General features: G+C 41.9%; 3 protein-coding genes and 1 long non-coding RNA gene across 16 annotated transcripts in view; 3 read left to right on the plus strand and 1 right to left on the minus strand.

Annotated features, from left to right (window-relative positions):
- The window catches only part of TRAF6 (TNF receptor associated factor 6), a 26,168-nt gene extending 10,092 nt beyond the window's left edge, over positions 1–16,076 (plus strand). For 3 of the 6 annotated variants that reach the window (XM_065064834.1, XM_065064831.1, XM_065064833.1), the window contains 6 exons: positions 5,937–6,087; positions 6,675–6,833; positions 7,749–7,820; positions 9,182–9,259; positions 11,525–12,409; positions 13,188–16,076. In XM_065064834.1, coding sequence (XP_064920906.1) covers positions 5,937–6,087; positions 6,675–6,833; positions 7,749–7,820; positions 9,182–9,259; positions 11,525–12,406 — 1,342 coding nt within the window. In that variant the 3' untranslated portion in view covers positions 12,407–12,409; positions 13,188–16,076. Of the gene's footprint in view, positions 1–5,936; positions 6,088–6,674; positions 6,834–7,748; positions 7,821–9,181; positions 9,260–11,524 lie in introns of all 6 variants that reach the window. The other 3 variants (XM_065064832.1, XM_065064829.1, XM_065064830.1) reach the window with 1 other exon arrangement.
- Positions 16,077–20,913: 4,837 nt separating this feature from the next.
- LOC110357280 (uncharacterized) lies at positions 20,914–42,332 on the plus strand. Its single transcript, XR_010473039.1, has 5 exons — positions 20,914–22,883; positions 25,209–30,061; positions 37,725–37,786; positions 40,576–40,699; positions 42,200–42,332. It is a non-coding gene; the product is annotated as an uncharacterized LOC110357280 (long non-coding RNA).
- PRR5L (proline rich 5 like) lies at positions 27,265–111,560 on the minus strand. Of its 8 annotated transcripts, XM_065064848.1 has the most exons (13): positions 111,386–111,560; positions 108,635–108,821; positions 104,819–104,996; positions 80,334–80,393; positions 79,548–79,644; positions 69,774–70,028; positions 68,302–68,382; positions 64,426–64,474; positions 53,194–53,251; positions 50,141–50,232; positions 42,266–42,406; positions 40,651–40,777; positions 27,265–30,186 (listed from the first exon to the last, which is right to left on the minus strand). In XM_065064848.1, exons 6-13 carry the CDS (start codon positions 69,941–69,943, stop codon positions 29,804–29,806), a joined length of 1,101 nt encoding a protein of 366 aa, XP_064920920.1. In that variant the 5' UTR covers positions 69,944–70,028; positions 79,548–79,644; positions 80,334–80,393; positions 104,819–104,996; positions 108,635–108,821; positions 111,386–111,560; the 3' UTR covers positions 27,265–29,803. The 8 variants fall into 8 exon arrangements, with proteins under 8 accessions (XP_064920920.1, XP_005500296.1, XP_064920923.1 ...); XM_005500239.3 differs by lacking the exons at positions 104,819–104,996; positions 108,635–108,821; positions 111,386–111,560 and adding an exon at positions 81,864–82,815; XM_065064851.1 differs by lacking the exons at positions 104,819–104,996; positions 108,635–108,821; positions 111,386–111,560 and adding an exon at positions 81,864–82,815 and having other exon boundaries at positions 79,548–79,707.
- Positions 111,561–111,616: 56 nt separating this feature from the next.
- Positions 111,617–118,400, plus strand: COMMD9 (COMM domain containing 9). The gene is made up of 6 exons (XM_005500237.3): positions 111,617–111,775; positions 111,879–112,004; positions 113,198–113,337; positions 114,057–114,091; positions 116,503–116,606; positions 117,428–118,400. Exons 1-6 carry the CDS (start codon positions 111,725–111,727, stop codon positions 117,566–117,568), a joined length of 597 nt encoding a protein of 198 aa, XP_005500294.1. The 5' UTR covers positions 111,617–111,724; the 3' UTR covers positions 117,569–118,400.
- The last annotated feature ends 3,496 nt before the right edge of the window (positions 118,401–121,896 follow it).

A 121,896-nucleotide genomic window follows, 5' to 3' on the forward strand; every position in this document is an offset into this window, starting at 1 on the left:
AAACTTAATAGAACTGCTTAAGGTGCATTACAAGTGAGTGTTAATAGAACTCACTCAGGTGAGATTGCACCTGGAGTACAGCATCCAGCTCTGGAGCCCTCAGTACAGGAAAGACACGGTCCTTTTGGAGAGGGTCCAGAGGAGGGCCACCAAAATGATCAGAGGGATGGAATACCTCTCCTATGAGGGAGGACAGGCTAAGGTTGTTCAGCCTGCAGAGTTGGAGTGTCCAGGGAGATCTTACTGTGACCTTTCAGAACTTAGAATTTGCCTATAAGAAAGATGGGGACAGACATTTTAGCAGAGTCTGTTATGATAAGACAAGGGATAATGGTTTTAAACAGGAGAGGGCAGATTCAAGTTAGACATGAGGAAGAATGTTACAATGAGGGTGGTAAAATACTGGCACAGGTTGCCCAGAGAGGTGGTAGATGCCACATCCCTGGAGACATTTAAGGTCAGGCTGGATGGGACTCTGAGCAACCTGATCTAGTTGAACATGTCCCTGCTTATTGCAGGGGGTTTGGACTAGATGACCTTTGAAGGTCCATTCCTACCCAAACTATTCTATGATTCTATGAACTCTGGGATTTTGTGATTCATTAAAGATGCTTTCTAATCAGCACCATGTGTGGCCAAAATGTCATATGAGTTTGGAGGTTGGATGTATCTAAATATTGTGCCATTTATACAAATTTACCCAGTTTATGAACCTAAAAATTTGAATGAGTAAACATTAAATAATAATTTTAAAAAGATAGCTAAATTATCTAAGTAAATTTCATTTTCAACTCAGGATTATAAAACCGGTCTTTTCTTTATGATTGTTTCTCTTGATAACTACAGGCAAGTACAGACAACATGGTTTCTTGGTGCAAATACGTCAATTTATGCTTTCAGTTCTTCACTTGAAATCAGCTGCCTCCTTGTTGAGCTGGAAGAGAGAATGTAATGAGGGAATGGTCTCAAAGCAAGCACTGAGGGAGGAAACTAGGTGGCACATGGGGGAGTGGGAATGAGATATGAAGGCAAGAACAGGCTGGGCTTTAGAAATGACTGATGGAAAGGGTAAGGAAGGGCAGAAAGTACACTGGTAGAGTGTACTACCCTCAAACCTGGAATACAGTCATCAGTGTCCCACACATGTCAGTGAGTATAGGAACACATTGATAGAAGGCTAGATATTATGCTGTAGGTTTTTTCCTTCTCAGCATAAGCTGGGTTTTTCTTATCGATTGCTCACTTGGCTCAAATGTCACAGTGCTTTGGTAGGAATCTAAATATTTAATTCTGTGTGACCCACGTATAGAATTCGTTAATTTCCAACCGTACTTTGCACACCTTTGTGTAAAGATCACCAAACTGTCTTAAGTGTTACTGTGCAAAGTTGTTTTTCCTAGACTTTTATTTTTAGAATGCAAAACTGACATTGCTCTCTTGTTTTCCATACCATTTATCCATAGTTCTTTTCCGTTTATTTTTCTCCATGGTCCATCATTTGTAGCTCATTAAATGAACAGTATGCCAGTAACAGTGTTCTCTGAATAGAGTATTTTGTTTCTTCAGCTTCTCTGTAGCTTCTGTCACTGTTTTATCTGATGCTACTGTATTTCTTCATGGCATCCCTTTTAGAATAAGGAGGGAAATGTTGGAGCTGAGTAAGAGAAGACAAATTTAATTTTGTGTTACCTACAAATGACAAGAAAAGATCAGGCTGTTTTCCTTCCTAGCAAGTGCTGAAATTTATTTTTATTGTGTCTGTGGCACAGTTCTTGTTAACATTAGTTTCATCAATATTTCTGAGAAAAGGATGCAAATGCATTATCCAGAAGATGCAGAATACCACCAGTGTTCACCTATGAAAAGTGACTCTCCTTGTGGCTTCTGCAGAGGAAGCTGAAAGAGATTCGGTTCTCCACTGATCATACCATGAGATCACCCTGCTCCCTTAGTCCCTTGCCTTGTTCACAGTGTTCCTACTTCTGCAAGAAAAATATGTCAGGCCTTACCCAGCTGCATCACTCAGTGGTATTCGCATCAGCCGGGTGCATGGAAGGAAGTGAAAAAAACCCCAAATCTGAACCTGTCAGTTTTGACTGTAATCCAGTTCCCTATGCACTAGCAGTTGGCTTCACTTTCAGGCCTTTGCTTTGCAAATTCCAACTTAAATTATTTCAAATGGTTAATGTACATAATTTAATGCATGCTTGTAAGAATTGAATTAGACATTTATACTAATAAAGGCCCTGAAATTTTGGAATTTCTTGCTCTGAGGTTGTTCTGTTTCTTGGCAGTAGTGTTTTTGTACTCTTCTTTAACTGGGCTATTTCTACAAGAAAGAAAAAAAATCTTTAAACATTCTCATGGGAGTATGTCTATAAATCGTGACAGTAGATTGGTCAGTACTTGAGTATACTGAGCTTTAGAAATGTCTGCTCACCAATTACTTCAAGATAACAGAATTCCTAGCCTGAAAACTGATGAGAAAATGCTAAACTTAAAATTACCAAAAATAGGTGTGTCGTTTCCCATCTTTCAGATCCTTAACAGCTAGGGTGATCACGTTTTCTAATCCTTCTGCTGATGAACTTCACAGTCACAGTCCCTGATTAGAATTTGCCACAGGACTGAGTGAGGAACAGCGTTGAACCCATGCTCAGAACACAACATCTCATGGCAGGTAGAGAAACTTCCTTCTTAAACCCCAAGCATGGGAAATGGTTTCTCTTCCTATTTAAATTAACAGAGCATTTGCTTTGCTTGAAGTTTTAGGTCTCCAAACAGTTTCAGTGACCAGAAGCTTTTGCTTCTTTTACACCCTTGTCCTGTTTTACTTCTTTTCTATAGATAGTGTTGACTGCTTCAGTGAATACCAAACACATGTGGAAAGCATTTTTCCTCTTGGAGACTATAGATCATCATTGTAATATTTCCCTCATTCCCCACTGAAATCTGTCTTTGGAATGCAGTTTGAGTGAAGGCTTGTGAAAGCAAAGTAGACAACTTAAAGTGTCAGGACCATCTGAATCCCTGAGGGGCTGAATTGCATGCTTAATTGGGACCCATGGACCAAGCTATTGATTTGGAGTATATAATGTTTTTGGTACAATATTGATTTGGAGTATGTAATGTCTTCAGTACCATATTGATTGATGTCATTGAGAAGCTTCTGCAGAACTAAAATGAAAATGGAAAGTGATTTTTACATTCTCGAAATACTATTTATTCATTAAGTGATTGTTACAGCCTTTATTTAATCAGGAAAAAATTGCTTCTGTTTATTCTTTGTTTCCTTGCTGTCTAGTTCAAGAGAACACAGATGAAGGATTTTAAATTATAAAGGATGGACAAGCAGCTTTTGAGTAATTGCTTTTTGTGACTTACACAAGCAATTGTAGTTGCCCATGTTGACTAAGTTGTGGCTGCAACCACAAAGTTTTTTTTAAAAGGTTTTAAAGACTGAAGTCTTAGATCTTGCAATGTGAGGGACATGATTTGACCAGATGAAGCTGCCTCACAGAAAGTCTTCTTAAATAAAGCTATCTGAAGTGCTTTGAAGTGCTATGATTTATGGTAGTGAAGAAGCTTATCTACAAACACTAGTTTACTAAGGTTACTGTCTACAAAGCTCTTTCTAACAAAGAACTAAGTTTTAGAACTAGGTTCAGATGCAGTAGCTAATTTAATTTCACTCTAGTCTTTCTTCTCCTGTATCTTAGGTCAAAGCTGACTTAGGGCTTGTAGTAAAGCTCAACAAAGATCAGTACCTCTGTTTATTGGAAAAGTAGAATTATGATCTGACAAGGGGCAGCAAGGAAAGCCTTGGGTGCTAGCAGTTCATCAAACAGCCACCATGGCTGCAGTTAAAGTGTATGCCAACTGTTTCAGCTTCTAGTATAAACTGTTCAGGTGCTAAACTAATGGAGCACGACTTTTTCAAACAAAATTATTCTGGCTTTACTTTTCATATCTATATTTTAATTTCAAGGGAAATTATAGGAACAGCTATTGTACTTTGTAGCAGATGACTATTGTTTCACAGGTACTGTTGTGGGTGGCACAACCCAATGTAATTCCAGCATAGCAAAGCCTTCATTTTAATGTAAATTAGAACTGAAGTGCATGAAGTTAATTCTGTTGATAGCAACATCTTTGTCTGTAGATGGATCTAAGCAGCTTATTAAACACAATCCCAATACCTGTAAATGGTGTTTGAAGTCTGTTTAATATACAATAATTTATTGCTCTTTCCTTACTGTAATAATTGGAAAATTGCCATTCATTCTTATTTTACTCTTCATCTGCTAGTTATTTAAACTCTGTATCTAGTAATCTTTATTTAAAATTAATCTGGTTTTGGCTGTTATACATGATTAAATTTTCTGTGTAGAAATAACACTGTTGTCTTATCAGCAGGCCTACTAAACTATCATATACTTCACTAAACAGGGCATTTGTAACCAAGTTACACCTGTGAAAACTGATTTCTGTATGTTGCCTGTGAAATGGGGGAATGTTTCTGAGTTATGACAAAGATCAGCACGCTTATTGTAGCTCAGGGAGCTATGAAGCAAAATGGCCAGCTAGCTGTTTTCTTTTTTCCACTTATTTAGGAGTATGACTATCAGACTTGTGGCGAGATAGCTTTGGTAAAGCAAAACGTAGGAAAGGAAGTTCATTGTCTCTTTCCAAAGTTTCATCTTTACCCCTGCTTCTCCTAGCAGCATTGGTGATAAAGGAGTTGCTGAGCAATTATTTCCTTTTCCAACAAAGAACACAAACTCCCTTCTGGTCTCCACAGCCCACTAGGTTCTACTTCCCCTCCTGCTTGCCAGCAGTGACAATGATCTGGCCTTTGATCTTTGTGCCACAACTGCTCTCTGACATTTTTCCTCCCCATGTATTTTTCCATTTTATTGCTCTTTCCATTAGCATTTCATCCCCGAAGCTTTGATCCTTCATGCCTCTTCTACTGTATTACTTAATTATGAATAGATATGTTGACCTACTGCTTTCAGAAATTAGCTGATACTGAATGTCTTTTTAAAGGAAGATTTGGTGGAGGTGATCCTTTTCTTACTCCATTTCTTCCCGTGTTTGAATGCAGGCGAACAGAACCTGATGAAGTGGAACATGGTGTTAGTTCTCTTGTGCAAGTTATATGCACCTGTGTTTCACCATCAGACTCCAAACTTTCACCAGTTAGCACTGACTTCCTGTCTGTTGGCTGTTAAAATGGCTTCAGATATAACACCCAGTTCTAAATCCAGTGCAATTTTCATAATTATTAGTAATTTTTGTGCTTGGAGTTTATTCACCGTTCTTTGCTGTATAAATAAAAAAAATTGAAGGATGGCCAATGGATCAAATGGTTGTACAACAAAAACAGCAAAATAGGCTACATGAAAAAGAATGCCAAATAGATTAAGTGAATCTGGGGGAAGAAAAAAAAAAAAAACACCAAAGCCACGTTTTTGCTTTTTATCTCAGCTATGATCACACTGGCTGCTTATAAAGTGAGAAAGGAAGGAGAGAAGGTCCAAGAATCTTTAAAGGATTGTTTTGAAATAGTATGGGAAATATTATTTGATCTTTGAGCTATGTGAAGTGCTTACAGAAATGGCACCATAAGTTCTTAGTTTCTTTACATCCTCCTCAAGTTTATTTCCAGAGTATCTATCACAGTATTTGTCCAAACAAAAACAATTGAATTAGAAAAGTGATGCATCCCAGTCATGCCACCTCTAATGAAATGTGCGTATTGTCAGTTTCTCTGATGTACCGTACATACTTTCTTCTAATTACCACGTAAATGCTATTGTTTTCAAAGACTTTCTTAATGTTATAATTTTGCCACTAATGTCTTGCTACTGTAAAAATATTTTAAATGAAGGGTAAAGGAAATTTGGAGTATCTTTTTCATTTATGTGTTATAGAGATGCAGGTCACAAATGTCCGATAGACAATGAAATTCTGCTTGAAAATCAACTTTTTCCTGACAACTTTGCTAAACGGGAAATACTGTCATTAATGGTTAAGTGTCCCAACAAAGGCTGCAGTACGAAGATGGAGCTGAGGCATTTAGAGGTGAGAATTAGTTTTGAAAATATGGGACCTTGTTTCATGGACAAGTAAAAATTCAAGATAACTTAACATAGATGGTCATACCTGATACCTGTTTATGCCAATTCAATTCATTGTTCATTCAAGACTATAGCTGCACATGTTTGTTTTTCGATGAGTCTTCAGCTGTAGTTAGATGATTCTTAAGGGAACTTCGTAGTAGATGAAAATTGTACTAATGCAGCTTTCTCTTTAGGATAATTCATGTTTCTTTTTTGATCAACTGTATCTGTACTTTAAACAAGTTCCCTAAAGTCAGTCTAATATTCCCTCAAAGCAGCTAGATATATTAGTTGAAATAATTGTTTTGGATAATAATGTACAAAGTTAAAAGGAAAAACATAAAGGTGAATTTTTACCTGAGAGCATTCTTAAAGCTCTGAATACACAAAGTCCTGACAATCACAGGCTGTTGGTAAAGTCAGCATAAATGTATAAGGACTTGCTTGCATGAAGATTGTGATTTGTTCCTCTTGTACTGTGCTTTATGAAAACAGATGAGATCATAGTACCTATCTGTAGTATCCAATCCCTCTTTTGTCCTTGTTCAGGACCACGAGTTGCAGTGTGATTTTTCCACAGTGGAATGCCCACAGTGCCAAGGAGCCTTCCAGAAGAACCATCTGAAAGAGCACATGACGCAGGAGTGTCCGAGGCGTCAAGTCTGTTGTCCAAACTGTGCCACATCTATGGCCTATGAAGATAAAGAGGTACTTAGTAGGAGTCTCAGTTTTTCGACGTTCCCTCGTATGGGTTTGCTTGTAAACGGAACATCAGTTAAAAAAAAAAAAAGTGTGGGTTGATCTAGAAGAGCTCTTTATGCATCATAGGTGAGAAGCAGCAAACTCAGGACATTAGTCTAGAACAGATAAAAAAGCTGGGGAGAAGATTACACCTACTTCTTGAGAACTCTATGATCTGAAAAGACTTGTCTAAAAAAAAAAAAAACATTGATTTTTTTTGGCCTTACCATCAGAGGGGCCAAAGAAACACACAGTAACACACTTTTTATGCCTAGCAGAAAAGATATGTCAGGAGATAAATCTCTTGGAGATATCTGCTAAGGCACAAGACCAAGATAATTTCTGAATTCTTTTGGCTCTGTATTTTTCACTTGGGTGATACTGGGGATAGTCCTTTCCTTTTTGAGCTTCCATTTATTATCTGTATATGGATGTATTCTATCTCAAAGGCCATTAATTTTATGATATCATATTGTGATCTGAATATGTTAACTGAATATCTTATGATAACATATTGCAGAAGATACCTCTTATAGTCCAACAATACAAAAAAAAAAAAAAGCCTTTAATATAGCTGTACTACAACTGAACATGAATTTCAGGAACATCTGGAAAAATTCAGACTCCTTTGGAGCATAAGAGCTTTAGGAAATAAAATATTTGCAACTTTATGAATCTCTTTTATGAATCCAGGAAAAAACAGTAATTCTAAAAAACATACTATTAGGGGCAAAGGGATTGTCTTTGTTTCACAGTTGTGTACAGCTAAATGCAAAATTCAAAACATAAATAAAAATTTAACATCTTATCAGAGGTGATTAGCACTCTTTTAGATTTTGTAACTTTATTGTTTTTTTCCTCTCTTTTTCTCTAATACTTAAGCTTCATGACCAAACCTGCCCACTTGCCAATGTATTTTGTGAATATTGCAACACAGTGCTCATCAGAGAGCAGGTAAGAGACTACTTTTCTCCGTGTTTAATCTGGGTCAGATATTTTGTATTTATATTGCTTCTTTAATATGAAATTAAACTTCAAGAAACAGTTTGTCTGCCTGCTAATAAATCTCTACCTGTCTCTCTGAAAATGGTGCATCCAGTGCAGGTGTAATACTCTTCCAAATGCTGCTCCAGCTTACAATTGCAATCTGTTAAACTCTGTAGGATTTTGGGCTGCAGATAACTAACTGTGTTTAGCTATACTGCTTCTTGACAGGGGACATGGTGCATGTTTTTGATCTTGAATGGAGGTGAAACACCAAGCAGCTGCCAGTGGTTATGGCTGACATTAGAAGACAAGGCTTTGATTTGGGCAGAGAGGGAGGGAGAGTAGTTGTAATTGGAAAGCCCCTCTTGGAAATAATTTACCGTCAAACTGTAGAAGCTGGCTGGAATTCTGCTTGGCCATTACTCTTGTAATAGCCATTATTACTTCTTCAATAATAACTTTATTGACAGGAAAATGATCAGTGTTATTTAATATGTAGCCTGTCCCTGGTTGAATGGGATGGCAACTGTGTTTATGACCTGGGTTAAAGAATGATCTTCTCGAATTGAGGAAATACTCTGTAAAACAGGCCTGAGTTCAGTAACAACAAAGGCAAAAATCTGTGATTAGGTAGAATAATGAACTGCAAAAATAGGGAACAGAGAATGCTAGCCTGGGTAATAGTTTGAAATTAATGGCTGACCTATATTTAGCTTGTGTTCTGCTTCATCATGATAGTTAAACAAGACAAACATACTGGGTTATACAAATAGGTGTTTTGTCTGTGAAACCCAGAATTATCCTTTGCTCTGTTTAGGGCTTGTAAGGCCTCAGCTGAAGCTGTCTGGATTTTTTTCAGGTGGGGATGGATAGGGAGGATCCAGAGCAGTGAGATAATTTGGTCTGAAGAACACAGACCATAAGAAAAATTTAAGTAACTTGAACTTTTTGAGAAAGAGGATAATGAAGAGATACACGACAATTATATGGAAGTATTGCTTCAGGAGGGAAGGAAAGGCACAGTGATCTAGCTTGAGGATAGGCTAGAAACAAAAGCCATTTGTTCTAGCAAGAAAACCTGAATGTTTTCTGATGCCTAATGTAAAAACAAAGGCAATGAATTGTTAAAGTACATACAAAACCGAGATAATTTTTATCATTGGCTAACATTTTTGTTCAGAACTTCCATATTTCCTTGAGAAATTATATAGGTATAAAGTGATCTGACTTGAGATACCTATTCAGAGTCCATCCAGACATATTCCTTTTGGGTGTTATAAAAGAATGCTCTTGATGGAAAAATTAATTTCAAATCTGATTTGGTTTAGATGCCTAACCATTATGACAATGATTGTCCTACTGCCCCGGTGCCATGTTTTTACAGTGCTTTTGGGTGTCCTGAAAAGGTAAGCCTTTTATCAGAATCATGAATTGCAGACTTTCTGCATGTTTTTCTTGGTGTTCTTTTAATGTGTTTTTCTATTTCTGTTTGATTTACCAGCCCAAATACTCAGTTTTTTGTGTTGTGTGGTATCGATTTTTTTTTTTGTTTGTTTTGAGGTACCTTAATTCTAAACCACTACATATTAATACACTGCCTTTCAAAAGTCCTGTTCAAATTTAAAAAAAACTCTGTGAAGTATTTGCGTGATTAATTTTATTTTATTAATCCATGACTCTTTTCTCAGCTTTCTTGTCAATAAAGTAGCTTCTAGCCTTTCTTCCAAAGCTGTGACCAAATACATTTATGGCTCTTAGAGTTCAGTGAAGAATCATAGAATGTCCTGAGTTGGAAGGGACCCACAAGGATCATCGAGTCCCAACTCCTGTCTCTGCACAGGACAACCCCTAAATTAATACCACATGTCTGAGGGCGTTGTCCAGTCTCTTCTTGAACACTGTCAGGCTTGGGGCAGTGACACCTCCCTGAGGAGCCTGTTCCAGTGCTCCAGCACCCTCTGGGTGAAGAACCTTTTCCTAATGTCCAACCTAAATCTCCCCAGCACATCTTCCTGCTATTCCCTCAGGTTCTGTCATTGGTCGCCAGAGGGATGCTATCAGTTCCTGCCCCTCCTTCTTGCCTTGTGAGGAAGCTGTAGACCGCAATGAGGTCTCCCCTCAGTCTCCTCCAGGCTGAATAAACCAAATGACTTTAGCTGGTCCTCATATGGCTTCTCTTCTGAACCCTTCAACAACTTCATGGCCCTCTTCTGGACACTCTCCAGTAGCTTTATATCCTTTTTATACTGTGGTGCCCAGAACTGCACACAGTACTCCAGGTGAGGCCGCACCAGTGCAGAGCAGAGTGGGACAATCACCTCCCTGGCCTGGCTGGCAATGCTGTGCTGGGTGCGCCCCAGGACACAATTAGCCCTGTCAGCTGCCAGGGCACACTGGTGAATCATGTTCAACTTGCCATCGACCAGAACCCCCAGATCCCTCTCCGCAGAGCTGCTTTCCAGCATCTCATCCCCCAGTCTGTATGTACAGCCAGGGTTGCCATATCCGAGGTGCAAAATCCGGCACTTGCTCTTGTTGAACTTCAGGGGTTGGCGATTGCCCAGTTCTCTAGTTTGTCCAGATCCCTCTGCAGGGCCTCTCTGCCCTCCAGAGTGTGAACAGCTCCTCCCAATTTTGTGTTATCCGCAAACTTACTTAGTATTCCATCAACTCCTGAGTCCAAGTCATTTATGAAGACATTGAAGAGCACTAGCCCTAAGATGGATCCCTACAGAACCCTGCTAGTGACTGGTCACCTGCTGACATAACCCCATTTACTAGAACCCTTTAAGACCGGTCCATCAGCCAGTTGCTCACCCACTGCATTAAGTGTTTATCCAGCTGTATGCTGGCCATCTTGTCCAGGTGAACACTGTGAGAGACAGTATCAAAGGTTTTACTGAAATCCAAAAAGATCACATCGACAGACTTCCCTTGGTCAACTATGTAGGTAACCTTGTTGTAGAAACAATTAAGTTTGTTAAGCAGAACTTTCCCTTCATGAACTTGTGCTTAATGGGACAAATGACTATATTGTCATTCAGATGTTTTTCAATAACTCCCAGAATAATAATCTCCATGATTTTGCCAGGCACAGAAGTGAGACTGACAGGCCTGTGGTTGCCAGGGTCATCCCTGCTGCCCTTCTTGTAGATGGGGACAACGTTTGCCAGCCTGAGAGTGCTTTAAATTTGACTGAATTCTAAAATTATTAAATCTGGATACTCTTATTTCTAGTTAGCACCACGCCGTAAGAAATGCATCTTTTTACTTCACCATTTCCACATCAGTTTTCATACACCTTTGTTTTTGATAATACGGAGCATTTTAGCAAATCAATTAAGGGAGTTAAGGAACTACAATGCTGATTTAGAACACATAAAAAATACTTAACGTACTTTTTTACTAACACTTTTTCACCATGTCTTTGTATTGTGTAGAACAATATTTGCCCACTTGCATTTTAACTTTTTTCATTTGTCGTAACATTGATCTTAAATTTTGAGCCCTCCATTGGTAAAGTGCTACTTTGTCACATCACCTCTTCTTGATTCACATTGCAGTTTTTCTCACATAACAGAAGCAACAAGTTGTTTGATTTTCTTCAGAGCCACGTTTAAGATTGCAGAAAACTTTTATATGTTCCTAATGCAACTTCTCTTAAATTCTAGATGCAAAGGAATGAACTGGCACGACATATGCAGGAGTTCACTCAGGTTCATATGAGAATGATGGCTCAGAGTTTTCAAAATATCAGTGTTACTGCTACAAATCCTGTACCCTTCATCAATGGCCTACCCTTTGAACCTGCCCTCTTCTCACATGTGTCACACACCGCATATGATTGTAATCCAGAAGTTGAAAACTTCAAAGAAACTATTCAGCAGTTGGAAGGTCGTCTGGTAAGACAAGATCACCAAATCAGAGAACTCATTGCTAAAATGGAGACTCAGAACACTCATATGGCAGAACTCAAACGTACAATCCGCAATTTGGAGGGGAAGATTAGTGAAATGGAGGCACAGCAATGTAATGGTATTTATATCTGGAAGATTGAGAACTTCAGTGGACTTCAGAAAGCCCAGGAAGAAGAGAGACCTGTTGTGATGCACAGTCCTGGATTCTACACTGGAAAGCCCGGCTACAAGCTGTGTTTGCGCCTGCATATTCAGTTACCAAATGCTCAGCGTTGTGCTAATTTTATATCTCTGTTTGTCCACACTATGCAGGGAGAATATGACAGCCATCTGCCTTGGCCTTTTCAAGGCACTATACGACTTTCTATTTTGGATCAATCAGAAGGCCCTGAAAGGCAGAATCATGAAGAAGTAATGGAAGCCAAGCCAGAATTACTAGCTTTCCAGAGACCAACAATTCACCGCAATCCAAAAGGTTTCGGTTATGTGACATTCATGCACCTGCAAGCCTTGAAGCAAAGAACCTTCGTAAAGGATGATACCCTTCTGGTGCGCTGTGAAGTTCTAACGCGTCTAGATTTAAACAGTCTCCGCAGAGAAGGATTTCAAGCTCGCAGTACGGATGGAGCTATGTAGCCTGTAAGTCTTAAACAGAGTAATGGAGCCACTAGTCATGTTCTTCCACCACAGATTACAACTGTGTGTTGCATTTCTAAAAGACCACAGTTGCCAACATAGTTGATCTTCACCTAAATACAGCTTTGTTGTTGCTGATATACTTCTTTTTTCTGTACAAGCTCATATGTTCAAATATTTGGTATTGTTCTCTATTAAAGTAATAAGCTACTTCTATAGCAAACTAACTGAATGAAGTGGTATTAATCAAAACTGTCAACAAGAAAATCCTGTTGAAGTACCTGTACATCTCAGTTTGGTAAAACATGAGTAATATTAGAAAAGATCTGTAGATCTTTTTGCCTCAGTGCCTTGAAATTGATACTGTAGCAGGGAAGTAGCTAAATTAATAAAGATGAGGGTTGGTTGGTCTGTTCTTTCGTTTGCTTGTTTTCACAGAGCTTGGGAAAGTTGACACAGTTGCTATATTGACTTATGTAGAATTTTGAATTGCCTATGCTTCCCTTGAAACCGGAAGTCAGGTTAAGACTTTGCTCACATAACCTAGGGTTGAAGTATCCTTTGACCCTTCCTTGCTGCTGAGTTAGCTTCAGGAAGTTACATGTCGATGTAGAGTTGATACTAGTAGTTCTGAAAGACATGTCATAGTGTTGTGGAGAAGGCTAAATGACTGAGCTGAGTTCACTGAAGAAATATTTGTAATGTGCTCTGAAAGCACCCCCCCCAATTCTCTTTATCTTGATAAATAAATATTAATAAATATTTTTTGTGTGTTCTCCAGGCCCAGAATGTCTATCAGCAGAGAGATAAAAGTGTAGTGTTTGAATGAGATACCTTTGTGCTGGTGGAATCTTTTCCTAGTGCTACATTTTTCAGGTTGTGAGTGGATACATGAGCAAAGGTATGTACTAACTAGACAGGATGATAGAGAATTTGTTTTACTGTTGTTGAAACCTGAATTAGTACTAAATCTGAACTTGTGAACTGCATCTGTTTGAGTGATCTCTTGGTGTTCTGGATGATGTATGATCTGTGTAATCTCCTATGAATTCTCAGTGGACAGGTGGCCACATCAACATCCAGCTGTCACGGGTATTTCCCATCCCTTTAGACAATAGAAGCTGGGCCACCCTTAACACTTTGGAAAGGAAGAAAAGCCCTAATAATTAATATTAGACAACATAAGAAAAAACTGCAATCCTGTTTGCTCTTAGGAAAAAAACCTGGCTTCCGTAGCTACTCATTTACCAAACACTAGAGTCACTATGTCAAGAATTCATGAGCTTCATAACATGTATTGTTTTCTATACTGGTTGTATGCCGTATAAATGTTAGTTTTGACCAGTCAAATCTGAGTAGTTCAAGGCCACTGGTGCTAAAAATTTTAACTTATGGTGCTGATAAAGTTCTGAATATTGTCTTTAAAAGGAGGGAAGAAAAAGGTTTTGTTCACCCCATAACTTAAGGATACAGTCTGATACTGGAGAAAGAAATAAGCCCTATGTCAGCGTATGCGTGTTATTTCTCCAAACTAGTGAAGACACTGATTCTTAAAAGATACTGGAGAGTATTCCAACTGTGTGGCCTCATCAAAGCAATCCTATGGGGATCATCGGTGGGGAAAGTGCATATGCTTAATATATACAAGGCTAATAAAAGATCACTATAGTATATTGATTTTGGAGGATACTCTCCCTGCCTGCATGAGATTAAAAGTTCCAGGACCCAACAAATGACTTTGTTTATCGTATCCAGATGAATAAAATTTTTTTTGCAGATAGAGGCTATTAGCTCAAGAAGGATTGCATTGAATGGAGTAGTCACTACTGAAATGTGAACTTCCTGGCTAATGCTAAATGCAGTCAGACTTATTTAGTGTGTTTTGTGTGTTTAGAAGACAGGTGTGTATATAATGCTTTAAAATTGTCTTTTTAAACCTCTTAAGTATTTTTTTATGCTGAATAACCTCATCCTATTAGTTGTCTTCAGTTAGAGCATTCCTAGTAGTTAAACCATTCTTAACCAAGTGCTTTAATGTACATGGCAGTGCCCAGACCCACTGTATACAGAAGGCACTGTACACTAGTTCTCCAATCACTTTCAAGCTCTTGTTAGTTATCCATGTTTTCCCAAGATGCTGAAAGACCACCTTTCTTTTTTCGGGGAGGAGAGGTGCGGGAGAGGGGTGCAGATGAGACACTTCTAATCTGAGAGCTTCTTCCTGCCCCAGTTCCTTTCTCAACCATAGTGTTATCAATAGAAATTTCCTTAGTCTGTGTTCTAATAGACCTGGTAAGTGCATTAATACTTTCTTTCCTTTTGAAGCTTTGCATTATGAACTGAATTTTGCTTTGAGCTCTATCTGATGTACTTCTGCCTTGGGAGGAAACTCACTTTGGTGGCAGGTTCAGGAGTTTAAATTTTTCAGGTTAATATTATACAACAGCACAAACCAATAGGAAATAGAAAGCTACTGCATATATAATACTGTATTAGCTACAGTAATATGAATGCCTTATTCACTGCTGCTATTCTACTGGTTTTGTATTTTAATATTACCAAGTAGAACTCTGACTGATGCCAAATTACTGTAATACCAGAGTTTTACAAGAGACTTTCAGAGCTAATTTGCTATCAGTTACATCTTTGTCATGAAAAATTATAAATGTTAAGGAAATGTCTATTCATCAACTTGTTCCACTTTCTTCTTCCCCCACCTTCCAAGCTACTCTTCATTTTAACTGCAGTTCCAGAGCTTTCTCGTACAAATAATATTATTTTCAAGTAAGGGAAGAACTATTGTTACCATCTCAATTTATAGTCTTCATGACCACTGTCTTTTATTCAAATTTTTCGAAGGTTAGCATGAAGAGATTAAGTTTCTATGTGAAAATGTATTTTCACTGAAACAGCCCCTTTTATTTTCTCCTCCCTGCAAATCTGATATTTTCTTCTGAGAAATCATGGTGGATCAAGGTATAATTGCTAGAACTACTTAAGTGGAATCAGAAAGGAATGCAGTGTCAAGAGTTGTCTCTAAAATAAGTATGTGTATTTAACCAGTTTTCTGTGTAATTTCTTGAGTTCTGTAACTCTTGAGGCTTTGTACCATTATCTCAAGGTGGTTTAGAAAGTGGCCTGGCTTCTTTTATCTTCCAATTTTCTGTTGTCTAGAACGTGTTTTAAGTCAGCCATGCTTAGTATGTGTATTTGCAAAGCTGCTATGGCATAGATTTGCGAATTATAATATAATGCAAATGTGGGTTTGCCTCTGAATGTCTTCCCTGCAGGGCAGGGAAAATTATTTTACTAAAAATGTTGGTATGTAATATATATGTGGGAGCTCAGATGATGTGAGATGTATAGACTCGTTTTTTAAGTGGTCTCATGGTATGCCTGGTTATGTTGATATCAAGGGATTAAACTTGCTAATGAAGTAAGAACAGAAATGCCACCCTGATGTCATGTAGAGTCACTTTCACATCAAATGTATTGATGATGGATGCAAAAGATTATTCTAGGATCAGTGTTAAAGGTTAGTATTGATTTGAACAGAATGAAAGTACTCCTATTCCCTTGGAAGTACTGATAGATTGTTTAATATATTTTGTAATTAATGCAATGCTATATTTCTGACATGATTTTAAAAAAATAAACTAATAAAACTGTGCACTGTATGTTGCATCTTTATTTGTATGGAGGGCTATTCAAAAAGATTAAATTATACAGGACCTCTGTCATAGTTTCTGTCTTGTAGGTTTCAGAGTTGGCTGGTTTTTAGTGGAGACCATGTAGCACCAAGAAGGCAAATAATGTATTTCAAGATTAAAAAGTCTGTTTTAAAGTGCACTAAAATCTTCTTTTGATGAGATTAAGTAATAGTTGCCTTTTTTTAAACAGGGGAAAATAGGTATATGCAGCTGCACCTATGAATGGAAAGTCAACATGCAGAAATAGAAGGTGCCAGCTTTATAAAATTATGTTCTTGTCCATATAAATATGAATGTCTCATGTTACCTGTACGTTTCTGAAAAATTTGGCTTGGTACTGTTAAACCAGATGTGGACCAGGATATTCTGACTATTTTATCAGATAAATACTAGTTCATTACAGTGACTTCAAAGGAGGAACGTGTTAGTTCTGGCTAAAATCCTTACTAGTGCAAAACCAGTTGCTCCTCCACAAAAAGCACTAGCCAAAAAGCACTAGCCAGCCTTAGGGCTGTTCAATCTGGAAAGAAAATTCCATGTACAATTCCTTAATACACTATCCTCAGTGAGTACACACAGTACCAGACTTCAGCTCTTATGTGCTGCATGTCTCATTTAGATGCTGTGGCTATTTAGCCTCTTCCTAGACAGCATTTACGGAAGTCAACAAAACTTACTAAATTAGCCCCGATGAGGGTTGAGTGTGCTATTAACATATGCAGTAAATATGAGGCAATAGAATGGCAGGTTCATGAACCAAAAACGGTGAGTAGGGAAATTAGGCCTAGTAATTTCCCTAAGATGACTGATGAATTCTGCACGTTGCACATTTTGGCTAAAATAAAAAAAAACCAACACAACACAAAACATACCACCTCAGACTCACACTCATGCCACTCAAAGAGGACATCATTGTTTTGCTAGCAGGAAAAATGACCAAAGGAAACAGTTTGCTGTCACCACTGTCACCTCATCATTTTCCCTACCACTGAGCCTTTGCTCCATCTGGAAGGTGTAGCTTGACCAGGTTGGACTACAACCACCTTTATAGGATGTGAGAGTCTTAGTGACCTGGAATACAAAATTCTAAGCCTTCATGCCTTTTTCCTTCACTAGTTTTAAATTTTTTCAATTAAACCTAACCCTCTTGAAAAAAGAATGTCTGAGTGCAGAGACAGCCATTTAAGAGTTGCTTTGAGCGTGTCAGGGCTCAGAATGCGTGAAGAGTTCATGTTACTTCTGCAGTCTTTTCTAGTTCACAAAAAACAATTACAAAGAAAATAAACAAAAAAAACACCACAGACAGAACTGTCCTTCTTTCTCCTGTTCTTTTTCTGTTTCCTCTTGCTTGTTATTATCACTGTGTGATATTGTAAAAATTAATTTATCATCTTGCCATTTGTGATGGAGGTGGAGCAGATAAAGACTGAGCTACAGAATCATGAAGATAATCTTTCTGCTCAAAATCTGGGGCTCTGCTTTACTGTCTAATCTTTAGTTGATCGTGTTCTTTGACCCCTTTGTTTCACCAAAACAAGCCCTTGGGTTTCACAGCTCCTAAAGTTTGGGTTCGGCTGGGCTTTTTCCACTCATATGAAATAGGAAAATTTCTGAAACTGCGTGAGAGGAGGAGAGGGTAAAACATCTCCCTGTTAGCTGCAGTCCCAGCCACAATCAGCCTTCTTTTCCTTTCAGTTTGTGTTCTGACTGATCTCTGAGGCAATACAGCCCATGAAGGTTCCTGAGTTTAGTGATTTCTTCCTACTCTTTTGTCCCAGTCAGCTATCCATTGCCTTCTGGAGCTAGCTGCTCTCCCATGCAACTGTGGCTGGTTGTTCTGGCTGCCACACAGCCCCTGTCGAGCCAGTCACCCAGTGCTGAACCAGGGGGAAAGCCCTGGTCTTCCTCACAGTCATGAAGATCTTAGCTGATAGTTTCTCACTGAGGTACCAGTGGGTTTGACTTGGCTCAGCCAGATCTGCCAGTATGCAGCAAAATGAATTCATAGGCCATAAGCATGTTTTCTGGTGGCTTTTGTCCAGGAGACTTGCCTCACCCAACAACAAAGGGGCCAAGGTATAAGCGGAGCAGTTTTAGCAGCTGGGTACTGACAATTTTGGAAGAAAAACTGCATTCTCTCAGCTTATTAAAAGCAGAAGCAATAGCTTGCTAAAAAACCCTGTGATAACCTGTCCAACAAATGTGTGGTTTTGGTTTCTTACTCCTCCCAGACAGAACTTTATTTTCACAAAACTCAGCTGATAATTGACACACTGGGAAAAACAAAACAAACAAAAAAAAAAGGCAACAAGACAAATCTTACCTTTTTTCACCTGATCTGTAGAGATAATTGTTTTCTGCAGAGTCCCAACTCCTCTGCTACAGATCACTGTTGATTACTTGTTGGTTTTCTCTTCTGTCTTTAGCAACAGATAGTCCTCTCACTTACCACTCACACAGCAGCAGGGTATGAGGTGAAGCTGTCATGTGAAGTCAAGTCATACAACAGTATGCTTAACTTAGACTTACCTAAACAAGTGCTTCCCCTGTGTGTTTCACTTCCTAGAAAAAGCCCCTTGGGCTAACACTTAGGTTTCTTCATTACACAGTCCTTTATATAGGCATGTGCCTGGCCTCATCCTTCTAGTTAAAATTCAGAAAGTGAATCAATATTTAAAATTCAACTCAGTGATCTGCTTTTTTGTTTTGTTTTGCTTCAGCTACAGCACCTGGACTTAACAAAAAAAAAAAAAAAAAAAAAAAAGGTATAGAGTGTGGTTTTGGATCCCCTGGAAATGGAAGGGACTTAGACTTCTTAAGTGTAGAAAGCAACGATCTTGAAAGGCAAGTGAGTATTGTTGGGAAAGGGAAGGTCAGACCACCCAAACACCAAACAAACAGCAGGACAGAGATTCCTTGGTTCCTTGCACACTCCTTTCGGACAGCAATAGAAGCCTGCATGTAAATGCAAAGCAGCCATATTTTAACCTCTGCCCACTTCCGGCTCATATATTCGCAGTCCAGCTGTAACAGTCTCAGATAAAGACAACGAAGTAATGATAAAAATAATAAACTCAATACAAAAAAGTCTATAATAAAAATGTATACAAATTAAATACTTAAAATTGTTGAGAGTATGTGGTGTGATATAATAGTGATATAATGTATTGAGTATATGTAATATAATGTATAATATAAATAGGTCATATATAAATATACAAAATATATATAAAAATATTTTTTTCATGATAAAAAGAAAGAACTCTAATAAAAATCATCCCAGTCCAACTATCCCCAGGTTTCTGAGCCAGAACCGTGTGTCCAACACCCTCACATGTCATTATCAAAATAAGAAAGAGTTAAAAGGGTAAGCCCCTTTGATTCATTTCTAACAGCCACAGTAACAGTGTTGAAATAACAGAGATGGACTGCTGGTGAGCATCAAAATGCATTTAAAGGTCTTGCAACTAAACTCTCTCAATTTAATCGTCATCACTGGACAAGGTTTATCGCTCCCTGAAAATATAGCTGAATAGGGCACCATTAGACTACACCAAGTGGGGCTGATGCTCTTTGAAGAGGCCACCACAAGGAATGGAAGAAGGAAGAAATACAAGATACCCACATGTATGGGGTGCCAGGCATCACCCTCTTGCTCAACCCTCTTTTAATGAAAAACTTTGTCAGGGTAATACCTTTACATCCCTTTTGATCTAGGATTCCTATTGCAAAATTAAATGAAACTCCTAAAAGTCAATGAATGATAATAGAGCAATTAGATCTTTTCAGCAAGAAGGTGTACTGGCCAGCACACTGGTGTAGCAAGCTCCTAGGGTTAACTTGCAACATGCAGTTATTTGTAATAGGGCAAGTACACCCAGCTCATCAACCATTTTCTCCAGGACTAGACAAGATGTAACCAACACGACTATAAGCACAAACTAACACCCACATTCATCCACTTATTCACACAGAAAAACAGCAGACCACTCCAGCTGCTTCTGACTGAATTATCAGTGCGCTTTTTTTTTTTTCTGGGGGAAAAGTGGGGGGCATTATTTTCAAACAAATTTATGGCTGGGTCTTCCAAAGCACATTACCAGTCAAGTGTCCTGCCCTCAGCGCTTCTTGACCACTGTAATTCATAGTGAACATCTGTCTCTTCAGAGGACCTTTTACACAAACCTCATTTAAGGACATCTACAATTTCCCTGTCTTAAAAGATCATCTTCTTGCAAGTCATTTCCTAAACTGAGAGGTTTGATCCTTGCTTAATTTGTTGGAATTTCTCTTAGTAGACCACAGAGATGATTTTCCTTTTCATTTAGGCCTCAAACTCCATGTCAGATCTGATATGTGGAATTTTTTATTTTGGTTGCAGCGTTCTGCTGTCTGGGGCCCATCTTAACAAACCTCTAGTTTTAGCCTAGACCTTCCATCCCAGTCTTCCTCAGCTAGCCGCACCGCTCCACGTCTGCTGTGCGTGCAGTGCTATGTCCCGCACTTCCATCACATGCTGCTTCCTGCCTCTCCTGCAAGCTGGCACCTAGCAGGGAGACCTTTTTTTTTACCTTGGCAGAACTTCTTTACCAAGTCAAGGCTTTCCACAGACAAAACCACACACTTTCTCCCCACCTTTTTCAAAGAGTGGTGTCATTTTAGTCTGGAAAAGAAAAGCCATGAATGAACTCAGGCTTTGTTCCTGTCACTTTTGATGCATGAGAAGGGCAACATGGATGTGCCTTCACACCTCTGCTGTTAATCCCAGAGCATACAGTAACACAAACACATACAAAATCTATCCTTTCCCCTAGCCTTAGATTTCTCAGTACCCACAAAATCTGTGTCTCGGGGGGCAGGGAGGGATGCTTACCTGCACAGACTTTCATTTGATGTCTTTACAAATTTATTTGCCTGTCCAGTTTCCCAGACACCATTTCTTAGACAAGGACCCTGATGCCACTGCTCATCACTGAGTGATGGCAAGTAGTGCAGAAAGGAATACCTCTGAAGAAGCAATTCTGATAAAAAGCAAGACAGAAATGGTTTTTCCCCTTTGCAGTGTGACCTTCAACCCTTACAGCTATCTATGTTGTTACACTCTATTGATTGTCCTTCAGATAAGCAAGCTGATCTGTTACGATTAATTTAACCATCCTATTTACTTGCTTCCCTTCAAGGTCACAAGATAAACTTGCATCCAGCTGCCTGATGAACCCCTGAAAAGCCAATGGATGGTTTCTCCACATACCAGACTCCCCTGCTGTCCAGTGACCTAAATAATTGACCTTCCCCATCAAGCCTTTAACAGTTTGTTTCTGATGGGCAGCTTGCTAACAGAGCTGCAGTTTTCAGTATCTATTATCTGTGTCTGAGGCAGAAGATGATTCCATCATTAATGGCAGGACCACATTAGTCCCACTTCTGCAGGTGGCTATCCCTTCACTAAAAGCTGCCTTGCCTGTTCAATACAAGCCTGCTTTGATGCTACAGCAGCCACATCTCAGCCAACATTTTGACACAATTGTCTATGAAAGGATGATTGCAAAACCTGCTAGTAGCATTTGATATGTATGATCTAAAGGCACAACCAAAACCACTGAACTGGTTTAGGTCTCCCAGTTTGGACACCATTGCGGTTGAAACTCCCCTGAAACATCCTGTGGTTGGAGAAAATTTGTACCCTGGCAGTGAGCCATGCAGGGCAGCCATGGACTTCTGTTCACTGGTTTCCACTGGTTACACTTACAGACACTTTGCTGGATCTGCAATATCGAGGTAAACATGGCTTTATTAACTTTAGCGAGAAAAAGAACACCAATTAGTAGTCTCAGGAAGGTGGATCAGGATGGGAAAGTTTTAAGTGAGTATGGGCATGGCTGTTGCTGACCCAAAAGCTTCATCTCCTACACACACACCTTACTTTCACCACAAGCAGTGCCAGAAGGTGGTGGTGGTGTGAAGCGTCTGGAGCCCTTGCAAGCCCATACGTTCTGCCCTCCTCCTCCCAAACCCACATTTTCTGCAGTAACACCGTGCACATCCTCTCCAGCACTGACAAAATTAACTTACCTGCTTTCAGAGCCACTTTGCGTCTCTATGCATAGCACAAACTGGGCACAGCTCCTGAGCTAAATGCACTGCAGCGCACCAGTGCACACACAGGGGGTACAGGAGGTGAGGGGTGCCAGCCAAGGGGAAGGAAGGGCTAGTTTGCAAACAGGGCAAGGGACAGGGAAGTGACAAAGAACAAATTTGCTTTTCTCTACGGCTCTCAAAAGCCCATTTGCAGCTCCCCCTCTAAGGGCAACCATGAAGGAGCAATGTAGGAAGAAGCATCTACAACATATCCACTCCTTCAAAAGACTAATTCTGCTCCACTTGCCTCTCCACAGCCCATACAGATAGGAGTGTCTGAAGGGACTCGAGGGAATGGCAGGAAGATGTGCCAGGGAAGGTTCAGGTTGGACATTAGGAAAAGCTTCTTCACCCAGAGGGGGGTGGAGCACTGGAACAGGCTCCCCAGGGAGCTGTCACAGCCCCAAGCCTGACAGAATTCAAGAAGAGACTGGACAACTCCCTCAGACACATGGTGTGAGCTGTGGAGTTGTCCTATGTAGGGACAGGAGTTGGGCTCGATGATGCTTGATGCTTCCAACTCAGAACATTCTCACTGTTTTACAGACAGCTTCATAACCACTGCCAAGCCAGAGGAGGTGTGGACACAGGCCTGCTGCTGCCCTCTGAAGGCATCACTCCCTCTGCAGGTGAATCAGCTAATCATGACAATTACTCAGGAAAAAAAAGAAGGGGGGGTGTGGGGGGAGGGTGCAGCTCTTAACCAATTTCCATTCCACATTATAAACCAGGAGCAAAGGAGGACAGCAATAACGATGCAGACAGCCAGTGGATTAGATTAAGCACTGGGGAAAATCAAAGAAATAAGCTCTTAAAGATGGACTTTTTCAGTTGTTTGGCTGACAAGCGTGGGTGTCTTGTTCACGCCAGCTTACTCACTATAAACTAGGAGCAAGCTCTTGGCAAATGCTGTCAGGCCTCATTTCCTTGGGCATTTATTTTCATTTCAAAGAGCTGGACTTTTAAAGACATGGGGATGCTCTGATGGAGGAATGACTAGATGGTGGCAGCCACTTTTTGCCATAGTGCTGTTAAGGATGAGCCACTACTTTTAACCAGGACTATGAGTGCAGTGGGCAGTATGTGTCCAGTCTGCCGCTGAGCTTTCAAGGAAGAAAGATGTCTAACATTTAAGAGCCAGAAAATAAACTGATGGTATCTAGCACCAGCCTGAACAGAAGAGCTCAGAGGAGTCCTATCTGCACTACCAAATGCAGTGATTCTCAGCATGTAACAGCTGCTCACCACTGTCTCCTGAGGGAAAAAAAAAAAAAAAAAAAAAATCACAAGAAATCCACTCATCTCTCCTCAGCACTCACTCAAACTTGTTAAGGAGAGTCATTATGAATCCTTGAGATTCAAAGTCCCAAATGCATACTGGAGCTCCCCTCCCATCCTCACCAAAGGAGACAAAGAGGAGGATTAGAGCAGGATGTTTCTTGTAAAAATAGTGCATATACCACCTCAGTGGGACTTTTCACATGTACCATCAGTCCCCCGCTTCTGAACAGCCTCTCCCACCCTCTCATCTCTTACATCCAACCACAGAGCAAATAAATGATAACTCACTGGCTTGAGCTGAGCCTGCAGAAAGACAGCAGGTTTAGCACTTGTAGTAGTGAAGCTGCCTGGTAGAGACAGATACGCAGGAGACAAGGGAGGACTTCTTACTGCTGCAAAAACCATGGACGCATGTTAGTCGATAAGCATCTAGTGTGAAGTAGATTAAAAACCCAGAGTGGAAAAGAGGGCTTGCTCACCAATAACTGGCAAAAATCAGTCTAAGAGGCCTACAGGGTAGGTGATCTATGGTACAGATGCTGTGGTTTATTTAATGACATTTAATATATACAAATTCTGTTACTTTCCTGGTGGTCCTGGTGCAGTAATGTCTTGAACCCTGAGCAACTTGTAACTGGCCTACCTGCTCTTAGAGGAGCCCCATGAGCTCACAGAGCTCATGCTTTCACGTAAAAAAAAAAAAAAAAAAAAAAGAAAGAAAATTTAATTATTATAGCAATTGCATAAAATTCCTGGGTATGAGCCAGTGCAGCTGTCTTCATAAATTCTGAAATCAGAAAAAATGATTCTGTGACTTGAATCTATTTTCCAATGTAACAGAGGTTGTTACTGCATAGTCTATATCAATTATGCCACAAGAACTGCAAACTAGCTCTTGGCCTAAGTGTGAGTTAGGTCTGAAGCCTAATGACAAACACTTCAAACAGCAACTCCCTGAATATTGCTGCAATTTATAGCTGCTGCAAAGCTGCTCTCTACTATGGTAGGATTATGACTAGGTGAGACCCTTCAAGCCATTTTATTTTTAGGTTTGTTTTTTATGGAGTTTGCTTTCCTTTTGCTCATTGAAAAATCTGATAACCAAACTGTAATTGAGCCTCTACCCTACCTTCTGTTATACTAATTATCTGGGAAAATATTAATCTACTCAGCTATTTTCTATACCTGTTTCTTCTTTCTTGCCCTCTTCCATGCATTCTCCCACACAGATATGCCTCCTACATGTGCACCATTATGTGTGGCCCAGAGAGTGTGCTGGCCATACAAAACTGATTAATAACAACAATTTTCAGTTCTCTTATTTCCTCACTGGAATTGCCATTCCTTTTTATCATTTGAACTGGAGAAATGCAGCCCAAACTACTAATACACCCCAAATTGCTGCTTCTTGTGTACTTAGGACAGTTTTCACTAGACCTGGAGAAGTGCTTGGGGCACTCCCTGAAAAGGGAGATGTAAGCTAGCAGAACAATTACACAGTACTTACTCTCCAAGGTGGGAATAATGGTTGAGTATATCCCACACAGTTGGGATAGCAAGGCCGACAGTATGCTCTTTCCAAATAAGTAATAAAATCCCATTGTTGTGCTGCCAGATCCTCATTCAACATTTGGAAAATGAATAGGATGAATAATTATCTCCTCTTTGCCCAGGGAGATACCAAATACTAGCCACACTCTCCTCACTTTGAATTAAGAGGAAAATGTGTGGTGACATTGCGATGGAGCTGGAGCGTTTGTGAGTGAGAAACAAGCTGTGGGCTGAATTTCCAGTTCATGTCCCCCTGGAAAACAACCTGGGCTCCATGGGCCATCCATGCTGGGGTAAGTCTTGCTTCCTCACCTGCTTTCCTGAGCTCCAATGCCAGGCCGCTTCACATGGGAAGTGGTGCAGGCTCTGCGGAGACCCAGGGGAAGAGGGCAGCCAGGGAGCGCAGGCAACCTGGTACCCCACCTCTTTTCGGAGTTGAGATGCCAAATTTGTGCCTTGATATAAAGCACACATTCCTATCAGGAATGGGTGGCTTACCACAAAGGGCAGGCCAACAGGAGGATGCATCTTCCCAGCCTACTTTCCAGCCTATTGAAGACACGCCACTGACCAAAGTGCCTGGAAGACTCGCAGGGTTATGGAAAGAGCCTGACTCTGGCTTGGGGAGGACAGGCCCCAGCCTCATGGCATGGATAGGTACCTGCTGCAGTAAAATCAGTGGATAAAACATAATCACTTGCTTCTGCTGGCTAAATAGATTTTTATCTGCCTCTAAGTTTCAGTTGTGAATGAGGAGAGGAGTTTACTTTCGCTTGTATAGCACTGATACTTAGAAGTCACCCTTCTTCAGCCTTTTCTGAGAAAGACCCATACAGGGCGTGAGTGTCACAGCAAGGCCCCATCTGCAGCCTGCAGTGCAGGCAGGAAACAGCAGCTTGTGCTCTTAGCACAAAACATGCAGTTCTGATTCTGGCAACTGGGTGCAAATCAGTGTCACCAACTTTGGCTGAGTTTCTATACAACTTAACTCTCCTTTCTCTTGCTGGAAACCCTCATACACAATACACAGTGTGTGCCTGGCCCAGGAGACCTGTTGCTGACATGGGGATGGAGCCAGGTTGGGAAGGAACAGGGAATCCAGCTAGAGAAACCGGCTACTCTAGATCTACAGCAGAATTAAGAAGTTCACGTAAGTAAGTAAACCATAAACACCATAGTCTGTCCCTCACTAGACACTCCATTTCTGTTCTCTTGGACACACAGGCTGCCTGCAAGGGCCAAGCATTTTCAGTCTGTTTACTCAGGTTTGTAAACATCAAGAGCATTCCTTCCAGGGGAAGCCATTGTCATTCGGAACTAAAAAGAAAGTGCAACACCCTACATCCAAACGCTGCAGTGCTCCCTCTGATGCAACCAGTGCCAGCACCAAGATCTATTGGATTTCTTTAGAAAACAATAACACAAAAAACCCAAAACAACCAAACAAAAACAACCAAACAAAAACAACAAAAAAACCATCACCAAACAACAACCAGATTGCTGCCCACCCATCTGGGCAATGAAAAAGCTCTGCTTGCTAGCAATAAAAACATGCTGCTTGCCTATGGGGGATGTCAGGAAAAAGGTCAGTTGTACTAAGAATAAATCACTTACCTTAAGAAGTAAAAATACAGATTTGGTGTGATGGGAAGTGACTCAATCTAGGCAATTACCTGGTTAGAAGGTAACAGACAGAATTTGGGAGGTGGTGAGAGAAATCTCTTCTTCATGTTCTGACAGCTCTTACAGGAGGTTTTCTCAAGTGGATTGACCATGAGGGTAGAAGAGACCTGCCCTGCGTCCCTATCACGTCTGTGTGACATGGTGAACAGTGAACAAGTATAACCCCAGAGCAGAACCCTGAGAATGAAAATGTTTCTCATGCCAAGGCTCTGGCCCTGGGACAGATTCTTTGCTTCCAGCGGACTGAGCTGCTGCAGGCTGAGAGCCTCCTCAGCAGAGGGTGGCCCCTCAGCGCTGCCCCCAAGTCCACCCCCATGGTCCTGAGGTGCCAGTATTGCACTGCCATCATGACAGCTGCAGGGTGCAGCTTTCTGAGCCAGTCTGCATGTAAAATGGATGGGCTTACAGAAGCTTGTGCATCTCCTGTGGTTGTAAAAGTGGTGCTCAAGACCAGACCCCCAGTGTGGTTTATAAAACAAGTTTTGTTTACTTCAGTTTAGAAAGTAAAGCCATCAGCTTTAATTTTCCTTAAAAAAAAACAAAACCAACCAAGTAAGTGCACGATTCAAAATGGCTTGGTGCAAATTTTGGCAAAGTAACAGACACAAAATCAAAATAATTCAAATTATACTTACATGCAAAACAAAAGAAATGCAAGTTAAAACTAGGAGTGGATTCCTATTAGCCCTAGAGATTATGCAAGAGTATGTCAGAAAATAAATAAATCATCCTAATTTTTACCATAAAAGAAAGCACTGCTCACTAATCCAAATGGTTTGGGTATTCACAGAAGGCAAATGGGTTAGATGAAAAACAGGAAGAAGAAAAACATTCATACAAGTGAACTGAAATGCTGCAAGGTGATCACTTCCCCACATGTCCCATTGTGACTAAGAGAAGGCTTTAAATCACTACAAGGGGCCAAAAAAATTCTTTTTACACAGGATCCCATAATCTGCCCCATGCTGGAGGGACCACAAGATGAGACCAGCATGGTCTACTAGGTTTGGCTGCTGCCACAGAGATTCTGAAGCTCCACCACAATATATGTCCACTCTGCAGCAAATGACAACAAATAAGTTCACCTGGTCAGTCCAATTTATGGACTGGAGGGTAATTTATCATAGAATCTATCTGAAGCGAAGACTGCTTAAAGCCACATCTACCTGGACCCTCCATGCTCCAAGGAGGAGGCAGCCAGCACTCTGTTCTTCAACATGTAAGCTCAGCTGGTGGTCAAAAGACTCAGTATTTCCCCAACAGTTAGGGTGCCTTAGGTAACTGCAAGAAAAAGCAGGCCCTTTCAAGTATCTCTTTCAACATTTGCAAACCACAAAAGACAAAGCAACACCCTTGTTTATGAAGGCTGTGTGACTTATGCTCATCGCTGGTATTTTTGATGCTTTGTTACCAAATGATAATCTGCTTTCTTTTTGCTGCACATGCTACTAAGGCCAAATCCTGACAGGTCAGAGCTGTACTCTCGGTACAACCAGTGGAGAAGAACATGTTTAATGACCAATAGAAGCAACGCAAATTCTGCAGTTAATGTCATAGCATGGAAAAAAATATCCTGAGGGTTCATCCTAACCTTGTATTTTCTTGTCAAGACTGACTTATTTACAGTCAGTACCACAGGGACTAGATTAAAGTGGCAGTGGTGTTATATCCACATTTTTAATAGGATTTGACATTTAAGGCAGCATTTCAATTCACCTCTAAGCTTGTAACTACACTTGTAAATCTGCTTAGCAAGACATCAGCAGAGTGTCCCAGGGGACTGCTCTAATAGATTGGTTCTGTTCCCATAGAAACAGTATTTGAGCAGCAAGTGATGCTACAAAGCAGACACTGCAGATTGTAGTGCCTGAAACAGACACTTGCAAACTGAACCCACTCCTAATCTTCAAAATAAAAACCAAGACTGCTGCAAAGTGCTTTACCTTAAAAACAACACTGTGCTGAGTCAGATATCACTGGAGGTCAGGAGCACTTCATGAATACACTACTGAGACAGGGCTCCTTTCTATACCCCACTGTTTATCTTTGGTGTCACAAAATCTGCAAGTGCTAGAAGTACCAGAGCAGCCCAAGGATGCAATCCTGTTCATCACCTCCTGATCTTGAACCGTGACAGTCCAGTGCTGAGAAGCACCTTTTTGCTTCTCGCACAAGTGCAGACTCCACCCAGTGCCTCCTTCCCAAAGGAATCCATTTAGATTTCTCGTTTCATTATAGCCCTACCACCACCAGCAAATTGATGCCAAATGTCATGACTATATTTTGCTCCAAATCTACATATCCACTCCTCCTTTGCACCCAATTTTCACCATCAGCCCCAAACATATGACTGGAACCAAAAAAAGTACATACGAAGTACTCAGCTGCAACTCCATGTATACTCAGTTCTCTTCAGGCCTGGGAAAAAAAGTCTGATTTGTTTGGATTTGTATTTTTCATCCATTCTCATGGTAGGCAAAGTGAACTGTCTCACAAGGCACGTGAGCAGATCTTTCTGCAGGATGCAAATGGTTTCATCCCTGAGTACAACTTTAAAAGATAAAAATGCAGTCGTCAGCCATCACCAGCCTAGTGCCAGAAGCAAAGAGAACATTTAGCACAGAGCTCTCTGTTGCAGGAACAAAGAGCAAACAAGCAGTGCAAAGCTGAGAAAGATGAAGAAAATAAAAAAGGCTAATTTGTATCATACCAAAGAAACAAGGAAACCTCAGGCCAAAGAGTTTGGACTAGTAGAGGAAGAAAGCTTACAGAAAGTAGACTGGACTGTTCAACAGCGAAATGTTTGCAGCCTTCAGTGCTCATTTAGGAGCAGCCTGCTACCTCCATCAACAATGATCCCTGACAGGTAAGAAAAACAAATCTAGAGAGTATTCCCAAAGAGCCGTAAGATTCTTCAAGGCTGTTTCAATGACATGAACATAACTCAAATTTTTCTCTTTTTTCCTAGCAGGGATGACATGATGCTTTGTCCAGCTTAGCGCATACAGTTCTCCTCTCCTCAGCACGACTTCTTCTAGCTGACAGACATGCAGTTCAGCTCTGCTGTGTCCTGCCTACCTGCTGCCTTGACTCCCTCTGGCCCATCGGTGATACTGGGCTCACTGGAGCACTGCCTGTGGCTAAAACTGGGCTGCAGGAGGAGGCATTTGTCGGTACTGTCTGACTCCTCAATCACCATCCCTGTGTGCATCATGGAGGCCATTGCCAGGAGCTGAATGTCTGAGTGAGCATTGGCAACAGTGTGGCGACGGATGCTACCACACTTCTCCAGGTAAGCCTCACCCTCCTGCTCTGTCAGTGGGGTCAGGGCCATCTCGCTGGGCTGCCGACACGTCACCACATGAGATGAATAATTTGGTACACCAATCTTAGGACGGGATCTAGAATACCGTCTCTCTGGAAGAGAAAAAGGAAGCAAGAAGGTCAATAGGGCACAGATAAAGCATCACCCAAACTACTAGGCTGGCCCCAGAGAACAGAGAGGACTCAGCATGCAGCCACAGCGTTCCACCTCGTTACCACCTGGGAGGAGTCAGGTGCTCATGTGCTCATAATGCTGGGGGGTTTGGAAAGGAGGTCTGTTGCTCCCCCAATTAGGAGACACCTCCCCTCCTGCTGCAAGGTAACGGTGCTGCTGCCTGTGAGAAATGTGAGCCAAAAAGTAATGAGTGCAGCAAAGGTACTCTCTCACCCATGCGGGTAAGGACCACGTAAGAGCTCTCATGTGCAGGTTCACTAGAATCAGTGCCACTGAAGTGTCACAAGTCCCCAAAGAAACATCCAGTGAGGACCTGAGTTGCCATCCCTCTCTCTGGAAAACTTCTCTCAGGAGATGCCATTAGCTGGTATCAAAATGAAATTCCTGATCCTTATACTGTGCTGCCTCTCCAGCTGCCTAGGGAAAGGTGGTTCTGCTGGCATTATCCTGCTGTATTTTTCAAAGATTATGCAAGAAAAAAGAAAGTTTCATCAACTTTAAAACATGCCTGGTTTTATGGCTAGACAGAAAACACCTAATAGTGCAGAGCAACAGCCCACAAGAGCCCATGGGGAAAGGCACAGAAGAGGCAGGCAGTACTTGGGGAGCACAGGTGACACAGAATTGATGGGTGCAGGGTCTATAATCTGCTCAGCAAAAGCATTAAGGGGGAAAAACACCTGGTTTAAAACTCAAACCCAAGGCAGTCCCCAGCCCTATATCATGAACCACCATGTCAACTCTGACACTGAAAGATTTAAGATAAGCTGTAATCTGAGTCTGCGCTTTGGGTTACTGTAATTCACTTCCCTAGTAGGTTGAATCAGTATTTCTTTTCACTGTCTGTCTTTCACCACCATGCAGCATTGCCATGTGGTGTTAAATACCTCATGTGGTCTATTTCCAAAGCAGCTGATAAAACTGTTTCCTACCTGACTCTGTTTCTCTACAACTTCTTTGAAGTGCAAGGTCTCATTTCATAAAGTTGGAAGTCTTTAAACCATACAAAATATTACCCCCAAGACTGCAGAGCATAAGAGAGAAAGTAACAAAATGCATAGCAAAGCAGTCATCACTGAAGGTTATAAAAGTTTTGGAAGCTTGCATCAGGAAAAAAAGCAGAAAACAAACTCTGTGTTGTTCCAGGGAAGAAGGGATGAGCAGCCAAAACTCCATCACTAGCAGCAGCCAAGCTATGACAAAAATTCACCCTGCTTTTGTCAGTAATATATTAATTCAAAACGGTTTCTTTCATGTTTTAGAATATGTGCAAATAATTTTTGAGGGTAGTTACAGTAAATATACTCTTACACGTCTCCACAGCTCAAGCCACAGAGTTTTGGAAGGCATTGGGAAAAAGTAATTTAAGGGAGAAGCCATGCAAGCACTCTTCCACTCAGGACCTGTCCTGGCAGCTCTGTCAGCAGCGGCAGGCAGGGCTGCAGCAGGAAAGCATCCTGGCACAGCACAAGCATCACCAAACCCAGCATACTGCATTAGCGTTCTGCTGCTGCTCATGCCTGAGTCTTGGAAAGCATAGACAAGGCCGAAATAACACTGGTGTCATTAGCATTAGCTGCTTCTCCACCTTGACTAGAACTTATCAGGGCTTCTTCATTTCTCATTTCTGTGAAAATGTGGTGGAGGCAGTTATATATTTGCAACATGACCAACCAAGGCTGAGATATTTAAACACACTTAGGTACCCATTTCCTGTCTACATTAGGAAGTCAGACACCTTTAAGAGCTGTTCAGCTCTTGAGCTGAGAGGAGAAAGAGAGCTCAGTAGCCTCTTGAGGTAATGGTACATTCCACTCCCCTGCCCCATGATTTAATATTTATATTATGTCTATCCTGAAGTGGCTTTTAACTATGGAGAGGTGTCTTAACTGACTAGAGAGGTCTAAGGAGATTAAACTGAACTGTGCTGTGCAAAACATCAATGTTTTCCAGACTCTACAGCTGCAGATTTTGTAGGCAAGGGCTGAATCTTTGTTCTTCTCTGTTCCTATACAACATGTTAAAAATGTAAACATACTTCATTTAAACAGGGACAGCTTGCAGCCCTTCCAAAAATCCACCCAGCAGAAAACCATAAGGTCAGCCCCCACCACAAGTGATGCAGCTGTCTGGACCAAGATGCAGTGGGAAGAGTTTCCACTCAGGTGTCAGCCTACAGGGTGTGCCCTGCTCTTACACCAATACCAGATGGCAGCAGTGAGCACAGCTGTGGGAGGTGTGACCAGGTAGAGGAACTCCTCTGCTTAGTGACAGAACTCTGAGAGGAGGTGAGTAGGTTGGGGAGTATCAGGGAGTGTGAGAGGAAATAAGACCACTGGAGTCACACCCTATCCTCCCTCAGAAAGGCCCAGCATGTAGGCAAGACACACAGTTCAGAGGACTCCCTACCTTCTTCTCTGCATGGTGGAATGTAGTGACTTGAGGGATAGGGGGCGATGGCAGAATGTTCCTGCCTGGTGCAGAAAGAGGAGTGCCTCTGCTGTGACTACCCCACCTTCCCAGGTTCCCTTGTACAACAGGTATGAGGCTCTGCAAGTGGAACCACACAACAACACTGAGGAAGGTGGTTCAACTGAGTTGGAGGTGCTGCAGGGGACAAGTCAATCTGCATGCTCCATCAAAACAGTTGCTATGAAGAAAAAAAGCAGGTCAAGGTCATAGGAGACTCCCTTCTAAAGGGAACAGAAGGCTCATTATGCAGGCCAGACCCACTTCTTAGGGAAGTCTGCTGCCTCCCTGGGGCCAGGTTTAAAGATGTGAAGAGAAAACTTCCTGCCCTGGCAAGGCCCTCAGATTATTATCCTCTACTAATTTTTCAGGTAGGCAGCAATGAGACTGCAATGGGCAATCCAAAGCAAATCAAGAGGGTCTTGAGGGCCTTGGGATGACTGGTTAAGGGATCAGGAGCACAAGCAGTGTTCTCCTCTGTCCCCCAAGTTGCAGCATACAATGAGGGAAGATATAGGAAAATCCACCAAATCAATACCTGGCTGTGGGATTGGTGTCACCAGCAGAATTTTGGGGTTTTTGATCATGGGTTAGTTTACATGACACCTGGCCTGCTGACAACAAATGGGATGCACCTGTCTCAAAGGGGGAAAAGGATCCTTAGACAGGAGTTTGCAGGATTCGTTGAGAGAGCTTTAAACTAGTTTTGAAGGAGGAAGTGGAGAAACCCAGGCACAGCAGAGACAAACCCAAGGGCAGCAACCCAACATTTGAGGGATGACATGCTAGTGAGGCCCTTTGGTCTGCTGTCTCAGCAGAAGTAGGGGATGGAGAGCTGTGCAGTAGCAAAGACACAAGGTTTATAGATGTATTAGAAATCATTGAAGCACATGAGAATACTCACAAAGCAACTAGGGCTTCTCACTCTATAAAGGTGGCAGGATCAATAGCCCAGCTGAAGTGCATCTATATGAATGCATACAGCATGGGCAACAAACAAGAGAAGAGAGAAGCCACTGTGCAGCAGAAAAACTACCACGTAGTTGCCACCACAAAAACATGTTGGGATGCCTCTCACAACTGGAGTGCTGCATTAGATGGCTATAAACTCTTCAGAAGGGAAAGGCAAGGAAAGAGAAGAGGTGGGGTAGCCCTGTATGTTAGGAAGTGTTTTGATTGTTTGCAGCTTGAAGATGGTGACGATAGGGTTGAGTGCTTACGGGTAAGAGTCAGAGGGAAGGCCAACAAGGCGATATCCTGGTGGGAGTCTGTTACAGACCACCCAACCAGGATGAAGACGCAGATGAAATATTCTGCAGGTAGCTGGGAGAAGTCTTACAATCGGTGGCCCTTGTTCTTGTGGTGGACTTCAACACACCAGATGTCTGCTGGAAATACAACACAGCAGAGAGGAAACAATCTATGACACTCCTGGAGTGTATGCAAGACAACATCCTAACATAGCTAGTCAGTGAGCCAACTAGGGAAGGAGCCCCACTGGATCTGTTGTTTACAAACAGAGAAGGATGCGTCACCTTGGGCATAATGATCATAAAATGATCAACTTTTCTGTTCTTGGAGAAGTAAGGCAGGTGGTCAGCAGAACTGATACTTTGGACTTCCGAAGGGAAGACTTCGACTTGTTTAGAAGGCTGGATGGCAGAGTCCCTTGGGAGGCAGTCCTGAGGGACACAGGAGTCCAGGAAGGTTGGTCTCTCTTCAAGAAGGTAATCTTAGAGGTGCAAGTGTAGGTGGTCCCCATGTGCCAAAAGACAAGCTGTCAGGAAAGAAGACCAGTCTGGCTGAATAGAGAGCTTCAGCTAGAACTCAGGAATACAAGGACAATTTATAAACTTTGGAAGAAGAGGGAGGCTACTCAGGAGGCCCTGAAGTTATGCAGGGAGAAAATCAGAAGGGCCAAAGCTCCACTAGAGCTGAATTTGGCTACTGCTGTAAAAGGGAACAAAAATTGCTTCTATAAACACATCAGCAACAAAAGAAGGGCTAAGGAAAATATCCACCCTCTGGTGGATGCAGAGGGAAACATAGTGACTGAGGACGAGGGAAAGGCTGAGGTACTAAATTCCTTCTTTCCCTCAGTCTCTAATGGTAAGACCAGTTGTGCTGCAGGTACTCAGCCCCTGAGTCAGAAGACAGGGATGGGGAGCAAAATGAAGGCTACATAATCCAAAGAGAAATGGTTAACGACCTGCTATACCACTTAAACACACACAAGTGTATGGGGCCAGATGGGATCCATCCAATGGTGCTGAGGGAACTGGCAGAGGTGCTCACCAAGCCACTTTCAATTACTTATCAGCAGTCCTGGCTAACTGGGGAGGTTTCAGTTGACTGGAAGTTGGCAAATGTGACACCCATGTACAAAAAGGTCCAGAAGGAGAATCCAGGGAACAACAGACATTTCAGTCTAACCTTGGTGCTGGGGAAGGTCATGGAGCAGATCATCCTAACATCACACGGCACACACAAGACAATCAAGCAATCAGGCCCAGTCAACATGGGTTTATGAGAGGCAGGTCACGCTTAACCAACCTGATCTCCTTCTACAACAAGATGACCTGCTTAGTGGATGAGAGAGAGGCTGTGGATTTTGTGTACCTAGACTTCAGTAAAGCCTTTAACACTGTTTCACACAGCATCCTCCTGAAAAAAAATGATTGCTCATGGCTTTGACGGGCATACTCTTCACTGCATAAAAACCTGGTTGGAGGGCCAGGCCCAAAGAGTTGTGGTGAATGGAGTTAAATGTAGTTGGTCCCAGTCATGAATGGTGTTCTCCAGGACTCAGTATTGGGACCAGTTCTGTTTAATATCTTTACCATTGATCTGGAAGAAGGGATCGAGTGCACTCTTGGTAAGTTTGCAGACAGTACCAAGTTGGGCAGGAGCCTTGATCTGCTTGATGGCAAGACAGCTCTACAGAGGGATCTGATTTGCTAGATCAGTGGGCCATGGCTAGATGTATAAGGTTCAACAAGGCCAAGTGCTGGGTCCTGCACTTGGGTCACAACAGCCCTATGCAATGCTACAGGCTTGGGGAAGAGCAGCTGGAAAGCTGCTTGGCAGAAAAAGACCTTGGGGTATTGAACAGCCAGATGAACATGAGCCAGCAGTGTGCCCAGGTGGCCAAAAAGACCAACAGCACCCTGGCTTGTACCAGGAATAGTGTGGCCAGCAGGTCTAGAGGAGTGATTGTCCCTCTTTACTCAGTTCTGGTGAGGCCGCACCTCAAACACTGTGTTCAGTTTTGGGTCGCTCACTACAAGAAAGACTCTCTATAACTACCTGAAAGGAGGTTGTAGCATGGAGGGTATTGGTGTCTTCTCCTGAGTAGCAAGTGATAGGACAAGAGGAAACGGCCTCAAGTTGTGCCAGTTGAAGTTCTGATTGAATATTAGGAAAAATTTCTTCACAGAAAGGGTTGTGAAGCAGTGGAACAGGCTGCCCAGGGAAGTGGTGGTGTTTAAAACACATATAGATGAGCTTCTTAGGGACATGGTTTAGCTCCAGAGTTAGGTTATGGTTGGACTTGATGATCTTGAGTGTGTCTTCAACCAAAATGATTCTATGCTAAAAAGTCAGGACATATGAGAAAAAGAAAAATCATGGCCATGGCCTGATATTCGCTTAATAGATAAATAAAAAAAATCCCATGAGAAAAAAAGTGCCTATTTTATATGTAAACTTTTTGTCCTGCTGACAGAGCCATGCCTGATGACTGAGAGATTGAAGTCCACTAAGAGCAAGCATAATATAGGAAGTAATAATATAAAAATATTCCTGCCCAGCTTGGTGACCCTGTCTTCACCTGAACTGGCAAAGATATCCTGAGATCCTTTTCTGCCACATCTTCGGGTGCTGTGATAACATCGTCAACTAATATAATTAGTTACATCAACTATAGGTTTATACACGATGTATGTACTTGTTTGCATGATTGCATACATACACACACTCGCTGACTAGCAGACTGAACAAGAGCTGACACACATGTCAGTGTTTCAAAGTCTGACACCATTCAGCTTTTTAATATAATCAGAACCTGAATATGGAGATTGTAAAAACCTGCTAGTATCTAAGGCAACACCGACAGTAATTCATAAGGCCACACTCTTCCCTTCAAATCTATATCGGAATGGAAACAGGGGCACTTGACCTCCTTCTCATGCAAAAAATAAAGCAAGGCTCCTGAGTTTTACTATACTGAAGTAACTACCGTAAACCAGAAACACTGCAACGAGCAGAGCCCAGAATTGAGTGCAGGTTGCAAACCCACCTAGGAATCTGGTCAGACATGCAGGCAGTTTGTGCTGAGGCTCGTGCTGCTGCAGCACAGTTGCTGTTCACTTAAACCATGCAGCTGGTTACCAGCATGAATATATTTATGTTAAAAGCAGACCCACGTTTGGTCAGCATTCACAAGGCATGTTTTTTAAGTAGGCAAGTCATTGATAGCACGTTATCTCCAGTGCATACTTTAGTTTGGAGAAACTAAACTTTAACTCTACTCCTCCCTTCTTTTCCGTTATAGTCAAGCTGTTACTTCCTATCCCAGAAATAGCAGCATTTCACCATATTCTTCGTGCCACCATGACCTTTTGAGATGACAGGGTGCTACTCAGACACTGCTTCAGATGCAGCTGAGTGCAAAACACTTGTAGAAGACAGCAAAAGAGTTAACCAAGTGACAGCAAAGGCCAGTTTTGAAAATTAATGAAATCCCCCTCCATCTCCTCTTATCACAGCCTTATCCATCAACTACGAAAATGCTAGCATTTCACTGGTGGATTTGGAAACCCAACTGTTTAAGTATCTGATTGCCTTTGATAACCTAGACCTTGATCTGTGCCCATCCATGACCATAAAAATTCACAGAAGTTGGGAGAGAGGAGGGAGGAGGAAAGTGGTGGTGGTGTGAAATAAACTAAAGAGGTTAAAGTGCAAACTTTATCTGATGTATCCACAGGTATTATCCAGCTTCCCAGCAGCACAAGAGTGGTCCCGTATCCTGCTATCACAGCAAAATGGGTAGGTCTCCAGTGAAACGTGTTGGAAGCACATGTGACTGGTGGCACTCAATGGAAGAAGTTAGAAGAATTCTTCATTCTCCCCTCACCAGCAAATGTTTTTCGTGAAGTTGTAGCTGTAAGACGTAGGACTGGGAAAGCTTGTCTGGGCAGTTAAAGGAGGACAGGTGCTGTATCACTAATACAAGAAGAGGAATGGCAGTTTGGTTGCCATCTATTGAGGCTACTCAACCTTCAGCTTGACTAAGGAAATAGGCCTGGGTTTTGACTTCTGAATTTACTAAATCAGTTAAGACCTGATAGGTCTCTGCTCATATTTTCTCCCCACAACAGTAGCGGAGACATTCTTATGACATTAAGCAATGTTTTCTAATGCCAAAGGTGAGAGCTGCAAAAACCTACAGAAGAGTTGAGGAGCTGCCCTCAGTGGAAGTTTTTAAGAGCAAGCTAGCTATAGAAATGGCTTACATATAACTGACCTGGTAACAAAAGAGAGAGATGGACACTATGGAATTTCTCACTGTTTATTCTCTTCAAGAGAGGGATGACTTGACTCTTTTGAGGAAAAAACACCCATAGACTATTTTTGTGCAACAAAATTTAAATCTTTTATGATGAGAATCAGGTAAAATTAAGCTAAACTCTGAACATTCACTTATTGATTTACTTTTCCCCTTTACTTTCTCAGCCACAGTCTCTTAAGGGAGCTGTCATGCATAGTTTAACTATACGTTTTTATCTCTATTTTGGTGCATTATGGCCGGGAACATAAACTGGGAGGAGGTTTTAAGACTTCTTTTTTAAGCAAACTCCAATCACCAGTGATGTTTGGTTTAATACATGGAGGGAATAGGGAAAATGTTTTATCTTCTTCCCTATTCCCCATTTCAACATTTTTTCTTAGACAACTGGAGCCCTTCAGCATATTCCATCTTTACAATGCACGTTTTGGCTATTTTAGATAGGCAAAGGAGGAAGGGTGGTAACAGAAGAGCAGGTGAGGACACTGCCCTCCACGAATCCCCTCTGTGAGCTGTCCTGTCCTCTCTCACACCTCTTCCTGCTGCACTCCTCTCTCACTTCAAATAAAGTTTAAGATACAGCAGCCTTGCAGGCCAAAGCCTCATGTGTATTAACAGCCATGATCAGACACCTTCAGTCATATTTCTCAACACTTGTTCATCTTCAGCGCTCCAGTCCAGAGCGCAGTTGGGTCTCCACAGCATCTGCTGAGAATGCAAGCACACCCAAAGCCCAACAGTACATTACCAAAAAGCTACTACAGGGAACCTGCTGGGCTTCATCAGCATTACAGGTTGTCCAGTGAGAGAAGAAATTAGTTCTGAGAAAGCAAAAAAGTGACAGAAAGAGAGAGAGAGGAAGAGAAAGAAGTTTAAGGAAAATAAACCACCTCCACAGCAGCACTTTGAAAACACCAAGATTATTTGTGGAAAAGTACTGCACTGCTGCCAATGTTGTGTAATGCAAGCACATTTTCTTCCTTTCCTCCTGCTCAGCACGGGGTGGAACAGGGGCAAAATGCCACCTTGGAAATACACACAAAGAAATGACAGCTAGAATTAAAGTAAATACAATTACTTTAAGGCACATAAACTTTACAAGGCTAGTCCATGTGATGATTTTTTTTTTAATGACACTAATGCCTTGCTCAGCTGGCCAAAATCCAGAATGACTACTTCAGTATAGGTCAGGCAGCTACCTTTCAAACTATCCCAGCAGCATGCAGATCTCCATCAATCAAATTAGTCAAAGCTCAACCTTTACAAGGGAACATGGTCTAGATTTAACCTCACAATCAGGTCTGTAAATCAATGCTGGACTATATAACGAAGTTCACTTGCACAAAAAAAACCCTGTTAATTGCTCATCAACCACAAAAACAAAAACCTGAGCCACAGTGTGCCTAAGGCAATGCCATGAGCTGATTACAGGCACATATCACCTAAGTTCTGATAAGTCCTTCTACTGCAAGACCATCTTTTCCCCTGTGCTGCTAAGGTGTAGTACAAGACAGCTTGTGTGTCTCCAGCTTGCTACAATTTGCATCGAAGCAAAGGCTAAAACTTATAAAAAAGAGGAATGCTGGAGCTTTCTTTGCTACTTCTCTAAATTTTCTTGATTATCAGATCAGTATCACCATGTCCATTTCTTAGCTAGCCAATCTCTTCTGGCTGGCCGTGCGTATAAGCAGAGCTCCTGGACGATATGTGGAGAAGTTTTCCACTGTAAGCCTCCCCTCCCTTCTATCACCTAGACCCATTTATCCACCATTTAAAATTCCATTGAAACAAACAGGCAAAACAAAACAAAACCAAACAAACCAAAACCCCACAAGCAAACAAACCACAAACAAACAAAACAAAACACAACAACAACTTGTAATCCCTCAGAATGAGCATCTGACAGTTTTGCTGTTTGTGAAAGCTGGCTGGTGCAGCAGTGAGCGTGGGAATCCAGGCAGCCAAAGTGGTCTAGGAAGCAGGGACACAGTGCAGGCAGTGAAGGAGCAGGTGCAGACTCTCACTGAGGTATGAGCAGTACATCAGGCATGGACCAGGATGTTTAAAAATCCAGTCTTTATCCAGAGAGAGGGAAGACTTCACACATGTTTCTATGCAGTCATGGGGCCATAATAGTTCATTCAGTCATGGGAAATAAAATGTCCGTCACAAAAATTTACATTCAGAAACATTAATCAGGACCTTCTAGAGGGTATTTTAGTCTTTGTTTCCTGTCTCTCCTGGAGTCATGAACTGTCTTATTTTCTAGCACAGATGTACATCGCCTCACATTAATCAACCTGCGTACCCCAACAAGAGCTTCTGTATGATGCACATGTCTTACCAAGCAAACAGGTGGTACCAGAGAAGCTGCGATCCCCACACAAACACAGGTACGGCGATATGACCTGCTTGACCAGTTCTTCCAGCTGTAGGTAGCCCTCACTGGGGCCAGCAGGCTCATGGACACTCTGAAATTCAAACATAAAAAGTCAACATTATGCTTACATAGTTTTGAGTAAGGTTTTTAAATAAAGCCTGGGGTCTGTCAAATCTCTCTCCACCAGAATATCCCAACTATATTGGTAGACCATTTGGAGAAGCACAGCTGATAAACCCAACTGGAGGTTCAGGTGCCATTCAGGTCAACCTCCTTCTTCAAGTCATAGCTGTAACCCTATGAACACTGAGCAGCTAGCTGTCTTTTTTCTGACCAAAGGAAAGGATGGTACAAGGTATGCTCACACTGCAGATTTGCACAGTGTAACTACAGCAATATAATTATACCAGGGCAGTTCTACCAGGAAACATCTCTTTGTAGAAATGCCTTAACATACCTTGGGCAAAACACTGTTCTTTTCCTAGGCAGGACTGCAGGAAAATCACCCTCTGCAGTTTGGCTTACAGCTGGGAAGATGGAACGTAACACTAACCAATTTAACAGTAATTTCAGAAATTGTTCACAGCCTTAACTTCCTGCTAAGCCTCAAGAAGCTCTTCTTCCTCAAATACATCACTTTGAGACCCTCAATGCCCCCAAGATTATTTAATTAAAATATTTCAGGGAAATTGAGCTAGCACTTTAGTGTCTCCTGCTGTTTTAGTCTGGGTCATTGGGAACATCAGAACAGCAAGAACTCATACAGAAATATCAGCTTAGCCACTTGGCAATTTTGGCTGTACTTCAGAAAGTTTTGTTTCCCACCACTCATTATAAGGTATGTTGGAGAAGAAATAAAAGTGAGAGGAACCCAAAGCACCACCTGTAATACAGTATTTTGGAGAGCACTGAGGCTGGGTGATACAAAAGATAAAATAGCTGGTATACTTGGCTGTATTTGGCATGCTTTGAAAATATTTTCTTGAGGTCTGGATAAAGAAGATAGTCCTCACAGAAGAAGGTCTGGTTCTTTTGAGAGAGGATTTTGGAAGATATACAGCATTTTTGCCTGATGACAAAAGGTATTCCTTCTCTCATGAGCACTGCTCTGTGATTCTGCTCAGAATCCCAGCCAAGGGGCCAGTGTTGGGCAGCCAGCAGCCACAGCTTGTTCAAATTCCACAATCCACTGTGATGGAGACTCACCTTGTCATTGCAAGGCTGAGAAACCAGGAGAACTAGGGTACAAAGAGTCATTCAAAGAAGCTTAAAGATCAAAATTTGTGTGAAAAAAAAGAGTCCTGAGAGTCTTCCTAGCTGGGGAGGAGAGGTACTGAGAAAAATACAAACATCAAAGAGCAGAACCTGTCTCTTTCACAGATTTCCTTACCTGTCTCCAGGAAATCTCAGGACATTCAAATTCAGCTCTAATTTCTACATTTACCACTCCCAAACAAGGATACATCACTTGCCTTTCATCATACCCTCTCTATCTTCCCATTCTCTTTTTCAGGGTTCATATCAGTTCAATGAGGTTGAGATACCCAAGTGGAGTCAAAGAAGAGCAGAGGCTCCCCACCTGCAGAATTAACAGCATCTGGACAACGGAAGCTGGGAGCTTTGTCTGGACCAGAGGAAGAATTTCTTCCAACTTTACTTTTAGCAAGACCAAGTCTCTGAAGCCAAGAAGAGCAATCTGACGGATAGTCAACTCCTGACCCTAAAAAACACAGAAGGCAAAATCCAAGAGTTGGTAAATGGACATGTGAGCACCAACACATGTATACACACAGACAGAAGGGTTGTATCCTCCCCATTGCTGCTGTGGCAAAGCAAGCCCAAGCTGCTCCAGCTGAGGATTCATGGTACTCTTTGATCACTTCCCTCTCAGTCTCTGTCCCACAAAATCCTGAAATGAGTAAAACCTCATCTGAGGCACCACTAGATTTGGAGCAAAGACAAAAATGGGCCTGTATTTCTGCAAAAGACTACATCCTCATGAAACCCAACTGCCATTCGATTTGGTTACAAACATTCAAAGCCCAGGACAGATGCAGCTCATGCTTTTGCCACTCAGAGATAAGAAACTAGGGAAGGTTTTGTAGGGAAAGAGGTTGGTACAGAGTACTCCTTAACTAAGCCTACTTCTGGTCTGTGTTGAATCTTTTTGCTCAACATCTGCACTTTAGACCTTGCTGATATGAGAGAAATCCACAATTCAGTCCATTATAGATTTCAGAATTTAGGCTAGAGCAAAGCTAGTGAGACTGCTTGTAACAAATTTCATTTTTAAAAGCAACAGCTTTTATTTCCACCACAAGGCACTCTGTGTCATCCCAGTTACTTTTCTACATAAATGACAAAAGTGAGCACGCTTAACAGCTGAAGATGTAGTATTTCTCAGCATATTTGGATTCCATTCAGCATTCTGTTGTTACAGTCTTTCCCTCTGCTATGCTTAACACCTGCACAGCTTTCGCTTGCCCACCTGCAGCTTAGCAGCAGAAATTTTCCTTTCAGCCCTGCCCAGCACTTTCCAGCCTGAAGAGTTTCCCTTGTTCTCCCCAGCATATTAATCTCTGCCCCACAATCTGTTTGGGAACCATTTTATGGTCTCCATAACACACTAAACATGGCAAATATTTACCTGGAAGGAATTCACAGCAGTTAATCATTAATTCATAATGGGTTTAATGTCATAATTAACAGCATCATCAATATGTAAATACAAATTAAAGGCAATAGTCTGGAGCGCAGTTTGGCCGTAATAAAAGCACTTTTCTGTTTTAAAGCATCATTGCATGTTTAGAAACATGGAGGTGTAGAAAAGACCGGTTTGTATCTCTGAACCCTATTTCAGTAGGTACACACTTTTCATTTATATAATGCAGTATTGTCTCATTAACTTCACCCCACTTCGAAATCCAAACACCTTGATATGCCAAACAAAACAAGATTTGCTATTGTTTTTCCACAAGAAGTAGTTACAGCAACAGCTGCAATTATGCAAAAGCCAGTGACCTTTTTTACAAAGTTTGCCTCCGTACGGTAATTTAACCAACTTGGTTGCTTAAAGGTCATATTTCTGCAACAGCTATGAGCCTGAGATCTAAACTTAACTGAGACAGGAAGTTGCTTCTAGTAATATACACTCACACATTTGGTTGACTTACTTTCATGCTGAATGGACAGTTGCTGGGATCACAGAAGAACACAAATAAGTAATCACAGAATCATTTCATTTGGAAGAGACCCTCAGGATCATCGAGTCCAACCATAACTTAACTCTAGCACTAAACCATGTCCCTAAGAACCTCACCTAAACACTTTTTAAACACCTACAGGGATGGTGTCTCCACCACTTCCCTGGGCAGCCTCCTCCAATGCCTGACAACCCTTTCCATTAATAATTTTTTTCTAATATCCAACCTAACTGGCACAACTTGAGGCCATTTCCTCTTGTCCTATCACTTGCTACTTGGCAGAAGAGACAAACACCCTCCATGCTACAACCTCCTTTCAGGTAGTTGTAGACAGCAATAAGGTCTCCCCTCAGCCTCCTTTTCTCCAGGCTAAACAGCCCCAGGTCCTTCAGCTGCTCCTCATAAGGCTTGTGCTCCAGAACCCTCACCAACTTCACTGCCCTCCTCTGCACTCTCTCTAGTACTTCAATGTCTTTCTTATGATGAGGGGCCCAAAACCAAACACAGGATTCAAGGTGCGGCCTCACCAGTGTCAAGTACAGTGGCACAATCACTTCTCTAGACCTGCTGGCCACACTTTTCCTGATACAAGCCAGGATTCTGTTGGCCTTTTTGGCTACCTGGGCACACTGCTGGCTCATATTCAGCCAGCTGTCAATCAACATCCCCTCCCCCCCACCAGTCCTTTTCCACCAGGCACCTTTCCAGTCACTCTTCCCCAAGACTGTAACGTCACCTGTGGTTGTTATGAGGCAAGTGCAGGACCCGGCACTTGGCCTTGTTAAACCTCATACAGCCCAATGATCCAGCTGCTCCAGTTCCCACTGTATGGCCTTCCTACCCTCCAGCACATCAACACTCCCACCACATTTGGTGCTGTCTGCAAAGTTACTAAGGGTGCACTCAATCCCTTCTTCCAGATCATTGATAAAGAGATTAATCAGAACTGGACCCAATACTGAGCCCTGGGGAACACCACTTGTGACCGTCTGCAAACTGGATTTGGTTTTGTTCACCACAACTCTTTAGGCCTGGCCCTCCAGCCAGTTCTTTCTCCATCAAAGAGTACACCCATCCAGGCCATGACAAGAGAATGCTGTGGTATACTTCTTACTGAAGTCTAAGTACACAACATCCACAGTCTTACCCTCATCTACTACATGGGTCACTTTGTCGTAGAAGGAGATCAGGTTCATTAAACATGACCTGCCTTTCATAAACCCATGTTGACTGGGCCTGATCATATGGTTCTCTTGTATGTGCCATGTGATGTTAGTCAGGATGATCAGCTCCATGACCTTCCCCAGCACTGAGGTTAGACTAAAAGCTCCGTAGTTCCCAGGATCCTCCTTCTGGCCCTTCTTGTAGATGGGCATCATATTAGTCAACTTCCAGTCAACTGGGACCTCCCCAGTTAGCCAAGATCACTGATACATAATGGGAAGTGGCTTAGTGATCACCTCTGCCAGCTCCCTCAGCACTCTTGGGTGCATCCCATCTGGCCCCATAGACTTGCGGGCATCCAAGTGGTGTAGCAGGTCACTAACCGTTTCCCCTTGGATTACTGGACCTTCCTTCTGGTCCCCAGCCCTGTCTTCTGGCTCAAGCAGCTGTGTATCTGGAGGACAACTGTTCTGACTACTAAAGATTGAGGCAAAGGAGGTTTTAAATACCTCAGCCTTTCCCTCATCTTATGTCACTGTGTTTCCTTCTGCATCCACCAGTGCATGGAGATTCTCCTTAGCCCTCCTCTTGTTGCTAATATATGTATAGAAATATTTCTTGTTGCCTTTCATAGCGGTGGCCAGGCTTAGCTCTAGGGCTTTGGCCCTTCTGATTTTCTCCCTGCATAACCTCACAGAATTCTTGTATTCCTTTTGAGTAGCCTCCCACTCCTTCCAAAGGTTGTAAGTTCTCTTTTTATTCCTAAGTTCCAGCCGTAGCTCTCTATTCAGCCAGGCCGGCCTTCTTCCCCACCAGTTCGCCTTGCGGCATTCGGGGACAGACTTCTCCTGCACCTCTAAGATTTCTTTCTTAAAGAGAGACCAGCCTTCCTGGACTCCTTTGTCCTTCAGGACTGCCTCCCAAGGGACTCTGCCAACCAGCCTTCCAAACAGGTCAAAGTCTTCCCTTCAGAAGTTCAAAGTATCAGTTCTGCTGACCTCCCACCTTACCTCTCCAAGAAAAGTAAACTCAATCATTTCATCATCACTATACTCAAGGCAGCCTCCATTGCCCACAAGCACTTCTCTATTTACAAACAACAGATCGAGCGAGGCTCGAGGCTCCTTCCCTGGTAAGCTCCCTAACCAGCTGTGTTAGGAAGTTGTCTTCCATGCACTCCAGGAGCCTCCAAGACTGCTTCCACTCTGCTGTGTTGTACTTCCAGCAGACATCTGGTAGGTTGAAGTACTGCATAAGAACAAGGGCTAGCGATCAAGGAACTTCTCCCAGCTGCCTGCAAAATATTTCATTTGCATCTTCATCCTGGTTGGGTGGTCTGTAACAGACTCCCACCAGGATGTCCGCCTTGTTGCCCTTCCACTTGATTCTCACCCATAGACTCTCAACCCTATCATCACCCCATGTAGTTCTGGATAATCAAAACCCTCCCTAACATACATGGCTACCCTGCGTCCTCTCCTTCCTTGCTTCTCCCTTCTGAAGAGTTTATAGCCATCTAATGCAGCACTCCAGTTATGAGAGTCACCCCACCATGTTTCTGAGATGGCAATCAAATCATAGTTTCTCTGCCTCATGACTTCCAGCTCCTCCTGTTTGTTGCCCATGCTGTGTGCGTTCCTATTGATGCACTTCAGCTAAGCCATTGATTCTACTGGAACGGCAGACTGAAGGGTCTCATTAGCACTACCCTCAGATGACAGCATGTCACCCTTGAGTGTGTCTCTGCCATACCTGGTTTCCTCTCCCTTCAAATCTAGTTTAAAACCCCCTCAATAAGTCCAGCTAACTCCTGCCCCAGGATCCTTTTCCCCTTTTGAGACAGGTGCATCCCATTTGTTGTCAGCAGGCCAGGTGTCATGTAAGCCAACCCACAATCAAAAAACACAAAATTCTGCCAGTGACACCAGTCCCACAGCCAGGTATTCATCTGACGGGTTTTCCTGTATCTTTCCTCATCGCACCCTGCAACTGTGGGGATAGAGGAGAATATCATGTTGACATTTGCAGCAAAGGATGGCGAACCAACAACAAATTGACTTTCCCATCTACAGTCACAGCACATGAAGAACTACAGCATGCTGAAAGAGATTGGCTAGATGAGCTCTCTTCACATGTTGTGACACACCATATAAATAGGTAGTTCCCTATTTGTAGGAAGAACCCCATCTTCTTATTAGGGCACTGGCTTGAAATAAAAGCAATTTCTTACTGCACCAGCAGCTCTCTCTGTTGTGGCTTAGGGCAGCTTACTCAAATTCTTGGATGTATTTTGGCAGTTTAAATTCACACATTTGTGTAGGACTTAGGTGCCTACAAAGCTTTAAATATGCTGTCTGTTCCCTTTCAGTTCCTCATCCTTAAAATGGCAATACTTCATAGGATCACAGAATGGTTTGTTTTAGAAGGGGCCTCAAAGATCATCTAGTTCCAACCCATCTCCATCAGCCAGGACACCTTCCACTAGATCAGGTTGCTCAAAGGCCCAGGCAGCCTGGACTTGAACACTTCCAGGGATGGGGCATCCACAACTTTCCTGGGCAACCTGTTCCAGTGTCTCCCACCCTCATAGTGAAGAATTTCTTCCTTACATCTAATCTCAATCTATTCTCTTTGAATTTGAAACCATTAACCCTTGTCCTATCACTACATGTCCTTGTAAAAGGTCTCTCTCCAGCTTTCTTGTAGGCCCCTACTGGAAGGCTGTTACCCTGTTTCCCTGAAAATAAGACCTACCCTGAAAAAAGCCCTAGCATGATTTTTCAGGATTTTTGAGGATGCTCAAAATAGAAGCCCTACTCCAATAATAAACCCTAGTTACAGTTAATAAAAGTTAATTTAAATAGTGTCCAGGCAGCTACACATGTAAAAAATAGTAAGTTTTGAAGCAAAAAATAATATAAGACCCTATCTTATTTTTGGGGAAACAGGGCATAAGGTCTCCCCAAAGCCTTCTTTTTTCCCAGGCTGAACAGCCCCAACTCTCTCAGCCTGTCTTCACAGGAGAGGTGCTCCAGCTCCCTCATCACTGCTGTGGCCCTCCTCTGGACTTGCTCCCACAGGTCCATGTCCTTATGTTAAGGGCCAAAAGAGATGAATGCAATACTCCAGGTGGGGTCTCACAAGAGTGGAGGGGGAGAATCATCTCCCTTGACCTGCTGGTCATGCTTCTTTTCATGTAGTCCAGAATGCAGTTGACTTTCTGGGCTGCAAGCACACATTGGCAGCTCATGCTGAGCTTCTCATCAGACAACACCCCAAAGTCCTTCTCCTAAGGACTGCTCTTACTCCATTCTCTGCCCAGCCTGCATTTGTGCTTGGGACTGCCCTCACCCAGGTGCAGGACATTGCACTTGGTCTTATTGAACTTCGTGACGTTCACATGGGCCTGACACTCAAGCCTGTCAAGGTCTCTCCCTTCCCTCCAGTGCATCAGCCACACCATACAGCTTGGTGGTGTTGGCAAGCTTGCTGATGGTGCACTCAGTCGCATTGTTCATGTCACCAAAGATGTTAAACAGCCAATAATGACGCCTCAGGAGCATCACTCATCACTGGTCTTCACTTGGACATCAGGCTGTTGGCCACAACTCTGAATGCATCCAACCAGCCAATTCCTTATCCACTGAGTGGTCTGTCCATCAATTCCATGTCTCTCCAATGTAGAAACAAGGATGGGACAGTGTCAAATACTTCCCTAACCTCACAGCTTCTATGAAATATTTTTAGTGACTAAGATATTGTGACAAGACAAATACAGTAAGAAAGCTATGCTTTCAAAGAATCTTCACATCCCGTAGTCATGCTTTCACCACTATCACCAAGTTACTTCCAAAAGCTGTACTGACTGTGTGAAAACTTTTGTCCACTTTCTCATTAGAGACATTTAACAGCAGGGGAGCAGATTTTTCTGCTCAGTGGCAGAATTATTAGCATTATTGCATATGACACACAGGTAGCTCGGCTGTTTCCACAGTGCAGAAAAAATCCTGCTTAAATAGATTAGGTCACTTCTTGACAGAATTAGTTGCAAAAGGAAAGGGAAGATATTATAATTGTGCAGTTTTGTCTGCCAAACACCTACCTTTAGGCATCTGCAGCAAGGAAAGGATAAAAAAAATCAATACAGTAAAAAGTTAGTGTCTGTCTTCACACAAGTCCTTTCTTAGGAAATGCCAGCTTTAATAGGATTAGAGGAAAAGGGCAACCTTTGAGCTTTCAAACAATACAAGGGAAAAATAATTTTTAAAGGTTCTGGAAAGCACATCTTGTGGAAGAGACTAAAGTTAAGAGGAAGAGGCTAGTATTTCCAAGAACATCAGTCTCCTCATGAAGTACATTTTGCTTTTCCTCTGATGGAAGAAAAGATCAAAACAGGCTGTGGAGGTAATTAGACTGCTCATATGGAAACCTTGACTAAAACTACATTAAAAAATGATACAGCTCAACAGTTGATGGGATACTTAGCTTTCAAAATACCCATTGTAAACAGGTCTTACATAAAGTTGTTCATTCATCTTCTACCCATAGATTTACTTGTGCCCTTTTATAGCTTAAAAAACAACAACAGGGGATTTTCCAAAGGCACAACTGGGACACAGCCCTCCAAAAGCAGTTAGGGTGAGTTAAACACATTTGCTCCTGATCTAGTCTTCAGATTCATCCCTCTGAAGACAAGTTGTTAGTGTTGTCATCTGCACCAACAGAGTCCCATGTACTTAAAAATGGAAGAACTATAAATACAAATGGGCCAGAGCTTCAGTCTAAACAAGGTATAGTTCAATATCTTCAGTGTTCAAGCTCAGATAAGCACAGACAGAAGGCAAACAAATAGCAATAAATTCAGCCCAAAACACTGTGCTTGCCTTGTAGATTTCAGCAGTCCTTATACAGTTAATTCTGACTTAGGCAAACTCTGCTTCCTCTCAAATGTAGTTTAAAGGTTTTAAAAGATCCGTTTAGCCACTTGCCAAAAAGTGCAGCTGGAATGGAAGTTTCCATGTGCCATTAGCAGACACTGGAGTTACACTGCCTCACTTGACTGAAGACTGAACTACAATCAAGATTACCTGAACTGGGTAGAATATTGCCTGGAGCGTAGGAAGAGTCTCTGTAAAATAGCGATCCCAGATTTCAGACAGGATATCAATGCGATCCTCACCTAAGTAAAGAGAGATTGGGAACAAGAGCTTTAGTGACAGGGACACTAAAATCAAGTTAACTCTAATTACCCAAGTAAACTCAAATTACTCCAGTAAACTCTAATTACCCAAACAAGAGATACAAACGCACACTTTACATTCACAGTTTCCATCCAAAATTGGACATCACTTGGCTAAGCTTTACATTAACTGACAGAGTCACAATTGCTCTGTCGCTTACCACAAAGACGACAGCTCTGTTCAAAACATGAGACCAATTCCAACACAAGAGTGCATCTTCTCTTCAGCTGGACACTTTAACTCCACAGCAAAGGATTATGTAATCTCATAGGTCAGTTAGCATGCTCAACTAGCAAGGGAGTATGGCCACACATTAGCAACTCAATCTGAAAACCAGCAGGTCTCAGCCAACATCAACTGTTTTGCAGTAACTGAGTCATTCACAAGAGCCCCTTCCAGCATCTCCACACTCCCAAGCACAGACACGGTAGTCAGGACCTTGATGAGCCACAAAGTCACCATCCTCCTCGCAAACATGGTACCTGGGAAAATTCCCAAATAAAATCCACTTGTGGCCACTCCTCACATGACTCCGATTCAAACAAATATCCCCAAATTTAAGTGGGTATTTAAAATGAAGGCAGACTAAGTTATGCAACTCATGATTCCTAAAACAGGCATACAACTGTGGTCAACAGCCTGTTATTAACAAAAAGTGCTTTACTAAACGTAATCATTTGAATAGACATTTTAAATTATGCTCAAAGGTTTGACTTATAGAATTTTGTGTTCCTCAGAATTTGGGTCCAAAGTCTACATTTTTGAGAGATATTCCCATCACAAAGGCCAAAGGTTTGCAATGTTTTTTTCAAGTTTTAGATACTTTCCCCAGAAATTTCAGGTGCAAATACAGACCCAGGTAAAATAACACAAGTTTCTGACAACAGGATTTTCCAGGATACCTTCCATGGAGCCTCAGCTGGAGCTCACAAGCAGTCAAGACTCGAGAAGCAGTAACGGGAAATGGCTGATCAAGGCAGCTTTGAAGGCTCAGCCTCAAGGTGACTAAATGCCTGACGGGATTAACTGGATTACACATAAAATTGCAACTCAAAGGAACCTTATCAGTGTACTGAAGTGCTTTCTCCATCTGGAGGTTTACACATGGGCTTTCACTGTGCTTGCCCATGGGTTGTACTGCTTAGAACATAGCCAGAGAGCCAACAGGACCAGATCCTGCAGATGTTTCCTTTCAAGCAGAGAGCCCACTGATGACTGCAGGAAGGTTCAGAGGGAGGCTTCACCATGTCATGTATGACACCAGCTTCAAAACTGAAACTGCAGGCAAATGACCACCTACTCAACACCCCCATAACAGCTACCCATTACCAGAAACTGCCAACTCTAAGTGAAAAAGACAACAAGAACCAGACTAACTGAATTTTAAATTTTTCCCTCCTCTGTCTCTTCCCCAGGACTGCAATGCTTTGGTGTATGGAGCCAGAGCGAAATTTTATAGATAGCTTCTTTTGAAGGGGAAGGGGGAATGGTTTGTTATTTCAAGAAATCATAAATCCCACAGGCATTGAAAGGGATTCTGAGAGACCATATAAAGAAAAGTCATGTTAAAATAAGAGGCTGTGATTTGTAAAACAGACACAGTAAAACACTGCCATGCCCTGCAGCAGGAACACTATTCTGTCTCTGACTACTAGGACAGCAGAAATTTTCCAGGAAGACAGAGCTACCTGAGAAGTATGTACAAGAAGTTATTGTTGCTGTTACACAAGAGCTGCAACAAACCTACATATTATGAAAGAAAGGTACCCATGAGTCATCTTCTGCAGAGATACCAGCCTGTATAGGCAAAGTGGATCCACTGTCACCTCAAACTGGGGAACCAAAAATGAGCCATAGGAAGAAAGTTTTGTTATCTGCCTGGGAAACTTCATCTTATCCAAACTCCTTCAGCAGCTGCAAACTACTCCCAGGCAGCTCTCTGCTTTTTATGGACCAAAACTCAATTTTCATACTTCTAAAACAGGTACTGGTGTTTTATATGAACAGTTTTATATGAACACAGAAAAGAAAACCTATAAGCTGCATAGCACTCATTCTGAAGAGCTGGCAGTGGCAGGGCAGGTACCTAGAGTCAGGAAAATGTATGAGTCTGCCTTTTTTCCTCCCTTATAGGGCCAGTACCAAAGAAATACAAACCAAGCTGGAGGCTGGAAACTGCACAACCCCTTCACAGGTCCAAGTCCTACAGCCTGCTGTCCAGCTGGAGAAGTCACTTGGTGAAGAACAGTGCGGAGGAATCCACCATCAATAATGATGCAAGATTATAAGTGTCTGTTGGCATCTAACAACCCAGATACAGCAGACCAGTGATTAGCAAGGGATCTTCCCTACAGGCTACAAAACTGGGTCAAATCAAACCAGCCTCGTTTTGAACAAAGACATGTGCTCACACAACTTGCTCTGCTTGAGCAAGCTGTTAAGAAACATGACTAACTCCCCACACATCCAACACTGAGAGTCGCTGCAACACACTGGCTTTTGCCCACAGGCTCTGGAGTAACAAGCATCCATATGCCAGTGGTTTGAACAGAATTTCATGTGTGGTCAACTTCTTTCCTGAAAGATTTATTTTCCACCCAAGTGATTGTTTTTTTCTTTAAAATTACACAAAGCCTGTTAGTTCAGCTCTCAAAAGCACATTCCTGCGCTCTCAATGAAAACGTGGCTGGTGGGAGTGTTGCAGTTAGTTGGCTATTCAAACAGCCTGCCCCATACCTTAAGCTGCAAGGGCTGCAGTGCAATCCAGTTCCCAAAAGGTTGTATGACATCCTAAGACAGTACCAGAAAGGGCTGTGTGCTTTCCAGACATGCAAATCATCTTGTCTGACCAAACAGCAAAAAACAACTCCCTTCCGAAATGGGTTTCTTACTATACTTGCCTTCACACAGCTTAACCTTTTCCTCTATAAACAGCAAGCCTTTCACAAGGAGCTGGTTCTGCCAAGAGAGAAGAGAGACATGCATTTGCCTTTTCTGACATTTAAAATAAACATGGAATAATAAGGTTCTTTTCAGATATTATCCACTTTGCATGCAGTTATTGAAAGATTAGCCATATCATAGTACTTTCCCCCAGCATCACCACCAGACCTGGTCTCACTGTGAGTGCTGTACATTCATTAACCCCCTCTTGTTCAGCCAGACACAAGAACACAGTAGACAGTTGAAACATCTGTCAGAAGTGGGAAGGATAGATCTGTCCCGCGTCACAGGAATAGAGTCAAGATATTGATGTGCCTGTTTGCAGTTCAGGACATCTAAACATCTGATAAGCTTCCTGTTTCTATTTCTTCAAACACAAGAATGGTGCAAAAACAACACCTACCTTTCTGTTCTCCCAACAGCACTAGAAGAATCAGTTATTTTGAAAAGCTTTGAGAATCCTAGAGAAAGGAACTGCTGTCACCAAATAACTGCTGCTCTGGATGACAGACCTGCCCCCTGTAACCATATACCAGGCTGGCTTGTTTATGACACACACAAGCAGGTAACTGTAAGCAACACCAAGTAAAGAGAGGCAGCACACCTCTGCATCCTCCCTACAACAAGAAGCAATACTAAACTGAGGTACTGTTGAAGGGAATGAAAAGAAGGAAATATTGTTCAGTGACATTCTCCACTTGTACTTTGCTTTCCAGAACAAAAGAAAAACTTGCCACTCAAAAGACCTACTTGTTAGCATCAGATATCACTGAAATGTGTAGAAAGGGAAGGGCTCTTCCTTAAATAGTATTCTAATCAGACTCCAGAAGTCTTTTGCAAGTAGGCTGAGGGACTGAAGAGACCACCATACATTCTATCAGTAAGGAAACATCCCTGGATGCATTGTCCTGGTGGAGAATTTACATTCACGAAGCTGTCAGGTAGGAAAATACTGAAACCAATAAAATCAGGGGCTGAATTCAAGAAACTCCTTTTGCTTTGGAATCTCACCTTATGCAAGGTGAGGTCCGAGACCTTTTAGAGCTGGGAACTGCTACAATACTAGAGATAATTTTTTCCATTGGCATCTTTGTCAAGATTTCAGTAAAAAGGGCCCAGGAGAAAGAACGTGCCATACAAGCTCATCAGTTGCCTCACATGCTATGGGTAGTAGGGGAAACTTCCATGAAAAGTTTCATCTCAAGGAAAGAATGAATGGACATTGCATTCTTCATGGTGTGAAAGAAGTGTAGTGTTATAAAACAGAGAGGAAATGGATACCTTTCTTTGGCTCTTGTTCTTGTCTTTGGCTCATGCACATTAAAAGATAAACTCATGTTTTGCTACAATGGCTTACTTGTCCTAAATGAGACAGATAAAAGTACTTCAGAGACACTGCTTTAAAAACAAACAAACAAAAAACCCACCTGCATCCCCTAATGTGTATCCAGAGTTCAATCACAACACAAGGAGGAATGACCATCCAATTCACCATGGGATGAAACTCATCCAAGTCACAAGACTTCGACCTTTACTAGGTCTAGCAGAGTGCAAAAGCAATCTTATCCACGCAGTACAGTCAAGCTTTAAACAATTTTCAGTACTCTACTATATAACCAATCCTAGGAATTTCAGCAAAGGAATCTGAGCTGACTTGAATGTCCTGTTTTGTCAGCGGAACATTCTAAAATTGCTGCTCTGCACACAAGTGACCCTGTGGAGACAGGAACCCAAAGCACTTTTGCATGTGACCTTCTGAACCCACTCACAAAGAAGGTAAAAATTACTCTCATTAACTGCAACTGAAAAGCTGTGGATGCCAACAGGTAAAAAGCAGAGCGCTCTGTCAATACTGCAGACTGCAAAGCAGCTGCTTCTAGGCCTCATGCAGTGCACAGCTGTCAGTTTAGGAGGGTACATTTTGGTCTTTGCTGACTACTTCCACACCACCAGTGCCCACTCAGGTAAGCAGGGACCTCCAGCAGGACATGCACTGCCTGGCAGCTCAAGCCACCTCCAAGACCTGTGGAATCTCACTTGCTTATAACAGCTTACTCAGTTTTAGCCAAAAAGCCATATATTTATTCTAAAAATGAAGTCCAATTTCTGCAAGTTTTTTTTTTTTACTCTGGAATTCCCCCCAATAGAACAATTTTATTTTTTTTTTTTTCCCTGCAGAAGCCAATTTTCTGATTTATTCATCATCACCAATACGATAAAGGACTGTCAAAAGAAACTGCAAGGAGTGAAGAGAACTTGCCAGTGAAAAATTTTTACTCGCTGGGGGGCTTTGTTTAGGGCTTACTCCTCTGTTAGGGTGAGTTTTCAGGTTGAGAGAAAGACAGAGTTCCCAGGAGAGGACAGGAGGAACAGGGATTCCAAAGGATGGGTAGACTGCAAAGAAAACGTGCTGAGGTGATACTTTTCACATGGGCAGTGACTACAGCAATTAGCAAGTTGGATAAATATGTTCATGTGATGAAAAAAACATTGCAATATTTGTAAATGTTGTTATAAAGGTGACTTTTGCAAAGATTCTCTAGCAGAAATACGGGCTTTGGGGGGGAATATTAAGTTGTTGGGATCTCCACTACATTTTTAGATTTGTTCAGTAAAAATAAATGACTGCACATGTCAGGCTCTGGACAACAACAACAAAAACTTTCCAGGAAAAAACAAAAACAAATACCTCCCCCCCCAACCCACAAAAAAACACCCCTCCCCCAACAAACAAACAACCCCCTCAAAAAAACACACACACACCAAAAAAAACCTACCAAAAAAACCACACACAAAACCCAAAAACAAACAAAGCAACCAAACAAAAAACAAACAAAGCCAACAGCAAATGATGTGAAAGAGAAAGGAGAAAATCTGGAATGGAAAAAACTATAGGGGGGGGGGGGGGGAAGTGAAACCCACTTACACTGTAAGTATTTTCCTGCCTGAACAATAAGATAACATTTGGAGTGATATTGCACTTTAATCCTTCCAGATGCTTTTAGTTTACTAATAAAGTACTTAAATTATTTATTTTTCAACCTATAGCTCTAGGTAATTACCTCTCACATATTGCAAGGGAAATTTACAGCTGATCTTTAAAACATTTTAAACTACTATATCATAAAAAAATACACACATATATATGAAGGTGTCACACTTATTTTCTTGTGTTTCTCTCAAGAAATATGAATTCATTCTCTATCTGCACTAGAACATTAGGTTTTCATTTACATAACACTTCCTGAGTACTGTGGATACAATTTTCCAGCTACTTTGCTTATATTATTGATGCTTTCTACCTTCAGAGATTTTTTTTTTGTACGTTTTACAGCTATGTCAGCAAACAAAATACACATTTGTATACCTTTATGGACAGCACAGTTCTACCTATTAAAAATAGAGATATTAATCATCCCCCTGTAAGAAAGAATTTATAATGCTCTTATGAATGTATTATCAGTAATTCCATGTGCTAAATAGCTTGCATCATCTCATTCTTAATGTTTCTTAAAAAAAAAAACTTAGCTCTGCATAGTTACTGCAGATATTTCAATTATCCTTTCAACTTTTCCTTTTTCCTGTGGAAGAGAGAGACTAATTTCCCTTCTCCCCCTCTTCAAAATATCTGGAAATTTTACTTATCTGTCTATTCTGCTAAAGTCACAGGCTTAGAAATTATTTCAATTCAAACATTACCCCTTCAGAATCAAGCCAGACAGGTAAATTTTCATTAAAAAAAACCCTACAGCATTTGCTGACAAATTAGTACAATCTAATAAACACAACAACAGCGGAAGTCTCTATCAGATCTTATCTAGATTATAAGTCTCATTTTACTGCTTTATCCCCAGTTGCCAGAGGCAACGCAGAGGCACAGAGCTAAAAGGAAAAACAAACCTTTACTTGCAAGAAAGACCAGATAGACACCAAGTGAGCTTGAAGGGTGGATTTACTAGAAGTTGTTTAGCTGACACTTCATCTCTGCAATCACAGCTGAACTGGGTGATTGGGCAGGAAGTTATTCCCTCCCCAAATCAGCTTTCCCTGGATCCCTCAGGTGAAGTCCTCACCCTGCTGTTGGTACAACACAGGCTATACTCATTGCAGGTGCTGCAAACCTGCTGTTACTCTTGCTACAGTGAAGAATGCACTCCAGAGAAACAAAGACTTGACTTAAGCCCCAACACGTACAAGTAAGTCAAGAAATTTGGAGACAGATATTCTGCAGCAGATAGAAGTAAGCTTGTGAAATCTCATAGGTTGAAACCCCACTACATTTCTCAGTGCAGAAATCCACAGTAGCAGTTTCAGGTATATCACCAAGAAGTGTAGCTAAAAGAAAGCCTTTAAGTAAGTCTTCAAATGCACTGAGTTTTGGAAGACAGGACTGAAAGCTCTAGAAAAATCACTTTTCATTTTTTCCTCAGCAAAGACCCTTCCCATGATGTGCATGTGCTCACTACTCTTGCAAATTAAGCTGTGCTGAAATCATTGGGAATTAAAAAAAAGTCTGAAGGCAATCACACGCCGTGCTATAAAACTGACACTTTCCAGCTAATTCCTTCTTTTTCCTGGCACAGGTATTTTCCCCTTCCCCTGCCCTATTAGATAAACTGAGGAAAATTTCTCCATCGATACCCAGAAGAGCAATTTCAGTTTCCCAGCACAATGACTGCAGGTGGAATCTGTCCCAAGCACAACAGTAGTTGCCAGCAGTGACATGCACCTTCTCCTTCCCTCCGCCTTGTCAGGAGCTGGTCATCCCAAAGAGGGGCCATGGAGGCCCTTCCTGTGCAGGCTCTCACTACGCTCCAGGCAAAATGGTACCCATCTGACTTTGCCAGAGGCAAATTAGATGTTCCCTGTTGGGAGTGCTCTGACAGCAGCCTGGTCATGGTGATGGCCTTCATGCAAAAACAACAGGAAGGTTTTCGAGGTGACAGCCCTGCCACTAGCACAGCTTGCTCTGCGGTGGGTGGTACCTCCAAGCAGAAAGGTAACAAAAAGCAGCCAAGTAGTTTTGGGAGCAGCTCCACAGAAAACATCAAGGAGGTTCAAGCCATCACAGGTGACTTCAGTTCTCATCTGAAAGCTATGTCTCTGCAGTGTAGCATGCCACAAAGGAATTCTCTTGCTAAGCCAACACTCTTGGGGGGAAAAAGGTTTACATCAACAGCCCTTTAATTACAGACAAATTTTGTTTCCTCTCATGTCTCCATGCTGAACATGGCCAGTATGCTTTTAAAAGGCCACATTAAAATTAAGAAATTAATACTAGTTCAAACAGAAACATAAGCTTGGAATGGGAGTAAACTAATACAGTTGCTGAGTAAAAAATTCAGTTTTTCTTCTACACATCACAGTTATTTCTTAAAAGCAGCCTGTCTTGCAGCCAACTGAGGCTTTGTGTGCTAGTGTTAAACCACTCTTTTACAGGCCCTACAAGCACATAACCACTAATTCTTGGATAATCTGATGTTAATTTTGAGACAAAAGAAAACATCACACAAACTTGGATAACCTGATGTTAATTTTGAGAGAAAAAAAAAAAAGCATCACACAAATTTACTTGACAAGTATTTTCTACAAAGTTATTGCCAGTTGCACACAACCACCTACCTGTTTCTTGGCAGTGTTTTACGAAATGCAAATCTGTGTGAGTTGCAGCACCCCACACCTGGAGCATCCCTCCCTACTACTCTATAAAGAGGGTAAATAGTGACAAAAGCAGAGAGAAAATTTCAGTCCTACACAGAGAACAAACTGCAAGATAAGTATGAAATAACATCCTAAAATGAGACTTATTTGTTCAAAATAGGTAAAAAAGCCCACCTAAAGAGAGAAAGCGAGGCAGGGAGAGTAAGAAGGAGAGCAGACCAAGCAGACAGAGTAGGCAGCACTGCTACAATGTAGACCGCAACACGCCAGCAAGGCAGCAGCTATGGGAAAACCCCGCAGCTGGCCCCGGCTCTGTGCTGGTGAGTCACCGCTTCAGGCAGGAGCCCTGCTTACCAGGGCATGGCACGCTGCTGTCCCATTCCATGCCACAGTTTGAGCAGTAGCAACCAGGCACCACTTCAAGTGAATCACACACACCTAGTGAGCCAACGCCTACAGGGTCTGAAAGGCAGGTGTCCCTACTGCTGCTGCCACCCAGGACTACTAGGTCCTCTGCTCAGCTCACAGTAACGGGTCTGAGCTGCCTGGAGACTCCATCTGTGACAACAAAGCTGAGCAGTTGCTATAGAATCTCTGGAGCTGCTCCATGAAAGCTCAGTCCAGTGCCAGACGAAGCAGAATTAACCAGGAGACCTGCACGAACAGGGGTTCTCAGCCAGCAAGGGGAGAAACACAATAATAAAGACCAGCTTGTCCCAGAAGAGTATTGCAGACATATGGCTGAGCTCTGCAAATCACACAAGTGTGAACTCTCTCCTCTTGTGCAGCAGCCAAACTGCTGCAGCAACTAGCAGCAGGCCCAACGCAGCACATGGCCAGAGAAGAGCTAGAACTGCCTTTATCCAGCAATCATCACTCTAATAACCTACACAACTATTTCATTGCCTTGCTGTGAAACAGGTAGAACTAGAAACCCTGTGCCAAGGAAAGAAATGTCATATGCACCAGGTTTTTCTCTTTGACTAAGCAGGAGAGAGCAACACACGAGCATTTTCAGCTCCTAGCATGGCTTTACAAAGCAGCCTTTCAAAGGACAGCAAGCATCACAAGAAATGCTGGATAGGCTGGAGTCTCAGAAGGACACGCAGCAGGGACTTAAGCAAAAGCTTTACAGTGCCACAGGAGAGGGAGGAGTGCATGTTTCCCCCTACTGCTGCAGCCACTTTGCACAGCCAGCTCACCTACAGCAAGAGGCCCTCTGACCACAGGAAGGTTCACCAGCCCTACTTCTGACCACTCTGAAGGCAGAGAACAACAATCAAATTTGGCCTGGATCTGGGTTTGCCTCATAGTGGCTGCTGCTTACTTTATCATCTTGCTATTTTGACTTTGCTTGACACTCCAGCAACATGGGTTCTCGCACACTGCTGTTTCTATGGTTTTGCCTTACAAACAGAACGCTAGGCCTAATACTGAGTCAGGACTTGTCACCTTCGTGGCTCTTCACTGCAGCAGGCTAGAAAATGTAGCAGCTTCACTCCTGGTTTTAAGACATTGAAGTTCTCATTGAATTAAATGAGGAAATACAGTCTACTCACCATCCCTCACCTACCAGCTATGCCAGAGCAGGCAGTGGATGTCAGGCTGAAGAGGCATCAACTCTGGGCATCTGACTTTTTGCATTTGTAGCCCAAGGATGCTGGGAGAAGTTACAGTGCCTAGGAAGGGATCAGGTCGCTCTGCCTCAGGAGGACACAGTTTGGAGTTAAAATGCATAAACCAGGCAGTTCTGCTAAAGTGGTTAACTGTGAAATAGCTAGAATTTCCATTTTCCCCTGTGAGTTTCAAGATTAACAAGCCCCCAGAGAGTGAAAAGAAATAGCCTTTCTAAAGGTTTTGTTTCAGGCTGTCTGCAGAATCAGGAAGGTAATGCATGAGTTTATCAACACACACTAATTTCATATTCGAAAAATTTTCTCCACAACCACAAGGGTCAGACAGCATGAAAATGAAGGGAGGTTATCTGAAAAATCTCATAGTTGCCCCAAAGAAGTCCTAATCACCAATACACCCTGTTCCTTCAAAGCCCATCTTCTTACCTTCCATGGTCATAGGATTCCTCCCTGTTGTAGTTCAGCTGAACACCAGAGAACTAACCCAGCAGAGAGAGCAAATGGTGCCCTGCTGTGTTACTGAATGGAGGGGTGGGTATAAAGTACCCCTTTTCAGCAGCAGGAAATTATTGGATCAGTTCATGGGCAAAGCTAGTACTGGAAAACCTGGAGCATGATGCATTGCTTTAAAGAAGATCTGCAGCAAACGAGCCCCCACTACCTGGCATTTACACTCAGACTCTGATCCAAGGAGATAGCTTGTATATATAATAGGGTTGTGAGGGCAGCAGATCTGTAAACACAAATCTTGAGAATAAAATATCTGAGTTTCCACCAAAACACTTATAGGAATTACATTTCTCTTTCAAATACAAAACAGATTCAGTAACTCTGGTATGATGATGTTTTGGTAGTAGAGAAAGACTACCTAAACCCTACCTGTTTCCTAAACATTCTTTTATCAACTTCAGGAGCTAAAACCTGGCAATTCGCATGATTGTTGGTGAAAAGAACTTGCAAGTAACCAAGTCAAGTTCATCACAAATGTAGATTTGTCTCACTATAAAAGCTCTACTCTGTTTTAGTCTCAAATATTCAGTGGTTAGAAAAACTATGTATGTGTTTAAAATATACATACTCTAAGAGCCAGAACTCTTAAAAAAATGGAAAATGGGATTTTAAAAATTATCTTAGTGGCTCCTGTTACAAGTGCTGTGGCATAAGAAACAGAAAACATTTTAGTCAATTTATCACAACTAAATATTACATGACCCAGTTAGCTGCTGTAATTGCTGCTAGGATATTTAAAACTGCCTGGTTACACATGAAAGCAGATCCTTCAGGGTTCATTTCAATCTAAGAGAACAGTAAACTTGTTTCTCGGGATAGTTTTTCAGTGGGCTTTAGCAGATGGTGGAGGAAATCACTACCAAAAGATGCACTTCCACTCCACCCCCATCATGGTGACCCACTCCCATCACCTCCCCTATGCCAGAGGAGATGAACACAACAAGCCAAGGGAAGTAGTTGAAAACTTTATTTTTTGTTTCAAGGTTATTTTCCAGCCAAATTCTCTGCTCACTTTGGTGGCAACAGTACTGCCCTAAATCAATTGGCATCAGCAGTGAAACTGAACCCACATACAAATGAAATAATGTTGCCAGTCCTTTTTGGCACATGAATAGTCTTTCCCCACTCCATGGCCCAAGGATTTTTGAGTAAAAACATTCAGAAGGGAGCAGTACCTTTTATCACTGCCATGCACTGTCAGTCTAGCATCAGAAATAAGCCTGCATCTTACCTAACAACAGAATAAAAAGTTCATTTCCTACAACAGCCTTTATCTCACAGTTTGTCTCATGGCTTGCCAGCACCAAGGAATTTTACTTCAGACTAAGTCTGATGGATGCCAAGTTAATCCTTTTAACATTGAGCAAAAAGAAAAAAAAAAAAAAAAAATCCCAGAAATTAAATTTGAGTCCCAGTGGCTTCAGTAGGAGAACAGCAGCTGCAGGTGAACTAGTATATATACACTGTGAATGTTTTAACAGACAGACTGACACAAGAACAAACGCCGAAGTGAACATAGCCAAGTCCTTGCACTGCACGGTCTCCGAGGCAAAGGTCAACACTCTCTCAGCAGTAGTCCAGTGCTGAGTATCTACATTGCAATTCTGGCCTGTGGCTGAAGTAGTACAGCCCTGCCATTAAGGTGAAAAAGCAGTTTTTGCACCTGCTTTTCCTGAAAATGGTGCTGGTGATCAGACTCGTCTCCCAGGACAAGATCAAATACCCTCAGCTTGCTAAGAGGGATGCAACACAGATATCCAGGCCCAGCAGTGAGCAGGCTGTAGTCTAAGCAGTCCCTCCAGTTGTCAGCTCTACTACTAAGAGACCTAAGGAGTCTCAGCTAATGCCACTAGCCCTAGCATAACAGAGAGGCTTGAGGTTTGCAGTCTGGAGTAAAGGGAATAACACATCCAAACCCTAGCACTAGGAACCATTCGGTCCCCAGCAGTCATTGCCTTCTTCTTGTGCAGTGACACAATGCAGCTGTGTCTCACTCAGCACAGGCCTATTTCACTGCACTCTGAATTTTCAAAACCAGATAACAGTCACATGTCAACATCTCACATCCCTCAGGACTATGTTCAGCTCCATGCTCCATTCAGGCTTACGGCTGCATGAAGTTGCCTCTGGACATTTTCTGCTTATTCCAGCCTTGCACACCACGCTTAACACTGTAGTACCTGCACACTTGATCAAGACCTTTCAAATTTCAATTTGACACATGTATTTAGTTGCAAACTTTTGTTTGCCTTGTTTTGGATTAGCAGAAGCGGATTTCCACTTAAGCCAGGCACTGTGCGCTACGGGCTCTCAGCCCTTCTGCTGGGCTGCCACCAGACCTCACTCATAGTCTAGGAAACATCCCACCATTTGGCACCAGCAGCCACCTCTTTCCAGGAAACAACTTGTGCAGATAGGGTCTAAAGAAGCAAAACATCACTATACTTAAGGCAAGAGGTTGCTTCTCACTTAACAGCAAAGCGTGGGGGATTTTTTTATGTCATGTAATCTAATACTGACAGGAAACAATACTAGTCTTCTTTTTTGCCTTTCTATGCTGTTAGCACAGTATGCGGCAGTGTCAGCTGCTTCAGAAAATACTGAAATTTCTTCTCTCTCTCTGTCTCTCTTTCTCAAGGGAAGAAAACCTTCTTGCTTTCAGCAGCCTCCCCCCACCCCCTCTTTTTTTTTAATTAATCAACACTACACTGAACAACTTACAACACTGAAAGCCATCAGTACCCTCTCAAAATAATCCAGCACACTTTCATGTGGTTATATTTGAACCTCTGCCTATCTGGATAGTATCAGTAAAAGGCAATAACAGTTATTCACAGCTATGATTGACCAGGTCTTACCTCATTCTTCATCTTTAACTTTTTTGAAGGTTGCATTAATATTTATGGGACTAAAGGGCAAACAGTACTGAGGTTGATTTCCTGCTGATAGGGACTTCTTTCTCTGCCTGTTCCCCCTCCCCCCAAAAAAACAGCCCGACAGATGATTTCTTTTCCCCTTTGCTGGCTGCTGTTGCAGAAAACCTATTTCTGACTTCTCTATACTAGACAAATAGGCTAAAGAAAACACTATGAATGGTATCCTATCTTCTTTAAAAAGTTCACGTTATTTCCTTCTTGACCTTGGTAGGCTACTAGCAGCCTTTGTTAGGTGTAAAGGAAGTTTATCCTTAATTTAGCACATACACCCATGAATATGACTACTCCCAAAGCCATATGGCCCACATTAAAAAAGTCCAGTACCTCCATCATGACAAAAATGAAACTTGTAAGCTACATGCATGTAAAAAGGGGCCCTATTTTTTTTATAGGCCAAAAAGCTAGGGGGGAGCAAACGTCAAAAGAAAGCAAGTAAATCATGTAATACCTGAAAGTAATCCGTGATGAAGGATCCCAGTTCACTCTTCAGAAGACGCCTGTAGACAAAAGGAATGCAACCATGAAGTAATAGCCCTTGCTGGTCATTTCTTAGAGGTATATCCGCACTACCAGTCATATCAAAGACATGTGAGTATATGTGAATGTGTCATTTTGGCCACAGTTAAATTTCTTTTACATTTAGGTACAGATTCTACAAATGACCACAAAGGCTATTCTCAAATCATGAAGGAATCACACAGTTTCCCTGAAGTCTTCTATTTATAAGCCATACACCTAGAACAAGCAAACAAACAAACAAACAAACAAAAAAACACCCTTGAATGCCCAGAAAGTTGAGGAGACAATTTCAAGTTATTTAGTTTGAAATTCATGTTTTTTTCTGCTTTTTGTTTAAAGAAAGACACCTTTAATTTCACAGAAAATAGCATATTTCCCTAATGATGTACTTCCTTTTCTCTTGGAAGTAGAAGGTGGGAGGATAAGAAGAGGAAACACACAAGCAGAAGCTGCAGCTTCCCTATGACTACTGCATTAAAAAGACATATTTTTCAAGAAAGAACTTATAGAAATTTAACAAGACGTATTTTAAATACACACAGGCAGAAGCCACTCCAAGTATTTCTAATAAAAACTGTTGTATTTTAAATCAGGCTATAAAAGAACTTTTACATTGTAATACATATTTATATTTCAAAACTCTGATATATAAATCAGGATTGTTTTAAACCAAAAGCAGCATTAAAAAAAAAAAACCCTTCTCACAAAGAGCATTTGCACTTTGAGCTTTCAGTGACTGTGAGCATAAATTCTGCAGCAGTAAATTCTGCCTAAAATTTAACATGTGCCCAACACTTTCCACTGTAAAACACTGCATTTTTCCTGTTTTAAGAGATTTGCTCTTCGCCAATATGAAGTATAATCAAGAGTGCTTGAAAATGGCATTTGAATCAGGGACCATCCAGTTCTCAGGCTGCATTCTTATCAAGAAACTACACCACATCTTCCTAATCTTTGCTGAAAGTCAATTTTGACAGCAACTTTCCGCCCTAACCATTTAGTAACACTTCTAAATTTATTTGCATGCCAACATTCTTCACTCCTTCTCTCTCAGTGCAATTATATTTACCCTTCCCATCTCAAAGTACATTTATGTTTCTATGAGATGGGATAAACCAGATAAGCCTTTGGGGCCTGTTTGTCAGAAGTTCTTCCACTGGCTTCAGCAGAGTCCAGGGGGTTCTCCACCAGCTGATTGACAAGCCCATGATAGGACTTCACCTCACGGAGGTAGAGCAGCAATTAGAGGCTTGAGCCCTAGGGAGAATGCAAGGAAGGAGTCTCTTCCTATTCACTTCCTGAAATCCCAAATCTTGATGGCATTTCTTACATTTCCTCTTGCCGTGACAACTGACTTTCAGACCAGTAAAAAACAAAAACAAACCAACCAAACACCACCACCCAAAAAAAACAAACCAACACACCACCACCACCACACCAACAACAACTTGGTGGCAGCAATCCAGAGCAAAATGTTACCACCTGCTCGCCTCTTAGTCATGCCATTACTGTTCTACTTTGAAACTCTCCTGCATGTCCCACTGTCAAATAACTAAATGCTGTGCAAAATCTGTGAGTGTCTTAAAGCACTGCCTTTGCTAACTTTCACCAGGGAGCTGAATATGAAGAACTACAAACAAGTGCACCAGCGCAACCTAATGGCACACAGGAGCTGGCCATCTGACAGGTCTAGCTTTTTGCCCATTGTCAAGCTAGAGATTCACCTCATGTGCACAGAGCTCATGTGTTGCCAGCTACATCAAGAGTCATAGGTGCAAGACTGCAGTTGTGCATACAAACATACAGATGCACGTCCTTTGCTCCTTAGATGGACATTAATGAGTTACTTGAATGTTAAAGTGATATATTTAGAGAATGACATTTGCAGATGTAACCAGTGCTCAGGGCACCTGCAGGAACATTAATCACGTATTTCAAGGTGAGCGCTTCCAAGTGCTCCCTGAGAGTCCCTGTCAATGGAAGAGCGCATTTCCACTCCTACCATCAGCACTGCTTGAAAAGCACACGCAGTTCACAACTAATTTCCTGTTCTTCGCCCAGCTCTTGACAGTCTAGATCCACTTCAGTAACCCACCTGAATGCGACGGCGAAAAATCATGGACTCCACGCAATCCAATATGAATTCAAGCAAAGCCCTTTATTACAGAAACAAGCCTCCTTATATATGCAGGTACTTCCTGATCACGCGTCCACGCTCCAAGCATGCATTAGCTGACTGGATATTGTCTATGTTCACAAGCTGTCCACGCACCCGAGTCTCACTGCCAATAGGTCTGTTGATTTACATCTTGTTGAGGCCCTGTTATTGTAGAGCTGCCTCACTCCCACAGCAGGTCCTGTTTTCAGCTTTTGAGCTGGCCTTGAAATTCCTTTGGCTAGCTCAGAAATAAATCTCCATCTAAAAGAAACCCATCCACACAACAACCTCAAGAAAATCCCTCAAATCTCCCATAGTCAAGCTACTGTGGCCAAGCCCAGGCAATACAGCTATTCTGCCTGGTGTCCTGCCTCCCCACAAGGATGGGAAGGACTCCCTGCTTGCACTGGAGAGGAAGAGCAGGCTGCAGCCACCGCAGTGAGCAACAGCCTGGCAGACAAGTCACAAGCCCCAAAGCCAGTCCCCAAGCCTGCCAACAGACTGTAGGTTGGGGTATTTCCAAAGGCTTAGGAAATTAGTTTTTCTTTTCACATACAGAAATACTCATCCCATGAAGAATTACGACTGTTCCAAGCACTTAAGCCTAACGTGAGGACTTCTGACCTGAACACAATTAAAATATCATTAAAGAATGAAACACTGCCCTCACTCAGCTGCCAAAAGGAATTATATTAAACTTTCACCTTTGGGACCATACCAAATAGGACAGTCTCATGCCCTGCAAGCTGCATTTATTTTGAAAGTAGGGAAAGGGGTAGTTTAGACTGCTGCTTAGTAGGTGCTTAGCCCAAATTGCCATTTCAATTGGTGCTTGGGAAAACTGCAATAGGGATGGTGGGCATATAGAAGGAGAATTGGAGCCCTGTATGACAGCATTCATGATGAATGAATATAGATATAGTGGGAAAGAGAGAGGGAGGAGGAACCACATATATCAGCTCCAACAATGCTCCTCCTAGCAGCACTTGGAACCCAAGTAAGAATAAATTGATCTTTATCTACTCTACAGTCCTATCTACTGCTAACCAAACTTTCCAAATAATCAGAATGAAACCACAGATAATCATGAAACCTGATTAAAAAAAAACAAAACAACTTTTAATCGTAATTACCATCAGTGTAAGAAAACGTTTGTTAGGCTTTCCCGTTTATCATCTTTAGGGTTCATATTTTCAGGTCTTGCTCTGCAATTGTCACATGAAGATGAAACTTTTAAATGACATGCTGTGTTTTGCTTTTAGTTTAAACACTTCATGGTTCTGGGAAGCTTGGGTTTAGAAAAGAGATGTTACTACCATCATGAATGCCCTTATGTGTAAAAATCAGTCAGAAGAGGCAAACTCCCTAGGATGGGACAAAATCCTTATAATTCAAGTTAATACACATCCTGTCCTTGCCAAAGCTACATATCCACACAAGTCAGAGAAACATTATCCAAGTGTCCCATGACCTCCACCAACAGCAAAAACAAAGTTTGCCTGAAACCCCAAAGCTGAACTTAAGTTTGCTTCAGTCCCTTCTCCTCCCACCAATATCTTCCAACTGCAGCTTTGTAGGGGAACAAAACCAAGCAGACACCAAACATGCAGCAACAAAAATCCCTTTTCATGCATTTCAGAAACCTACCTGATATTTTCATTGAGGGTGTAAAGTTCATTGTTCTGCAAGCCTCCACCTTTGAATACATTTATCACTGCTGTTTGAACACTGCCAAAAAAGAAATGAGACAGTACAACATCCATAAATAACAGCCATCAGAATGATTTAACACAGAGTGCAATGTGAGCTAACCGCCAAAAGCTGAGTGGTTACAATGGGGTGGAGACGTTAAGTGTACTTAAATAATTGCACACTTTCTTCCCTTGAAATAATCACTCTTATTTACCTACATCTCTCATGGAAGACAGGGTGCAACCAACCTCCGGTTGTGCCTAGAGTAAGCAAGGGACACTGTACACAAAGAACATGTTCTCACCAGATATATCTTCAACACATCTGTTTGGGGGATCTCTGCTGTGCATTGCAGGCTGTTTGCTATGAGAAGTCATAGACGTTTGGCAGTATCTGCTGAACACATCACATTGTATTATCCAATGATGCTAGCAAGAACCACCCAATCTACAGAGTCTGACAGGACACTGGCTGTGCTGGATGACATTCTGCAGCCAGCATCATCTTAGTCAGACCCAACTTTAAGCCCTGTTAATGCCTGTAAGATGCTGCTGGAGGATCTTCTAACTCATACTTCTCTCATGAGCACAGAGGAAGTAATAAAGTGACAGCATACAAGATGATTTAGCAGGTCTAAAGGCTTGCCATGGCTAACAAGAGGAGGTGGCATTCCCTTAAAGGGCATTCCCTTCTGTGGGTCAGTTACAGCATTTGCATGCTTCACAGACTTCAGCTCACTATCCTAGCATAAAACTGTGATGTTTTTGCTGGGCTACTTTTGTGTGGTATTAGTAAGCTGAGCTAGGCCAGCAAAAGAGAGGGATCAGCACAATGCAGAGCTAGCGCAAGGTGGCAGAAGCAGGGGTGGGAAGACCCAGTTTTGGTAGCAGCAGACTATTAGATCAGATCAGGACATCATACTCTCCACCCTACACATCGTTTTTCCAGTTGCCATTGCTGCATGACACACATTGCAGACAGGATTTAGCTGTAAATAGGAAATGCTGGTAGAAGTCATGAGCTTAGCAGTTGTCAGAGGAACTCAGCTGTGGCAAAAGCTTCATAATATGCAAATAAATTCCTGTTGTGCATTAAGGAACTGGCATTTATTACAATACTAGGGATGTGTTTTCCTAAACGGCACTTAAAAAGATCAACTGTTAACAAAGAGTAATTCTGTTTTACATCAAGACAATATCTCTGAACAATGTTGGCCAAAAACAAGGCTGAACACTACTAGGTCTAATTTTTTCACCTCCATCGAGGTTTTGAATGCTGGAAAAGCTTGGGCATGTCAAGAATTCATGCACACTTATAAACAGATAAGCTGAGCCATAAGTTGCCTGAAGCACAAAGATCAGACATGCACAGCCCTTACTGCAGGGCTGTTGCAAGGTAAAAGCTCGGCCCAGGTGGGTCCTGCTCACCTGTTCCACGCAGAGTTGGAGCTGAGCTGCAGAGCCTGCCGGGCTGCCTGAAACCGCGGCAGGTCACTGAGGACTGGGGAGCTCATGAAGCGAGGTCGGGGCCGTCTGAATGAACCCATGTTGTGGAACTGGGGAGCAAAGGATGGAGCTACGGTGAACCCTTCACTCATACATTCAGGTGGAGTGGAGCAGGGCCATCAGAAAGTCTCTGCTCTTGAAGGTCCAAGTGTCAGTAATGTCAATGAGTCTTCAAGCCTGCAGCAAAAGCAAAGAGTCAGCCTTGGACTAGCAGTTTCCCACAGCATCAGGTTGTGACACAAACATGCACTGCAAGACAATGAAGGAACTGAGGCAGTCCTGCAAAGCAAAGAGAAAGGAAAAGAGTAAGACAGAGAAAGGAGGGGTAAAAATATCATATCCCATTAACAGCAAACTTGGGCAAATCTTCTGGAGTTCTTCAACAGCAGTCCCCCTTCCCATTGTGCTCCTTAAACAATGAACCTACACAGCCTGCCAGAAATAGAAGCATGGTCTCTCCATTTCAATTAGCAGAGATGCCTAAACTCTTCTGCCAGAGGCACTTTACAAATACCTTTAACTACAGTTAGACATTCAGCCTGTATAAAATAGTATTAGAACCTGGAGAAAGAGAAAACTCTTTGGCCAGAAAGGAACAAAAGATGAGCAATAGAAGAAAAAATGAACAGACAAACACAGTGTTCTGGTTTGGGTTTTTTTTGAGAAGTGTTGTGCAAAGGAATAAACCCACTCATTACAAAAAGGATACAATAGGGAGCCTCTGCAAAAGTGGTCGGACAACCAGATATTTTGAGAGTAAGCAGGACTTTTATGTTTGTTTTGTCTTCTACAGAATGAGAATTGCTAGGCCAAACACAGAATGCCCATATTTTCCACTCCATATAGATGAATATGTAGCCCCAAGTAAACCACAGAAATACAAGAAGTTAGCTTGGATAAAAACCACCAAAAAAAATTGTACTTCAAAATCTTCCCACTTAAGATGAACACAATCAGTAGATGTAGTTGGCACTTTGGAGAATGGAGATGTTGGAGAAAGGAGAGGAGGGAAAAAAAAAAAAAGTTGTATAACTGAATGGCACATGAAAGATGTAAAGCAAAGTCTTCTTTTTTCCACTACATCTTCAGCATGAAGTGAAAAGAGAGACCATCAGCCAAAGAAATGTTGTGTGTCTACACAGTGCTTCTAATCTGACTAGAGTTCAGCTTCAGGAACCTCTTTCCACTCACCAAACCATAATTAACTCTTCTACGTGTAAAAGAACAGCTTCCTTCCCACCTGGCCAGACCCATTTCATGCTGAGCTCACTTTGCTACCCCGCCTCCACATGGCCTTTGTCAGATTCTAATCAACCACCATGAAGCCCTTGCTGATCCACGGGCACCACACACCCTGCTGTGAGGAAGTTAAAGGAGAGAATACAGAGAAAACACCTCGTTTTTTAGGCACTGAAACTGGTACCATAATTCTTGTTGCTCTTCAAGAAATAAGTACAGTTGTTATTCCCCCACAAGCTAAATACAGTTTGCACAGATATTTGTGGAACTGGAACATGGCTACAACTTTTTTCTGTCTTTAGACGTCTCCTGGCTGTCTTTAAAGATGACAGAGCCCAGACAGTCTTTCATGACATGAGCTTAGCCTTTACTGTTGTTGCTCGCAAGAGCAGCAATCTGCTGATTCTGTGGCTGCTCTGTTCCAATTAAAAAAAAACCAACAACAGTAACTTTTAGAAATTAACAATAAATGTAAACTAATACAACCAAATCAGCAGGGTATTCTGTGTGCATTTTGAGTAACAGTTCATTTGACATTGCCCATACCTTTTCAATCTGCCAGCAATTTCTCTATTGGCAATTGTAACCACATCAGAAATGAAAAGAAAAAGGCTACAGCACCTTGGAGAGCCAAAGGCAGGCTTTTTTCACAACATACCAAAAGGCGTCCGGGAGGCAAAGCGTAAGTGTAACAGACTTTCCTGTTGCAAAACAAGTGCTTGTGCCAATATTTGTCATCTCCAAGCTCCAAAGCTGACAGTGTGAGGAGCTGAATGAGTGACAGCTCACTTCTAGCAGTGCAGTAACATTTCTAGCTTAAAAATTTTTACACTGGGAAAAGAGCATATATTTTTCAGAGCTAAAAAATGCAATGTGAGTATTACTTTAGATCATTTGTAGGCATTTAACAGGGTTACAAACAGTGGTTAAGAGGCCTGCGCTAGTCCACAAGCCTCCTAGGACCACTATTCCATGTGCCATTAATGTGTACAAGTATCTTTCTCACCAGCAATGAAAACATTTTATAAAGCTGTATTTATATTAATTTGAGCTAGATTCAGTTGCAAGGGGAAAGCCTAAATTCAGGAATGTAAATCAGGAGAACAACCTCTGTGCCTTAAAATACATATATCTGAAGTTTGTGTAGGAAATTATTTGGCCTGTTCTCTGCAAAGTGGTAAAACACCATGATCAAGAAGGTCTTGCCTGAGCTTGGGATTTATGAGATTGATTCCACAGCAGCAGAACTGCGGCATTTCCTTAATCTCTGCTGAAGTCACCCGGACAGACAATAACAAGCTCTTGTCTGCCAAGAGCAGATAAGACACCCCCCTTCCCCCTTCATTCTGCAGCTCCAGTGTGCCATTCCATGTTACTGTCAAGTCAACCTTACTTTAGATTCTCATCAGGAATTTAAGACAAGATCCTCAGCTTTAAGACCACATTCAGGTTTCCTTTCAGATCAGAGACCAGAGAAACCAGATTCAGAGTCTTGTTTTCATTTCTTCAGGATTCAAAGATAAAAATGTCTCCTATCATATCTACACCAATCACTGTTAAACGGCAGGCACAGCAAACTGTTACCCTGAAGGCAGGCTAGCCACCAAATGGTATCCACACGTAACTGACCCTCACATTACCAGAACTGGAAATGCAAAAGTCTGTGAGAAGGACCATACTCTTCCCATGCCCACAGCCTATTTAAACTATTTTCAGAGTTTCATAAAGCTTGAAGTAACAGAGTATTTACTCAAACCCAAACTTCTGGCATAAGTAGTTTGCAGATCCTGTGCACTTGAAGGTACAACAAAACACCCAAACCCAATCAAACACTTCCATCAGACCAGATTTTCCTTTCACAGTAATCAGCTTCCACTGAAAGTTTTCCCCAAAGTAACATAGCCTTGTAAATACTGCTTCATTTTTCCAGGGAAGTTGCATCAGCAGTTTGTTGGCAATGTCCACAGTGTGCTTTCTGCAGTGTGCAATTTTTGGCTTGAGGAAAAATGACCCTTGTGGCAAGAAAGATATTAACATAACTATAGGGTAGTAAGAAGCTCTAATGGTATTCAGGTTATTTTAGCTATAGGGAATGAACAGTATTTAGCAAAATGCTGAGTACAGCAAGGAACAATTTTCCTCTTCAGTTTGCCATGAAAACTCCCACAGAATTACCCAGAAATACGGAAACAGATATTGCCCTCCTAGAGGCCTTCAGTCCAAACTCCCTCATATATTCCATCTCCTCTTCCTAAGATTAAAGTGTTTGAGAAGACTACAAAATAAAACCTACTTCTAATAATCATAGTACTATTATTTATCAACCACAGAACCAGAAAAAACTTTACAAAGAAGCAATTATTATTTCCCCCCTTTTATATGAGTGAAGGGGGACACCCAGGTGCCGCATATTCTAGCCACCAAGCTACACTCCCACCATTGATTATAAAAGGCACAAAGACCTGGAGACTGAAGTGCAGCAACCACATAAGAGACACAGCCACACCAAGATCATCTCTCACTGTCACACACTCCAGCTGCTGAAGCAATGCTTTATGTGGCATCAGGGCATTTCAAACTGTTTGAACATTTCCCACTCCCCTCATCTTCCTTAATGACCCTGCAAATCTCTTTTGGCAAGAAGCTTGTCATAAGGAAGCCAAGAGATAGGTATTGCTCTTCCACGCCTCCCAACTGCCCTACACCCTGGTCTTTTTTTTCCTCATATCCTTTATTATCATATCAAAACCCAGCTATCAAAACCCTCTAGATCTCTAACAAGGGAGATAGGTCATCTGTGTAAAACCCATGTCTTTGAGCAAGTAAACTCTTCAGAGATGAAAGTCAGCCTTCTCAACTGGGTGAGTAAAGCAGGACAATGAGTCAATCTGACAACAATGCAATTTCATCCACTTGTAATTCATTAATCTGAGTAAACACTTTTAGGATTAATGTGAATCTTTAAAGAGAAGAATCAAGCATGGAGACAAAAACTTTTCCAACACACATAGATACAGGCATTCATAAAAACATTACAGTCATCACGCTAAGAATTTTTTATTTGTTTTGTATTAGCCATGAAAACCATCAGAGAAATCATTATAAAAGTATTTCATGAACAGACCTTTCCCTCCCAACAGACGATAATACATCTGACTGTCTGGAGGAGGAAAAAAAAAGGTTGGCAGCAATTCCTTCAAATTAGGAATCTTCATTATAAGCTTCGGCCAAACAAACAGAATGCCCACGGAGAGATTTATCAAAAGAACAAACCATTTAAAATTCCTCTTCTGCCTTCTCTTCAAGACTCAGAGCAACAATTGCTACTGGAAGTGATGAGGCAGCAAAAACTATAACTGTTTTTGCTTCTTAGAGGAAAACTTGCATGAAAAACACTACAGGGTGTTTCAAAAAGACAGACCCAATTTGAAATCACTGTATCTTTGAAACTGGATCCATCTTTTTGAAACACCTGGTGCTTCACACCAAAAATCCACAAGTCAAAAAGTAACTTTAAACCAAATGGCAAGGGACAGAAAGAGATCAGGGAAATCACAAGATTGTCAGCTCATTCAAACAAGCATTTCCCAGGTCTCCTGAAACAGAGCAAAAGAAAATAAAGAGTTATCCAGAATTAAGTGATGCTTTGCCATTTAAACTTTTTTTAGTGGTAAAAAAAACAGGCCCTTCATGAAGAAAGATATCCACTTGTCCATTTTCCTCTCCTTCATATGACTTGTGCAATTGTGACGTTGAAGACCCATGGCCATAAAATACATCAGAATTTTTTCTAATTTTTTTGGGTGTGGAAGGAGCCTCGTCTTAAGAAAAATCCCCCACCGTATCAGGCCTATGGACCCATAATGAGTGGTTGCACCCTACCTCAGAAACAAAATACATGCAGAGAACCATCTAGATACTTGTTAGCTAATTCTCCTTCCAAAGAATTAGCTAATTCTCCTTAACAAAGTATGTGTTTGGCAAAATCCTTGATTTTAGTTCAACTGACAAGATCTGGAGACACTACTTCTGTCAAAAACCCCTCATTTATTTGTTATGCAGCCATACTAAGAAGTGGAAAAGCAGCACACAACCTGTAACTTCAAGCTTTTTAGGTCGTGACAACTACACATGAATGAACTTAGTCTATATTCTAAGAAAACACCAACAGCTTTGGCACTGTTAAATTAACAACACATTCGGTTCCTCTTACAGACCCCAAATTGCTCAGTTTCTTAAAAATAAAAAAGGTCAGCTTAGGTGATCAAATCAAAATTTATTCAATAACTAACAAATGTCACTTCTGCTTAACATTGATCAGAAGCCATCTTAGATGTATGTCAGATGTCAAAAATTCTGGGGACAGTTTGGTGCCCAATCTCCTGCTTATACCATCATCCTTTCATGCCTTCACATATTTGGAAATCTGACTAATGAAAATTTTAGTGGTTAATTCACAGCCCACCAAAAACAATAGGAATCTAAAGATTGGTCTTAATGTGGTTTGTGCCCTGAAGCAGCAAGGAAAAGTGTAGATACTTTCTCTTGTGAGCAGCCCCTCACATAAGGCACAGAGTATCTTCAGGTGTGCTGGTGCTAGCACCACGAGCACAGCCCATGCCAAGAGACTTTCTTAGCTCAGGAAGGTAAATGGAAGAGTGCAAGACCAGCCTTCAGGTCTGACAATCTTGTCAGCAGGATTGATTCAAGTTGCAGACTTTAAAAGGCAGCCTCTTCCACCCATATATTACTGCCACTTGTTTCTGAAATCCCACCAACAAAACCAGCTTAGAAATTTTGCAAGGGAAGACTCTAGTGAAGCTATGATCAGGGATCACAGGCCAGAGGCACACTCAGGGGCCATGCCCCTACTCTCAGCACAAGGACAGGATCCAGGCAGGAAGAAGGACAGTGCTCCACCAACACCTTATTTGGCTGTGCCCCAGATGCTGTCACATGGGGGACAGCAAGGTGATTCCTCAAACTCTCTGTGCAGGTTACATACTAGCTGGCAAAACGCAACTTCAGCAAGCCAAAGCACATTACCTACAGACCCACTGCACACCGCCTGCTGGCCCTTGGCTGGGCCCAGCATGTACAGTGCCAAGGGTTGCTGTGGTTGCCCACCTGTCCATCCCACATCTCCCACCCTGTACCATGGGAAAGCCTTGAGGTAACCCAGGCAGCCTCAGCCCCTGGTGGATGGGCCACTGAGTCCTGCAAAATGCTCCTTTCATCAAGAGCTGTTGGGTGATTACTAATAAGAGTGAAAAAAATTATCTCAATTTTCTGGTTGAGGAAATGAAGTTGCAAAGCCAGTGAAATTATTTACCCAGGCCTTCCCTCCCCCAAGCCAGGATCCTATTCACCAAACAAAAATATTCTTCTAAAGATTCTTTAATGAAGCTTTTCAAATTATTCCATGGAGTTAGAAAGAACAAGGATTCATCTGATCTACCTCTCCTTTCCAAAGCTGAATCAATACCAAAAGGTGTCAATTTTTTTTTAATATTATTCTTTTGCTGGGTTACCCCACCATGAAGGCAGCAACTTCGTGCCCCATAAATAGCCTCACCTATCCATAATGAAACTTGATAGATTTTAATAATCCATGTGAAGAATATAGAAGTGACATTAACAGAATATGAGAGAACAGCCCTCTCAATACAAAGTGTTGACACTCTGCTATGCACCCATATATCCAACAATTTTACTGCTAATCTTTGACTACACGGAACAAGATCTCATCTTCTCTATCTTCCTAGTACACACCCTTCTCCATAAATGAGACTCCAGCATCCCTACCTTCCTCCACATCTTTTGCATATTCCCCTTTTCAAACTGGACCCACATCATGCCTTTATTCATAATACATCTCAAACAAATTCACAAACAGATCTAACTTCGCTTTGATAGCAGAGCAATGTAACATTTGAAAAGAAACTCAGTGGTTTCCACTTAGTTATGCTTTGAGCTCCTGAGGTTAAAGCAAATGTGAAACTCAAAGTGAAACTCTACTTAGAGTGAGAGGAAATATATGAGAAGATGAGGGAGAAAAACCTCACTTATGTCCCAGTATGGTCTGAGAAGCTTCTCTGTAATTCAGAGACCACTGCAACCCCTTTGGAGTTCAAGGCCAGTTAGAAGTAAGGCTGCTACCTCACATGATAGTAGAATTTCTCATTAAAAAATGTAAGTAATCAGTAATGACACAGAGTGAGACAGTTCAATGTGAATTAAAAAGATCAGGTCATAGTAAAGAACATAGAGAAAAAGAAATATTTTGTAATATAGGAGTAGCATCTAAGACAACAAGTTATTTTGTTCTCTACCACAGGTTTTCTGTGTTACTTTACAAACATTACTTCATTCTTTGGACTTACATCACTCAAAAATGGGCAAAATTGTTATGGTTATTAAAAGGTGCCACATGTATGCAAAACACTCTGAAATGTTTAGGTAGAGAACACCTCATTAGCTACGCTACACTAATGAGGTGTTCTGACCAGTATGAAGCTTGAGACAAATTTTAATCAGATACTCTTAATAACTGATAGAATCTTGTTGAAACAAATTGTATTCCCTGTATAAGCAACTACCACACCAAAAACCTATCTGTGAAAGGCAAGAAGCAAAAAATGTAGTGGAGTTTCAGAATCATAAAACTGCTGGACTGGACTGGGACTGAAAAAATACAATTACATCTTTGATTAAATAAGAACCCCATCTAATAGAGAGGGGAACAGTAGAGAAACATCACCATTTTTTTATTAACTGAAAGCATTAGGGTTTTTAAGGCATTCCATAAAGTTGTACCCATGACAGCTACAGTAACCATACTTTCAAAATTAGCTCAGTGCAGTGCTGGCCTAATCCACAGCAGCTAGCACAGATTTTTTTTTAGGCAGAAAGCTCATCTGCCTCCCTGAGTTTCACCCAGCAATATGTAGCTCGCTTCAGACAGCAGAGTTAAAATCACCATTGCTTTGTCTCCAATTCTATAGCAAGGCTTTATTCAAATAGTTACACTCTAAAAACCACAACTGATTTAATAGCAAAGTAGTACCTCAAGGAGCAACAGGCCCCAGTTCAGTGGCCTACGCTATTCCCCGGCCTACCAGTCCTAAACTCTGTTGATTACCAAGAATGACTTTTAATCAGCATAGCTGATAAAAACAAGCTGATTAAAACAAGCCATAGAATGAAAATAAGAAAAAAAAGAAGATGACATGCACATAAATAGTTATTTCTTTCCACTGTCGGGAATATAGTTTAATAGATGCACTAGTACATGCACCCCTACTGGAGTAAAACAGGACAGGAATGTATCATTTGAATGACGTGAGTACAAATAAGCTGTCAAACTTTTTGCTGCAGAAGGACCTTAGGATTGAATTGACAAACGTGTTTTCAAACCCAGAAACCAAGTTAGCAGCTTCAACCTGTTTCAAATCACTTCCACGTAGCGTATGCTCCAAAATTCAGGAAATATGTGTATTAACTCATTCAAAACAAACTACAAAGTGCATTGAATAGTCTAGAGATCACAGCAGTTTTGCTTAGCATACTGAAAAGCTGTTAGCTTGTATTTAAAATTAATAAAAACCATAGCTGCTCAACAAGTAAATCATTCATATTTGGTAGTTACATGAGCAGCAGAACTAAACCAGCTCTGCTCTCCCACATTGCAATCTCTTCTGAATTTCACACATGCAGGAGGGCATAACCCCACTAAGAATGCTTCCCTCAGCTCTAAAAACATTTTCACATTGCTCAGAGAAACTTTATGGTTTTAGACCTTTCCTTCCCTGGTTAAATGTGGTGAAATCCGCAAACTAATTCATAAAGTTACAAGAGGGGAACAGACAAGGGACAGCCACAGGGATGCTCTCTTAAAGATGGCAGCCAGAAGCATGGAGGGAGGAAGAACACAGTTTCTGAAGCAAAAAAAGTCACATCAGTCTAAATGTAATGAGATATACAATTTTTTAGTAACATTAACTAGAAAGCATATAGGATACACTTTCTCAAAAATCAAACAAAATGTCAGCAACTGCAATTATTTTATGAACTATCTCTGCTACAACTAGAATGACTATCATTTTCGTGTTTTCTGGCACTTCACACTCAATCCTTTTTGTTTTCTTAGTCTTTTTGTTTGTTTGTTTGCTCTCACATTCCTGTTGTTTTTAGTAAAACTTAAGTATACTCCAACATGTTTAACCCTGGGGCTAGAAAACATGGCAGTTAAGTAGCCTGCTTATACATTACAGCCAGCTCTAGTATAACTGTTTTCTTGCTAAAATCCTCAGCATAATCTTCCATCCTCTGAATTGCACTAATTCCCCTGCTACTTCTAAGCCCTTGATGATGCATTCCAGTCTCATTCCTCCCCTCTTCCCATAAAAATGGAAGCTACATCTACTTATTTCTCAAAGAAACAGTTAAATATCTCACCTGTTCCGTGTCTTTGGTTGCTGGAAATCTAAGGAATTGAAATTCTTCCAAAAGGGATTGAGTAGTCAGCAAACACTACCTCCGTTCCAGCTGAACTCTGAAAGCGAACATTGGAAGTCTTATCAGAGTCTCAGCTGACATCAGACAGCTCATAAACACACTGCATAAAAATAATTACAAATAATTTTATCTTGAAGGCTGAAGACAAATGCAAGACTATCACCTTAACCCTACTGTAAAATTGCTAAAAAGAAATATTACTATTAAACTGGCATAGCAAAAAAGACTCCCATGTGGGCTAAAGTGTACTTGAACTTCCCTGACCACCCATGGCACTGTAAACTTGCAGGTACCATCCATGTAGAACCCAGTGCAATGCACCATTCCTGACTTGACAGCTATTTTATTTAGAGATTCAGGATACCCCCACCATAGGCAACCACAGAATAATTCACCTCTGGAAAAACTTCTTCCTAGTTTCACCAAAAAGCAGTTGTTTTTCAGCCCAAGTCCAAGAATTTTTTGTCCATCTGATGTGCTTTAGAAGTCCACAGCACTAAAATCTCAGCAACAATGCCATACATTGCCTATGAACTGTGTATCACGAGTGCACACTGTCTTAGATTTTTGTGAACTTTTCATTTACTTGGGATATGAAGTCTGCTTTTTCCTGTTTTTTAGAACATAAGAGAATAATATTTTCTTTTTCTTTAGTTCAATATTTTGGTAGCACTTTAAAGTTCATTTATCTCTTACATGTTATGGCTAAAAAAAAATGTCACAAACCTTCTGCCAGATTCTCTCAGTTTGTGTGACAGGTCAATTAATCACAATAGTCTCTCTTGGCTGTAAAAAAATAAATAGTTTTAATCAGATTAATTGAATCTAAACGGCAAAAAAATAATGTGCTTTTATATCATGATTCTCCACCTACCTACATGGAAACACCATTAGATTTGTGTTGCTACCACAGATTATGTTCTCAAACCTAACATCTTTCACATGGCTGTAGAATGGCTGGCATAACTTACTGCATGTATTTTCAGCTATAGGTCATTTTTTCTTGCCAAAATGTTAATAAAGTTCTTCACAGGGGTCAGAGGACAGGATTTTACCCTTAGCTAGGCAGTTTCCTAGCTTCAGGAAAGTCAGTTTATCAGAAGAGCACAATGTCTTGTCTCCACTGATCTACCTATACCATTAGGGACTACTGCACAGTTGGACTGTGCTATCTCTTAGAAAAAAAACTATGTAGCCTGCACATTAACTTATGTATCTCGTGCATGCTGCCTCACTGTGAAATAAGATCTAAGGGTATATAAAGTATGCTGGGCACACACAGCACTATATGTGAGACGTAACAGCTCTTGCACACAGATCCAGATACCAGTGACTGAAGCCTTTTATACCTCAAAACTGCAGCACTACTGATAAATAGGCTCAGCACTTGTTGCTGACAAACAAACAAGAAACCACGCTAGTCGAGACGGCCCACTTGCATGAACAAATCACCATATGACTGGAAAAGGCAGAAAAAAAGTAGCTGTGCTGTGGACTACTTTTTTCAGCACAGACAGGAGCTCCACTGACAGGGGTCACTGCTAGCATGACACAGAGCTGTGGCTGATGTCCCATCGAGAAAAAGGTGGCAGGGGACAAGTTTGGCAGTTGAAGGAGTCAAAAAGTAGATTATGTCCGTGAAAATGGAACAGCATTGAAAATATTAATAAGGCAGAGAGGCTCTGAATGCTTACTGGGGAAACATGGGTGCCATCATCCTGGGGGAGAGGCCCGAGGGAAGACAGAAAAGGATGGAGCTGCTTTTTAAACAGATGGCCCGCTACTTATGGCTTTTGTCTCCTCTTGCAGCAGTTAGGTGCTAATGCAATTTATTTAGAGAAAGAGAGGAGAAAAAAATCTCTTTCCCTTCACCTCTGGTTTCAGAATTATTGTGTCTCCTGGGGGGAGGGGTTAGACTGAGACATTTGGTTTGGAAATGACTCATTCGGCAGTGCTAGACAGCCGGAGGGTCTATTTTTAATATTTTAAACGGAGAACTTACCAGGTTTTATGCCTGCACTTTGCTTCAGAGGCACCGCCAGGCAAGGGGAGCCGTCTCAGCCCGCTCCCTTCCGCAAGCCGCCCCCCGCCAAACATCCCTTGCGCACCACCAATGGTGCCCTTGCGCTACCAGCACCCCTGCCAGCTCCGCTGCCTCCGCGGGCGAAACAGACGCGCCCACCAGCCGCCGAGTCCCCGCGGCCGCGTAGTCCTCTCCGAACGGGGCCAGCGCCTGGCAGCGCCCCTCGCACTCACCCTCGCCGGGCTGCAGAGCGGGCGGCTGCCCGGGACGTACCGCCCCACGCCCCTCCGGCTCCGACCAACAGACGTGCTGCCTCTTCGCCGAGATCTGGCGAAGTTTGCTACCAACCAGCCAGAATTTTACACTTCTGGCTGCCGGCCAGCCTTTATTTTTACAATCTGCCTCTTGCTGGCTCCTCCCAGCAGAGACAAAAGGCGGCCGGGCCAGGAGGAGTGGAGGCAGTCAGGGCTGCCTCCCCGACCGCTGCGGGGTGGGGGAAGCCCGCCCCGGTAGAGTCAGGAAGTTTAAATTCTTCTGGCCTGTAGCGAAAGAAAAGGAAGGGAAAGGACAGAGGAGCCCCAGAGGCCCTTCCCGAGGAAGGGCGGCCGGCCCGGGTCCTGGAGCCTCCCGAGATGCTGGAGTTGCCACCGACTCCTCGCAGGCCTGGCTCGGGACGCGAAATTTGCCTTGTTACATCCAGCTGCAGATAAAGAAACGGCGGGCTATGGCCCATTAAACGTGCAGCACGGGGAACGGGATGTGCCGTTTGAAGATAGGACTTATTTTATTTTGATCTCATGGTTCAGGGTTCCCCTGGCAGCTGCAGCCCCGTGCAGTTTGCTCTGTTCAGCTGTCACAGTCTGCAGCAGGTATCACGCAGGAAACTACTTAAAAAAAACCACGTGTAATTCGGAGTCCTTAAGAACATTAAAAAGTCGCAATTAGTTGCAATCAGTGACCGCTCGAATGGAACCTGTAGCTCAAATAGGGCGACTTTTGGAAAGCTACTCATTAATTTAAAGTGCTGAGATTTTTAAGTGCTTAAAGAAGACAGATGAAATTTGTAAAATACAGTGCGCTGGACACAAGTTGTGAAATATATTGCTTTGAAATTGGCTTCATGTTTATGAAACACCCTGTAGCATCGTTTTCTCTAAGTGCTTAAGAGGATTTTGTGAATTAATTTATACATGGCGTGGATAATGCTTGGTAACCCAATGCACTGCTTGTTAAAATAACTTCCCAACTAAGTTGCCTCTGGCCTTAAAATGTGAAAAGCTGATGCTACTCTGGAACCAGTATGTTAATCCATCAGCCCATGATAGGATTTTCTTAACACTTTTAAGTTGTTCTGTAGATATCCATAGCAAGCTTAGATGAGAATACCTGCTGTATGTGTTTGTTTGTAGGAGAGGTATTCTCATGTCTCCCTCCTTTTCTGTCTCTACATGTATAAAGCAAAGGCTCACTGAGGCACTGTGCACCTTACCTGCTGTCTATTGCTACTATTAGTTTTACACATAGGATTTACTATTATCAGCATTAAATCAGTACCTAAGGCTTGCAGACAGGACTTTACTGCAAGCTATATGAACACATACAAAAACATGTTTCCTGTTCCAGACTGGTGTGGCATATGATGAGAGTCCATACCTATCCAGCACATAAAATTTTAGTGCATCTGTTAATCTACTAACAATTATAAGTGCATATTGTGATTAATTCTGCACTTTCTTTTAAAGCCAACAGTTACTAATTTTTCAGAGACAGTATTGCTGAAGTGAAGTTTGAGTAGTGGTCTCAATCTGCAGCCCATGAAATAGCCAGGAAGTGAGTGCCACTACAGGGAGATTGACTACAGAAGCAAGGATGTAATTTATCATAGTGAAACTGTTCTCCATGGACCAGCAAAGATCCTAAGGAATTTGCAGGTGAAAAGAATGGTGACCTGACATACCTGGTCAGGTGACATGCTCCATCTGAAAGAAATTCTCAGGTTTTCTTATAAAAATCCCAGCACACAAGCTGGAATTTTTCCCCAAATTTTAAGTCACATGGTTATGCATCAAAACTTGACAACACGTTCCAGGTGTGCAACAAATACCTTCACATGCAGAGTTGTGGAACTCTGGGTTTACAATGGGGAACCACATACTCGTGTGATTCTAGCTTTAGTACTATGAGGGACATCATTGCCACAACACAGACTTACTGTGATCATCCTGATGTATGGCTTGACTCCCACTTGTGGGAGAAGAGGGAGGAAAGAGCTGAAAAGATCCCTGCCACTGCACTCTGAGGAAGAAGGAGGTCGTCTTTGATTTCCCTCATTAGGAAAAGGTGAGGCTTCTGTGGAAAGAGTCCTTGTAAGGGCCCTCAGTTACCTTATGCAGCAGCATAGGTACTGGGAAGGCTTTAATATATGGCAAGGGCAGACAAGAAGTACAGTTAGAAACATTAGCCCAGCAGAGAGAGATAAAAGATTTAGGTGGGATTAATTTTACCTAACTTCAGCTAGCTGAGATGACACAAAACACAGCTAGCTTTCAAAGTTAGGTAAGGTAAATCCTTCCCTAAAGCTTACCCAAGTGAAAAAATCACCTTTATTAGCTCCTTTTAGCTTTGGTTAAAGCATAAAGAGAAAAATATGGTTTCCAAAGAAAGCTCCTTGCTGTAGACAGACAAGTAATAATTTCCAGATGTCTGCCCTCAGCATTGAAACCAATACATGGCACAAATGGACTGCCATGCACTTTGTGTGAGAGAAACTGACTCTTCTGTGGCCTTGTTCAAGTCTATCATCTCAAATAACTGAAAATCAGGCAAATTAACATCAACAGTGTTGCTACAGACATTTATATGATGAACAGAGATGTAAAAAAGAGCTACAGCCTTAATTTTGGTTTTGACATGATCTCAACACCACACATCTTCTCTGCAGCGCACTGCAGCAAGACAGCACTCACATCCTGCTCTCACACTGCCTGGTCTTCAATAAGATTCAAACCACAAGAGTTGTGACTAACAGATGTGACATTTTATTGTTTTGCTTAATAATGCACTTGATGACGGGATGAATCCACAACATATCACCTTTGCTTTGGCTGTGTGATCCAACAGGTCTTCAGCATCATGTGCTTCCCAGAAATAAGTTATGGAAAAGACCCACAGTGTGTTCTATAAGGAGGGCAATGAAGAGAGTCATCATTTCTGAAAAGCATTCCTTATTCTGGCACTGATTTTCAGAGAGCTGAGGGTTGTAGGTAAATCAGATTAAGAGGTCACTGTCCTTCAGTTTATTCTTAGTCTATCTACCACAAATCTCTTGCCCTTTCCATCTGCTGGAATAGCATGTATTTGTTCCAGTTGTCCCATGGGACAGAGAGAGAGAAAGAGAGAAGGAGAGAAGGGCCATGGAGAACACACAAGCAAGTGAGAAAAAATTGACTTCAGCTGAAGTGGATGACTTTGACAGCAAAGGATTAGGCTGTAGCTACCCTTCAAGTTACCTTGCAGATTCTAGCAAGGAACATGGGGCAGACAGTTGGGGATAGGCTGGGAGCAGCAACCTCTTACTCCAGCTCAGCCAGTGAGGACAAGAAGTCTGGCAGTCCTCAATGACATTGTGCAAATTATTTAACAATATGGTTCAACTTTCTCTTGGGGCTGTTATGAGAAAATTCCATGTATCAGTGATGCTATGAAGCTTAAACAACTCTTGCAAAGAGAACAAAATATTTAATTTTTTCTTTAGTTGTCTTTTAATTTTCATTTTTATGGTTTCAAGCTTGGGGAGGGGAAGGGAGGGCAACACCTCCAAGCTGTAAGGTTAAGGGTTCATTATTCCATTAACTTTTCAAATCAAAGCTCTGGCACAAATGATATTCAGGAAACAACATGTAATTCCACAGAGAAAAATGCAGCTATACTACATCTGGCAAAAATAATGCAAATCACAGCTATTCATTTGGAAGAAGAATTTTCAAAAGCTTTAATGCTGAAAGAGACCTAAAGTAGCAGGAAAACAGACTGTAAATTAGACATGCCTGTAATTTGAGATGATGGGGGGGAAACAGAAACAAGAAAACAATGGCATAGTAGAGTTCATGAAAAGAAACTATAACAAAAGCCTCTGTTAGTGGTATTGTAGTATAAACCCCCTGGAATACTGGATTCAGTCCTGAATACCTTGTAATCAAAAATACATCAGCAAACATAAAGGAATTAAGTTTTAAAAAAGTAGATGTGATGAGGATTGATTTAAAGACACTGTCACATGAGTTGAAAGAGCTAAATATGGCTGTGCATAGTATGTAGGACACAAAGCTACAAAAAGTAGGCACCGTGGCTAGGCTTGTAGAAGTGAGAGCATTATTATTGTGAGGAAGGAGAAACTAGGATGAAACAAGGCAGAAGGATTAGGATGAGTACTGTTAAAATGGCTGTAAGATCCACTCACAGAATCACAGAATCACAGAATGTTAGGGATTGGAAGGGACCTCAAAAGATCATCTAGTCCAGTCCCTCTGCTGGAGCAGGAACAGACAGATGAAGTTACACAGGCATGTGTCCAGGCGGGTTTTGAATGTCTCCAGAGTAGCAGACTCCACAACCTCCCTGGGCAGCCTGTTCCAGTGCTCTGTCACCCTTACTGAGAAGAAGTTCCGTCTCATATTTAAGTGGAACCTCCTGTGTTCCAGTTTGCACCCATTGCCCCTTGTCTTACCATTGTTTGTCACCGAGAAGAGCCTGGCTCCATCCTCGTGACACTCACCCTTTACATATTTATAAACATTGATGAGGTCACCCCTCAGTCTCCTCTTCTCCAAGCTAAAGAGACCCAGCTCTCTCAGCCTTTCCTCATAAAGGGAGATACTCCACTCTCTTCATCATCTTTGTTGCCCTGCACTGGACTCTCTCCAGCAGTTCCCTGTCCTTCTTGAATTGAGGGGCCCAGAACTGGATACAGCATTCCAGGTATGGTCTCACCATGGCAGAGTAGAGGGGGAGGAGAACCTGTCTTGACCTACTAACCACCCCCCTTCTAATACACCCCAGAATGCTATTGGCCTTCCTGGCCACAAGGGCACAGTGCTGGCTCATGGTCATCCTGTTGTCCTCTAGGACCCCCAGGTCCCTTTCCCCTGTGCTGCTCTCTAACAGGTTGTTCCCCAACTTATACTGGAACCTGGGGTTGTTCCTACCCAGATGCAAAACTCTACACTTTCCCTTGTTATATTTCATTGAATTTTTCTCCACCCAACTCTCCATCCTGTTCAGGTCTTGCTGGATGGCAGCACAGCCTTCTGGCATATCAGCCACTCCTCCCAGCTTGGTGTCATCAGCAAACTTGCTGACAGTGCACTCTATTCCCTCATCCAACTCATTGATGAATATATTGAATAGTACAGGTCCCAGTACCGACCCTTGAGGGACTCCACTAGATACAGGCCTCCAAGTAGACTCTGTCCCATTGCCCACAATGCTCCTGGTGGAGCAGTTGCTCCAAGAGACTTCTTGCAGTATTTTGAATAGGCACAACAGTGTTTATCCCTTGGCCTACTAAGCACAGTGGGCTAGTTGATCTTTTACAGAGGAATTTTCCATCTCTAATTTCTGTGTTTTTAAAGCTTCCTCCACTGTAGAGCACTGTTTGTCATATCAGTGTCAAACCTCCAAGGAGAAAACGAACAAACTAGCCCAGCGGGAGAGAAGATCTAAGTGAAGAAAAGAAGCAAAGCATGTTTGTTTATGATACTTTAAAGTCACACCACAAATCATAGCCAGGCAAAGACAGTGGCAACCAGTCTTCCTTATATTTACTTCTGCTAGAAACCATGATAGAAATTTCCAAAGGACACAAGCAAGCAGAACAGACCCTTCTTTCCATCCTCCTGCTTTAATTCTTCCCATCCCATTCTTGACTTCGTTTGTCTTTCCAGCATCTCCATCTGCTCCATCTCCTTCCTGCCTTTCATCTCCAAGGTCAGTAAACTGAATGTTTTAATTCATTACTTGGAATCCTATACGTTGATGCTAAACCCTCTCCAATCTAGTTTCTATACCTTAGGCATCACAGTGGAATGTCACGTTTTCTAAATACTGGTCGTCAGAGCAGTTCCCATCTTCTCTTTCATGTCAGCTATTTTTGTAACACATGGCTGTCCTTTTGCCTTTTGATTTCCCTGATGGTCCTCCTGTGGTTTCTTCTCCCTCCTTCATTACTTCATCATTGTATCCTCCTTCTGCTTCCCAAGGGAGGGCTTTTTCTTTTGGTCACTCTTCTTCATCTTGTCTCCAGGTAGATTTCACAAACACAAAACCACTTTAACTATGAGTACATGGTTGTACTCTCTACTCCAGTCTTATCTCTTCCTTTTCCAGTTTACTATACTATACTATACTATACTATACTATACTATACTATAAAATGCTGCTTTCCCACCTCCCTGCTACCTATACACATTTGTTTGGGCATTGTTTTTAACTGAGACCTTTCTTTATCAGGCAATGTCTAAATTTTGCAGATACTTTCTGTGTGTCTTCTTTCAAATAATACCCCTACTTATCCACAAAGCAATATATCTCAGCCTGATTTTGGTCACTTCACATCAAAATTACTGTGATATCTTTTCCTCCAGCTTTCAAAAATATAATCTGCACTCATATCTATGAGGAACAGTACTACAACTGTCACTGCCCCTTGCCTCTTACATTGAAAGCAACACCTTTTACTTTCCATGCCTCTCTTGGCCTGTACTTCTCTACTTATCACCACAGGTCTCAGCCTGTTTTCATGTTACTGCAGTTTCTCACATGATAGTTTTGCTTAAATGAGCTGCGATTGCCATTGAAAAAGACCATCTCACACTCACATTGGCTTTGGCCAGTAGTTCTGCCCAGCAGCATCCCTCCCTTGTGCTACCAAATATCTGTGACTGCACAGCAAATTAGATCAGGAAGATGAACTGGGTACAAAAATGACCCTGCCCTTGCTCCCCATGGGCAGCTTGAACTGTTTCTGTTCTGTTGATTGGCATTGGAAAAAGGCAATTAGGCCCATTGTTGTGCACATCACACGGCGATACCAGCCTAAGAGCCCAGGAGAACCTAAGTGTATACCTGTAGTGTGACAAAAAGCCCAAAAGCAACACTACAAGCTTCTCTCTCCTGTGTACTGCTTTCTCATGAACCTGCTTCATGGGGCTTACTTTCAGGTCATTAGGATCTATAGGTTGTGCCAGCAAAAAGGTCACCGCAGTAGGTAATTTTGGCAAGGTGATGAACAGCTCAGTTACCAGCTGCAGAGAGGTGTGATATTTCATGTATCAGCTGTCTGCTGGCAACAACTCCGGGTTATATTGACTTTCAAAGCTGCGCACATAGAAGAGTATGCACATGGCATAAGACATCTTTCTTATGGCAAAACAAATTAATCACTAGTTGTTATATGACTCCTATTGATGAAAGGATGACAAATCACACTGTTCTAATTACAGGAAGTTTAATCCCTGACTTGCTGTGATTCATCCGTTGATTTTCAGTATGTCTGTTTTTTCACTTCCTATACCTCACTTGCTGACTACGCTATGCTCTGTGGGAGAGAAACACTCTGACATGGTGAAAGCCACTGCCAGGGGTAGAGCTCTCTTAGTAAGAAAAAACAGGCTTTCCTCCTTAAAAGAGCTCAATGCATTCAGCACCGTCACTTTGATGTAGCTCTCAGAGTGAGATACAGTTAATGAATCTGTGTGGATGCAGCAGGACACATTCATCTCCTGAGCTGACTGGCACAAGAAACAGTTTAGTCAGGGACCAAGTAGAAATCATGTGTCTCACCAGAAGTGATCACAGTGGCTCTGTCTATATCTACATTCAGAAAGAATGTGGGAGACACTTGAACCCTCCCAGCTGTCCAACAGTTGGTGGGATGATGAGCAGACATGTCTTTTCCTCTTGGAGCAGGTTTCTCATTTATTGTTGTGCGGCATATGGCACTGATTTGGTACAGTCACTGACAACCTACCAACCTACCCTCAAGTCTCAGTGGTGACCTTGCCTTCCTTGATAAGGGGACAAGTGACAGAATGGGTGCCATAGCATGAATTTACAAGTTTACAGTTTGGTGCTTATTTACTTACCTGCTTTTGACTCCCACTGTAAATGCCAGGTCATTTCTTCCAGGTCTAGCAGTGCTGCAGTTGAGCTCAACTGAAAGATGCCATTAGTAGTGAAAGGATCTTATTTTGTCTGTCCAGGAATGGCGTTGTGCTATGGGGAAGAAGGCTGGGGAGTGTCAGAGTGAAGAAGAAAACCCTTAGCCATTCAGTTTATCTGCACAGAGAAAGGAACTGGCAGAAATACTGAGTTACAACTCTGTAACTACATCCTTCTTTCTTGACCAGTTAAACTCCTTGATTAGACGATCTTGTCTGGCATAGGAGTGTCAGTGACTTCTGGCACAGAAGTGATATATACAGTGAAGATATACTGTAGGATTAAACTAGAGAGGCTGAGAAGACTTGGTAGACAAGTGGGGGCATTTGAAAGGTGGACTGCATTTTAATATAAAGAGTAAGAGTAAGATTCAAATACCCAGAATATGCATGCCTTGTGGTAATTGTGTGGATGGTAAAGTGAAGGATAGCTTCATGGAGTATTCCTCCGTGTTATCAGATGCCTCTGATCCCAAATTATCTATTGTTATCAGAGCCTTTGTACCACAAAGGCATCATAAAGTGGGAAGAAGGATATATGATGCTAAAAGTGTTGCTTAAAGGAAGGTGCATACTGTGTAGAAATCTTCTGCACAGGATAAGTCTTTGCAATCCCGTAAAGCCTGTGTCCTTGCAGAATTCAGCTTTGATTGCCAGAATAAATGTATTTAACTAGAGATACCCATATGCATGTGTTCATATTGCTTACGAGCAATACTGTAGGGTGGCCAAACGGTTGTGTGTACAGACACACTCTTCTCCAGAGAGCTAACATGGGTGTTTGAACAGCAGCTGTGGAATCTGTGCCTAGGGCTCTGTGTTTGTGTGGAAGAGTTATATCTTAACTGTACCAGTATGAAGCTGGGCAAATCAGTTTGACACATCTCCAGTTCTCAGAATGTTTCTCAGTCTGTCAGGTTTTTGATTTATTTTCAAAAACTCTCCACAGAACTTACCCTTCTGCCACGCAAGACTGAAATTTCAGCCATTCATAAAGGAAATCAAAGATTTTGTGTGTGTATGTGTAGTGCCAGCTCACTAGAACAAAGGGCCAACTCTTGGGCTTTGCAACCAAAACATTTAACAAATACAATAGCCTGCCTCTTTTCCTTCCCTCCTTCTCTCCCTCCCTTCTTTCCCTACCATTTCCACACTTTGCTGAAACATGTGAAATCAGAACAGCAAAAACATTCCAAGTAAGCAGTAATTTCCTCTGGATCATTACTCACTAGATCCATGCACACCATGCCCTGGGCAGGCATCCTTTCTCACATCCTCCCTCTGCAACAGAAAGTGCATCTGCTAGGTCATAGCTAAGGAAAGGCACAATCCTGGACTGTGGGCAAAAACAACTTCAATGAGACTTCAGTAAAGCAATGCCTGGGCTAGTACTGCTTTATGTCATGGGCAAGGGAGTCTACCAAATGAAGGATATATACAAAGGGCAACAGATTCTGGTGTTCACCTGCAGCTGGGGAATGTGCCTTTTGAAGGGACTCACTGTCTTAGGCTGCACCTAGCACATGAGGTTTCTCAGTGAGGGAAAGGTCATGTTCAGGCCTAGGCAGGGGATTTCAGAAGTGAGAAGCAAAAGCAAGTGCAGCTACATGTTGCCTGACAGACCCATTTTCACCACAAATGATTGACTTGTTTAAAAATGTAGTTCTACCACTGAGAGATGCTTGCTTAGTCTAATTGTACAGTTTTTATAAGCAACTGGAAATAGGGAACTTGTCTGATTGCATAAATCTCAGCTCAGGCAGGCTAGCAGGCAACATAGCAAGCTTGTGTTTGGTTACTAGGTATTGTAACATATTAATGGCCAGAACAGGTCCCTTTAGCTCAGTTTTCTGCTTCCAACAGTAGCTGAAAGTATGTGCTGTAGGAACAGGAAAAGTATATAGAAATATGGCTTCTCTCAGTCATCTCCACCACTATTTTTACCTATGTTAGCTAAGTTAAAGCTAGCCAGAGGTGCTCCCTGAACTTGTCTACAGTTGTAGATGTGTTTGAGTTTATTTTCACATCTATGTTTTTCAGAGTCTGTGAGGGGCGGATGTCTTGCTGGGGAAAACTCCATGGCACAAAGATGGCACACATTCCTGGGAGAAGGAAAAATGAAATAACTGGGCTAACGTGAGTTAAGCTATGTTGCTGCCAAATATGTAGCTACAGACTGAATTGCAAAGTCAAGGAACTCCATTCTAACTAGACATAATCTGATTCCATATATTGACCCCTCCTCTACACACAGTAGTCATAAAATCAACCAAAAAAAAAATTTCCTCTGTTATAAATATGTCAGTTTAAGCAATAAATATTCTGTCACCTGCGTTACCCTTGAAAAAGAAATTTTGCTGACATAAAGGTATTCTTTTCATCTGATGAAAGTTGCAGTATGCAGCAGTGATCAGGACATTGATGATAGTCCATATACACAGGATACAGACTGCCTGCACCTACCTTCTTGCATGAGCCTGGCAGCAGGGCAAAGAGGACAGAAAGAACCAAGATTAGTAGCTGACTCAGGAAGATTTGGATTCCTGTAGCTGCAATGTGTTATTACCACAATGAGCTTACAGTGTTTACTGTACACATACAGATTGGTATGCAAGGAGATGGGATGTCTGAGTAAATAAACAGAAAATGCCAGAGTCCAAGTCTGACTGAACAGTAGACTGGAGAGAATGCAAGCCTCCTCTTTAGCTGGACTTCCCTCCAGGAAACCCGACTCGTAATAAAATCCTCCTGTATCCTGTGCCTTAGTCTGTGAGTGTTGACTCAGTTCCAGCTAATCAAGTAGATTATATTTGCAGTAGCAGGTGAGTGCAGGCCGCTGGATGCAACCAAGAAAGTATGCTGGAAGCAACCTCTCTGCTCTAGACAGGAGGTGAGTTGGGCTCAGCCTTTTGAGAGGTTCATCTGTTCAAGTCAAAGAAACGTGACTGCTTCTCTAGTCAAGTCACTAGCCACGTGTCAGACCTAAAAAATTCAAAACTCCTCTCCTGCCTCCTTATCTTGAGAAATGGGAATGGTTGTCCAAACACAGTGATTCTCATGCCTCCAGCAGAAGGAGATTTTTAGACTCCAAGAGTCCCACTTCAAGATGCCTGGAGTTTGAACTGTGCAGTATTTGAGGCTTAACTATTTGTGAGTCTTTTGAACATGAAGTTTCTCTTCAACATATAAAAAACTAAGGCATCTACTTTTCAAACTGTGGGTTTAAGCTGACCAAGAGAGAGTTGGGACAGAAAGTTTCTAACTGAGAATCAATATCCAAGCCCAAACCTAGTCTGTAAGAAAAGCGGTTTGCAACCTTTTGTAATTAACAAACCAAATAGTATTCTGGGGAAAAAAAAAAAAAAGAGTAGGGAGTCTCTGGAACATTTGTATACTACCTGTGTTTGTCAATTAGGAGCTCAATAAGCAAAGCACCTGACACCTAGTTAATAAAATTCTGTGACTTCACAAAAATTAAATTACATGTTATAATCACAGCCATTTTAACTGGTGGTTTTAACTGCAGTACTGATACCGTTTGCTGGCTTCCAAAAGCAGGAAGTCAGCAAGTATTCCATTGCCTGTACTCTTACATTTTATGGATTGATAATGGTTCATATTTCACAGAATAATTGAATTGATTTACACTGTTTTGGAGCTTGTGACATCAGTCTTGAAAATCAAGGTAGTTAGGATTTCTGTGTGCTTTAGTGTTTTCAATGTGTGCTTCAGAAGGACCTTTTTAATATGCTGTGTATTCATATCTGAAACTGGTTAGGTCTCTATATTTGCCTTGTCAAAACCAAGCTAGAGCCTCTTTTTGGCAAAAAAAATGAGGTATTTTCATCTCTTTTATCAGGATTTGTAAGTAGACTATTCCTATTTTTACATTTCCTCTTCCAGGAAGGAAAGAGGTTTTTGTTTTTTTGGTTTGTTTTGGTGTGGGTTTTTTGTTTGTTTGGTTGGTTTTTTTTACTACAGACCTTTCTTTCCTGGTTGAATCAAATCTGAATCAGTGGTGATACTGAAAGAGTGATGCTTCCTGTTTGCTTCTGCTTAAGATAAAAAGTTCTAGTGTGGACTGTTGAAAGTGTAGCATATTTTTCTCTAAATAATTAATATACCACTTTCTCCCAACACTGTTTGACACTTATTTATCAATGTTAAGTCCTTACATTAAGCAGTACCTCGAATGCATTTCCTTTGAGAAAAGCAGACAGGAAAAATATCATGAATGCTATGAGTGCTCTCATGCTCTACTGTAGAAACCATTTTTCTCTAGGACTTATGCTGTTGCCTCTGTTTACTGAGATAGAGCATTTCCAGACTATATTTCCCAATGAAATGTAGCTGGGAGGATCCTGAATACTTAAAAATCACATTCAATCTTACAAAAGCAGAGGCAAATGCTAGTTCAAATCTGACTTACGTTGCAATATGCTGATTTTTATCTAGACATTGGATTCTTTATGCAATTCCCTTTTTTTTGCCCTCTTTCTATAGTTATATTGTAAATTTGTGTGCTGATTCAGCTGATATGTTCCACTCTGGAAGTGGCCCCATTTTCAGCAACAATTTAAGTGTTTACTAGTTATATAAGTTGTGACATATTTTAGAGGCTGTAGAATAAAAGAATGTGTCTTCTCCAATGTTACCAGTATGTTTACAGAAATGACATGTCACTTGCAGTGATACTGTGTAAGCACTAGTTTACTAATGATCATAGTCTATGGAAGGTGGTCCATTTCATGTATGGGCAAGATAAAAAATTAGGAACCTGATTTTCAGTAAGTCCTCTCAAATCCTCTTAAAAAACAGGTAAGGTTACATCTGCATGGTAAGGTCAAGTAGACCAAGAATCTGTAGAGCAGATACCCTACACACAGACTTGATGCTATGGATCTGACATGCACACTACGCATATTCCAGGTTTTTTCAATTCAAATCACTTTCATTTGTGTCCCCTGGACTGGATTCCTGTTGAGGTCTGAGCATGTTAGGTGTGCTTCTGGAGAACATTATCCAGTTATTTTCACTCAACAGAGCCTAGTCCCTGTGCTCTGAAACCAGCCTCTGATGCAAAATGAAACACAGGCAATAGAGATGATCAGGAGATTTGCATCAAAAATACAGTTCCAATCTGAACTAAAACACTAGTGGAAATACATCATAAGTGTTGCTGGCAGGACTGCTGTAATGGTTATACTCTGTCCCGTGTTTACCTTACTTCACTACACAGTAAAAGCACAATGAAAAGAAAAGGCTGACTGACATTTGGTTCTGCTGTTTCCAGATTGGTCTATGAGGTCCTACTTTTAGGTATATCTCCTGAGGTATAAAGTAACCATACTTGTCTAAACTATCGCAGTTTATGTATGAGAGTTCATTCTGCTTAATTTCCAGACATGCTGATTCAGAATAGCTGGTGACACGAAGCTGTCTTACTACCAAAAACCTGTCTTTATGTTGATTTAAGAATTATTTTTACTGGTGGAGGCATCTTTTCTTAAAAGTAGTGCTTCTGCTTCATGTCATTTTTGTCACTGTATAATGAAGTTGCATAACGTTACATCACTGTATATTGGCAAGATACCACAACATGAGGATTCAGGCAGCAATGCTCCCATGTAGCATTGGTATGAAGAGTTACAGGCAGAAGCAGAGAATCCTTTAAATCATGCTTTACACCACTGTATTTTCATTGTCGTTTGTATAGTATGTGGATGCACTGAAACTATGAAGTCAGCCACCAACATCCAGCCTTTCTGTTGCATGCATAAATTCTTTTTCTGAGCTGACATGAATCCTCTGAAAATATATAGTTGCCAGGGGAACACCCTACCAATAAAACCATGTCTACAGTTGTCTCCCTGAGCTCCTGTTCCCCAGGGAGTGGCTCTTCGGCCAGTACAATCTGTCACAGTGAGAATGCACAGCCTGGGTAAAAGCAACCGAGTACCCCAGTAACAGGGCAACATCTGTAGCTATAAGCCAAGGAGTGACTTCCCAGGGTTGATGTTACACTTGTGGTCATTTGGTTTACCCTTCAACTAAGGTAATTTTATATCCATGTTAGAAGATGATGCTTTTAACAGAGAAATACTGAGGAGCCTGGTTTAAACAACAACTAGCAAAACAAAACTACACAAACTAAACCAAATTCTAGGTTCAGCCACATCATTTTTTAAGACTGTGACACTCCTCTGTAGCCCTTCAATTCAGTCTCTGGAACTATGAGGCACCATGCATCAGCTGATGTTGATTTGTGGCATTGTACAATGCTGTCATTGAGGGGACAAGGAATGAAGTCAGATTGTTTGCTGGATGTACCAGTCAGCAGGAAACAAAACAACAAGCACACCAATGCTTAGGTGCTCTTCTCAGCATGGAAAAAGATTCAGATAACACATTAAGCTACGTATCATGGGTGACAGGATTAAATACAGCCATGTCCTAAGAGGCCAGGGTTTCTGCAAGTTCTGTTCTGCACCTTACTGAGAGGAAAAGACCATAAATCAACATAGCCATAAAATGTTCTGAATTTAAAAAAAAATCAATTACATTAAATTAATAAGAACCAATGCAGTATTTACTATATGAACACAAGAACTTTATGCTTTCACGAATAAGCAACCAATGCAGAGTACAGTTCTTGTTTCTGCTGGCTGCCTCTGTCACCCTTGCCCAGGGTGGTGGCCTGCTACCCTTTGCCCACAGCACCCACTGCTATTGTTACCCTGCTCTCCTCTGAAACAGACTTGCCAAACCTCATGTGCTGAGTATGAGTCACACCACTGACAGCCCGCTCCTGCCACACCACAGCTTGGTTCACACCTCACATGGTCTCAGTGTCACAGCCACTGTTGTGCACCCTTGCAGAAGCATAGCTGCCGGGCACAGCACAGCATGGCTGTGTGGCCCAGGACTGTGCTGCCTGCAGCACAGTGAAAGGCGACATAGAAAACATTTTTGTTTGCTTTCAAGTCCAAACAGCACCTCTCTCATGCTTTCCACTCCATGCCTATCACCATTACAGAGTTAGGGTCCTTGCAGCTCTGAAAATACACTTATGCTTTCATCTCGGTGTATCTTCTTGTTCCCAGTCTGTTCCATTTCTTAATCAGGAGCTACCTTGTGCTGAGTCTTGTAGGATAAGAGCAACATGGACATCAAAGGCTGTCAGAGACTGAAGTGAAATGAAATATTTCTGTTTTGGCCAAACTTGGCTTTGGGCTTTCTTAGTGAAAGTATAGTTCTCCTGAGACTTGTCGGCTCTGGCAAAAGAAACCTTAGCTATCATATCAAACACAAAACCAAAATGCATAGGCAGTGGGGGCAGGGATACATATCCTAGGGAGATCATAGGAATATGTCCTGGGAGTGTAGGCCCTTCACTAGGGACATGAAAAATAACAAGAACGGTATATAGGACAACAAAGGAAGATGAAAGAAAATGTACCCCCCTGATGAACAAAATGTGACATCTGGCTACAACAAGCATGGGGAACACTGAGGTACTCAACAAATATTTTGCCTTAGTCTTCACCAGCAAGTGTTCTAGCCATGCTGCCCATCTCACAGAATCCAAAGGCAGGGGCTGGCACAGTGAAGTACCGGCCACTATAGGAGAAGATAAGGTTTGAGACCATCTATGGAACCTGAATGTGCACAAGTCCATGGGACCTGATGAGATACATCCATGGGTCCTAAGGAAACTGGCAGATGATGTTGCTAAGCCACTGTCCATCATACGTGAAAAGTCATCGCAGACTGGAGTTTCCAGTGACTAGAAAATTGGAAACATGACCACCATTTTTTAAAAAGGAAATAAAGGGAAGACCCAGGGGACTACAGGCCAGTCTCACCTCTGTGCCCAGGAAGATCATGGAGCTGATCCTTCTGGAAACTGTGCTAAGGCACATGAAAATAAGGAGGTGATTTGTTACAGCCAACTTGGCTTCACTAAAGGCAAATCATGCCTTCTACGATGGGGTTACAGCCTTAGTGTATAACGGAAGAGCAACTGACATCATCTGCCTGGACTCATGCAAAGCATTTGACCCTCCTGCACAATATCCTTGTCTCTAAAATGGAAAGACATGGATTTGATGGGTGAACCAGTCGGTGGACAAGGAATTAGCCGGATAGTTGCACTCACATTGTTACGATCAATAGCTTGACGTCTGGGTGGAGGCCAGTGGGTTGTGTCTCTCAGGGGTCTGTATTAGGACCAGTATTATTTAACATCTTTGCTGGGGACACGGACAAAGGGATTAAGCGTACCCTCAGCAAGTTTGCAGGTGACACCAGCTGAGTGGTGTGGTTGATACTCTAGAGAGAAAGGAGTGCAAATCCTGCACCTGGGTTGAGGCAATCCTAAATATGGATACAAGCTGGACGATGAGTGGATTGAGAGCAGCCCTGTGGAGAAGGACTTTGGAGTTTTGATAGATGAAAGCCTGAATATGAGATAGTAACATGCACTCAAAGCCCAAGAAGCCAATTGCACCCTGGAGGTGTGGCCAGCAGGTCCAGGGAGGTGATTCTGCCTCTCTACTCCACTCTCATCAGACCCCATCTGGAGTACTGCGTTCAGCTCTGGGGCCCCCAGCATAAGAAAGACATGAACCTGCTTGTCTGGGTCCAGAGAAGGGCCACAGAGACAACCAGGGGCCTGAGAGAGTTTGGGTTGCTTAGCCTGAGGAAGAGAAGGCTCTGGGGAGACCTTATAGCAGCCTTGCAGTACCTAAAGAGGGCTACAAGAAAGATGGGGAGGTGGTAATGGTTTTAAACTGAGAGTAGATTTAGATTAGGTATAAGGAATAAATTCTTCACCATGAGAATGGTGAGGCACTGGAACAGACTGCCCAGGGAAGCTGTGGATGCCCCACCTCTGGAAGTGTTCAAGGCCAGGTTGGAGTAACCTGATCTGGTGAGAGGTGTTCCTGCCCATGGCAGAGGGTTTAGAACTAGATGATCTTTAAGGTCCCTTCCAACCCAAATCATTCTATGATTCTATTATTTTTCTGCCTGCTACTAGGGTCCTGTATGGCCCACAACAAGTCAACAAAGGTTTTTCTGTCTTGGCCACCCTAACCATGGTCCCACACCCCTGTCCTGCACTGCAAAGGCCAGTTCATGCTCCTTCCTCATGCTGTGCTCTCCCAGGCAGAGGTCACTGACCAGCTGGCACCTGGCTGCACTCACTCTGTTATGTATGTTCATATATATGGACGAAAACTGCTGGTGAGTCATTCTGTTTGGCATTTCCTGCTGCAAGAGTGCTCACCATAAACCCCAGCCTGTTTCTGACTGAAATAGTCCCAATGCTGGCAAAAGAAATGCAAGTTTCAGCACTCCAGTGCTTTGAAAGAAACTTTTTATGTCTGCTTCCAAACCACTCCTTTGGGAATGGGTACGGTGAGATACAATGAATCCACACACAATAGTTACAGGTATTTCTTCAAGAGAAAGTTGGTATTAATTTCTGTTAAACATGCTGCATTTACTATTTAATAGATGATGTGCACTGGAGATGAAGACTCCTGTGTATCCTGCATAATCCACTCAAAGAGCTTTCCTTAAAAAAAAGGAAAATTTTTCATATTTCATTCTTATCCTATTGGTAAGAGGCCAGCAGAGAGCTTGGTGAATTCAGTTCTTTGTGGCATAATGTTTCACATAAAAATAACCTGAAGTCTTAACACAATTAGATAATTTCTGCTGTTTTGAGGTGAAAAGAAATACAAGCATAAAATTAAGCAATTCTCACAACAAACAATGCACTCTTACTTTACAATAGGCGTCAAGTAAGGAAGTTGCATTATTGCCTCATTAGAAAGGACTAAATCTATGTGATCACTGTCTCAGGACAGTTTAGTTCTGATGCAGTCATAGGAGCCCCCATCAGAGCCATTATTCTCTGTGTGTATGTGCAAACGCACACACGCGCGCGCACACAGATGCACCCACAGAGGCTGTAGACACAACTGGCTGGCTATGGCAGGTTCAAGACACTGAATGACACTTCTTGCCTCCAAGTAATTTGAGATAGATAGGAATTTCCATGACAGAGCAGATCAGCAGTGCACAGCATTCATTGCCTCACACACCTCAGTCACTGGTAGCAGATATTTTACAAAACTCTGCTGAAGATGGTAAAGTATAGGCTGCCAACAGGAAGCTTCTTTGAGAGGCTGGCTCACGTCCTGAAATAATAGGTGCACAAACACAGCTGCATTCGTGCTATTTCTGAAAGGCCAGAGGTGAAACATCTAACATACACCCCTCTCGGGGATTTACTACTTACCCCGAGAAAATTAACAGTGGCAACAGCAGACAAACAATGAATAATGCAAAATCAATTATGTTTTAAAGAGCACTTTAATTTTAATAGTCCACGGTGATGTCAATAATACAGGGAAGGACATCTTCAAAGTATTTATCTTGACATTTACCCTTATGATACCTTGGTAATTTAAGTATGTGGTTGTAATAAGGTAGGGCTTTATTAGAAGAAAGAGGGATATAATTTATATTCCAGTTTCTTACTTTTTACAATTATGCTCTTCTGTTTTGAGGCATTATTAGAGGCTTTTCTGAGTGTATGGGATATACCTCATCTTTTCTGAGTTTTAAACCATTCAAAACAATCACAGAAATAAACTGCTTTTTAATTATTTTCTGTTGTAATTATATGTGTGATCAATGCATTGTTGAAATAAATTGAGGCTTTATGATTTTATTACTATTTCTTAGCAGGTAAACCTGAACGTCTTTGAACTAGTCAGCATATTAACATGGAATGAAAAGACAATCCTAGCTAGTAAGGCAGAAATAAGCCCTTCACAATTGTCATTTCACACCAATAAAAGGCAGCAACTGCAACAAAGGGCCCTGAATGACTCCAGCATTTCCTTGATAATGGGATATGAATCCTTTTGCTTAAAGAGATGCAATTTAAACTAATGGTGACTGTTCTCTCACCTGTTCTTATACAAAATGAGCTGAGGTTCTTGTTGCAGCTCTGTCACCATCAGGACTTCACAGCTGTTCTTACCTCCCAGCTCTGCAGGCAGCCTGAACCGCCAGACCAGCAACGTGAGGTAAATGTGGACATGCAATTTCTTGAAGTACCTAAGCGCCTGAGGCCAGCTTGAAATGCCACTGCCCAGGGTGCACCTAACAGCCCAACAGGCAAATTGAGCACAAGCACAGCTAGGTGAAGGGGCTGAACACTGGCCTCTTGTTGCATTTTGTGTGGTGCCCCACACATCTACAAGAGATTCACGTTACAAAAGCCAGCAGCTCTGAGTGCTCTACGTTTACACTCTATGCCTTGCTTTGGAGAACATCTTACTGGTTTATTCACAAGCCTTTGCTTATCTGCAGGCAGTATTCCCATCGCAGGAGAATGAGCTAGTGCATGAGTGGCTTCCTGCTTGGAGGTCCCTGCCACCCAGTGGTTAAAGGCAGGCAGTGCAGAGGACAGTGATAAAGCGAGGTTTAGGCTGTGGAAAAGTGTTACGCAAGCAAAAAATTTTAGCAGACTAAAAATAGTTAAACAGATTATAGGTTGTGTCACAATAACCTTGGATTGGGATTGTGCCTGCAGCTGACTGCAATGGGCTATGGTGTAGCAAGACTTTGTAATGAATACAGAATAATAAACTGATGAAATGTTTCTACAGCTGGTTTGTTGATATTAGCATCACTGCACTCGTGGAGCCGGTCCTTGCTCTTTCACTCAGTTCTGAAGCCTAAACTGACCAGAGGTCACCAAGATGGTCTGAAGATCTGTCAACAGAACTACTCTCCTGCCAGCAGTGGTGGTTCCCAGTAACAGACCCTACTAATTACCTGCTACTGAAGGTAAGTTCCTCTGTTGGAAGCAAGAAACCAAGCAACTGAAAGGTACATGCTTGAGGCTTGCTGTTTTACATATAGTGTCTTGGAGGAGCCCTTTCTGGCAGCTGTTGTCAACCACAGTTAACCAATGAACTTCAGTATGTTTGAGCTTTCCCTTGCTGCCTTCCCTTCTACGTTGTTGTTTGCACAATGTGGTGACCTACTGTGGCTGAAAGGGAGAGCTGGTAGCCCATGGTGGTGCTGGCCTCTGCTTTCTTGTCTAGCTTCAGCACAGCTAAGTCATGCTGAGGGACACTGACATTCAAAAGGAGAGCAGGGAGGAAGAAATACCCCTTCAATGAGTTTTAAAATTTATATTTATCCTTTGTCAACTCTGAGGCTTGTTTACTTTTTTTTTGCTTTAATGAGAGAGATTAATTGTCTTGCTTTTGTCTTTGGTGGCTTGCTCCTTCCGTCTTGCCAGAACTAACTCTGTTATGGTGTTAGAGTTGCAAATACCTCAAGGAAAATGTTTCAAAGCATGCTTTCATTTACTTTAAAAAGGCGGATGCAGTTCCACTGATTTATGTTACACAGAATTTTCTCCCAGGAGTTTTGTGAGCATCAATGAATAGTTGTTACATCTGGGTGAGACTTTAGATGAATTAAGTCATAAAAGCCTGGTATTATCCTTAGGACAAATGCTTTCTGCTGGAAAATTTTCCAGCTTCTTTTTGTCGCAATGACACTGCAGTTTGAAGACATTCATAATCTTGTGAACTGGCATAGTCTGACCTGTCTATCAAATTTCGTAGGGACCATCTTGCAGCAGTAGGAGAAGAAAATTTTCTTAGATTAACTGTTCAAGTGCAGTGCCTTCTTCACAGCAGTGTTAGGCTGCTCACTTTCCAGTTTTAATACTGACAGGTGTCCACAGACTTACATAGCACACAGAGAGTATCTGTTAGCACAGAGCATTACAGATCACATCTGTCAGCAGTGGTCTCACTCTCTAATTTTCAGCCCCATTTGAAAAGTCCCAATAGCAATTCAAACTGAAAAGGCACTAGCTGCTTCAGGTGAGAGGCCAGAAAGGAAGGAATACTGTCACCTGAAAGATGTTTGAGAACTGACAATGAACAGTACAAACCCAAGTATTAACCACATGGTTTTGCTCCATTCCTTAGACAAAATCATAACAATAAAACAGTAAAAACCTGCAGGATGACAGCTGTACAGTGAGTAGAGATGGAGCCAAATGCCATATTACCTGCACCTTGTTTAGTCACTGCAACAGACTGACAATGCACAGGGTGCACGACCATGCACAGTCAGGCCAGCATTGCTAATCATGCTCCCAAATGGTCCTACCCTAGTCCCATGCTCACAAAATTAATGGGTTTCACCAACAGAAAAATGTAGGAAATTTTAAGATGAAGAGTCAAACACAGGCAAGTCCTTAAGGCAGGCATTACCGGTCAAGTTCAGTGATCAATACAGAAACTTTCCCCAGTCATGCAGACCAATCAATTTGTCTGAACTGCAGTAAAAAGAAATATGTGTCAGAATGCTAAATGCAAGAGCCTTGTTTTCATGCCAGCAAAGGTGTCTAAATCAAAGACTGATGTCAAGTAGTCTCATTTGTATAGCTTTTTGATATTTTTAACTGCTTGGTGCTTTATTTCAAAAAGAGAAACATACTTAGTGCTTGACTAATGCTTTCTTCAGAAAAGGAGATGTAAGTAGCCTTGCCCATCTTTTACCTAGGAGAAACTGAAGGGTTTTGACAGGCAAGCTGCAACAAATCTTACTGTAGTGTCCAGAGAAACTGTAACTCCAGTTCACTCTCCCTCTGCAGGATACAGCTGTCTCTGCAGCAGGATTGCCAGAAAGGAAGGTTTGCCTGATGCTCTAATACCCCAGTGCCATGGCTCCTGACTGAAGACAAAGATGTTTTGAAGCTAATGCATTGGTCTGCACTACAGTGGATGCCGCACAAGCAGGCTTTTCTCCTGCTGACTCTCCTCTCAAGTTTGTAAGTGCTGGCAAACAGAAAGGTGACTGTTTGGAAATCCTGTACCCTGAAACTCTGCAGTTCACTTGTAGACTGGCTGGGGCACAGAGCTTTTCTCTTGGTCACCACTTAGTCTACATCCAGTTCAATCAAAATATACTTGATGTCATATCTCTACTGCATTAATTTAGGAGATAAGTCCTGCATCTTCTAATTTGGAAAACAACATGCAACTTTATTACTAGGAATGTGCATTTTCTTACAAACATTAGGAAGCTGTTGACATTGTATCAGCTTCTCACCTTGTAACCTGAACTTATGGAAGTAGAAGAAAAAGGTACAAGAAAAGCTCCCTGTTATTTTTTTTTTTTTTAAATGCCAGACAAGGACAAATTATTATTGCTTTTTCTGGAAAAAAAAATCTGCTTTGATATTAAATATTTTCATTTACAATGCAGAGAAAATTTAGAGTGAATTTTAAAATTATATTATTGTTGCACTAGAGTCTTTTAGAATTCTTCATAGTAGCTATTTCAAATAAAAACAACACATTGTAAAATTGCTGGCACTGAGCAATTAGAGTTTTCACAGTCTGTAGGCCAGATTTATTTCCAGTCTTTAATGCAATGTGCAATGTGCATAGTGCAATGAAAATACATAGGAATGTCATGGCTATTTCTTAAGCTCTTTCTTCTGTATCTGCATTATAACACCAGTTTTAACTTACATATTTTTTCTATGCCCTATGGCTATGACTTTCCATTGTGTTTACAAGTCCACAATATTAATGTTCTCCATTGTGAAAGATGTCCCTCAATGTCAGAAATATCACCAGGAAAAAGAGACAATAAAAATCCCCATGGTAGTGGGATTCAATCTCTAGTAATAGGTATACTTAGAAGTGAAGAACTGGTACTATGTTATGCCATAAATACTCTTAGCAGAAATCTCTGCGTGCAAGTTATATTGGTAACAATGCATACCTCCTTCCTGAAGAAGTAAATAGTTTTGTTCCTGCATGTATATATTTAAAACAGCTACATATAATTTTTGTCAGATTTTCCAGAAGTTTTCTGGTAGGACAAAAAAAAAAATAGAGAAGTGTCCTCACCTTTCTGTTAGTTTTCAGAATTGCCAGACATTTCCACCTCTGTCCCCCAGTGGTCTAATGTCAAACATCGTCACATAAGGGTTCTTTCAGTATGCAGCAGAATTTCTGGCACAGGGATTTCTGATGCTGGGTATGCAACACCATCTTACAAGTTTCGTATGCATTTTCTTTACCTTACCTGGTAAGAAACAAAAAGAGAAAGAACATAGATTTCCTATCTTCTAACTGGTAATCTTCTATAAGCAATTGTCAAAATACATAGATTACACACATTCAGGGGCTACAGACTATTATTTTTTTTCCATTCTGTGTACAAACTGTGAAAAGCTTGGCTGCACCCATAACATAAATAATGAGAACCAATGTATTATTTTGGTGTTGTCCCATGCAGGAACAAGAGTTGAACTTGATGATCCTTGTGGGTCCCTTCCAACTTGGGACATTTTATAATTCTATTATTCTATGATTTTATACTTGGGGTACTTTGCTTGTATTGCCTTCACTATCAACCTTAAAAGACATCACTACTACTTGAAAAACACTACAGCAACACAGTGCTTTTTCCTCCAGTCCAGTTGTTATAGTTGGAAAATTTGGTCCCCAGAAGCCCTTTTTCAGGACATTCGCATGTGGGATGTTTGAGTCATAGGTCCACATGACTCCCAGCTTGCAGTGCTCTCAGCAGGGGTGGACCCTTGTGTCTATTTAGAGACCTGCTGGTATCTAACCACAGCTACCTCATGTCTGGCACCTGCCTTTAATAAGCACAAAAGGGCCAAAGCAAACATCAGAAGCATCTAAAACAGTTACTGTTTAGAAACAGATCCTTATGTTGTAAACATCTCTCTATACTTTTGAGATTGCGTTAGAGCAGCTACGTTAGCACAAAGACTTTCTCACAGCATCTAATGGTTTTTCAGCTTCCATTAATCAATCAGGTTCTTGAGCATCTTGACCAGCAAAATATTTTTCTTTTGACACAGCTGGCTCTTCTTCAACTGTTTTGCCAGTAGAGTGAAACTGGTTAAAGGGTATGGTATCTGCTTATAGAGCCAACATTTTTATACTGGTAATATTTCACATTCCAAGCCAGTTCAATCTTTCTGGTTGAGGAGGCTATTCTAAGTTCATCACTATTTTTATGACTAATAAGTCCTTAGAAATTTACATTTCCTAGTGAAGTCAGAGGTTTTCTGCCAGGATCAGCTGGCAGTTTAAGCAACCTGCATTTTATTCATGGTCATTTTTTGCTCCATTCATTTTGCAAACATTTTTTCTCCCACAATTTGAATGGAAAGTGAATCCATCTTGTTTGATGCTTAGTTTCTATGTTGGTCATCCCCTCAAAAAAAATCAGGACATGCTTGGTTCTAACTTTCTGAGTTAAAGTGGCAAGACACTCGGTATTGTCTTATACTCCATGGCAGATTTTAATCATATTAAAAACTGAAGGCTGCTCCCTTACTAGCTATGGGAAGCATCATGATTGTCTACAAAGTTTTGTCAACACAGCAATGCTAGCCAGAAACATGAGGAAAAAGAAAATCGTGGCTCTGCTGGCAACACCCCAAGCATGGTTGACAGTCTGCCCCAGCTAAGTGATGCAGGCAGCCTGCAAGGCAGGCAAAACACGTCTGGCCTGGGCACTCTGCACCACCCCTACAGGTCACTGCCAACATACCTAAAATAACCCATGTTTTGTAGCCTGATGATTTAATTCCTGGATTTTAAGCTTTCGTGCCTGGTCATGAACTGCAGTCTCTCTCTGCCCTTAGGCACAACAGCTGAGGAGGACTGTGGAAACCTCTGGTGACTGATGTTCATGTAGTGGGTTAGACGGAACAGAGAGACCATGTCTGCTGGAAAGCACATTTTAACTGGAGCAAAAAGAGTGAGGACAAGAATGTGGAAGTTAGATTTATGCTAGTATATTAAACATGCTCTGAACTGCTTCCTGGCCAAGAGACCAATAGGCATAAGAGAGTTTCCAAGAGCTTCTCGGCTCTTGGCCTCTTGAAGAGAGTGGCCACATGCACGTGCTTGTTGAGGTTGCTTCCTAGTCCATGCCAACTCCTGACCCATACCCTGGGAGCTGCTGGGTGAGAGTGATAGTATGAGTGGAAACTACACCAAGAACAGCACTAGCAATTCAACAGTAAAGGCCTCAGGAATGCTCTCTGCCGCTGTTTAGTGTTGATGCAACCAGACATCTAAGGGGAAATTTTTCCCTCCTGATAATATATCTAAAGCATGATTCCCAGTAACAACAACACGAAGAAACTTCTGCCCTAGCCCTGGCATGTAAAGACTGATGTATCCGTCAATATATCAGATAGTATAAATGGGACTTCAGAAAGTTGGAGACTGTTTTAAGAATATGTCTCCAAGTGGGCAGCTGGTACTAGTAAACCCAATGTTGCCTGAAGGCTCTGTGAAGATTTCTTTCCTATTATTTGCTCTTTGTTGCTAAATAAACACCATTGAAAAACAAATAATGCAAAAGCAACTGAGGAAAAGATGTCTCTTACACTATATCTTGCTTGATCTCTAAACCAGAATCACCTAGTACAGAGGTCTTCAAGACAGGAGAACAGCTTCACTTTTCCTTGCAGCAGGGAAATTGCACACACCCAGCAGAGTGAGGTTAGAGAGTACAACCCTGCCTTGCAGCAGAAAGCCTATGAGGAAGAAACCATTGTTCTGCAACAGATGCTACAGGGGAAAAACCTAATAGTTCTTCCCATCAAATCCTTAATATCCCAAGGATTTCTCTTCCGGGCAGCCTTGAACCACCAAAGTGCGCTAGAACTGTGTGCTTCTTTCCCTGAAGTTTAAAAGGTTACAGTTCTCCAGCCAAGAATTGTGGGGAAGGTAAAATGAATGACTGACCGGATTAGGTTTTGTCAAGTTATTTGCTTGCTTTTTTATGCTTATTTTTTACCTTGACTATTTTAGGAACAGCAAGATTGACTTCTCCTCACAACACAATACCTCTCAGATACATATATTTTGGGCTCTCACTTCAGAGGGACTATCACAAAGATAACATTTTTCCAAAGGGTTTATCTGTCATTGAAGTTTTATAGCTATGTGTAAAAACATAGAGCATATTTACTGAAGTTCTTCCATTACGCCATTCAGCTTTCCATCTCTTGATTTTTGCTCTGCAGTATCACAGAATCTATTGTCATGATGGCTGACTTCTGTTGAAGATAAATACTTTGTACATTAAACACACACAGCTCTTTCAATGCCTTGTATATGTAATACACACAGTTCTTCCCCTTACCTCTCCTTTTTTAAAAAACAAACAAAATCCCCATTTTTTAAAAAGCTGAGCGTTTTTTTGGTTTGTTTTTGGTTTTTTTTTAAAGGTTGGCAGTCCCTCTCCATCAAAAAAAGCAAAGGGCACATATGCAACTTCCTCCCTGATATTTTCCAGGTAGGGAAACATTTAAATCCCTCAGAGTCCAGCAGAGAGAGCTGTATATATACCTGACAAGGGAGTTCCCCCTGGCTATTCCTTGCCAAGTACCAATAGATACAGAAAACCAGTACAACTTGCTATTTTAAGTGAAAAGGCAAATGAAGAACTATTTTCCTACTGGAAGCCCTGGGAGGTCCTCAGCTCCCGCCAGAAACCTCCCACCTAGCCCTCAGAAGTCACTCCTTCTTGCCTCACCTTCCTTCTCATTTAAGTGATTCCCAGCCACAGTCCCTAATCCTCTCTCCTCACATGAAATGCCAATTCTGGAGGCTTTTTTATATGGCTGGGAACAGAACTCACAGACAACAGCAGACAACAGGTATACATACCCATACACCCATGTCCCCAGGTCCAGGAGATCCTGAACTTAGAAAGTTATCGCCACTTTTTAAGAGTCTCGTAGTCCAGAGATCATTCACTCGCTCAGCCCCCATGTAGTGCTGTTGTCCACATGTTTTTTATATAGACATATCTGCACTACTTCAGAAAGAACAATCCGCAGATCCCTCAGGCTGGCTGAACAAAAAGAGAGAGCCAAATCGGTCACTACTATAGCTATGTCACCCAGGCCTGGGTGCAGGCAAATTTGCTCAACTCAGAAGTGGAGTTTAATTTTCAGACTCAACTACTTGACTAACAGCAGTTTAGCTCTTGAGATCCAAACCAATTCCTGCATGGAGTCCTGTGCAGGACTCCATTATAGACATGAACTAGTGGAAAAAAACGACTGTGAGAAGACTTAAAGAGGTCATCCAATCCATCTCATTCCTCTACGTTGTCTTTTTTGTTGTTGTTTTTTGGTTTTTGTTTTTTTTCAAACTGAGAGAACTGCTTCTGGCACAGCAGGTAATTGAACTGGTGTTTCTCAAAACTTTCTGATAAGCACACTGATGAGAGGGCAAGCCTTCCTTTCATGATGCAGTCTCGCCCTTCATTCCTTATAATCTGATTTTGGAGGTCTGGACCTTGAAGACAGCTAGACAGAAGTGAAGGAAGGAAGGAAGGAAGGAAGGAAGGAAGGAAAGGGAGAAAGAGAGAAAGAGAAAAAGAGAGAGAGAAAGAGAGAGAGAGAGAAAGAGAGAGAGAAAGAAAGAGAAATAATTTACCACAGATAGAGCATTTTACCAAGCACTTCTGTTGGCTTCTGACCATCAGCTACAAACAGCATTTCAACTTTGATATTAAATCAAACCTGTCATTATTTCCTCATAATTAGAAGGTTCCCAGAGTGAGGAAATGGCAACAATAGGAGGTGGACTGGAGAGTGAATTCAGTACAATGCTAGCTGGCCAGCACCATCTTTGTTCCTGTATGTGGCTCACAGGTAAATGTTCTCGCTTGCCACATATTTCTGTGATGGTTAGCAATGACAGTTAGCTATCCCCCTAGCCCTTTGTATCTCTTCACCTACTTGTCTGACAAAGTGACTCTTTATAATTAAGTTCTTAACCTAGGGATGGATCAATCTGATTTTACATGGCTTATAAAGTCATTGCTTTAGAAAAGCCCTGGGAAAAACAAAACAAAACAAAACAAAACAAAACAAACCAACAACAAACAAAACAAAACAAAAAGCAAAAAACAAGAAAACCACAAAAACACCCCTCACAAAACCAAACCAAACCAAACCAACAACCAAACAGTGACCCTCTTCCCCAGTTGGATACAGGATTTCAGAAGTTTTACTTCTTAGAAAAATGCTTCTTACCTCTGACTGTAGAAAACGCTAGTTTTATTGTTTTGGGAATGAGACAAGCAGACAGATTATAGGATGTCAATGATGCAATTACAATATTAAGTGATATCCTGTGAACAATCCTTGTATTTCCTTTAGGCTTACTTGCTCAGATTACAACAGTGTTGTTTTTCCATAGTGCTTTAATTCTGTTAATCCTTTCACAACCTCTAAGACTGCCACTGATGTTAATGAATTCCCACATTTATTAATGAAGGACTTTATGTTATGCAGTTACACTCAGATGTCAAAAGTGGGTTTAGCCCACTAACTCTGCAAACCTTTCACTTGGGGAACAAAAATTAGGATTCCACCATCCTTCCCTTTACCTTTTGGTCTATTCTGGTGTGTAGTTTACAGATACTGCCATATTTGTTTAGGTGAAAATGATCACTGTGGCATCAGTAGAAGAGAGACCATCACCAAATCTTTCAGATACTTCCTCTCAGGAATACACAACGTCGTCTTGCTTGTTTTCCTTTTCTGATCAGAGTATTGAGATGTATGGTCACCTGGATAAGCAACTGTCATCCACAATACCCACTGCCCACTGCGTCCTGTCACCTGAACTCAGCAGCACACCAGTTCTCCCAGTAAGGGCCCACCATGATAATGATGACTCCACCCAGCAGACTCTAAGCCTCACCTAATGTGCTGGTTGCACTGGGTTAGATTTGTTGGTAATAAAGTGCTAAAGAAAGTAGCACAGGTCTGCAAAATGATCAGTCACGCTAATTTATTTCAAGAGGTCACAGATGATAAAATCATATCCTAAAATAGTTTCCCCAGAGCGTTGTTTCCTATTGCTCACGAAAGATGATGGAAAATAAAATCCTCTCTGTTTGAATTGAATGGCAGCCTTTAAGGCTTCCCAGCATAAGAGAGGGAAGTTAACATCTCTGCAGGAGTAAGCCCTTTTCCCTGCCAAGCTTGTGAAGCCCAATGCAAACAGCATTTACATATTTGCACTTCTTATCATGTATTATTCTGCTTACCGAACAACACAAACAGAAATGAGGATAGAGGTGCTGTGACAGAAGCAGTGATGGGGAAAGATCATAGATTATCGATGCCCTGGAATCAGATATATTGCGAATTACACAAGACAAAAGAGAAGACTATTTCTCCTTTCCAAAGTCATAGATACAGTTTGCTAACATAATGGTCCATATCACTGCACCAGCACCACAACAAATGTTTCACCTTCACTTCCCACTGGCTGAAAATAGAGCGTTTACAGCTAAATTATGCATTCAACATAAGAGATTTGCACTGACAGTAAAAAAATTAGTAGATCAGCGAGGGGTGAGACCAGATATTTAGGGCTTGCCCTCGTCCCTGCTACCTCAGTATTGATACCGGGGTCCAGCTCCGGCTGCAGCTCCCGCTCGCACGGCGCACGCACTCCCACAAGCCCCACAGCGGGTGGAACCGCCAAGCCTTCAACGTGGGATCACGGTGCACGACCGCAGGAACGCGAAATCCCCTCCACCTGAGGACTACAGCTCCCAGCCTGCCCGGCCGGCCGGCCGCCCCGCTCCGCCCCGCCCCGCCTCCAGCCTCCGTCCCAGCCTCCGCCCGCCTCCGGCCTCCGTCGCGGCCCCGCCCGCCTCAGCTGACAGCGGCAAGATGGTGGTGGCGCAACACGGGGAGGTCTGCACCTGGTTCAGCTGACAACGTTAAGATGGCGGCGGTGCGGGAAGCGGAGTTCGCCGCCCTGCAGAGACTGCTGCGGGTGAGCGGGCCGCCGAGCTACTGGAGGACGGGGGCCCGTCCTGGTGGCGGGGTCTGCCTTTCTCTGGCCGCGGCTGAGCGCCTCCCACTTTGCTTCCCGCCAGGCACCATCGAGGGATGCCGTGCGGCAGCTGTGCCAGCAATGTTTCTCCAGCCCGCCCGCCGGCCTTGCCGCGTTGGCACAGCGCGTCTGCCTCAGCCTCGCGCCCGGCCCGGAGGAAGCGGAGCAGGTAAAGCCGGGCGGGCAGCGGCAGGGAGAGCCGCCGGCGCGGCCACGAGCGGGATGCCTTCGGAAGCGTTCTCTCGCGCTGCGCAGAAACGGGGCGCGTAAAAAAGAGCGGGAGGATGGAATGTGCCTGCCTGGGCCTCACCGTGCAGGAGGGAGCGAAGCGGTGCGGGCGCCAGCATAGAGCTTGACCCAGTCCATCAGGAAGATGTATGGTGCCATGGGGCTCTGAAGGACCGCGGCCGCTGCTGTAATGAAACGTGCTCTATCAAACGATCCTCCTGCATAGGCATAGTCCACAGGACCCTCACAGGAAGGCAAAAGGGGAGTGCGTGAGGCGTGTGTGTTAAAGGACAGTGAGGATCTCGGCTCGTTACCCATTAAGGCTGGTGGGCAGTACTTGCATGTCACAGGTCCTGGTGGTTTTGGTCTCACTGCATAATCATAGAATAGATTGGCTTGGAGTGGATCTTCAAAGGTCATCTAGTTCACCCCCCCTGCAATGAGCAGGAACATCCTCAACTAGATCAGGTTACTCAGAGCCCCGTCCAGCCTGGCCTTGAATGTTTCCAGGGATGGGGCAGCTGCCACCTCTCTGGGCAACCTGAGTGTTTTGCCACCCTCATTGTAAAAAAATTGTTCCTCATGTCTAGCCTGAATCTCCCCTCCTTTTGTTTAAAAATGTCCCGTTGTAACAGGCCCTGGTTAAAACTCTGTCCCCATCTTTCTTATAGGCCCTTTTTAGTTACGGGAAGGCTGCAGTAAGGTCTCCCTGGAGTCTTCTCTTCCCCAGGCTGAACAAGCCCAACTCTCTTAGCCTGTCCTCATAGGAGAGGTGTTCCATCTCCCTGATCATGTTGGTGGCCTCTTCTGGACCCTTTCCAACAGGTCCATGTCTTACCTGTGCTGAGGGCTCCAGAGCTGGACACAGTACTCCAGGTGGGGTCTCACCAAAGTGAAGTAGAGGGGCAGAATCACCTCCCTTGTCCTGCTGGCTACACTCCTTTTGATTGGCCTTTTGGGCTGCAGCGCCGATTTCTGGCTCATGTCCAGTCTTTCATCCACCAGTATCCCCAAGTCCTTCTCCGCAGGGCTGATACAGAAGCTGTGTCTCTACTGGCTGCTGAAGGCCTGTCTGTTGCTGCATGTAATGTTTTTCAACCCAGTTGGGCCCTTTCTCCTCTTCCTTTCCTACAGCTGGTGTTTGCTTTGCACAACCTCACCAGGCATGTTGTGTACCATGGCCTAACGAAGGCAGAAGATATCCTCTCTCTCTTTCCAGAGAACTTCCACCAAAATCTGAAAAGCCTTTTGACTAAGATAATCTTGGAGAATATGTGAGTGCTACCTACCTGCCATTTGCTTTCAGCTGCAAAGTTAAAGCCTGGTTTGATATGTGAATAGTTGCCCGCATGCGAAGTCTTGTTTCTATGAATTTTGTGCATGCCTTGGGCATACTCACACAAGCTGGGATGAGCATAGGTGAATGAAACATGTCATCTGAGTGGAATGGCAAACAAAACACAGCCATGGGCACAGAAGTTTTTCCTGAGACTTTTGGAATAGGTGTGGGCTTCATTCGTATAATGCAAAGCCCCTTTTATCTTAACAACTCACCTGCGTAGTAGAAAAATGCTACAGCTTAGAGGGCTAGATTTCAGCACTACAAAATCTGATTAGGTAGCATTTAGATGCCTGTCCACTTACCACCTTGATTTAGATGTGGAGGCACTGTATGCAGAACTGCTATGCTCTACCACTGCCTCACTGCTTGGTAGCCCATTGCTTTGACAAAGCTGGAGAGAAAGATACGTACCATATGTGAGCTGCATGTACAGAAGAACAAATAGTTGGTCACCAGTTTGCCTACTGTTGCCCACAAATGACAGCCTTTCCTTGGCACTTAGTAGCATAGGCAGTCTCCCTGCTTACTGGTGCATCCCTGGTGACCCTTCCATCAGGCATAAGCCACTCTGAATGCTTTCCCTACCTTTTTGTTTTTTTTCCTCCCCAAAGCTCTGCTGATACTGTTTTTCTCTTCTTCACTTTTTCACAGCTCTGCTTGGAGGAATGAGGCACAAGCAAGTCAGAGTAAGTAGTAGCTCAAATCTTTGATGCTGTTAATGTTTCCTGAGGTCATTGGAGCTTAGAGTGTAGAATAGTGTGTCGCAACATGTTTTCATAAAGTAGCATGTGAAAACCCCATTTGGCTTAGATGATGCTGTGTGATTGTGGCATCACAGAGCTTAGCAGAGGCCAAAAAGCTTGTATGAAGTGCTGCTGTGCTAAATTGTTCCCAGTCATCATGCAGTTCCATTTAATGCTCAGTCTGTTGCTACCTTGCAGAGTGCAGTGTATAGCAAGTATTTGCCAAACTTGAAAGTGAAACACTCTGATCTCCCCATTCAGGTAATTAATGTCCATATTCTATAACTGTGCAACTGTAAAGAATATGTATTTATTGGGGAACACTTTATCTTTGTACATCTAGTCAGTTCTGTGCATTGTTTCTGTTCCATGCATCAGGAAGTATATTGCATATATTCATAACTCTGCTTTTTCCTCACCTTTATAAACAGTGATATAATTAAGGAGCGCAAACTTTTAACAACAGCATCATGGGCACTGAGTTACCTCCCAGTTAGGTGTTCCATGCAGCTACAACACTTTGTTTTCTCCCTAGGAGGTTTCCTTTACATCTGTAGCACTTAAGAGGCCTATAAATGAGAGCTGGTACATAACAGAGTAGTTTGAAGACTGAATGGATCCTCTTTACACTTTGCCTGCAGAGGAAATAATGTCCAACAGCTAACCAGTATAGCAAGACCTGGAAATACACTGTCCTTTAAAGTTTTACTAGAATATAAGTAGGTAGCAGTTGTGTAATGCTAGTACAGTAAATACAGCAGTTGCTTATACTAAACAATATTCTAGTGTTACTAAGACACATAATGCTTTTTCCTGCATTCTTAACGCTCTAGTGCGTCAGAGGAGATGACATACCAGCATGACACACTAGGTAGGTCTTTACAACCCAGAAGCAAAGCTGGGTGTGTAGCTCTTGGAGCACCACTCAGGAGCTCTGCTCTGACACTCATGTCTTTGTATTCATTAGATGAATATTGGAATGAGATTGTCCTCTAGAAAATGATTTATTATTTTAACACTGTATTCATTAAATATCTGACATATATCACATAGGGCCAAGGCAGAGATTTTAGGGACATTCCAACTGATCGATCAATGTTAACATAAAAATGTGGATGGTTTCCTGGCCCTCCCAAGCCACCAGCAATCAATCTTTGCAAATTGATATACAAGGGTATGTTCCAGTGGCTGCAGAGCAGGTATCTGGAAGTCCTGAGCTGGAGTTCACAGCAAACCGGAACTGGATTCAGGGATTAAGGGTCTGGAACCAGGCCTCAGATTAGAAGCACAACAGGCAGGGTCCTGTTCAGATGCTGGTCGAAGAGAGTGAGACCCTTGTGATCTCCCACTTTTATAGGGTGTGTGACATCTAAAAACTTGCTTTAGTTTCACCTGACTGTATTCTTCAGATGTTCCATATATTTATTACTGGTAGCTGAAAGACACTGCAGAGGAAAATTTTGTTCCCAAGAACTGACAAAGACTGCTTGCAGCCAGCCTGTTGGTACCAGAGTTTCTTTGGGAGAACTTTAATCTCAGTTTATATGCCAGTTTGCATGGTGCTTAGAGACTCTTGAGGGTTCATAGTGCAGTGACCTTCATTAAATACACACCATTAGGAGAAAATATCCCTCTCCACTCTCTGCAAGAGATAGCTGGCCTGCCAAGAAATTTGTGCAACTAAGTCAGGCCTGGCCTCCTTCCCTTGGAAGGCTCATGGATTTCCCAGCTCTGAACTATTAATGTCAGTATTGTGCTAGACTGTTGAATGATTTCTGTTAGGCTGATTAGGATGATATCTTCAATATTTTAACAAATTGACAGGATGTGAAGATTGCAGATTACCCATACATATGCTGTACTGCAGGATGCTCTGGTTCACAGGTTGGGGAACTTGAAATAACATGTTGTATGCTGCTGGATTTTTAAGAGCATTCCTGTGTGCTTTCTTATTGATTACAGAATAGAGCATGTGGTTCCCAGAGCAACTTAGGATGAAACCCTAGTTTACTGTTACAGGCAGCAAGGCAGGGGATGAAGAAGTAGAGAAGACATCTTACTGCTCCCCTTCTACCAGCAGCTTTGTGAATTTATCTATGCTTGTCTTGTGCTGTGCCATCCTTGCATGTGATAGTGGGAGAACCCTGTTTGTCCTTCCAGTGTCATGAGGAGGCCTTCAGAAACTGGCTTATTGCAGAATAAAAATGATGATGTAAAACCATGTAGTCGCACTAAAGTTGTACACTTCCCAGGGCCAGAAGTGGAGAATGGTGTACGTGGTAGTAGTCACAGGTTCCAGGGTCTGGTGTCATGTTCTGCTGGGCCGAATAGATCCTTTTTTTTAAATCCCTCAGTCTCCCTGCCTCGGCTGATTGACATGGACTGGAGGGTAGACATCAAGACATCTTCAGACAGCATCAGCAGAATGGCAGTCCCTACTTGCCTGCTTCAGTTAAAGGTAATGTCAGTGGCTGTACAGGACACAGAATAAAAATAAGCCTAACACCTTCCTTACCAGTGGCAGTGCAGAACAGTTCAGACAGGCATCTGGTGCTTGCCTGTTGCCTGGTGGGCAATTAACAGACTTTCTCATAGATGATCTTTGAAATACCACAGAGGCTGGGAATGGTGTCTCTGATTAAAGCCCTCTTTTTCTTGCAAGGGAGCATTTTCTTTGTATAAGGATATTTGTTCCTGGTCACCATTGTTCTCTACAGAAAGAAAGAAGATAAATTTTGAAGTCGTCGCCCTTTAATTCTAAGCCACTCATCAGAATGTTTAGCTACCTGCATTAGTTGGGAAATTACTTTTGATTGCTAATAACCTCCTTCCCTGGCCACATCTATCATTTGGGGAGTATAGATAAACTTACTGCTTATTCGACAGATTTCTGGATTCCCCAACCAGTAAAAATGGGATGGGTGAGTTCCAGAGAAGGAGGAAAAAAATCTCATTGCTGTGTTTGGGATGGGGTTAAATATGCTATGTGGTATCTGCTAAGGTGCTTTTGATACAGATGTGGCTTCCTGCCACAAGTCTCTTCAGAATTCCCTCATATTCATGGCAGTATATGCTTACTTGCACTCTGTTGATGGGAGCACACTTCACTAGTGAGGCACACAGCATAGAAAATGTGCCATGGTCCTTCAGAACTGAGCTGGCTGTCAAATTTAAAGCCTTTTTCTGAATCTATCTGTTAATCACTGACTTTGATAGTGGCACTGGGAAAACATGTGAATGAATTTTTCAAAAAGCTAACATCTGCATTTCTGTTTTCAGATTCAGGAAGATGTTGCATTATGTGGAAGTAGCCCTTTTGTTTCTGCACTGACTGTGGAATTGAACAAAGAAACCCTCGACACTATGCTAGAAGGTCTAGGAAGGATCCGGGACCAACTCTCTGCTGTTGCAAACAAATGAATGCTGAAGGGCATGAATTCAAGCAGTGAGAAAAGGGAGTATTCTCTGTCTACAGTGCTCATAAGTTGCAGCCTAGTGTAACATTTTTTTCGGTTTTAACAAAACAAAATTAAAGAGATTTTTCTTTATTAAGATAGCTTTTGAAAAGCTAACGCTTAAACGTTTCTTTGGTCTGATGCCAAAAAGTGTTTTCCTAATATGGTGTTGAACAAAAGCTGGTCTCAATTTCAGAAAAGCATTTGCAGGCTTAGAGCTTGGCTTAATCACAAGGGTCGTAACTGGAAATAGCAAATAGCTGCAGCTTTATTAGCAAATGCTATCTCTGTGCCCTGAAATTAGGATCTAAAAGGCTCGAACTGGTTAATGAGCTAGTTTTCACCATTAGCAGACAAGGAGAGTGCTTCTCTCTGGAGTGTGCGTGTACTGAAATGCATGCTAGATGTAGCATTTTCTTCTCAATGAAGCACAACCATGCTGCAGATTGTTATTACAGGATAATGCTTTGAAATAGGACAATTATGCTACAACACATTCCCTTCTGATCAGCTTCATGGCACCATTTTCAAAATTACTAGTGTGAACATCTTTAGCAGCAGGTAATTTCCTCCTTCTGTTTGAAAAGAAAAAAGGAGTTCAGATAATTCATGTTTGGGTTTATTGGACTCTGGCTTTACCTTTGGTGCACAAAAAACAGACTGAAAGTAAAGAATTGGTGGCCATTGTTTGTACTGTAGGAAAACCTTTTGTGGCAACATGTGCCTATACTTCTCAAAAGTATTCTGTTGTTTGTTTATATAGATTTTTTTTTTTTTTAATTAAAAAATGAACTGTTGATTGATTTTTGTGAATCCTTTTCAGTTTAGAAGAGATGTTGTCCTAGGTTACCTCAGCCTCTTTGTGATGGTGCCTACTTTCTAGGCTGGTTTAATGGAGGTTCACATTTGTTGCTGAAGGACTTATTGTTTCCTGTTCAAATTGGTTCATCTTTTAAGCTATTTTCATTATAATACAGTTTCAGAGCACCTTGCTTCATGGGCGCCAGCTCTGTGCAATATTACAGGTGATGACCTTGACCTAGAAATTGATAAATACATGTGCATTGAAAGTGTGGAAGAGTAAGTGCAGAAAATTAACAAAATTCAGACTCTTCCTTCTCATGAGCTTCTATAATGCTCCAGACTGGAAGACTAGATGCAAATGCTTTGTTGGCAAAGTTGCACCTTTCATAAAACATTTCGCCCTCCTTCAAGACAGAAAACATTGTCTCATGTGTTTGGAAACATGAAATTTATTCAAAAGTGTGCATAAAATACAGAGCTTTGCTAGTTAATTTTATACATTGCCACAGAGTGTGGGCTAGAGTGTAAGTGTAAATGAAGCCTATGCCTTTAAAACATACTAGTGTGATACAGTTTGTGCATGTCAAGGGTTTGATTGTGGGGTGACAATAAAACCATGGCAGATGTATTGTTAACCTTCTCTCCTCCCCCTTCCCCCTTCAGCCCCTCCCTCTCCCCCTTTCCCACTAAGGACAGGCAATCGGGAGGAAAAAAAATGAGAGAGAGAAGAGAATTGGAAAAATTAAAAATGTTTTACTAATGCTACTAATAAGAATAGAGAACACAAAATATACAAAACCAATCTTGAAAGTCCCAGCAACTGCAGAGCTGGCACATAAAGTCCTGGATTGGACTCTGCAGCCAACTGGAGCTGGATTCAGTCTGTCACTAGGCCTCAGTTCTCAGGGATGACTAGCAAGGTCCTCTCCTAATGTCAGCCATGAGGAAAAGGGATGAGATCCTCGTGATCTCCCACTTTTATATGAAGTACTCACGTGAATGGGATGTTACACATGGTCAGTTTCTTGGTCACCTGTTTCTCGTTGCCCCTCTTGTGAGAGGTGCATCCATGCTTATCAGTAACTTCGCATTCCATTGCTATGTTTACCGAAACATGTATCTAGTTTTTCCAGGAAAATGCAGCTAATATGAAGGCTTTAGCTGACAGGCAAATTCACTAAAAGAGAAACTTGTTTTTAACAAAACCAGGACAGTACATCAAGTTGAGATGTATGACATGCATCAGGGTGAACTGGTAGATTTCATATGTAATAGGGAAATCTGAAAAGAGAAGATGGATATTCATCAATATGCTCTGTAAGATTCAAGCTGTGAAAAACTTCTGTAACACACTTCTTCAGTTTGAAGAAGTTCTGTTGCCTTTGCAGCCTGTCCTTAAAGAAAATCTCAGTTTATATTATATTATTTATTTTAGAATGTAAGAACCACTGAGGAGGTAAATCATGTGTAAATGAAGTACTCGTAGTGTTAGAGGATCTGAGGAAGTCAATACACAAGGGAAATCCTTGAGGTAAATACTGAAGTTATATAGTAGGGCCTAATGAAATGAAGAACTAATACTGGCTTAAAAGTTCTCATACAAAACCATTACACAACTGCGGAATAATTGTAAAGGAAAGACTTAAAAGACTTTTCCAGTGTCAGAGTGGCACTATCTGCAGGTAGCTAAAAGTTGCTTATAGACACTTAAAAAAGGGCGCTGTCTACTGGATCAGAGGCATGACAAACATCTGATGACTTCAAAGGATATATATCAAGACATGCTGAAGAAGATACTTGTCTTTTCTAGCCCAAGATTTAGGAGGCTCTGAGAGCTTGCCTTCAAATCTCTCCCTACAGTGTTAGGTATTTCCTTGTTGACTCTTACCACCTTTGCCAGAAGAGCTGAGACTGCTCAAGAAAAGGTATATAAAACAAGAGGCCGGATAGGACTGTCATTACCTGATCAGCAAGAGTACTTCACATTAAAGTCCTACTTACAGAGACTGCTACAGAGAGAGAGACTAACATGCCTGCTATTGCAGGCAATCATATATGATTTTTTTCATCAAATGATTGCTCTCTTTAATCAGATTTTTATCCTCCCTCTACGTATTGCTGCTGTTTGGTATGCTAGCCTAGATATATTCAGCACTACTTTATTATCAGCTTGTTCCTGTGCCAACACTGTCCTCTTTAGCTTACTTCTCTCCTACCTTTACATTTTTCCCCTCATACTTATGAAGAAGTGAAATCCCCCTCTGCTTTTGGTGGCTAAACGTAGTAATCTCTCCACTCTATGCCTTCCAGCATTGTAGCGGCCATTCTTCACTTATAGTTTGTATCTCCCTTAAGTGGGGTCACCACAATTGTTCATTTCTGGGGAAGAACAGTCCAAGTACATTAATGAAGAACAGAGCTGTCAATGTATGTGAATCACCTGAACAAACTCCTTCTCCCAGGAAAACACAAGCCTTCACTGCAAAGTGGAGCTCAAAAACTCCATCTTAATTCCAGTATTTGACAAGTATAAAAACCATCTTCTACATGTACACTGTTTATCAAGTGATAATTACACAAAGCAAAACAGTGATAATTTGTAAAACATAAGTATGCAAGTTAAATTCAAATTGCAATTTCACAATTCACATTTCAGACATTGTGTTGGATCTGACTGTGTCAAAGTGATGAAAAATGTTTAAAACATTTTGCTTCCTCTTACTGTAAGAAAATGTGTATTTTAGGGTGTTCAGGCTGTAAGTTGTATAGATGGTGTGATTGAGAGCAAGAATAATGTAGGAAGAAAATGCCTTTATGATTACCAGCTTCCACTTCAATTAATGATCTTTAAATTTTGGTTTAAAACAGTAGAAGACTTTACAATACTCATGATGTTTATGTGAAGGTATAATAGTTACTCTAAGTTTTGGGTTTAATGTGTGAAATTCACATATTCAAGCTTTTCCAAAACTATCGTCTAAACAAACGTTTTGCTTTGTTTATAACTGAGGCATTATTATTTCACTTCAAACAAGTAATTTTGTTACTAGTAATCTGGTATAGAATTGTTTTGACCTGAGTAGAAAATGTTAGTTTCAATTTGTTTGATATCTGAGTTTCATTGGAGATAATATAGTTTAACAATATAAATGGGACTTCCTACACAGGAGAAAAAGGCTTTTGGGGTAACAAATCTGTGATAGATCTCTTGTTAAGTGAACAATTTCTCTCAAAAATCACACAGCCCAGTTTAATCTCAGTTCTTGGTACTAGGAACAACATATCTAGCAGTGTAATTTCCTCAGGTGCTTCATAACTGTAGTTATTCTGAGTCATAATAACTCCTACAAAAGTAATCAGTTTTATGAATTTACCAATCTTTCTCACATACCACTTAAAAGGTACATCTCACTAAGCTATAGAGAGGTAAAGTAGGTGCTTATGGTTGCCATGTATCAGTGGCAGCACTAGAAATTGAGGAATCCCCCC

This window comes from Columba livia, chromosome 5 (assembly GCF_036013475.1).
Source record: "Columba livia isolate bColLiv1 breed racing homer chromosome 5, bColLiv1.pat.W.v2, whole genome shotgun sequence".
Lineage (NCBI taxonomy): Eukaryota > Metazoa > Chordata > Aves > Columbiformes > Columbidae > Columba > Columba livia.

Bases quoted from the DNA above. Each gene is read 5' to 3' on its own strand.
- PRR5L (XM_065064848.1), bottom strand. From the start codon at position 69,943: ATGAGTGAAGGGTTCACCGTAGCTCCATCCTTTGCTCCCCAGTTCCAC. The intron at 64,475-68,301 runs GTAGGTTTCTGA...TTTTGTCTACAG, and splicing joins ACCCTCAATGAAAATATCAG to GCGTCTTCTGAAGAGTGAAC. The intron at 42,407-50,140 runs GTAATCTTGATT...TGTGTTTTTTAG, and splicing joins CAATATTCTACCCAGTTCAG to GGTCAGGAGTTGACTATCCG.
- COMMD9 (XM_005500237.3), top strand. From the start codon at position 111,725: ATGGCGGCGGTGCGGGAAGCGGAGTTCGCCGCCCTGCAGAGACTGCTG. The intron at 113,338-114,056 runs GTGAGTGCTACC...ACTTTTTCACAG, and splicing joins AAGATAATCTTGGAGAATAT to CTCTGCTTGGAGGAATGAGG. The intron at 114,092-116,502 runs GTAAGTAGTAGC...TAAATCCCTCAG, and splicing joins TGAGGCACAAGCAAGTCAGA to TCTCCCTGCCTCGGCTGATT.